We start from the raw sequence: 138,935 nt of genomic DNA, 5'->3' as shown, positions 1-138,935 counted from the left end.
TAATGCATTTCTTGCATTTCTGATGGGTTCTAATGGGGGCCTTTCTTAAAATTACTGGTCCCAGTAACAAAGGCGCTTGTCGACTCAGAAATCGAAAGAAAACCAACAACACACCCGGCAGAACATTATGTTATTTACATGGGTGCACAAAAGTGGTCCGCATGTGTGCATTCGCTGTCAAAATAAAAGACGCGCACCAGATAAGAAGTTGCAACGCGCGTTTGTGTCCATATAAAAGGCACTGTTTTTGTCCGCTAGAGTGGGATTTTCACGGCACATTCTGCACCACATCTCAGTGCGTTCATCATTTGTTTGAAGCCAGCTCACCTCCTGCAACCACTTTTCCGAGAATACGCGCTTCTTTTGTGGTTCGGACTCCTTCTGACATTTCTTTGGAGGTGGAGGAACATCACAGTAATTGCTTAAAGGAGCTTCTTCGACATCTTTAAGAGTTCTAAACAAATGTCTGTCCTCCTCCAGAAAATCTTATGTACGCAAACACGCGTTGCAACTTCTTATCTTGTGCGCTCTTTTTATTTTGACAGCGAATGCGCACCTGCGGACCACTTATGTGCAGCCCTGGTTATTTAGCTCGTCATATTGCAGCCACAGAAATTCTTTTGTCCATGAAACCATAAAGCTGCACTTATAGTCTTGCCTTATAGTCTGATTTGTCATAACTTTTCCTTTTTTTGGTAAGCTTTTCTTTGGCTGTCAACCTCTCACATGTTTAAGCTTGCTGCGGGAGATTTCACTTGTCATGTTTGCATAGTAAGCTAACGATTGATAAGACGATGTCAGAGGAATTGGTGCGAAAATGATCGTCACTCACCAATCAGTACTGTCGCTCTCTATGCACAGTTCGCGCGATTGCAAAGTGAAAGCAAAAAACAAGCGCAAATTCTGGCTCACCGATGCCAATGACATAATTACCCAGCTACATTGCCGAAAGAATGCAAAAGCATTGACATATATTTTTCCTTCCTATGATAGCCCGAGGGGCAGGGCAGAGATAGATTTTGGTAGCCCGACTGGAAAAATCGCTAGCCCCGGGACATCGGGCTAGCGATTTTGCAAGCCCTGATAGTTACTTCTTCAAAAAAGTAACTGAGTTATGCAAACAACAAAGTTTTTTGGAGCTGTTTACCTAAAAATGCAGCCAAGGCGTTTTTTTAAATAAACATTTCAAACTATTTACAGAACAATCAGGTGTTCTGCATCAAATTTGATGCCACACAAATTATTTGTGCCACTCCAAAAAATAATTTTTGTCCACTATGAGATAAAGGAGAATAGCCTGATACCTGCAGGCCTGACAACAGGAGATGTATCACTCCTGTAACAGCTGTAACATTCAGCAGTCGCCTCATTGTTCTGACACACACAACAAAACTATTGACTACACTGCACACTAACTACACAAGATTTGCGCTAAACGTCGCAAATCTCTCACATCTCAAAACACCGCCGTCACTCCTAAAACTTCCCCCCGTTTCTTAACAACTTGCCATATCATTTTTTGATTGGTCGACATGGTACATTTTTCCACCAATAGGAAAGGGTGGGGTTTTTTGGCGGAGAGAGCTTTCGAGCGTTTTCCTTATAAAACGCCGTTTTTACCGTTTCTTCCCGCAGTAAATATAAACAACGATAGTATTCAGGAAGAAAACCAAACATTGCATATTTTTTTATCATAACTCTGGTTTTACGTGGCAACACAATTTAAAAACTGGTATAAAGTCCACACTTTTTCCGTCAATTGTCCCGTCGGTCCTCCAATGGTTGTACACGTTGTCATTAATGGCTTTACTCCACATCAGCCACGCCATTTTGCTAGCTAAAACACCAGTGTCGGCACATAAGGACGCTGTCATAGCCTGTCAACGACGTTGATTAGCGGCGTATATACGAATGTGAATCGCATTATTGGCTGGACTATGGGATAAGGTGGCATCGTTCTAATCCCAGCAGCTGAAACAGCCAGTCACTTACTTACTAACACTGCAAAACAGAATTGTTAAAGTGTTAATTTTAATTTCAATTCAGGTTAGATTTTTTTGTGCGCAACGCAGATTTTCTGTGCGCAGAGACCGTGCCAGCCGTGCGCAATTGCGCACGCGCGCAGCTTAGAGGGAACATTGGTAGATGGATCTAAATAATTGATTTGTCACACATTTGTGCTGGATGCCCTTGCTGACACAACACTCCCAGGGATTTGTTTACACATGTTAGGCAAATCTATAACCACTAAACTTTTAAGGTAATAGACAGTCCTGATGCTTGTAGAAACACTCAAACATAGAGCCTGCTTTACCTCATGCAGATGTCATATAGAGTCACTGACAGGTAGAGTAGTTCCACTCTACCTGTAGGAGCAGTTTTGTGTTGTTAAGCTATGTCCTAATGCTCTTTCTCTTCTCACCTTAAGCTAATGCGCGTAACAAGACAATATATCTATGCTGAGGTGTTTTAGTCATTACCCCACTCCCCTCCAAAAACCAGAAACATTTTTCCTTAATTACATCTTTAATTATTGGCTGCAGAGCTCTGAGAGAAGCTGCCACTTCATGTGTGCTCGTGCATGTGCATTACTAAGTTTTCAATTAGAGCAGTTATTTTGCTCTCAAGTGATTATCTTGCTGTTACTGCGAGGGACCTGTTTTAAAGAGTACTCACAGTAATGCATTTTGACACACCAAGAAGAGTGAGGGAGGTTTGTTGTATGTGTTTAGAGAGAGTTTGTGTCTCTATGTTTGGATGAACTGTGCGGCTCTTACAGCTCTTGGGAAGTATCAACAAAATTCGTCATATAAACCCATCAGCTTTCCCCCCCTTGTGTTACAAACAAAGCGCGCCCCTTTCGTTTGCAGCTGTGTGCTTTATCCTCTCTTTCAGGTTATTTCAGCTTGAGCCAAGATGATGCAACAAATAAAACATTTGGTCCACAAGTCCTATCTAGAAGAAGCAAAAGTTGTAATGGGCTTCAAGAGGGGAACCAATGGAAAGATGATGAAAGGTTAAAGATCCCCTTATCTCACTCAGTACACTGTTGGGGTGCAGTGTGTGACCAAGGTGCTACTCTGCTGTCCTGCTGGATTGGCAGGTGAATTTTGTTGTGGTGATCTTTTACAGAAATCATGTGAACAGATCTCAGAGAAAAGACTCAAACCCTGCAACCCGTGGGTAACTAATCAGCTGTTTATGTTAATGTCTGGCCCAAGTTGCGTCTATTCTTTGTAACTGGCCGCCCTCACTTAACTGTAGCAGGCTAGAACCGGTCCTGAGCTCGGTTCTCCAGCCTCCTCTTCCGGTCTGTATTTCAGCAAAGGAAGGATTTTTTTTTTAAGTTTTGTATATTAATTTGCAGTGGCAGGCTATTGTAGAATAAGAACGCGACATCGAGAAAAAACGCAGCACCTCACACCAGTTCACTGCCTACAAAAGCCCCCCTCCCATTTTTAAAAGCATGCTACAGCCTGTTGAATATCAAACTTCCCTCGCTAAAGTTGTGTCGATTTACCAGATAATCGTGTGTATGCTACCTGCAGAGTCTTGGGGAGAAAACATCCCAAAACAGTTCTTTAAAAGTAAAAAGGAGACTTATTCGACTTAATGTGTCCGTAACATTAGCGGTCTGTTTAGTGTTCAACTACCTATGAAGTCATAAATGGATGATGTCTCACCTGCCAACCTGAGTTTTGTCGATGTCCGCCGGTAAAACGACCGCTCCTTCCTCCTCCGCCTGCCGACAGCACGTTCAACAGATTGAATCGCTCTTCTGAAGACCGTCGAGGCGCTGGAAATGCGGCCGGAAGTTTAGTCTTTTACCCCACCCAATTAAAAGCGTTCTTTTTCAGTCATACGTCGTTGTTATTACTGTTAGCAGTATAGTTTTGTTTCCGTTGCAAATAAATAAATACATACATAATAAAATTTCATCCCCCCCCCAAACACCCCCAACACTGAACTAACAACGGAACCTTATAGAGTCCAGTAAATAACCCTAATGAATGTAAAACCAACACACTGTCTTCAACACCTTTCCAGTTTTCACACATGAAAGCTAGTCTCTTGAGCAGGAGAATGACTTTGTTTTAGTTACAAAGAGGCATATCAAGGGTACTTCCCAAAGTATAGAACATGTGCTCTAAAAACTAAGTACTGTAAAAAAAACAAACTACTGATATATACAATTCAAATCTAATAATAATTGCTAGAAATACGACGATTTGCTTTTTCTGTATTATTAAATTAAAAAAAAAAACTCATTGGAAGCTATTCTATCCCTATCTTTTCGTTGGATTAGAGATTCTTAATTGTCTGGGATGGTTGTTAAACTTAATGTCGGTTACAGTTTTATTTTGGAAAAGGTATACGGGAAGGCGAGTCGTGCTCTTATTTTTCTGACACCGGATGGATGTTGAGGAAGAAGGTGGTTTTCGAAAAACATTAAAACGAAGTAGCGAAAGAAAGTCTCCGAAGTGCGTTGCCTTAAGCCTGACACACGTGCACAAGAATATGTTATAGATAAATATTTTTAGAAGCTGTTTTCTCATGAGCTTATTAGGAAATATGTCTTACTCTACATTTGGGAGGACATTAGAAAATAAACTTGAATCACAAGAGACCTTTCCAGACATTTAATTCAGTCTCAGAAGTCCCGGACAGATGCTAAATCAGTTCATTTGTTTGAGGGAAGGGCAGAGGAAGGTGCTTAGACTGCCTCGGGGTGATTTTTCTGGAACATTCGTTATCATTGACTTTGCTCCGGAGATTTAGAGTTTACACAGACAGGATTACATAACCTGGCATTCACGCTATGACCACACCACTTAAGTATGATTTGAACAGTGAGGCTTGTACAAACGTGTTTTTATTATTGTAGTCATTTTGACCAAAAAAAGTTCTCACATTAAAAAAAATGTGATTAACACACTTTATCAGAAAAAACAAAGTTCATCCTAAAACAAATTTCTCTGGAAACTATGAGGAAAATAAAACTAAAAGGACACACCCTATATTAATATATGCCCTGGTTTTATGGCTTCGAGATATCTATTTTCTTATAAAATCTTTGGCAAGAAAATGAGCAGGTTTTACAAGTCTTTTTGTAAACTGTGAGATTTAATGATGTTGTGTACTGTTAAAAAAAGTGGTTGAAACACTGTAAAACACTGAGCAAAGGCCATTGTGTGTGATATTTGTTTTGAACTCAATTCAGCTGCTAAAGAAAATTGCTAAAGTTTTCTATAACCAAGAGTCTTTGACTGGAATACTGAAATGAGCTCCTTTGTGGTTTAAGTATAAACTAACAGATCTTTGTAATTATTTTGTCTGATTTATTGGTCAGACATAACCTGTGCAGACAACAAGCTGTATAGTGTGAATAAATATTTCACAACACACAGTTTTACCTTTGGAGCATACAGTGATGAATTATGCCACTGAGACCTCGAAAGCACAATATAGGAACGAATTTTCATTGCATGCGTTGCCTTCATAATATTGTATTATCACCACAGGACCTGTACATTGTATTGCAATAAAAACGTTTTCCCTGAATTTCTTAGAATGGAAGCTTTGAAACAAGACAGAGGAGATAAACTCAAATTCTGAAGTGCCTTTTAAAGAAGACAATTTGTACCAATTATACTTTACTGTCAGATCTGTTATAAAGGTGCTGCTTTTGGGAGTGAGCCAAACATGAAGGTCATATCTGCATGTTTAGATTTAGGATTAATATTGTAATAATACTGGATTTTTAGCATAACCCCTGTTCCTTTGTATTCGTATTCTTATTCCAATTTATTATATTTATCCCTTTTGTATACTCTGTATTAGGGGTGGGCGGTATAAACGGAATAGGGTAGAAACGTTATAGATTTGGCCAACGGTAGAGATTTTAGAGTAAGTAAGGTTAGGATTTTATTGTTTTTAGCGTTTTAGGCTGGGAGTTGCTCACAGTAAGCTGCGCCTGTTTTGGTCAAAAGCATTGCAGCGGCTGCAAACAACATCATCAGCAAATTATGCCGGGCGACAGTAATAGCAAAGAGACAAGCACTTTTGGAATATGGGGAAAGCCAAAAAATGCGCTTCCTCCACTTCCCTACCATTGATTCATTAGTGCTGAATTGTCTCGCAGCTGCTCTATTCCTATGTTGTTCCAGTATATTAATGGCTAACCTCATATTGCGGATGGATCATCTCAGTTGTTCTCCTGACTGAAGTTTGGTCTGCTTATAGCATTCTGCCATGCAACTGCATTTGTCCCTAACCACCAGAACTCCTCACGTTAACTTTTATCGAGTGGTAAGAAGTTAGCGTTCATCCTTCAGTTTCACTGTGCTAATGTTATGCTAACTAGTGATGGGTCGTTCGCGAACGAAATGGCTCTTAGAGCCGGCTCTTTGAAGTGAACAACGCGAGCCGGCTCCTTATTGGGAGCCGTGAGATTGTTTTTTTTTCTTTCTCTCACCCTCTCTCTCGCCCTTTTTTCTGCTAAACTCCGCATGCGCGGCCTGTACTTTGCGCTGGGCAGAGGGGGGAGGGGCGTTAGTTACACTCGCAGCAGCACAGGAACAGAGCCAGAGAGAAAGAGAGCGAGGACAACAAAGTCACATTAGAAAGGGATAGTAATCATCCACTATTTTCAGTTGCAGATGATAAAGGATTCAGAAATCATGCAGGCCCATATGACAGAGAATGTGCATCTTCTTTTTGTTTTCATATTTTAATTTATATTTAATTGTGTTGTGGTTTGCAGTGTTTTGTGTTGTTTCACGTTAAATTTGGTTAAAAGGTAAAAGCTGAAAATTCAAATAGTTAAAAGTTTAAAATGTAAATAGTTGTTCTTTGTATTATATGATTTATTTATTACATTTTATGTGGAGTGAATAAATAAAGTATATTTATGGTGGCCCTTAGAGACAAAGCACGTACAAACTCCAAAACACGTAAAAACTCCAAAACGCGTAAAAACTCAGACGCACTTACAAACCCTGAAGCATGTACAAACTCCAAAACACGTAAAAACTCAGAAGCACGTACAAACTCCAAAACACGTAAAAACTCAGAAGCACGTACAAACTCCAAAACACGTAAAAACTAAGAAGCAAGTACAAACTCCAAAACACGTAAAAACTCAGAATCACGTACAAAAAAGACAACAGAAGTACTCCAGGATGCTAGGGTGCAGTGTTGAGCTTTTGTTACCTAGTGCCTACACAAGCCAGCAAGTATCAACAACCGGATTTGGTGTGTGGTAGTAACAGGTAAATGAATTTTTTTTTTTTAATTATTTGAATAAATATGAGTGCTTGTCTATAAATACACAAACAATACACACATGCTTTCAATTGTGTAATTTAAGTGATCTAGGTAGCTCTGTTTTGGAAGTTCAGTTAACGCTAGAAATGTGTTTTGGAGTTTGTACGTGCTTTTTGGAGTTTGTATATGCTTTAGAGTTTGTACATGCTTTGTCTCTAGGGGCCATATATAAACATATATAAATAAAACCACTTTTTTTACATTAGTAATTCCTTTTCTGCATAATTTTATATTATTGTTAATGATTAAATAATTAAAGCAACAAAACAACCTGAAGAGCCGGTTCGGAGCCAAAAGAGCCGGCTCTTTTTAGTGAGCCGAGCCGAATTTAACACACGTTTGTAATGACGCCAATTCAGTTTACAATAGGGTTCATTCGCTCAGTCAGCAGGTGGCAGTATCCTCGTCCACTGGGGAGTAAACTGCCATTAAAAGAACAGAAGAAGAAGAAGAAAACCCCTGCACATGCGCGGTACGGATCGGGTAGACCCGATTTGTACGGTCCGACTTTGCACATGCGCAGTAAGGATCGGGGAGTTCCGATCCGTAACTGTCTTTTTATTTTTTGTTTTTGTCTACATTGTACTGAAATGCTTCATTATTGCAAACATTTTAAGATATATTTAATATTCTTAACATTTTAACAGATACTCTGACCCATAACTATCGTAAAACGCTACGACCGGAAGTAGACACCATTCGCGCATGCGGGGTACCGATCGGGTTTCCGGTACGGATCGGGTAGTGACACGCCTTCATAGTTTACCAAAGTCGTACTAAAACATTTTTGACAGATTTCTGAGCGCCGTGTACCACATAAAATCGGTTCGACGTCAGTAAGCACACCCAGAATTTATACATAAAGCACACTGTCGATGTTTGAGAAAATTAAAGGATTGTAAGTATGCCTTATAGTGTGCAAAATACATTATACAGAAAAAAGAATATATTGCGATATATATCGTTACCACACATGCTTCAAATTATACCGTGATATGGATTTTAGGCCATATCGCCCAGCCTTAACTCAAAGGTCTATCTTATAAAGTCCTTTTTTGTTTTTGTTTTAATTCTGGCCGTTGCAAGGCCTCGGTCGTGTAGCAGCCAACATCTTCTCCAGAGAGGTTGTCCTGGTGACGGAGAAGTTCATGGCCCACTTCTCGGTGGAGGGAGCAGTGTCTTGGCAGCCAAAAGAATAGCCTATTTGAAGTCCCAGTGACTTCCCCACAACGGCTCTTTTAAGAGCCACCCACAAACCTCTAAAGAGCGTTCCTGCCTTTTTAAAATTTTCTTAATAAGTGGAGCTTGTCTCCAAAATAAACTAACCTGTCTTTATTCTCTTAAATAATTGGTCTTCACTATGTTACAATATAGTAGTATATTTTTTTATTGGCCAATATTAAAGTTATTATTATATTTAATCAATTATATCATTATTAGTTATTACAGCAGTGAACATGAACTCTGTGACAAATACTGAGCTTCAGTAAAGATTCAAGTTGAAGTTATTTATATTTCCTATCAACTTAAATCTTCACTCAAAGACCAGTATCTTTGACAGTGTATATACAGATGTATTATATATAAGATAAGATAAGATAAGATGACCTCTATTAGTCCCACAGGTGGGAAATTTGTTTCGTTACAGCAAAAGTGCAAAGTTATGTAGCAGAAATTAGAAAACACTGGAATGGAATAAAATAAAATAAAATACTATATACAATAAGATAAGATAAAACTATAACAAAATAATGAAATAGAATAATATATACAATATAACAAAATAGAATACAAATGCTATATACAGCTGAGTAAGAAAATACAAAAGTACAACTTTGTCAGAAAAAGAATTGCACTTATAGCAGTCTTTTTGCACATGTGTGGGTTTGATCAGCTGCAAAAGTCTTTGTTGTAGAGTCTGACAGCAGTGGGGAGGAAAGACCTGCGAAACCTCTCCGTGGGTGCCGCAGCCTGCCACTGAAGGAGCTGCTCAGTGCTGTCAGATTCTCCTGCATGGGGTGGGAGATGTTGTCCAACAGGGATGAAAGCTTAACCATTCAAACATTCTCCTGTCACTCACCACCTCCACTGGGTCCAGAGGGCATCCTACAACAGAGCTGGCCCTTCGAATCAGCCTGTTCAGTCTTTTCCTGTCCCCGGCAGAGATGTTGCCGCCCCAGCAGACCACACCATAAGAGATAGCTGAGACATAAGAGACAAATATTGTTCTTTTAATATGTTGCAGCGTTGGGGAGTAACGGAATATATGTACCGCCGTTACGTATTTAAAATACAAAATATAATTAACTGTATTCCGTTACAGGTACCGTTTAAAAAGGTGGTATTTAGAATACAGTTACTTTGTTGAAATAAATGGATTACACGGCGGTACTTTCCTGTTTCGTATTGTGGCGGGTCAGGACTTTTTTGTTTGACAGCTATGTTCTGTAGTTCCAGGCGGCAGCGTTGCGGTTGCCATGGTTACAGGGTGACGCTCTTGCTCTGCGTGTTTCCTGGGTGAGAGAGCGCATTTTTGTTGTTGTTGTTGTGCTAAGCTAATAGGCAGAATGTAGTCTCATGGGCAGTGTAGTCCGTGCTGCAGGGAGGTCTTGTAATCGGAAGGTTGCTGGTTCGAGCCCCGGCTCCGACAGTCTCGGTCGTTGTGTCCTTGGGCAAGACCCGTTGCCTACTGGTGGTGGTCAGAGGGCCCGGTGGTGCCAGTGTCTGGCAGCCTCGCCTCTGTCAGTGCACCCCAGGGTGGCTGTGGCTACACTGTAGCTTGCCATCACCAGTATGTGAATGGGTGGATGATTGTGTATAGTGTAAAGCGCTTTGGAGTCCTTAGGACCAAGTAAAGCGCTATACAAATACAGACCATTTACAGACCATTTTTAAATGGTCTATATATCTAATATATAGTATATATAATATAGCAGCGTATATTTTAAAGTAAAGGCTTTAAAACCCAGTTAGTACAAACATCGCTAATGGCACATAACTTTGCCGGCATGTAGGTATGTAAAGTTAGGGTATTATTGTTTTTAGTGTTGCTTTAATGAATTTTGTATATTACAGCAACTTGTTGTGGTATGTGACCGTTTGTGTGGTATAACCACAGATCACTTGTGAATGTGATTATTCGTGGCTGCTCTGATTTTGTGTTGTAGCAGGTTGAATAATCGTTTTGGATTTGACCTTTGTACCCCTTTATGTTGGTCACATGTTAGTCTTTGTGCATTCAGTGTGGCAACTTTAAATCCTAATGCAGGGGCATCCTTGCTTAAAGATGCCAACTTAAGAAATGCGAGTATTTAGTTCTGTGTCAGGAGAGCGGGTAATAAACTGCTCAAGTTTTGGCTTTGGCTTAATAAATTTAGGGGTCCTAGAGGAACCCTTTTGAGTGAGGTGGTGTTACGCCCCTCTCCTCAGTGTGTTCAGCTGTTGCTAATTGGCCACACCTAGTAAGCTATAAATAAACGCATACCTGTGGCAGGCTTTTCAGGAAGCTCACTAGTCTTTGCCTTTGTGGCAACAGCCATTTGAGCCAACCTGGGATGTCATTTTAAGCTAAAACCTCTTCTCACTTACACTCTGGTATTCGTCTCCTTTTTTATGTTGGAGCCTCGAGCCGGGTCATAACACCTCCCCTTTAGTTTTCCAAAAAAAACCCATCTAGATGATTCTCAAGTACTTAGGGAAAATATTCTGTGGAGTCATGAGACAGTTTGTGGATAGTTTGAATTCTGTTATTTGTGGGAGTGAGATTATAAAGCTATCACAGTATTTCATAAAATGAACATCAAACAATTGATGGAACCATGATTCTGCTCTGTCTGAAAATTTTGAACGCTTTTCTGGGTTCTCCATTAGGTCATAGTAGTTCACAGCCCGGGATTCCAAGCATTCTGATCAGGTACTACACTGTGATGTTGTCAGATACATGCCACCAATTGGTTGATAAGTAGCGTCAGTTTTTTTTTTTCTCAAAGATTTATTTATTGCTTTTCCAAAAACATTTTAACCAACAGGAAGAGAGAGTTCAAATAAAATAGAGGAGGAAATTAATAAAAAATTTGAGTGTATAATAGTAATGTATGTACATCGTATATGAACAGTGTTAGGGAAACACATAGATATAGTTATACATACTCTCTCATGTAGATCATTCAGAGATTATTACAAAAAAAAAAAATATAGATAAATAAAACAAAGTAAAACACCCCCCCCCCCCCCCCGAACCCCCCCACCACGCACCCACCCAGAAAAGTAAAAAAAAACAACAAAAAAACCAAACAAGAGTAAACAGATAGTGCTCCAGAAAAAAACAGGTATAATACAGTGAGACATTAGGTTTAAGTGCATTATTCCAGGGCTTCGGGCTGAAGTTTAGTCCAAGGGTGTCAAGTTAGTTAAAGAGGCACTCGAACTAGCGGTTGCAACGATAAGCTGTGTCCTCTTCAGTTCCAGTCCAAAGTAGCCTCAGTTAATGAGTCATTGAGCGTAGTGATGGGATTTCCGACTCTTTTTAGAGATCCGGCTCTTTCGGCTCCGAACCGGCTCTTCGGGTTGTTTTGTTGCTTTAATTAATTTATTATTAACAATAATATTAAATTATGCACAAAAGGAATTACTAACGTAAAAAAAGTGGTTTTATTTATATATGTTTATATATAAATATATGCGGTGGCCCCTAGAGACAAAACACGTACAAACTCCAAAAAGCACGTACCAACTCCAAAACACATTTCTAGCATGAACTGAACTTCCAAAGCAGAGCTACTAGATCACTTAAATTACACAATTGAAAGCATGTGTGTATTGTTTGTGTATTTATACACAGGCACTCATATATATTAAAATAATTTTAAAAAAAGTTCATTTACCTGTTACTACCACACACCAAATCCGGTCATTGGTACTTGCTGGCTTGTGTAGCCACTAGGTAACAAAAGCTCAACACTGCGCCCAGCATCCTGGAGCACTTCTGTTGTCTTTTGTACGTGTTTTGAGTTTTTACGTGTTTTGTCTGTAGGGGCAAATTATGTGCTTCTGAGTTTTTACGTGCTTCGGAGTTTGTACGTGTTTTTACATGTTTTGGAGTTTTTACGTGTTTTGGAGTTTGTACGTGTTTTGGAGTTTGTATGTGCTTCAGGGTTTGTACGTGATTTGAAGTTTGTACGTGTTTTTACATGTTTTGGAGTTTTTACGTGTTTTGGAGTTTGTACGTGTTTTGGAGTTTGTATGTGCTTCAGGGTTTGTACGTGATTTGAAGTTTGTACGTGTTTTTACGTGTTTTGGAGTTTTTACGTGTTTTGGAGTTTGTATGTGCTTCAGGGTTTGTACGTGATTTGAAGTTTGTACGTGTTTTTACATGTTTTGGAGTTTTTACGTGTTTTGGAGTTTGTACGTGTTTTGGAGTTTGTATGTGCTTCAGGGTTTGTACGTGATTTGAAGTTTGTACGTGTTTTTACGTGTTTTGGAGTTTTTACGTGTTTTGGAGTTTGTATGTGCTTTGTCTCTAGGGGCCACCGTAAATATACTTTTATTTATTCACTCCACATAAAATGTAATAAATAAATCATATAATACAAAAATCAACTATTCACATTTCAACTTTTAACTATTTAAATTTTCAGCTTTTTCCTTTTACAAATTTAAAGTGAAACAACACAAAACACTGCAAACCACAACACAATTAAATTAATATTAAAATATGAAAACAAAAAGAAGATGCACATTCTCTGTCATATGGACCTGCATGAATAAACTTTCGTTCACGAACGACCCATCACTAATTGAGCGCCATTTGCGAAAATTAAAACCGCAATTTTTGAATTTCGGTGATTATATTTGAATCAGGGAAATTTTGCCCCATACAGTCAGAAATATTGTATTTCTGGTCACTTATCAGTACATATCCTTATTTTTACATCTATAAAAACAAAGCTGACACTTGTGAGACTTGATCAAAGGTGTAAGCATCTCAGCAGATGGCTTTGTGTCAAAGTAACTGAGGATAAAACAGAAAAACATGAAGGAGATTTTCCTGGCCTGGGATTTTATAGCAGATAACCTTAAAAATATTCTGCAGTAGATACATTTGTTCAGTATTGAAGTGAAGAAATTAGGCTTTCCTGTTGGAAATTTAAAAAACAAAAACCAGTGGCAGACAGAGCTGTAAACAACGGTAGCCTGATGGGTAATAAGCAAGCGAATAACGCAGAAAACAGACTTTTTTTTATGGGAATCTATTCCTGAGAGAGAGAGACGGAGAGCTCTGCATGACGTGTGATTTTTATCGTGGTGGAGTTAAAACAGCAAAAGTAAGAGGGAATTTAAGGTGTTTATTTAATGTTTATGTGAAGCGAAACGTGAAGCTAGTTTGGATCTTCTTTTGCTGCTGGTTCAGTCAATGTTGTTTGAATATAGATCAAACCTGCAGCTTCAGAATGTAGCGCAAAAAAGACAAACACAAAGAGCGGAGCCGCCGAAGTGTGAAAATACTTCACTCAGTACAGTGCGCTCCAGCTGTGAGGCTCCAGCTGCTGTTATGCAGCTGATGAATTGGTAATTGTGCACTGACTGGTCCTGGTATTCTCCTAACCCCAAAGCTGATGCTGCTGAGAAAAATGTAATTTACACAGCTGGAGAAGCAATGTACAGGAAGTACCTCCCCACTCTGCTTTTGCTGATTTCACAGTAGTCCTCCAGTCTGTCTCCCAGTCATTCTCACACATCTCCATAATGATGTTGGTGGTACAGGACCACTGTTTTATCTACTCAGACAATCACTATCAGACACGTAGTAGTAAACAAAACTAAAGTAAACAAAATCAAACATCAACATTTTTAAGTATTTCAAGATTTTTATTATTTGTATTGTAATGGCTGATGGATGGTGAAGACTTTGCAATATAACTGTTGTTGTGAATATTTTCACAACAACAGTTATATTTTCACAACTGTTGTTGTGAATATTTTCACAACAACAGTTATATTTTCACAACTGTTGTTGTGAAAAAAAACCCCCAACAATCAAATGATCCCCTATGAGCAAGCACATGGCGACAGTGGGGAGGAAAAACTCCCTTTGAACAGGAAGAAACCTCCAGCAGATCCAGGCTCAGGGAGGGGCGGCTACCTGCTGCGACCGGTTTGGGGGTGTTATTTATATTTTACTGCTGTTAATATTTCCACGTCTCTAATAAGCCTGGTACTCAAGGTGCAACAACCCTGTATTGATTTTTAATAATAGAGGCACGCTGTTTAATAGGAGGCAGGGGTGGGAGTAAATTTCTATTCGTGTTTATGTCCCACGGCTCTAATACGTTTAGTGCGTAAGGTGCAACAAGCTTGTATTGCTTTTTAATAATGGGGGCACACAGTGTTTTCTGTGGTTTAACAGGAAGAGGAGGGGGGGATGGAAGTAAATTTTTATTCGTATTTATGTCCCACGTCTCTAATAAGCGTGGTGCGTAAGGTGCAACAAGCTTGTATTGCTTTTTAATAATGGGGGCACGCTCTGTTTTCTGTGGTTTAACAGGAAGAGGAGGCGGGGTTGGGAGTAAATTTTTATTCGTATTTATGTCCCACGTCTCTAATAAGCGTGGTGCGTAAGGTGCAACAAGCTTGTATTGCTTTTTAATAATGGGGGCACGCTCTGTTTTCTGTGGTTTAATAGGAAGAGGAGGCAGGGGTGGAAGTAAATTTTTATTCGTGTTTATGTCCCACGTCTCTGATAAGCGCGGTGCGTAAGGTGCAACAACCTTGTATTGCTTTTTAATAATGGGGGCACACAGTGTTTTCTGTGGTTTCTCAGACAGGGGAGGGGGTGTGGGAATGAATTTTTTAGCATTAGCTGGTGAGTCTTTCGCTACAGACAGAAGACAGTTTGTTTTATTAATTGTTGGCAGCCGAACTCGTTCCGTTTTACGTGTTGTTTGTTCTGAGCTGCTGCGTTCCTGACAACGGGACACACGAACCCGACCAGTACAAGTTTGCAGGAGTGGTTCTTTTGGCTTTGGTTGAAAGTCATCTGAACCTTCCTTTTCTAAAACCACACTATGTTTCTTCCCCTCTGTTCTGTCTAAAACTTGGATGTTTTTACGAGCGGCTTTGACAAGTTCCAGCTCCATATCGCGACGACGGCGTTCGTTCTCGGTGGCCTGACGTCGTTGCTTTAAGAAATACTTTGTTTCAATTTCTTTCTCAAGTTTAGCCAAAGCACGTTTTTCTTTGACTGTCTCGTTATTATACTGGCAAAGTGCAATGCATTTTTCACGCCTCTTTTGCGCCTCTTCCATATGCTTTGCCAATGATATCACGTCAGCCTTCCTGCTAGCCTCACCCATCTCCCGACTTTTCCTTTGTTCGTCCTGCATTATCTCTTTCTTTAGCCTGATTGCGTCCTCCCAGTTGTTGTGGAGTGACTTAAACCTGGCTTTTCTTTCAGCCTCCTTTCTTTGTCCCTGTTCAAGGTATTCCACTAACGGCTTTCTCTCCTGTTGCTCCTTTAACTTCATTTCTTTTTTAATTTCTTTAAGGTTATTTTTCATTCTAATTTGCTCTTTTTGCTCACGAAGAGCCTCGTATGCTTTAAGCGTTCTGAGATTAGCGTTGTGCTGATGATTTTGAGTTAATATTTCGGATATATTCATTCCCTCGCTAATTTTTAGTTCTTTTTGAGCTCTCAATTTTTCAAGGTCTGCCAGTACCTTGTTTGGCATTTGAACTGAGGACGTTTGAATGGCCTTGTTTAAGTTTGTACGATCATTAGCTCTAGCATAAATGTGAGACATGTTTAATAAATGACTTTTAGCGGTATTTTAGACGGACCAACTTTGGAGTTGACTGGTGTAGACAGTATAGCGTCGGTTCTATTTAAGCCTTTACGCCGTCAGTTTGGAAGCTCCTTTGACGTTCCTTTATAGTGACGTTGCAAAGGCCTTTGATCTGAGCGTAAGCCCCGCCCCTTGTGCTGTTAATTAGCAGCAGGTGCAACGTCTCTGTTCACACCAAACGCCATAGGCTGTATCCCAATTCAGGTTCTGCAGCCTTAAAGTACGCAGCCTTAACGGTCCACAAGGGCCGCTTACTCAAAGACCACTACGCCCGGAAGTGCGAGGCTTGTAGGCTTGTGAAATGGGACGGTCTAGCCTCCGTCGCGCTGCCCAGGTTGCCTAGCAACCATGATACTTACCGCTGGGAACGTGTCATACAGCTTTGTTTGACAGAAATGAAGGAGAACACATTTAGTTCATTTGTTTCTACATGAGCTCTGCGTGATTTAATAAGTATCTGAGGCTGAGACCACGGGACTGTAAAACATGATTGTTGGGCTTCATTTCTGTACTGAACAGTCATGTAAGATTAGCTAGTAAATAACAATTAGCTAATGTTGTTCATGAGACTAAAGTCAGTGTAAATATAATATGGCCAATATTATACACAGTAAAATTCGGAGTGTTAAAATAACACTTAAAGAGTTAAATTTAACACTGGTCCCGAGTCTATTTGGTCCCATTCGGAATTGGTGTTAAATCAACTCTTTCTATAGTGTTAAAATTTTAGAGTAAAATTAACTCTAAATAGAGTAAAAATTTAACACTGAGTAACACCGCAGAGTGTTAAATGAACCTAACACTACTAGTAGTGTCATATTATTTACTCTATCATAGTGATAAATTAACTCTATTTGAGTAAAATTCCACTGATTTTTAACACTGAATTGAGTTATTTGAAATTAACACTGGGGGTTCAAATAACTCTGATGGGAGTTGATGTTACTCTATACTGTGTTATTCATACACTAATCTCCAGTGAAAAATTAGCTCTCATTGAGTAAAATTTTAAATTAATTTTACACCAAGTAGTGTTATTAAAACTCTTTCTGTAGTGTTACCTTCACACTCAATTTAGTGTTTTGCAGCATGAAAACCTGGTTTCTAATAATGCTTTAAAATATAAAACAAGTAAGCAAAAACCACAACTAGATAATACGTTTAACGGCTTTATTTTGATGTCAGGCTCAAAATATTAAAACATCTCATGTAGTGTACATAAAACACTACACACACAAAAGCAGTCATAAAACACTTCTTCACATTGCTTCTTCTTTAACTGCCACATCAGGCTGTAAATTAACATCAGTGTCAGCCTGTTGGTCGAAATAGTTTAGGTGTTTGGTATTTAAATGTTTTCTAAAACCTGAAAAAGTGCCAAACACACAGCCACAGTCACGCTAGGCACATTTAAGGCGAAGATTTCTTCCAGGTAAGTAACCATGGACTAACCGTAAATGCCTAACAAGCATGTTTGAACCAGTAAACTCAGCCTGACAGACAAAACACTTCATGATGGAGAATTAACCTTCAAGCCCTAACAAAGCAACCTTGTCCTTATTTCAGCAACTCTGGGACTTTCTTTGACTTTGCCAACATCTATATTGTACACAGTGGTTTGGATGAACGTGTACATGTTGTGAAGCATGGTGTTGTAAGATATGCCAAACACAAAATGTGCTTTAAACAGTTCATCAAAAGCACCAAGTGAAGAGGTAGACTTGCATGGTATGGCATTCTTGTCAAGAATAATGAAGAACTGGTGGATATCATTCTTTTTCACCCCAACAGCCAGGAGGTAGGGTTGAGTGCTGGTAGTGATGGCATCAAGGTGCTCTTGGATATTTGTTCCAGTCTGAAAAGACAAATACAGACAGGCAATAAGAATCAAGTGTTTCTTAAACTGGTAATTCATACCATAAAAATAGAAAAGAAACAAACCTTCTTGAAGACCACAAGATGCCTTTCTGCTTGAGAAGCTGACACCTTTCCTGGTCTCTTCCGACCCTGACCAGATGGTGGAATCAGATGTAATAGCAATAGAATTGCTGAGAGGTCACTGTCCCAGCCTGAAAAAAAAATTTGTTTTTAATAAAGTTGAATCATCATCATCAATAACAAATTTCAGTGCATCTGCATTGACAAAATGTTTGAGTAGACCCAAAATACAAAAGGACAGTTGTTCTGTGACAAACATTATATATGCTGTGAATGTGCTAATCAAAGAAATAACAGCTCACCAATGTCAGCATTAACTTCAGTGGCATCCTCAGGAGAGTCAGCTGCCAGCAAGAGTTCTTCCAGGTCACTGGTAGAAGGAAGCTTTCTGCCTTGTTGGATAATCTTTCTTTTGAATGTTGTTGGCCACCTCTCCAGCAACCTGCCTAATACATCCTCACCAAACATCAGTACAAAATCCTGTTCGATCTGTAACAGGGATAGAGAATAGAGAATTATATCTGCTATCTGCAAAAAATAAAATGTGTTTACATTGTCAACGTAATGAAAAATATTCACCAAGCCTTTGATATCTTTGAAACGTGGAAAAACAGACAGTATGTTGCTTGACAGCAGGGGGTCAAGGACCATGTTGTGTCGATAAACAAATGTCAACTTCATCTTCTTCTTGACTGTGTCTTCATCAGCTGAATGTTTCATCAGAGAGATTGCTTCCTTACACTCATCCTCACTCAGCACGTTCTCTGTAACAAACTGCAACTCTCGTCTGACAGTTGGTCCGCCACACTGGTCTTCACCCGATGATCCATCTCCTGGTGCTAGACAATATGAAATACAACTTTATCAAAACTAATAATAACATTTAATTACCATTACTAATACAGAACCACAATTTGGAACTGTATTATATGTTTCCACTTAATTATAAATGTTACCTCCAGATGATAATCGCCTCTCTTTAGCAGTGCACCTCTGTATGGTTTTAATCCTCCAGGCCAAGTACCCAGTGCCACTCTCGCCATCATAATAATGTTCCTTGGAGAGTGACATATACTAACATTTTGTTTATTAATTTATCAGTAAGTTATGTAACCATGAACAGTTGATAAGGACATACATTTTGGCAGGATTTAAAATTTTGATTTTAGTTGATTTTAGTTGTATCAGTTATCACTGTTAGCTACTTACATAGCCATTTTTTGAGTATGGGTCACTGAGGTAAGGGAAAAAGGTTACAATTCCTCTGGCATACATTTCTTTTACCTGCCGTGGTGGTGATGTACTGCAAGATCAAAAGGAAAAGAACTAGTCAGCTTCCCTGGAATTAATAGAGATTCAAAATAATTTGAAAATGATAGTAAAAATCACAGGGCCAGAAATAAATTACCCATTTTTTTCTGTCATGTCAGCTACCAGTATGTTGACCATTTTTCTTCTGGTTTCATCCACCAGGGACTTGGTCCGATTGTACTCATTTATTATACGTTCTCCACCAAGTTTGTTGGTGAGAATGGATTCCACCAACTGCAAAAAACAATAAAAACATTCTACATGTTGATATAACCACTACAGTTCAGAACACTTAAACTACAAACAAAAAAGACACTATTAGAAGAATGTGGAAATCTGTTAACTCTTACTTGCTTAGCTTCTGCATCCAGCTTCTGACGTTTCCTCAAAGGGCTGTCTGAAAGGATGACAGTATCCTGTGAATCTGATGAATGTGGCGATGATAACTGGAACCGCTCAGGAGACACTTCTGCAACAGATGTTTCCAGACCTCAAAAATAGGAGCAAAACAAATCAGTTTAGACTCATTTTATACACTCTTTAATTAAACAATGTAATAATGACACACACAAAAATGACATCCAATGAAACACACATCACTCAAACAAACCTGTTTCATATTTGATGGTTAGTACTCCGGTTGAGGGATCTGTTACTATATCCTCAAATACATCCTCATCCAACTCAGTCCCTGAACTATCAAAAACTTTCACTCCTTCTGTTACGGCTGGCACACCAAACTTTGCAAATGCTGGAAACAAGCACACAACTTTGTGTAAACAAAAAGATTACATGACATCTAATGTTTTGTAGCTTAAAATGAAGATCATTTCAAGATACTTCTTTAAAAGTGAGTCAGATAAATAAAAGCTAAATTATTAAGCGCCACTAACATGCTTGATAAGTGGTAGATTAAAATGGGTGACACTCACATTATGCAGTTTTTTCACCACTAAATATACATTCATAACTAAGATGTTTCCAAAACACAGATCATTTTCAATTAATCATAAAATGCAGTTTGAAGAGACTAAATAACAAAAAGAACTTAAAGCCCCTTGTACACCTTTGTTGGTTTCTTACCGGCAATCAAAAACTCCTTAAGGCTTGGCTCAGATACTCTAACAAATTTCTGCACACCTCCAAGTTTTGCTTTAAGCAGCATGCTTCTGTAGACAGTAATTTCTTATAGTCAGTGCTCTTCATTGAACTACAGTAAACAGAAAATGTGAATATTAAAACAGTCCCATAAATACCAGCAAAATAGCCTTGCAATGTTATTTCTTACTGTATGTTACTTTTATGTCAGTGTAACAAGGTGTTTCAGCTCTTTGGCGTTAGTTTTTAGCCCTTTACTAAATGAGTATTTCATCTACAAGAGATATAATCCTCAATACAAAACTAAAGTAATTACTACTACTTTTTACCATTTGTCTGATCTACCTTAGCACTAGGGAGTCAGTATTTTGTCATCATTAGTTAACATACTGAACAGTCTGGTAACCAAAATGGAAAAAGGAGCGGGTAACTTTTGTCAATACCATCAACTCACAATAAATACAAACGCTGTCATCTTAAGTTCAAACTACTAAAAAAGAAAAGCATTAAAAACTGAATCCTGGACATTTTGGATACTTTATCAAGCTTATAACACCTGCTGGTTGTACTCCTGTAACTGTAAAATCGCTGAAGACAGCCGAGTTAAAATAAGACAATAACCTTACTGAAAACGACCTCTATATCTGGTACATAGGTATCAAAAAAAGAAAAATGTAACTTTTAGTGTAAACCTTTAATTAGTTAATGCTTGGGTTACATAATTTAAAATTTAAGATAACTAGCGAATTGCCCGCGCACTGAGGTTAGCCAAAATGCTAGTTAGCTAGCTAATGTTAAGCTGTAGATCCCAACACATGGAGGGTTTAATTTAATGGAATTTCGAACATGCTAGAACACAACACAATCACCACTACACACTGAAATAAATTTTGATAACAAGCCTTACAGTCCAACACTGATATCAGTCAACTTTTCTAGCTAATTAACAACCTTACATTAGCATACAGACAGTGTCACATTTGCGTCTGGTACAAAATGAAATATATAATAAACATGGACAAAAGGAATGTAACCTTATTTTAACGTGCTACCTGTGGTTAAAATGTCGAATTGTTGGTTTAATAAGTAAATATGAACAACTTACCCTGCAACTGATGTGAAGAAAATGGCGTCCTGAAAAATCCACTTGGTTTGAAAACGAGTCTGTGGTGGGAGGAGCTTTCTAGAGTAACGTTGACACTGCCTCTTTTAACTCCACGAATCATCACCCACACTGGGGGGCGTTTTGCTCCAGCTGTTGTTATAATGACTCTATTAGAGTAAATACACTTTAACACTGCTGATTTAACACTGGGAAATTTACTGTGTAGTTATTATATTAATCATTATTAGTTATTACAGCAGTGAACTTGAACTCTCAAATCAAATCACTTTTATTGTCACATCACATGTGCAGGTACACTGGTACAGCACATGTGAGTGAAATTCACGTGAGTGAACTCTGTCAAATACTGAGCTTCAGTAAAGATTCAAGTTGCATTTATTTATATTTCCCATCACCTTAAATCTGACAAGTATCTTTGACAGTGTATATATAGATGTAATATTATACATAAGAGACAAATATTGTTCTTTCAGTATGTTGGCATTACTAAATTTGGCTCAATGCTTACATATATGTGTAAAAAGAAAATGTACGAGCTGTGATAACTGTGTCTGATAGAATGAAGAGTAGATTGATATATTAAATATTCCTTTATTGGGTGAGAAAATCACACCATGTCATAACTGCTTTAAGTATTACAGAATAGATATCAGAGCCTTAAACAGGCTGACTTCTGCTAAATGGGTCAAACTGGGCAGAAAGTACACAAACACATAACATCCTTATAGAATATGATATAATACTATAGATCAACTTACCTCAGAATACATAAAGCATATAAACAATTACAGCAATATGATGCAACAAACACAGCAGTACTACTAATCCAAAATACTCAAAGCTTCATAGAACTGAAACAAACATTTATTTTTAGCTCCATTCTGCTGCTGATACATACTTTAGGTTTCTGAACATTAAACTTGTTGCTGCCTTTCATAGTGTGTAACTTGAAGGCCCTGAGTACTTTCTCCCACACTGAAAACACTGGAATGATAAAATTATTTGAACATTACCTAATAAGACTGATTCAGGACAGACAGTTAGTTATGTTAAACTTTTCTAGCAGTCCTTCACAAACAGGGAACAGTCTGTCTATTCTCTCCATCTGTCAGCTGCTGCTGGCTCTTCCTCCTCCTCTTCCTCACACACTGCCTAGTTTGTCCTGGTGGATGATCAGGGGTGCAAAGCCTCACAGATGATGTGCAGCAGTGGGTCCCTAAGTCTGTCCTCACTCTGGACACTTGCAGTCGTCACACATGGAAATCAAATGTGTGATAAGCTGCAGGATTCAAACACAAGTGTAACTTATAAATACATGTTCATACTTTTATTCCACAATCAGAGAGAAAGAAACAGAGAGAGAGTGCAGGACAGACAGACAGGTGACAGTCTCACACTGCTACAAAACAGCACAAGAGAAGGAGGATTTAGTGTTTGTGTTATTACGAGTGCTCAACAAGAAGAGTTCCCAGATGGTACAGTGTATACATGTGTGACTCCTGTCACTGCCAGCACAATTTTCAGCTCTTCACCTCTTTTTAGCACAAATTTAGCTTCTTCTGCACAGTGCACATTTTTTCTCTCATCATATCGTTGTTTGAGACCAGAGCTGGTTTGGCTCAGTGGGATCAACGGCCGCCGTGAGAGCCGGTGGCAAAGGTTCAAATCCTACATGTGACATTTGCTGCACATCTTCCCTCCTTGCACTCTCCCTGCTTTCTTGACACTCTTCAGTCTAGTCTTTCAAATAAAGCAATTTTCAGCATACAGTTCAGTTTGTACACAGTGTTTTCAGCAGATAGTTCTCCTTCTTCTGCTTTTTTCAGATTCCACTGCACGGCATTCACAGTGCACTTTTGCAGGAAATGCAACTTTTTCTAGTTAGAGAGAAAGAATCTGTCTCTAATTTCATTAAAAATGTGTTTTCTTGAGCAGTATTAGAACTGTAAATGTGTACTCATGCTCTAATCTTTCACATAACATCCATAACATATGTGTGTAATTTCATCTACATTTACTTGAGCAAGCAGAGTGTCTTTTAGTGTTACAGACACATCAGCAGTAACCCTGTTCCTCTTCACAGTTTTAAATATAGACCCAAGTGTGCTGATAAAACAAAATGTAAAGACTATAATGTTTGCCACTCCCTCCTTCTCACTGTTTATCTCTCACAGAAGTATTTGCACACTTCCTGTTGTTAACCACACTCGTTTAGTAATACATACTCCCTGTTTCTACTTTTTTTTTTCTACACTAATGCTGATTCTAACATTTTCAAAGGCATATCGGACATAGTGAAGACATAGATTTGGACAAAAACACTTATGTTAATATGGCAGTTACATTGTGTATAAAGGAGAATATGAACTAAATTTGAAAAGAGTCAAAAGCAGAAGTACATTCCTAATAATGTACTAAGAAAAAGTAGACTCCTGTAAACCTAGAATAGTGTGACATCTAGTGGACAAAAATGTAAACTAAAATTACACTGAGCTCCAGCTGAGATATATATATATATATATATATATATATATATATATATGTATGTGTGTGTGTGTGTGTGTGTGTGTGTGTGTGTGTATGAGAGAGAGAGACTCTTTGTGTGTATTTCTTTTTCACTGATAAACATTTTTTATATCTCTTGTAGCTGTTAATAGATGTTAATATAAGACCCCACTTATAATCTTCTTATAATAATCTGTTTGTTTCATTGTCCAACAGTTCCTGCTGCACAATCAGGATTTAAGCAACAAAACAAGGCACACAGGTTGGTCTCAGGCCTCTCAAGGCTCTTACCTACAGCAGATGGTGTGATGTCATTTGGCAACAATTTTATGTATTTATTTACATTTATGCAACAATAGCACCTTATGAAACCATTACAATATTTTTTTATTTTACAGCCGAACTGTACTATATTATGGGTATGCACTAATAATTATAATAATAAAAAATAATGATAAAATAAAACAAAAAACAAAGCTGAATTTTAAGTGAGTTACTTGATTCAGTTTTGAAAAAATCAGATGTCACTGTCAGAAGAACAGAGGAGTCTGCTATTCACATATGTTGCACTGTAGAGCATTATTGCATGAGGTATGGAAGATTTCCTGCTTGTGTCCTTATGGCAGCGGTACTGAAAGTGCTGTGGAGCGTCAGATACTTGTACTCCTCCACCAGGCCATTTGGATTTGCTCCTTCTCCTGAACATCATTACCAGTCTGGTCTTGTTAAGTAAGCCTGCAGTAAGATGCAGTGTGTTTAGTGAAGTGTGGATTAATTTACTCCAGTGTAAATTGTGACTTAGGAAAGATTTGCATTACAACTACAATGCATTTAACCTCATACTCAGCTCATATCAAAGTCTTTTTAAAAGTAAACAACACTTTTTAGACCCTCTCATCATTTTACTTTAAGCTCTGCTGGACCAGCGATTCTTCAGTCAGTCATTCATATCACAACAAACTAAGTGCTACATATCGTGTGCAGCGAGCAAAGATATTTGTGACTTTAGCCCTCAAAACAAACAGACCTAAAAATGTGAGCCTTCATGTAATATCAAAAAAGATATCAATATCCCCACTTCAGCAAATCACACTCAATCAGTGGACTGATTGATTGTAAGAAGTAGGTTTGTGTGTGTGTGTCTGACCGGCACTTCCGCTTTTGTGACTGTAAAGTAACAATGAGGGAAAGCCTTGTGTTGCTGCAAAGCGAAGGCAGGGAGTGTTTTCCTCTCTCTAGTTACGCCTTCTTTAGCCAATAAAAAGGATACATTTTAACCTCCTTTCCTTTTTTTTTCACTAACTAAATATGTTTCTAAAAGTGTGTAATTAGACCCTCTTGTCATTTCTTGGATGTGTAACCACTGTCCGGGGAGCTGAACTGGAAACTATTGGATGCTTGACATTTTACTTTCCAAACCTATGACTGAAAAGAATACCGTGTCACCGAGTTACAGTCCCTAAAGCAGCCCGTCTCCAGGCCTAATTGGGTTGGATGGCTCAGCCAGAAATCGAGGTGGCATTTTGCCGAAGAATTCCCTCAGCTCCCCAATGATGAGCCCAGTGTGCCTTCCTTTATCAACGTCTGCCTGCTTTTGCTGAGTAGTTTGTTTTTGCCCTTCGCACAATTTATCACCTGTCACATCTAATGGGACCCAGTATAGAGTACAGAGAGCCCTGGTGGATCCCTTGGGTTCATCTTTGTTTCCATTTCCACCACTGCCATAGATAACTCCTTCAATAGCTGGAGCCCTCCACCTCCACAGTGCTGGAGGGTTTCTGTGTGCTGGCATGGAAACAAATAAAGGCCTTTGCAATAAACAGGATAGAAGTTCCATTAAAGCCTTTGTGGCGAGATTGAATTTGGATGATAACAACGGACCTGTTTGACTCAAAACTGGGAAGTTTTTTTGGCAAAGTCTTAAAGAGTCTGAGTGGATGTATTTGTTCCCCAAAGTTACAAAGTAATTCAGATACACAGAGCAGGTACAAATATGCCCAAAAGGTCATGGAAGGATGAGTGAAAATCAGTAAGTCTCACAAAAATGTTTTCTCTGCCCCCTTCAAATGAAGTGGTGTCATCATCATCATCTTGTTTCTGCCCTATCATATCTGTCCTCTAAGCGGAAAGTTTGGCTATTACTGCTTTTGAAGGATATATCTTGAAATATTTGTCCACAGCCACACACTGTATAATAGATCAAACTCGTTCCACAGGCTCAATTAATTTGAGATGGAAAACTTAGATTTAATTTGAGTGTTTTGACTAAAACAGCTTTTAGTTTCAGTCATAATTTAGGCATCTAAGTTCTTATAGTTTTACTCAGTTAAATAGCATAAGTGTTATATAGTGTATATTATTATATATATATATATATATATATATATATAATATTATATAGTGTTTCAGTTGACTAACAGTGTAGGTGTAACAGTGTAGGTGTAACAGTTTGGCGTGTTTTTACTAGTGAGAGTCATCCACACAGTTTTCAAAGCATCTTACTTTCCTTGACATCAAATGCAAAACGTGTCCACACGTCTACCTGTTTCTTCCTACCAAGTGTTGACATTTTATGGCATTTTCATGAGTGTTACGACCCGGCTGAAAAGCCGCAACGTAAATAAGGAGATGGACACCAGAATTTAGGTGAGAAGAGGTTCTATCTTAAAATGCGTTGCAAGTTGGCTAAAATAGCAGGTACTACCAAGGCAAGGACTAGCGAGCCTCCCCTGAAAGCCTGCCTCAGGTATGCTTTTATCCACACCTGACTAGGTGTGGCAAATTAGCAACAGCTGAACACACTGAGGAGATTAGGGGCTGAAGAGGGGCGTAAGAATGAGAAACAGGGACCATGGGAGCTAGCTGTACCATTTCCCATTGTGTTGGATTAAATAATTAGCTTGTGTTAAGTGTTAAATTAAGCCTTTTCATGTTTTTATAACCTTAATACTATAGGTTTTCACATGAACGCGCACACGTTCTTATCTTCTTCGGCTCTTATTATCTTGGTTTCCCTGACGACCACCTCTTTTTCTTCCTTTCAGCACCTCTTGCCCACACCCTGCTCTCAGATGAGTGTTAAAAACTGTAAGTACAACCCAGGAAGCTTTTCTTGAGTAAAGCACTTATGGGCTGTATCCACTTTGAAAATGAGTGAAAAAAAAAATAAAAAGAATAAATGTTTTCTTTGTCAATAAAGGAAATACTAATGGAATAAAAACAAACATTTCCTCAATACCCGTTTCTCCGGTTGTACATTTTCAGAAAAGTTAGTGATCCCAGTTTGTGTGGGTTTTTTTAAAAAAAATTTGTTTTAATTTAATTTAATTTTTATGGATGTAATACACATACTCACAAGAATGCATTATCCTTACAAATGTGGAACCATTTAAATGGAAATAAACCGCCTTTCCATCAGCATAAGATTAAGATTGCCAAGAAGCATTGTTAGAACAAATAATCGACCAAAGACAACTTTCCTTACTTTGTGTGCAAACACACACGTATCCCACTGGTGACTGATTCCTCATAGGCATACAAGTATCCCGGAAACAACTGCTGTCACGAATCCAACAGGATAGTAAAGCCAGAATAGTGAAGTCTCATCAAATAAGAGAAGGCGCTTCTGGTTGAACCTTTCAAAGTAAACGATGTAACTTTTATAAAAGTGCTTTGCGCTTTTATTCTGTCTCTATTTTTCTCAGATGTGGCGATAATGTCGGTGAATGTAGAATATCTGTTGATGCTGATGCCGTCTTTACGATGTTTGCCAACTAAAAGTAGATGTAGTGTTTTATTTTGACAGTAAGATTTTTTTCCCCTGAGTATCCGGGTAGCTTGACGCGGTGGGACAAATGAAGTTCATAGTCCACAGCTGGTGATGGCGGATGTTGAAAAAGAGAGCATGAAGAATTACCGCATAGCTTCGGAGAAAATTAACCCGGAGGACAGTCGCTATCCTTACTGTATAGTGTGGACACCTATCCCCGTGTTATCGTGAGTTATCGCTTTTTGGCTAAATGCTCCAGAAATCGCACGAGGTGACAGCAGTAGCTTAGCTAGCTAGCAGACGCACAGTACCTTCCTGTTGCTGCCCTTCTTCCAAAACGATTTATATTAGATTATCTTCGCTGCTAACAAATGTCTAAGTTACAGCTGTGCACGAAGAACGGTTACATTTAATGAGCACGGTTTAAACTGAAGATGTTTGTACGTATAAATATAAATATGCAGATATTTGGATCACCGATACGAAGCAAACAAAATGGTAAACATGCCAGCTGTTAAGTGATATGCTTAAAGTCAGCCGTTGAGGACTTTGGTTCATCAGTCAGTGTTATAGTTCTGCGAAAGTATATCTTACTGAAACTTTGACTATCACAACGCAGTTGCTTTAAAACTCATACTATCGCCTTTATTTTCCGTAATATTACTAGTAAATAATACACTAATCAAAAGTGTGTGTTTGTATTGGCTTGTCTAATCTCAACTTTTGCAGTCAGGCCCTCTTAAATAGTACTTCAATGTAGTGATGGTAACTTTGCATGTTTGTTTGTTTGTTTGTTTGTTTGTTATTGTTTCTCTCAGATGGCTTTTTCCCTTCATTGGTCACATGGGTATCTGCACTTCCACTGGAGTCATCCGGGACTTTGCTGGGCCTTACTTTGTTTCAGTGAGTACTGACTGAAGTTCTGCAGCATTCACCAAACAATCCTTTAGCCTTTTATGCTAGATTTACTATGGTAAAATGCCCTTGTTCGTGATAGATATGAGCGTAAAGAGCTCACTATTAGTTTTAACAAAGGGTCCAATAAAAATCGGACATGCTGTGCCTTGAGACCTGTTGCCTTTAAATCCAGTATTTCTCACTTCTGACACAGAATATAAAATAGAAATGAATAGATGGCTGTACATCTACATACATACACTGTGCAGTATAAGCAAATGAAGGCACAGCGCTATTGTGTTTTAATGTGGGACATCTAGGTTTTCCAGTAGAACCAGTAAGACTGGTCCCCAGTAGTGTAGGAAGTCATTAATTAAGTGTGGTTTTAGTGCTACAAAGTACTCTCCCAGTTATCTCATGAGCAATTTCATACATTTGCAGTGCCACCGCTGGATTATGCTGTGCTGTGGCAAAAATAGCGATGTTTGCCTTGTGTGCCAGAAAACATTCTGTCTTTGCAGCTGTAGAAATTCCTAAAGAGAGCTTTGTTTTGCTGCACTTTTGTGTTGTCAGACTATCGTTCAACAGATTCTTTGTTTTGTGTTGTTTTTTTTTTGTTTTTTTTGGAACATTCAGATTTGTTTATTCCAAAATGTCATTTTCTTTTATGGGAATTGAAGGTACACTATTCCTTGTAATAGAAGAAAGAGTACAGAGAGCTTGCAGCTTGGATCCATTTTGAGTTGTATACACAAACAAGCAAACACAATACTGAATCCTAACAAACAGGATGTTAGACCCATTTCCTAAATTGATGCTAAACTACATATTCCGGCTATTAGGGTGCTGAAAATGTCTCTTAATCAACCTTACATAGCTGAACAAGTTTTGCCCTAATGGTGGTGTCTTTATTTAGTGCTTTGATGTAACCCCCCACCCAAAAGAAAAACCCCAAACAACATAAAACAGCTTTCAGTGAGCACAGGTAACTTAAAGAAATATTTCATCTTTTGCAGGAGGACAACATGGCTTTTGGACAACCAACAAAGTAAATAAAAATCGTATTTTTTATTTATGGAGGACTTGTCTGTTTACATCTGTCATACACAACAATAAAGTTTGTTTTCCTCCTTAAATCCAGATACTGGATGCTTGATGTAAGCAAGGTTTACACCAGCGGCTCCAATGCCTGGGACACAGCCGTGCATGACGCTTCAGAGGAGTATAAACACAGGATGGTAAATATGTGGTCTTGTGTGAATGACTTTGCCTCAACTGTGAAGTGAAGAAATAGTGGGAATGATTCTTGATAATGTTGTCTTCTCCAAAGCACAACCTATGCTGTGATAACTGCCACTCGCATGTCGCAATGGCTCTGAATCTGATGCGATATGAAAACAGCACCTCGTGGAACATGATCAACCTCTGCCTCCTCGCTCTCATCCACGGAAAGCATGTGAGGTAAGAAAAGCTCAGCGTGTCTGAGAGACAGAAAAAGACAGAAAAACAGTTGATGTGGAGTTTTTAGTGGGCAAACAGTGCAACAGGAAATTATTGATGACCAGACTCTGGTGTGTATCTGATATTGGTTTAGTACTGAATTCGAATAGCTAGGCTGGATAGTGGATCCATTCCTTTCAATTCTGCATTGTTCTGCGTTTACTGCACCACACGTCAGCAGCAATTCCCTGGCTTACTGGAACCAAACGTAACAGTGCATGAAGAAAAACTAAGATCAGTCTGGAGGCATTTCCGGTTTGCTATGCCAACATGCTCTGTTTTTCTCTTATGTGCTTTATATTGTCTTTGGGATGAGATGCACATACAGTGAAACAGAGAGCAGAGAAGGGAGAGAAATTGGAGTAATCCTAACTAACAGCAGCCAGTCCCCAGCTCATGCCCCGATCAATGATTTTGACCAAAACCTTCACTTTGTCATACCAAAGATTGATTTTTTTTTTTTTTTCAAGCTTGTTAGAATTGTACACAAACTTTTTATTTTGCTTTATGGACTCTATTTCCGTGCATGTTTCTATGGTTCAATAAATCACTTCACCGGTTTCCTGTTTTCCTGACGAAGTATAACGAATTCAGGGAAGCTTACAAACCCATTTAGAGGCTCAGTTCATGCTTTTTTTTTTTCTTTTTTCTTTTTTAAAGACATCTCGTGGCACTCAACTGTAGACTGTTGCTAAAAAAAACAAACACAATTATTAATCACATGAATTTTCTATCCAAATCTAACCTCAGTTATGATGATCTAGTGACGTTTTACTTGATGTTTCATTTGCTCCAGATAAGCATGAACAGACTAACAGTATCCTTTTAAAAAAAATTCATCTTCCGGGGAGCAATGAAGTGAACTACTTTCAGAGGAATGCATATAGTATTAGTGACTACCATCCTTATTCTCGAGATATCTGAAGGCTGTCTACCTTAGAAGGTGATACAGTGCAAGCCCTGTACTCCACAGCTGCTCTTTTCAAAGCCTGCCTAAGAAGTAGGGCTGAAGCCTGTGAATGAGGTTTCTCTGTGGAATCCCAGGGGTTCGGACATAATTTCACAGGTATGCCTTGAACCTGTTGTGTCTCAGGACAAGAGAGAGAGACCTGATTCTTGGGAAATAATAAGAGTGTATATAGGACATTACTGGAATGTCTTTAAATTATAGCATGACAATAAAAAAACTACACATCCCAGCAGAACTGCAGTAATTGTCAGAAAGTATCGGGAAGCGAGACCTCTGAAGTTGTTGCAGTCACTCAAAGTTTTTTTTTTTTTAATTATTCTTAATTGAAAATGTGTTCTGACTACCTGCTTGATCGTTACAATTTTAAAGGGTTGTTTAGTATAACTTAATCACTCTTACTTATGCAAAGCGGCCTCAATATTTATTCTTATTTAATCTAAGGATATTTCTTGTGACTGCTTTACTAGTCGATTAAATTCAAGAAAAAAAATCATGCTATTCTGCTAGTCTTAACACAGATGCCACAGAAACGTGTAGCCCTTTGTGCTATATATACTAGTGTGCACATACACACACACACACACAATTTAAGTTTGCTGAGTGTGGCTTAACATAAGCATCGCTAACATCATCAACCTTCTTTCCTCTCAAGTTGATTAAGAGTTGAATTATATTTATACAGCGCCAAATCAGAACAACAGTCGCCTCAAGACACTGTATATGTAAGGTAGACCCTACAATAATACATACAGAGAAAAACCCAACAATCATATGACCCCCTGCATCAAGTACTTTCCATTTTGCTTGTTTATCCCAAAAGTCCAGACACCAGTGTGTGCGATGTCTGTGCTCTAATTAACGTATTTTTCTCTTAGTTTTTTAGCTTTCCACACCAGCTGCTTGTTTTGCTTCTCAGCAGGGTTAAACAAAAAAAAGATGTGTATATCATCTTCACTGATTGTTGCCATAGCTACAGGAAGAACAAGGTTGAAGATGCCATGTCCCTTGTCTTCTGCTGGTCATTATAAGGGCTGTGGTTGGGATGGGAGGGGCTCATAAAAAAATAAGAGCTCATTCCCCCGATTTGTATTTGTGTACATCACCGCATGCTTGTTTCCTCACCTTGGTTTTCCTGTCATCTCTCTCCAGCTGTGCAGGCTTTCTGAAGACCTGGCTGCCTTTTCTGATGCTCATGGGCATCGTCCTTACAGTGGCCCTGGCCCTCAACCTCCGGTGACCTGGGAGCAAGTCTAGGGACATGGTGGAAACCCCCTCGTGGGTCAGATGTGGCGCTGACCTTTTGAACAACACAGGAGAGGGGAAACCAGTAACAAAGACTCCTCACCTCTGAGAGAAGATTGATGGAGAGGATTGTCCAGGACATGCCTGATTGCTGGCTCGAGCATGATCACTGGCTTTACTGCCGTGTGGATGCTAGAATGTCCCAGTGATGGAAGTCCATTTATAATCGCCTGCAATGACTAGGACTACACAAAAGCATTTATTGGATTCTGAATATTAAAAGTGTGACTGGCGGTTTTAAGCCATTGCCGCCTGCAAAGTGTAACAGTAAACAGTTGAAAAGAAGTACCTACATTGTTGAACTCTTTGAGGGAAACACATCCATGCCTTGCTTTCAGATTTTACTCGGATTGGGATTGTAATCCCATGATTCAGTGCTTCCAGGATGCCAAATTTATAGTGGGGCGCACCAACATGTTAGTTCAGTTAGCTGCCTTTCTGCAGGAATCTATTGCATCTCATGCTTGACCTAACGTAGCTCTTCCACAGCACTGCAGCGTCTACCTAAATACACAAAAGCAGTTTGTGTCTTTGTGCATTTTCTTACTCTGTAGGATATCAAAGAGTTTGCATCTTCAAAAGGGAAATATTTTCTCAGATCTGTTGGACATGCATTGCACATATCACCTCATGATACTGTTATCTATCAGTGCAACAATTGTAGCAACCTCAATGAATGTGGCTGTGGTAGAAAATTAGAGAATAGAGAAGCCTTTTTGTGTGACCAGCACAGACTGTGTCCTTCCATATCTTAGTCTCTCGGCAGTGGAACAGTTTGTCTGTGACTCTAAAGGTGTTGATGAAAAGCCAGCTGATGTCAGCGGTATGAAACCTGCTGCGATTTCGTTTTGTTGTCCCTTTGCTGCGTTCGACTTTTATGAGAAAAAGCCAGAGTCAGTGCCTCGAAACGACCTCTCTTTGCATTTTCAGCTTTATGGTCATTTTTGACTCCTCCTTCTAAAAAAGAAATGCACATGATGGTTGGCACTCAAAATCCGTTGCCATGGCTGTCGTGAACAGCTTCAAATCCCCTCATTGTTTGCAATCAAACAGGGAAAAAAGTGTTGAGCCCTCTCTTTGTCTGCGGTGCTGCCAGAAGCAGCAGGTAGCCAGGATCCTCAGGTTTTTTCACGCTCACCGACCCCTGTTGAAAATCCCCCGTTTCCACCTCGGCGCCTGACCAGCGTCGCTCGCTCCTGCTGTTTTTCACCTCTGCAGATCAGATTGGAAGGTCATTGTGAAATGTCAGCACTGTTTCGCAAAGCTTTGATGTATACCGACCAACATCCTGCAATAATCCAAAGTAGATGTCATTTAAGTGTGAGCTTAAAGGGGTTTTCTGTAGTAACTCCAGGGCTAACACCATTTTCAGGCTCCTGTTGGAAGCAGAATTTCTGTGGCCTCTAGTTCTGTGTTTCACCCATGTTGCCTGTAAATACTTACACATCAGACTGTACATCAGGTGCTCTTTATATACTTCGCTAACTTGATCACTCTTCAGATTTGAATGGCCCTCTTTACTGTACTTGTAATGTCTGCTTGGCAGTGAGGCAGACCTGTGCCTGGATGAGTGTGTGTGTTTGTGCGTGTTCTGCACATTAGAGAGAGCATGCACTTGCATGCCAGCATGTGTGTATTGCATGCATGCGAGAGTGAAACTGTTGGAGAGGGATGTTCGTGGTTGGCTCATAGCTATCGCTTCTCGATTATTAATCTGCTGCATATCATTGCAGCAAACTGCCTAGTAATTGATTTCTATATTTATTACTCAGTCTTTCCCTTAATCTCTTTAAAATGTTCTGTATTCACTGGTAAAATTGAGTGAAAATAAATAAAATATTAGATTGTACCAGACCTGCCTGTTTGTGTTTGAAATGGCCAATCTGGATCCCAACTAGATTAGCTCTCTATAAAATATAAAAACATTTTATTTAGTAATACTTTAAAGATACAGGAAAAAATGTTCTAGGGTAGAATCGAACCCAGCCATCTGCAGTAGCCTTTTGTATAAATGAGTTGCCTTCTCAACCAGGTGAGATGTAACAACACCCACAGGGAGAAAAGGGAAGCTGCTTTTTACGACTATTGTAACATGAAAATTGATTAAAAATCATCAGTGATTCCAGTGAAGTATCAGTGTAAGCATAACACACTATTTTCTAATATTTTGTAGATAACTAGATTATTTTTTTGGTTATTAATTTGCATCGCTGAAAAACTATGATGATCAAAGAACGAGTACTTAAACTAGCTGGGATCTGGATTGTCAGCTTTGGGAGCTCAAAGTTAAAAAAATCAAATCTGGTAAAGTATTTGTTTTGTTCTGAGGGAAGAGTTTCATGTGTCTTAAATGGTTGATTTCAAATGTGTGTATTGCTCCCTTTGACAGAACAGAACAAACTGCCTGTAACTGGAGTAAAAAGAGAAGGAGACACCAGTGCACGACTGAGCAACAGGAACACTTGTGCCACCAAGTCTGGGAAACTGATGCCTCGCCGGCACTGAAGAGGCAGCAGCAGTGAATTATATCTCTGCTAGTTTGGGAAGGGAATAGTACACACTAACCTTCACAGACACACTAATATATGAAAGCTTCACTTAAAAAAAGTCATCATAACATGGCTCTTATTTCTTAGAGAAAAATAATTCTGATGAATAAGCTGAGTGAGCATGCAAAGGCCAGAACCATTTAACTAGTGCAAAAGGCTAATATGATCAATAAGACAATTAACGCAGCAAACTTGGACATGAGATGTGTAGTTGTAACCTACACCAGACCTTTTGTAGGGATAAATTTAAATGTAAGGAGCTTTTTGCATTAAATGACATTTTATTTGTAGTGGTAGAATAGGTCAGTAGCCCTTTAAAATGCATATGTATGCCCTAAGATGTCAACTATTTCTTTTAAATGACTGAGCTGAGCAGACTACACTGCTGTGTCCAAGAAGGAGCATGCCTTTAAAGAAAACGTGGAAATGTGCTCATTATGCCTAAACTGCAGTGACATTTAAGGTGCAGACTTGGTGGACCTGTCTGTGGAAAATCCCAGTAGAAACAAAGAGTAAAGTGAAAATCCCTTTGGTGTTCTGTAATTGCGCTAAATGTCAGAAAACGGACGGCAAACGGTGCCTTTGAATGTGAAACCTGTCCTTAATGAAGCAGCTCATTTAGCGCGCTTTGAGGCATAAAAGGCAGTGGAGGAATGAACGGTCCTTTTGAGAGCAGCCGGCATGCCTCACAACATTGCCGCCTGTAACACATAAATATGAAGGTATATTTCTGAAAGAGAGATTGTCCAGATCAGCAGTACTTTGGGCCTATTTAAGGGCGGCCATGTGCGGGAATGCCACTCTGAGTGGAGATGATGTGAATGGTTTTAGATGTTGCCTCCTGCGGTGCCTTGTTGTATCCAGGAGCCGGGTCCTGGAATGCGGAGACCTGTGGCCACAGCGATTCAGACCGCTCACAAAAGACAGTTGGGATGCTATTATTAGTGCCACCATCCATGTATACTTATACCAGTCTGCAATGTCAAAAAACCTCCTTTGTTTCTCTAATCCCAACATATCTTCTATGCTGCAGACCATACAGATGCGAACTCTGAATGTGTCCGACCCCCAGCCTTAATGCGTATAAAAGTTATTAGAGATTTGTGGCTCTGCTTTTCTCTCTCTCGAATTCGCATCATTCAGTCGTGACTGCTGTGTTTCATCAGGGCTGTCAGCAGGAGGGATGATGTTTTAAGACTGAGTCATGATATGCGAGAGCCTTGCTCGTCTTTAAATACTCTCGGAAGTCATTCAGGTAGTAGTCATTGGAAGTTGTCGGAATAAATTTATAAAGAAGAGGAAGTCCTCGCAGCTCTCATACTCAGCTGCCAAGTGGCCAAAAGTCTCATCATCCAGTAAATCATCGTGGTGTTGAAGAAAAGGGGGGATCAAAGGCTGAAGGTTGGCCCCCAAACACTCCTCCCCCACATTTAGCGCACACCACCTGGGGAGCTGGGAATGACGAGTATGTTTGCCTGTTCTTTGTTCTGAAATACAACTGTTAAAGTCCAGAATTCATTACATTCACGTTTATATTTGAGTGCAGAAAAAAGGAGAGAGAGAGCGCGCGCTGAAATCCCGGCCACTTTCTCCTCCTCATCCATCCTTCATGCCTGCGCTCTCTGCTCAGGGCTGAGGGGAAGATCTCGTAGATCCGGGCGGAGAGAAGCCCCTCCCCGCAGATCACTACACTCCTCGATGGTCCTTTTAACTTCATTGCTGGAGCAGAAGCAACGCCCCGAAGGATCAAACACCCCCTCTGATCTGCACGACCCTCACTTTTGTTCTCATGGAAATCAGAGCCAGCCTCCCGGCCACACTTTCTGCAGAGATCCAAAGTTAAAGGCGCACTCCCGGCCGGGACAGCTCGTGATCATGATGTTTCGGTGGAGCTGATCGTTTCTCCCCGTGTGCGTGTATTCTTTGTCGCTGTTTCTTGCCGCCGCTCTCTAACCGGACACTTTTTTGTTTTCCTTTCCAACATGCTGGATTTGATGCAGGGCATTGTTTTCTGCGCGCTCCTCGCCTCCGTATACGCTTCTTGCCCTCCTCGCTGCGAGTGCTCAGAGGCGGCTCACACCGTAAAGTGTGTCTCCAAAGACCTGCAGAGTATCCCGGCTGGGATCCCGGGATACACGAGGAATCTGTTTATAACGGGGAATCAGATCAGCCGGATCGGTCCGGAGTCTTTCAAAGGATTGGAGAATGTTACCAACCTATCTCTGAGCAATAACAGGTAAGAAACTCTCCCCGAGCTCTGGGGCTCTTTGTTTTTGTGCTAATGCAAAGCTCCGAAGGACTGAAACTGTGACAAAACTCATTCTTCACCTGACCCCCATTGTTCTTGAACTGCACCCATCCATTGGTTTAAGTTCTGTTACCCTTGTGCATAGTAGTAGACTGTGTTAAAACGACCACGTTCAGTTTTCTTTCAGGTTTGATTCGAGGTAAATGTGCTTTCATTCTCTCAGTCTTGATGGTGATTGCTAATGATGTGTCATCTTCAAATCCAGAATTTCCGAGGTGGAATCCCTCACCTTCAAAGGACTGCACAGGCTTCGCTCTCTGGATCTGAGCAACAACCAGCTGGCTGTTATTCATCCCGAGGCCTTTGCCGTCCTGAACCAGTCTCTGCGGGAGCTCAACCTGAGCCGAGCCCTCTACAACCACTCTGCGGTGACCGACTTGAGCACGGCTCTCCACTGGAGCTCCCTGGAGACCCTGAGAGCACTGGACCTGTCGGACAACAGTCTCATCTTTTTGCCCCCGCACATTTTCTCCTACCTGAGCAGCTTGCGGATGCTCCGGCTTTCCAACAACTCCCTGGTGGCCATCCACAACTCCACCCTTTCGGGTTTAGAGCAGCTGGAGGTGCTCGACCTGACGCTCAATGCCCTCAAGTCTCTGTCAGAAGAGGGCCTCCAAGAGCTGGACTCCCTGCCCAGAGCTGCTCTCCTGCTGGGAGAGAACCCGTTCACGTGCACATGCGGAATTGAACCTTTTGCTCAGTGGCTCAACAGGTCACAGAATCGCATCAGAGACGTCGAGAGCCTCGCGTGCGCCTTCCCGGCCAGCATGAGAAACACGTCCTTGCTTGCCGTGGGGACGATGACTCTGGGATGCCACGAGAGAGATGCTGCCGCAGATCTCGCTCTGCAGACCTCTTATGTCTTCTTGGGTATAGTCCTGGGCTTCATCGGCCTCATCTTCCTCTTTGTACTCTACCTCAACCGCAAAGGCATCAAGAAGCGCATCTATGACATGCGAGACGCCTGCAGGGAGGTGTGGGAAGGCTACCATTACCGCTTCGAAATGGACTCTGACCCCAGGTTATCACAGGTCTCCAACAGCGCTGATGTGTGAGAGGACATTTTGCTGTATTTTCTGATGAGACAGACTTTCTCACCCCCACACATATATATAAGTAGAAAAGTGTATAAAATGTACAGATGTGTAAATATATACAAAGCAACATGTTCAGAGCCTTTGAGCCATGGTGACTGAAGCATGCACTGTTATCGGCTATCGCTATTCCTTTGCTGTCCCGAGTGGGCACGATTGTTCCAAAAAGACTATGCTGGCTGACTTTTCTTATATCTCCTGCTCTTTATGTACTCCACAAAAGTAACAGCAAGTGCCTAAAGTCAGGTATTGTTCTCCACATGGCACAGTCATTCAGTATTTAGCTGTTTGAAAAGAAGCAACAAAACGCTGCCATACAAACTCGACACTATTAAAACAAACCTCTGGGAATTTAAAGCACAATCACTCACTCATCTTTAAACCATTTCACCCCCACCTCCTCCCTCCCAGGGTGCTGGAGGGGGAATTAAACCACCAGAAAGTTTTTCCAAACGCTCTCCTTAAAAATAACAATGATAAAAAAAAATATCACCGCTCCTCTTTGGCAGTGTATAAGAGGGAGGGGTGGACAATCCAGCGCAGACCAGCGAAACTCTTCCGGCCCCCCTTCTGCTATTTTTTTTTTTCAATGAAATGTCGCTTTGTGTCAGTTCCTTGAGTTTTATTGTCAAAATGATGAGAACCAGTCCCGGGCCCGAGGCCGCTGAAAGCAGTCTCCCTCCCTCTCTCCCTCCTTAAAGACAACAGGCTGCTCTGGAGGCTCTTTGAAAGAGAGGTCTGGCTCTCCACATTTTTCTGTTTACGGGATTTTTTCTCTCTCTTTCCGATGATAAGATACAGATGATTCTGAAACACCAGCTACATTGTTTCATTCAGCAGTTTGCTCTGACCAGTTAAGGGCATTAAGTCTTGTGAAAAGGAAGAAGAATATGTTCTTGGCTTTTAGTTTTTCATTTCGAGAGAAGTGTCCTTTTAGGGGAAGTTGTTTTTCCAATAATTCTTCGTTCACCTCTTTAACATCCAGAAGGTCACCGGTAACCATCTAGGGTCAGGGGTAGGTTTACGGTTACTTTACCACCACCCCCACAAACCCTGGGCTCAAACCCTACCCCTGACACTTAGGTGGACTGTCGATGATCCGGTGGGGGGTTAGAAATTAAACATAAATCAATCCAGCATGGCCAAATAAATCAAAATGTATCCTTACAGCATATCTATTTCAGCCATTGTCGTCTTCATAGAAGACAAAAGCGATTCTCTCAGGCCTTTTGAGGCTCCAAATTCAGACAAACACACACAGAGCGGATGACAAGCTGCCATTCATCAGTTTGTTTATTACCCACATTTCTAGCTGTCTGTGGTGCAAAGGAGGCCTGCAGTTAAGTGAAACAGCCTCACCTTTGTTTGATGCCAAAGTAGCATCTTCATCCCATCAAGATGTTCTCCATACTCCCCTGATAGCGGCCCAGAAGCGTTTATAACCTGGAACCAGTTCACTGCATGTGGAATGACAAAGCATTAGAAAGTTGTACATGTCCGTGTTGTCATTTAGCCCAAATGTAACCTTGTGCGTTATGCAAACAGCAGAAATGAACGTACTGTTGATGCGCGGAGGTATCATTTCTCCCGAGCTGCGGCACCACATTAAGCCGGGCATTTACTCGGCGATGAGAAAACAATTGAGGCTCGTACGCCGCGCACAAAGGGACGGCTCCGGTGGCGAGACGCCTCAAATGAGCTTTGTTTCTCGGCGCTGAAAAGACGCCTTGTTGACACTCATTCTGTTTCTGTTTTCACAGACGGCCATTATGCTGTCACGTAATAGGATTCACTCACGATGACAAAGTCGAGCGCTCTGATCCAGCTATTGTTCAAGTGTCATCATTCCTAATAATCTCCTCCTGGGGGGAAAATCCCGGGAAAAGTTTTCATTTGGCATTGCGCAACGTGTCACAACCGGGACATTAAGCCGGCCACGGGTCATTGGTGTCAATTTGCAAGACAGAGAGAAGAAGAATGGTTCCCTGCATGCCATTACTTCCGTTTTCACTCATTAAAGTGTGGATTTGAAGCAGTGCCTTTTTGTCTTTTTATGAGTCTGCCTGTCTGAGAAATGTATGGTGTGCTTGCTGTATGGGCTGTGGGAGACTGCCTCAGCAGGAATCCAAGGAAAGAGAGGAACTTACAGACCCATCCAGGCGCTCTCCATTACTCCCTGTGCTAAAGAGAGGCTTGTTAAAAACAGGGGGAAAAAACTACTCCAATTACTCCTCTCCCTCAGACTGCCGCACGTATCTGATTAAAAGATCATGTCTCTGTTTCAGTTTTGCTCACCATGTCTTGCGTTCCCACAGGCTGTTTTTTTAGGTTTCTTTTGAGGAAGCAGTTTTAAAAAGTGTAACAGCTTTATGTTCCCGTGCAGCGTGCGGTTCGCGCAAAAATACATATTCAAAGGATTTCTTTCTCACTTATTCCTCTGGAGCGCAGCAGGCTTTTGATTTTATACGCCTGCTGTCTCGGGGAACATCTTGGCGCCATTACACTGGGCTTTAATGGCCGTGATAGAGAATATGCCTTGAAAGCGATCGCCACATCTGCGAGGAATTGAACATGTTAAAAAAAAAAAAACATAAAAAAATAAACCCACAACAGTCAGCAGCGTGATGACAGAGACAAAGTGGCATTTCCACCTCCCCCCACTCCCACTTTCCTCCACTAGCATGGTATGACAAGTACAGCTGTCTCTCCCATCATGGGGATCATGTCATTATTTACATTTGGTATAACTGAACTGTACAAACACTCTGCTTCAGATCCAAAGTGGTGCGCCAAACCTTAGTCTTGCTAGACTTTTACTATAACAGCTATCTTGATTGTGGCGTGAGGTCAGCGAAGTCATTGGCCCAGCTTCTCAGATGTTGCCTATCCATCATCTCTAACAAGTCTGCTCAGTGAAGGTGGAGACTAAAAACTCCAGTGGGGTACTTACCCATTGTTCTGCTGCTCACTTGATCAATGAGGCTAATTGTGTTTGCCAGAGGATGCAAGGAAGGAGGAGTTGGTACAAGTGGCCCAAGTGCCCATTAAAACCAACTGGCCTCCCATTTATCATTTTACAAGGCCTGGAGCTAACTGCACATTTAGAATGGTGCGTAGGCATACACACTGCCATCATAGTATCTGCAAAAAACAAAAGATGTGTATGTTTGGTCTTTCCTCAAACAAATCGATGGTGCAAATTAATAGTTTGCATTTCACTTTGCAAAGATATATATCAGATATATACCATCAACAATCCAAGCAGGTGTTGAAGGAGAGACCGCAATAAGCGGCAGTATCATCGCAGCTTCAATTTTCTGACACAAAACAAGCGACGAGGACTGAAATTTCAGTTTGAACTTATTAAACTCCACAAATGGATTCGATTTGTGCTTGATTGCATACTCCCTCTGTCCCTGCTTTGTGTAAAACCGAGTGTGTGTGTGTGTGTGTATGTGTGTTTCCGCATGTCGCAATGGGATTCTTCATGCTCTTGAAATTCAAACAAAAACCTCTTGGTGCATAACCACAACGAGTCCCCAGACCCGTGATAAATGAGAAACAAATGCTTCTCAACGGAGTTTTGTATGAACGCAACGCTTATGTAAAACATTCCACGGCAACAATGCAGCTGCCCTCTGAAGTCATCATAATCGCATCTCTATTGATCTCCAAATTGACTACGACTTTAAAAGAAGAAAAAGCACTGGACTGCCAGGCCTTATACCCCCACCCTATCCCCTGTGACTTATCCCCCTCCCCGTCCCCTTTTCTGGGCCTCTACCCTGAGAGCAGAGTGTCCTAAAGCCTTGTTGTGGGCTCTGCTGTGTTCCAGCTGGCCGTGGACCAGTCCCTCGATTGTGGCTCGTCACAAGTTTTGTTTAGCGTTGATGTGGTCGTTGTAGGAGGATAAGGCTGGGCAGTTCTCAGTTAAAGTGATCTGTTTTCATCTGTGTCCCACTCATCTGTGTCTACTCAAAGTCTTGATGAAACCCCAAAGTCGAGGCCTTTTCCAGGTACTCGAGTTTAAAGAGAAGAGAGTTCAACTCTTTTTATGTCTCTGATTTAAGATTCTCAAGGGAGCCCAACATGGCGTAAAGATGATCACCAAACATAATCAAGCCATGCGACTGATTCAGCGCACCAAACGAAGGACTCGAGCTATACTTCATTAAGAACTCTCTCCTCTGGCCAGTTCGCAAAAATAGAGTATGGCTGCCGTTTCTTGGTGATTATAAATGGCCTTGACCCATTTTAAAAAAAGGACAAGATACTCACAACTCCTGTGCTACTTCATCATCTGCTTCATGCATCAATGAGCCGGGCTGGAAATGAGCAGCAGGCAGGGCAAATACGATAGTCTGGCTGGAGAGTGGAGTCATTTGATCACAGTATTGTGAGCAGTGGCTTAATTTATTGCTGGCTATGCCTTTTCTTCCAGGTTTCAGCTACAGGAAGTGATGGGAAAAGCTATTTAAACTGAGAAGTAAAGCTGCAGTTATCATTAGTTTCACAGGCGCAACGTGTCAAGAGCGTGCATGTGCAATATGAAAGTTGTTCCTCATAACAGGAGACTTTTTAGTTACACGACAAAGCAGCTGAAGAGCCGCCTAAACTGCTGAGGAGTTGGTGGAGACCAAAACAGAAAGAGGACTGAATCTGGGACACTCCGTGTGTCAGCTGGCCAAAACCACCGTTACAAACCAAGTCTGAGGTTTCTAATGTCTGCATCGGCTCAGTCTTAACCAACATGTGTTGTTTTTTTGGTTTTTTTTTGCATTTTTCAGCCTGGATGCAAATATACATGAACTAGAAATAACAGATTTGCGGGACAGTTGTGGATTTACGGCACCTTTTTTTCTCTTGTCTTTGAGCATCCATCCCAGTCAGCCATAATAACAAGCCTCCACGTTTGTATGATTTCATGATTTATGCTGCGGGTTTGGATGCAGTGCTTTAGAGATCTCTTCCCACATCTCACTGATGCCTCTGGTTAAAACTGATGACCAAAACAAAACAAAAATATGGGCAAACTTGTGATAACTTGGAAGTGTTATGGAAGCAGCGAGGGGAGGGAGTGCAGCCGCTCCGATGATGACGAATCCTTAAGTTCCTGGAATGTGTTAGGTGTGAACTCTCCATAGGTAGTTTGACCTCTCGCCCTCCCAGAGGGAGGAGTTTTAAGCTCATTATTATTGCCTTCATTATTTCAAATGCTTGACCAGATGCCCGAGCTGGAGGTGGCCCTACGCACCCCACAGGGATCTGAAGCACCTGATTGGTCAGGAGGAGAGAATCGGTTCGGAGGCCAAAGGGTAGATTCTTCCGGAGTGAAGACACCATCTGCTGACTGTCTGTCTCTCTGACTTTACATCATCTTGCTACATGAAGGAGTTTGATACGGGTCACTTTGGATGAGAACATCCTGTTACAGCACTGCGTGTGACATCCTGCCTGTAGTATCAGTCTCAGGTGTTAGATGTACAGTCAGTCTCTCCAAAAAGCATTTAAGTTTGATTAAACCAAGTGTAAATCAAAAAGCGCAGACTGTTACACACACTAGAACCTGCTCTAATTAATATTTTTATATTATCAATGGATTAAAATGGAAACCTCTGCAGATTCCTTACTGTATGGTGCTTTTTGACATATTTCTGCTCATTATTTAGGCTTTCTGTCCCACAGCCTTGCTGCTTGACACAGAACGGGTGGTTAATTTCAGCCTCATATGAAACAGTGTGAAGATATGCCATTTAATGTGTTGATAGCTCACACGATAGATGTTTTACTTATTAAATGACTTATTGACTATGAATCTTACCTTGTACCCTACTGTAACCCTGAAAACTAGGCCCAACTTTATTTGCTTCTTAATGTCAGACCACTTTTAGCCCAAGCTGTGCAATTCCTACAGTCATACATTAATAAGAAAGACATTTGATTGGTCTCAAAGTGGGCTATTTATGTTTAGCCCAAGAGGTTCTGGGCTTTATGAGGGTCCAAAAGCTATGTCTCAGAAAGCTATACTGTTAGCTTGGTTAGCTCTGTTAGGATGATAGAGTTACCACTTAGAGAATTTACTCACTGCTCCCAAACTTCCAAGACTAGATATGAGCTAGATGCCAATAAAACGGATAGTCGGTGGGTTTTGACAAACAACTTAGGGTAACGTCAGGCAGAACTCTAGTAAACAGTCCAAGAGGTCATATACTGAAAACCAATAACATACAAAGAAACTTAAAAAAACAACAAAAAGACAAAAACAAATGGAAGGCAGGTTGACGGCCGAAATGCTCGAATAGAGACGAGACAATCAGGAAAAATTAAAGAAAGCTGCAGGTGGTGCAGCTACAGAGGACTGACTGGATAGTTGGTGTGACAACTGGAGGGAACCCCGACGAAGACAAAAAGTAAAACCAACCAAAGGCAGAAATGCAGATTATTTCAAAATACAACTAGAAGCAATAAAAAAAGATCACACGAACATGTTATAAAGCAAAAACTGCAGAAGGAAGTCAAACTTTGACAAGAGCCAGATTTAAAGATGGATTTAAACGTTTAAAGTGTGTCCACACATATTCATCTAATGCTCATGGCTCCATACCCCCTAATGTATATAGTAGATGTCTATGAACATTGTTTTCAAGGCTAAATCTGGCCAACCTTTCAAAGGATTTCCATTTTATGTTTAATTTGGCTGAAAAGAGAAAGGTGACTTCAGCCACGTACCAATAACGTACTGCACAACCTTCTGTTCTTTAGAGAGTTAAGAGGTGTCAGAGTGGCACATCAGGATTACAAATGTGTTAAATTAAGTGTAAAATTTAGGCAATCATAATTGGCTGTTGTTTCAATAATTTCATTGTGGTTTTCTAAAGTTGACTCTAGTTGAGGAGTTTGCAGAGGTATTACATTTAGTTCCCAGTTGCCTGAAAGCACTTGATACTGTAAGATGATGATGATCGCCTGTGATTAAGCACTTAAGCGCTTGGTGACAGTGGGAAGAAAAAACTCCCTTTTAACAGGAAAAAACCTCCAGCAGAATCAGGGAGAGGCATCTATGTGCCATAGTTGGCTGTGGGTGAGATGTTGAGGAGATATGCCCTTTCACCTTTTCGCCAGATTTAGACATAAAGGTGCGTCTTTTAAATGACCTTCCTTTTTCACTAGATCATACTGTAGTTTAAAGTCAGGGAAAGTTGTCTTTTCCACAGGTTTTTGCTGGGTGGATAGGTTCTAAATGGAAAAACTGGCACCGTACAAACATGCAGTGTCTTTTAAAAGGAAAATATTAGCATGATTTTGGAAGAACGCTGGTTAGCACCGTCACTCAACAGCAATCCACTGGCTCTGCATGCTCTCACTTGCTTTCTCCACCTTTTTCTGGCAGTCTAAATATATGCAGTTTGGGGTAAGTGATGATTTTAAATAGCTCATAGGTGTTAACGGCTGTCTGTGTCTGTCTGTGACAGTGCGACAGACTGGTGACCTGTCCATTTTAGTGTACCCTGCCTTTTACCCCATGACAGCTGGGATAGACTCCCCCTGCAGCTGTCCATAATTTATTATTCCTCAACGCCATGAAGCCTTAGTTTTATAAAGAACATAATACAAAAAAATCAACTTTTATCCTAAATAACATGCTCTATCCTTACTATGAATACATTTTAATTGGATTTAATCGCACATACACCGTCCTGCTACTACAAATGCTCAGTGGAGCATCCACACAAGAGCAATGCACAGTTCAGAGAAACACACAGTTCACTTTTGAGTATCTTTATCTTTGTTTTTAACAAAAGTTTCTGATTCAGCAGGCGTTGCATGGTTTGACCCTTCTGACAAAAGCCCCCATATCCTGCATAGCTCTGCACATAAATTAGATACGGATGCTGTGCTTGCCTTCTCCTCCACCACACCCCCTTTTTGTGGTCCTGCACACGCAGATATTAATCTGTCTTAGCCAGCACGGAGCTCATGAGCAAAGTGAAACCTTACACAGTGTAACCTTTACAGGAGAGAGGCTTCTAAAATGAGTCTGTGTGCCAATCATCTGCAGGTCAGAGGTCTGCGGAGACCGAACAATGCCTTTCATTTGCTACAACACCCTGCTCTGTAGAAATCGGCATTAAGGCAGAAAATATAAGAGTGTGAGACCCGATGCCGGCAGAAGTTTGAGCAGGAGTGACCATCCCCAGGGAGAGAAGAGTCACCTACGTTGAAGCATAGCTCTCATTTACAGTTTGATTAATGTCACGCGTAGGTTTCTTTTTAAAGCATTCCTCCTGTGTCATCATAACACCTTTGTCATCGGGGAAGGATTCCAGTGGAGGACTTTCATATGAATGTTGATAGGCGTAAATGGAAAGAATTCAGAAAAGAGGAAACTGCTCCTGAAAAAAATTCTTCTGGGCTATTTCCTCTGACAGGAAATTGTGTCTTTGATCTAAGCCACCACACTCATCTGGTCATCGCATGCGAGGTGTCACTCTTTCCTAGAGCGGAGACAAGGAAATTTGCTATCACTGCTGTGACTCATAGAGAATATTGGACACTCAAGTCCCTAAAAGATGAAAAAAGGGACTCTAAATTTGACTAAAGCTAGGCTTAAGAAGTGTTTGATGAAGCACATGTGATGGACAGCAGGAAAAAGTGACTGATTCGTTTGTCTTTGCAGGGAATTGTCATCACTATTGACTAAGCACAGTCAGGGATGAAGATTCACACCTGTCAGACTACCAGGGAGTGTGTCCTTAGCGTGTGTGTGTCCTACACTCACAGTATAAAAGGTCATTTTCATGCGGAGCATCCCACATGGTCACAGATCAGTCAGAAAAAACAGAGGACGCTGATGATATCACACTCACATGCAAATCTAACATGCATTCTGCTTATCACTCTGTGCAGTCACATATAAAAAAGAAGCAGAATTGAAATGAAGCTGAAATCTCTGATATGGAGATTGTGGCGCTGGTATTGCGCCTGATTTATAACCTGCAAACAGAAGGTGGAAGCACATTGATCTTCATGTGTCGTTTGTCACGGTTATAGTCGACCGCATCATTACCGCCGCCTGGGTCTTTTCAGCGTCAGGGGGTAGAGGAGGCATCGTTAATAATGTTAACAAGGCCAACAAGACTTATATGATGGTTGTCAAGGTCAAGCTTGACACAGGGAGGGGAATTCTCTGCCTAGTAGAGCAGGTAAGTTAAATGTTACTGTTTGCAGAAAATTAGTCAGTCGGTTAGTTAGTTTGTTAACCCCCAGCACGAAGGAAACTTTGGGTCTTTTGTTCTAGAAAGAAAATCCATCACTTATCAGTTAAAGGGCAACCGGACCTGCTCACTAGCAGCTGTTTCTCTCTGATTGCTCCCATCATGCTGCACGGGAACCTGAACCAGCATGTGAAGGTGTTTATGTTTGACTTGGTGCAAATTTTTCTGGATGCCCTTCCAATATTAGTTTACTTAATAGGTCTCATATACATTTAATATATCTATTATTTTATATCAAATGTCAATATATAAAATATCTTATTTTAAAGACCTCAAAGTACCTTATCATCCCAATTTAGCACTTCGCTCTCTGACAGCTGGGTTGTTTTTTTTTTGTTTGTTTGTTTTTTGATTTGATTTTATTGATCAGCATTCAAATATCTCAGTGAATACAGAATAAAGATCTACCACAAAGCAAGAAAGCATGAGACAAGGCTAATCAAAAGGTATTGGCTGAAGCATTTGCTTATTACCCCACACTTTTAACAAAAGATCTTTTAGCATGCAGCTCCTGTACACAGGGCTCGAAGCAAAGCATAAAACAAAGCAAAGCAAAAAACAAAACAAACAAACAAACAAACAAACAAAAAAAACTTTCCACCTTAGATAAGTAACTACATCAAAGCAAAACAGTCAAGAGTTTCAGTATTATTATTTTTGCTCTTTTCATTCTTGATTTATATATTTTTCTAGTACTCTATTTTTAAACATGTTTTTAAACATGTTTTTAAACAAGGAAAATGAACTCCACCTTTTTAAATCACTGTCATAACTATTCCACAGGTTAACTCCTCTAACAGAAACACATCTCTGCTTTATATTTGTCCTTATCTTGTTTTTTTAAAAGAAATCTGTTCCCCTTAAGTGTTATTGACTCTCTCTGACTTTAAACAGCTTCTGAGTACTGGGGCAAAGCAAGTTATTTTGTGCTTTATACATTATCTGTGCCATTTTATATTCAACTAAATCATGAAATTTCAGGGTATTCAGATTAATAAACAAAATGTTAGTTGGTTCTATATAGTTTGATTGATTTATAATTCTTATAGCTCTTTTTTGTAACTTGAAAATAGGAAGAGTATTTGTTTTATATGCATTACCCCATATCTCCAGACAATAAGTCATATATGGAAGCAACAGAGTACAATAAAGTGTGTATAATGATTTCTTGTTCAGGACATGCTTTGTTTTGTAGGGAATATCGATGGTTTTTGACATTTTTGTTTTCACATGGTTTATATGAGACTTCCAACTCAGCTTATCATCAATTATCACTCCAAGAAATTTATTTTCGTACACTCTTTCAATTTCAATTCCATTAACCCTGATTTTAGATACATTTTTCATTTGTCTAGTGCCAAAAATAATCAATTTTGTTTTCTTTATATTTAACGATAACTTATTTACATCAAACCAGTTTTTTAATATATTTAACTCCTTTTCCGCTGTAGTCAGAAGCTGTTCTAGGTTTTTACCTGAGCAATACAGAGTGGTATCATCAGCAAACAATACACATTTTAACAGTTTGGAAACACTACATATGTCATTTATATATAATATGAATAATTTAGGGCCCAGCACAGAGCCCTGAGGAACACCACAAGTTACCTTCAGCTGATTAGATTTTACATTATTGATTTTGACATATTGATATCTGTCATCCAGGTAACTTTTCATCCACTTGTATGCTAACCCTCTTATGCCATATCTCTCTAGTTTATTCATTAATATAGAATGATCAATCGTATCAAACACCTTTTTAAGTCTATAAAAACACCAACAGTATATTCCTTATTATCTATAGCATTAGATATCCCTTCTACAAGTTCCATCACTGCCATCGAAGTGGACCTTTTCACTCTAAAGCCATGTTGGTTATCACTTAGGAGATTATGCTTCTCCATATATTTATCAAGTCTATTAACAAATAACTTTTCTAACATTTTTGAGAACTGTGGGAGTAGTGATATTGGTCTGTAATTGGTAAACTGACATCTCTCTGTTTTTATGGATTGGAATAACTTTTGCTACTTTCATTTTTGAGGGAAACACACCAGTTCGAAAGGACAGATTACAAATGTATTCGAAAGGTTGCACTATATATTCTATAATACTTTTGACTAACATCGTGTCAATACCAAAACAGTCAGTGGACTTTTTATTTTTAAATGTTTTCACAATGTTAATTATTTCTCTATGAGTTACAGCACCAATAAACATGGAGGACACATGAGTAATATGCTCTGAGTAATATGTTTATTTAGGTCGTTATTATTTCTTGACTCTGGAATTTCTTTTGCTAAATTAAAGCCAACATTTACATAGAAATCATTAAATTCATTTACAATGTCTTTAGTTTTATCAAGCTCAATATCTTTGTCTTTTTTAAAATACTCTGGATAATTCTTATTTTTTGAGCCCTTCTTGATTATACTATTTAATATCCTCCATGTTTCTTGTGTGTTACTTCTACTTTGCTCCAATGATGTGTGGTAATATTTTTTCTTACTTGTTCTTATAATATTTACTAATCTATTTTTACATAACTTGTACGTTATTTCAGCATCTTTTGTCCTCTGATTTATGAATCTCTTATATAGATTATTTTTCTTTTTACATGCATCTTCTATCCCCTTTGTGATCCATGGCTTATTTGATCTGTGATGCTTTCTAGCGATTTTCATTAAAGGACAATATTTTTCATATAGTGAAATTACAGTTGATAGGAATGCATCATATGCACTATTTGAATCTTCATTTGCAAAAACCTCATTCCAATTGTGTTCCTTTAAGTCCACCTGGAGGGCAGCAATAGCTCTTGTTGTTCTAAGTCGTATCATATCAAATATTTGATTCTTTTGTTTAGTTTTGATCCCAAAATAATTTTGAAAAATTGCAAAAACAGGAAGATGATCGCTTATATCAGTTATAAGAAGTCCACCTACTATTTCAAAGTCAATTTTATTTGTGAATATATTATCTATCAATGTAGCTGTATCAGTTGTTATTCTACTTGGTTTTATAATTACAGGGAAAAGGCAGTTACTATACATTGTATTGATGAAATCTGTTGTTTTCTGATGTCCATTTGGGTTGAGCAAAAAATCACCACAAATTATTTGCACTGGGGGCGATCGGCTCAAGAGTTGGGAGTTCGCCTTGTAATCGGAAGGTTGCCGGTTCGAGCCCCGGCTTGGACGGTCTCGTCATTGTGTCCTTGGGCAAGACACTTCACCCGTTGCCTACTGGTGGTGGTCAGAGGGCCCGGTGGCGCCAGTGTCCGGCAGCCTCGCCTCTGTCAGTACGCCCCAGGGCAGCTGTGGCTACAATGTAGCTTGCCAACACCAGTGTATGAATGGGTGGATGACTGGTTGGGGGTCCTTAGGGACTAGTAAAGCGCTATACAAATACAGGCCATTTTTTATCATTTAGGTTGCTAAACATAGCAGCATGTTTTTCATTGAAGGGCATGATCCTGGTGTCCTATAGATGCAACTTATAATTATATTGCTAGCTTTTTCAACATGGATTTCAATAGTAACACATTCCAATACGTTATCTATGGCGCTTGACATACATTCAATCAGACTACATTTCAAAACTTTATGTACATATAAAGCGACACCACCTCCTTTTTTAATTCACCCTGTTCATTGTAAATAATTCGTATCCTTCCGTTTCCATTTCACTAGCTTCATTATCAAGCCATGTTTCTGATATTGCAATTATATTAAACTTTTAAACATTCTTTAATTTTTGAATTTTTTTTATACAGGCTTCTACTATTGAAATGTATGACCGAGAATGCATTTGCCATTTTAATATTCATCTGTATAGTACTCACAAGTATTATTGTTGTTATTGTAGAAGTGGTTATCTGGGTCAATGTTACTTTCAGGGTCATGCATGTTGTGCTCTGCATAGTTAAACGTTTTAAAGTTCGTTTTCTCAGTGTGTGTGGCAAAATAACCACCTCGACAGTCCTTTTCATAATCAAAGTCTTCCTCTTCAATATCTCTGAATGGAAACCTATAATCTGTGTCCAAACTTGTCATGCATGTGTTTTTGTTGTTGTTGTTTTTTTGAGCCATAAGGCCAGAAACACTTTCCATACCCATTGTTCATTATCCAATTGTCACTTTTCCAATAGATTCCATAGTAGATTCCTGATTATTTATATTGCTCTAAGTCTTTGAGTTCTCTTATCATCACAACTTTTGCTTCTTTGGGAGTGCCATTTAGTCTTATCCTTACTTTGCAGTTCCTCGTCCAGGTCGCTTGTATCTTATTTTGTTTCAGGCCTGTCTTGCAATTTCAGCAGTCTTTTTCGTTAAATGTTCATTCGGGGGACCCGATCCTTGGGGTGAACCAATTTTTGGCGCAGCGTGTTTTGGGGTTTAAAAGCCACAGAGACCCGGTGTTTCAAAAAAATGCGTCTCAACTGTTCCGATACTCCTGACACATATGGGATCACTACAGGTTTTTGCTTAGGCAGTGGTTGTCCTTCTCTCCTGGATCGGCTGGAGCTTTCTTTAGGTGCCTTTCCAGCTTTGACAAAAGTCCAGCTGGGACAACCACATTTACTCAGGGCCTTTTTGATGTGCTGTTCTTCTTCAGTTGAGACACATTTTTTCGAAACACCAGGTCTCTGTGGCTTTTAAACCCCAAAACACGCTGCGCCAAAATTGGTCCACCCCAAGGATCGGGTCCCCCGATACAAACAGAGTAACATAGTGTACGCTGTTAAGTGCCAGGAGGATTGCCAGGATTTATACATCGGGGAAACCAAACAACCTCTGGCGAAGCGGATGGCACAACACAGAAGAGCTACCTCGTCAGGCCAAGACTCTGCAGTCTATTTACACCTACAGGCCAGTGGACACTCTTTCAAGGATGAGGATGTACACATCCTGGACAGGAAGGAACGCTGGTTTGAGCGCGGAGTCAAGGAGGCCATTTACGTGAAAAGGGAAAGACCATCTCTGAATCGAGGAGGGGGCCAAAGGGTACATCTGTCACCATCATACAATGCTGTGATTGCAGCCATTCCCCAACTCTCTGTGAATGGTACTCATGGCCATTGATCAGTGGTCTTTGATCAGTGGTTGTTGATCAATGGTCATGAGAATTTGCATAATTATGATTAAGGAACTGACCTCACAGCCCATTGTTCCTTCAGTGGGCTGGTTTCAGTCATTATGCAAATGTACTGTTTATAAGATTGGGGAAACCTGCAGTCAGCTGAGACTGAAGAAGTCACTTGGATGAGTGACGAAACGTTTCTCCCACAAAACGCTACGTCCAGATGAACAGAATCAACTTTTGGAGGCTTTGTTTTACTGTCTTTTCTGGGGAGCGTGTGGCATGCGGCGATATGATGGCTCTGAATACTTACATTCTTCGTTTGAAGGAATTTTATCACTTGCTGTTCAAGCGTTTGCAGCTCCTCTACTGGGGCATCTTCACCGTCTTTACCTCCGCCAGCTGTTACTCTGGCGTAGGTTTGGTGTTGCGTCTCCAGTCCACTTATCACTAAGTCATCCATTCTTGTGTATTGTTCAAGGTCCTCGATTTGCTGTTCCAAGTTGTCTATTTTCTTGTCCTTCTCCTTTATCAAGTTTTTTAGTTGTTTTATCTCATCCATTAGGTCATGTAGCATACCCTGTTGTTTAGCCACTTTTGGCTAAACAACAGGGTAAACAGACATTAAACACTATTCATTTAAGATGTGATGGAATCAAAGTAATTATTTTCAATCAAATGCTGCAAAGGAATATTTTCGTGTGACACAGCGTAAATCTTTCCATAAACATGGAGCAGAGGCAATCTCACATTGCATGCAATCACAATAAAAACATCAATACTAAACAAATAAAACATGCAAAACAAAGACTGAAAGGATTCAGATATTTTTCATTGTTTATTCATCATGGTATATTCTAGTATTTACATGACTTTGAAGCAGCAAATTATCTGTAACAGAACTCAAGTTAATACTTGGGTTAAGGCACCAACACAACAAAAATGGAAAATAAACAAGGCCCAGTGGCTCAGTTCATCAGACATGAAATTAAGCGATTTCCTAATCTCCTCCAACTCCTCTTCAACTCCTGGGTTTGCCTTTTTGAAAATGCTGAGATTGGTGTTACCTTGTCATGGCCCGTTGAAGTCAGTGTCGGTTTACTTGTTGGTGCCTTGCTGGAGGAGCCTGGGCCTAGAGGCTGATTGAAAATCCTATGATGAGTATTTCTTCTTCACTCACTGTGCTGCATTTAATCATTATTGCTGATGATTAATCTCTGACACTCTTTTGGGCATCATGGTGGTGTGGTGCTTAGTACTACTGCCTTATAGGAAGGAGGTCCTGACTCTTCCATCTGGCTAGGGCCTTTCTGAGGTTCTCTCCGGCTGCCTCCTGCAGTCCAAAGATCTGCAGTTAGCGGGGTCATGTTAAATCGCCCATAGCTGTCGATGGTTATCTGTCTCTCTGCGTTAGCCCAGTGTCAGATTGGTGATGTGTCCGGGCTGTACCCTGCCGCTCGCCCTATGGCAGCTGGGATAGGTTCCAGCACCCCATGACCCTGACGGGATGGATGGCTCTCTTCCACAGTATGCCTTTCATCCTGTCTTTCTCCCATCAGGAGCAGGTGGCTTCCCCTCCCTGAGCCTCGTTCTGTAAAAAGTTCCTTCCTGTTAAAAGAGAGTTTTTCCTTTCCACTGTTGTAATATTGTAGGGTCTTCATCTTACTTTATAAAGCACCTTCATTGACTGATGTTGGGATTTGATGCTGTATAAAAACATGTAAGTAAACTTCTAGATATGAGGAGCTATATAAATTGAGCTGCTCTATATGTATCTGTTTGATCCATAGTGCTACATTCAGTTGGTTTCATTTGCATTTTCTCTATTTCAGGTTAAAGCATAATAAAAATATATTGAGATTTACAAGAAAAATAAATGTGAAGGTTTGATGGATTTCCAGTTTGGTCTATTAATAAAAGATTCAAGCTAGGATGACTGAGCAGATGATGCGAAAGGAAAGTGCTCCCCTCCATTTTTATTTATTTATTTATTTTAGAAAAATGTTATAATTCACACTGACACTCGTGTTCCTTATTCCCCCAAATAAACCTAAGGCTCTGTGGGATGCTGATTTAACTTAGTGGTTGAGCAGATGACCAGAAGGCATGAGTCTCAATATAAGAGCCCAGGTTTGGTTCTGACCCCTCTGACTCCCTTCGCTGCACATCTTCTCTACTTTCCTGTCTCATCTTTACAAAAATTCTCTAATAAAGGTGAAAGAAAAATCCCCAAAATGATTTATAAACTTAAGGCTCAGTTTTATACTTTCCCAGTTGCTATGGTGATGATGATGAGGTTTTTTCCACTACCCCTACACACGTAACTCTGTGTGAACAAAGTTACAGTCGACTGAGCTAACTGATCATCTGTAACCAAAAAACGAGTTAATCGACTCTGACTTCAGGATGAGACTTTGTCAGACCTGCTTTCTGGAACAATCTCCAGCATTCAGCCTGACAGCAGCACAACAGCAGCTGTAAACAGTCTGCTCATTAGCCTGTGATTGGATACAGGTTGCAAGAAATGTCACCTCTTTGCGGTACACACATGCAGAGTGAGCAGCGTCAGAGTGTTTGTGTTACTGTTGCTTTGAGTAAGGCAGCATGCTTTGGAAATCTGGAAGGGCTTGTGGAGCTGGTTTGGGGTAAGGCTCTACTTTGCAGCTATTCTATTACACCTTGTTGTTGTCCCATTTCTCCTGACCTTGATGTTTTGCTTCTGAGCAGGATATTGCTGATTTTCTTAGTTCAAGCAGAGCATGTGTGCTGTTCATGGGCTACACGAAGTAAGTGGGGAATTTATATGTTTAAGTTATTTTAGTGCTGTGATTTATTACCACAGTGGGCTTACACTCTATTTCTTTCTCAGCATATAGCCCCCAGATGCGCAACAGTAATGGATATGTTGGCTTTTCACAGCAAGATGGTAGACTAAGACTAGATGGCAGCTATTCCCAGGATCAAATCAGACAGGCCTTCATTTCTCCACGAGTAGCTCACAGCAGTAGCCTCAGCACAGGGACTACAGTTAACAGAGGCTATAGTGAAGGGCTTTCTGCTAGCAGCTATAAACCGACTGTTTCAGAACCAGCCCAAAGCTTGGTGAGGTTAGTGCAGAGCAGCTTGGAGACAAAACCTAACTGGTACACAAATATGAAGGGCGTTAATGCTCAGGAGGTGCCAAACCGCTCCTCTTTTAGCCTTTCTGCTGCTGTTGCAAGTGGGAACTCGCTGAATGGACTCGGTCAAAACCAGAACAGGCTTCCTGATAGCAACAAGGAAATGACTTGGCCATTTCAGTGGGGTGCACCCCAAACTAGCAAGGCTGGATCCAGCAGCGCCGCATCTCTTACAGGAAGCTCCTTGTTTAAACCAGCCTCTCAGCATTCTGTAGCACAGAAACCTGCCAGTGCAGCTGTACGGGGCCAAACATCAGCAAGCGCTCCTGCAAAACGGGTCACTCAACATAAATCTGAACCTTTAAGTATTGCTAGAGACTTCCCCGTCCATGGCTTTAGGAAATCATACGGAAACACATTGCTTCCTGCAAATACTGGGAGCACCCGAGTAGGCTACATGCCGTCTTCCACTTTGAACATGATGGTGAGCTACAAACCCAGCTACACCTTCACAGAGCGGAGGCCTACCAGTAGCAACCCTCTTCAAGCACCATGGGGAATCAGGAATCCAGCCCAGGAAGTTCCTAGTCTGCCTGCCTATGGAAGTAACAGGAGGATCTATGAGATTCCTGAACACTTTGGAGGCTATGCTATCAGGCGGCTTGGGGACAAAGAGGTCGAGCAGGTGCCACAAACTACCACACCTCCCCCACAGCAGATGGAATATCTCAACCCAAGCAAATTTGAGCATCCGCATGCCAAATGGATGACAATCAAGCTACGTCCAAGATACTAGAAGGTGAGTATCTCATTACTTTGTTCTGTTTATGTCTGGCTGGTATCTAAGGTGTCTCTCCTACCAACAGGTGCAGCAAGAAGACATAGATGAACGTTTTCTTAAATAAATTATTAAATTGAAATCTTGTCTTCTGTCTTGACTTCATCTCCCAGTTGTGAGGTACTAGTAAAAGCCAAAGCTTGTGTGTCTATGGATGTAGACTTGGTGCCCTCTAGTGAGTAAATGATGTGATGCTAAACTACTCTTTGGGGGGGGATTGCTCCTGATGCAAAGATCCACTTCAGGGAACACACAATCTTACTCTAGCTTATTTGCAAACGACTGTTATGAAAAGTTGCGTTCTCTAAAGCAGCTGAGAAGTATAAGCAATGCACTGTGCAGCATAATGTACCTCTCAAGAGTCCAGTTATTGTAAACACTTGTGTCATTGTATGTATTAGCCTGGATGACTTGCACCTAGCTCTGCCCAGATTAAAGCAAACGTGACGCAGTTAAGAGCTGTGTGTAAACGCCCAGCCTACAAAATGATGTCCTCTGAGTCAGATCAGTTGAAACATCTCAATTGCTTCCTGTGGGGGACGGGAGACTGGGCTATTTACTTTCTGGAGACTTTTTTTTTTTCTTTAAGTCTTGGCTGAAATCTGTTTAGACAGATGGCTCAAGCTTCTGAGTCATGGTTCAGCTGTGGTCGCGTTGTAAGGAGACATTCCAATAATTTCTCTGCAAACTACTTTCCTCTGAGTTTTAATTTGAACGTATTGTTCAGACTATGTCAGTAGTTAAATTTCTAGAGAAAACATTAAAATCGCTGTGACACGGTTCCTGATGGCACTGAGTTAAAAGGACCCAAAAAGTGCACCAGAAGACCCGCTGTGGATCTATTGGGTCCACAAGAGCACCCTTCTAACCAAGGAGTAGATTTCTATTCCTTGGTCTGTCCTGGCATGTATTGTGAAAATCTGTGTGTGTCCTTGTTTGTTACCCCCAGCAGGTCACTCTGACCTGCAGACGAATGCATCAGCTCTGCAGCTAGCCTGAGTGCTATCTAGCACATCAGGACAGAAACAACCATCCCGCACTATCAAAGGAAAAACACTTGTAACTCACTGACCACTTGATAATTGTACACAAAGTGATCATGTTTTTTGTTTGGCAAAACTTTTTTTTTTTTTTTTTTTTAAAGTGCACTGAAACATTTCATCATAAAGGAGCAGAAGTGAAGACCCTTTTCCAAAACCAAGCCTCTGAGGACGTTGTTTTCCTATACTTACAGTTCATGGTCGACTGCTTGTCATCAACACTAAACCTTGCAAATAAACCTCTGGTTTGAGATTTGGTGCCTTTATATACAAATAACCCTGAGTTATTCCTGGTGCATTTGTTATTGTGAATGTCACATAGAAAGCACTTGGATGGAGAATAAAAGCTTTTGTGAATGAAACATGTTGTGCTTTTAGTGCTGAAGTAGAGTGGAAATGTGCTTTATATAAGAACAGTCCCTTTACTATTTATGCATCACCAAATGCATGTTCAGCTCATTGATACTTTCAGGTCTTTTTAGATTAACAAAAAGGATATAAGCCAAAGTACTTAGGATGAGGCTCCTCTCTAGCCTCCTCTTCCCCTTTTGATTCCCAATCTGACCCATCGTCTTGACAAGGGCACATATATAGTTTGAAGTTATTACAACAGAACTGTGGGATCATTCATATCAATTATACTTAATATGACAAAAAATATACATATATGAGCTGTTGATGACCTTCCATGTTCCTTAGTGCTTCACAGTAAACAACTGCACTTTTTGTGCATCCATATTCACCCATGTACACTGAGCTACAAAGCAAACTATCATAAGGGGATAATGGCCTGCTTTACGTTCTCCCTCCTGAATTCACTCTGATTAAAGGGACAATGATAATAATATGAAAACCATTTAAATAAATAAGGTTCATATGTAATGTCTACGTTAAGGTTGTCCTCTCCAGCCTCTGGCTTTCCTTTTATGCAAGATGCCACAAAACAAACTCTTTAAGTCCAAACTCCAGTGAGCTAAACAAAACTCCTGGGAGAAGAAGGTGGCTCATGTCTGGCTGCTCACTATGTATCAACATACCCCAACCTGAGGGACAGTAAATGACCTGAACACACACACACACACACACACACACACAATGTATCATTGTTTATTTGAGAGAGAGCGCCCTCATCAGAAAAGCCTAGTTTGCCCCCTTGCGGTTGAATCGTGCAGTGACGTTGTTGGCCTAATTATTAGACATTTCTGGAGCAGGTGTGACGGAGTCAGCATTTTTATTCTTATTTGTGTAGTTTGTGCTTTTAAGAACATTATATATTTATGTTCTAATGTATGAAGGTTATTCTTGGTCGTACTTAACTTTTTTAGGTTTGCCAGAGTAACCTGTTGTTTCGCTAAATACAGATGTTTGCTAGCATCCAGCTGTCGCCATTCCACGTCAGTGTTGTGACGTTTATTAATAATGTATTTATTACTTATCGTTTCCTTGTTTTTTCCCCTCCTTTTTTTTTTTAGTTTAATCCAGAGTTTCTTCTTTCTTTAAATTGGTACATTATTCCAAAGTTATACTTCTATCCTAAAAAAGTGTAATGGGATTTTTACATTCAGGCTAACAGTAGCGGTAGAGTATATTGACATAAGACAGATTTATTCATGTTTTACAGATGACTGTAGATACTCTTGTGCCTTGTACTTCTCTCCTGACATCCTGCATATATAATGATGACAAATAAAACCAAAATAATATTTTCAGCTCTCCATACCACCTGTTGCCATTTCATTTCAGTCCGGTTTTTGTGTAATTTTGAATACCTCAGTCTTTTCTCCCCATTTCCCTTCCTAAAGAGTGGCTTCTTGACAGCCACTGATCCACTGAAAGCATCTCAGATGAGGCTTTGATCAACAGTAGACGGATCGCCTGAACAGCCAGATGCCAAATCCTGTGTCAGGTCATTGCTAGATATCTTTTCCTACTTCTTAAGAGCATGACTTTTCAGATGCTGTTCAACAAATTGTTTTGTGTTAGGCTGTTAGGAACACAATAACTAAATATTTAAAACTGGTTCTTTGCAAAGTTGTGTGTTATTTGTAGACAAAACATTGGTTCATCCCTTGAGTTTCTTTGGTGTTTGTTAAGTGACTTTACACAAAAAAACAAAAAAAGAAGCATTTTCTGAAAATGTACAAGTACAAGGAGTGGAAATTTGTGCAAAAGTAGCCAATATCCACTGAAAAACCTTAGAGCTTTAAAAAAAAAAAATATAACAAAGTCTGGCTCCTTGGAAGTATAAAGAAATAAAGGTTGGCCCAATACAAGAAGTTAGTGTGTTAGAGTTGCTCCCTAAGACATACTTTTACAGCAGTTATGCAGATACACGCTGTAATTTGATGTTGTGACCAGATGAGGGCACCATGTCTTTAGAGCAGAGAGAGGAGCCGGCTGACTTATAGGAAAAAGTTCATACAAATTAAATACTGAGTGTAAATGTTAAATAAAATGAAAGACACGATTCCTCAGTTGATGCATATAAAGCATCATAAACCTGCTCCAATCTTCTACATGCTGCATATGATCATCTACTGCTTTAACAACTGCAGATGTTGGCAATCAAAAAGTACTTACTCATCTAAAATCTGTTTTGTAAGGAAGGGAAAGAAAGGGGACGTGTCCACACTGGAAGTAACGTGGTGACCAGAGACCATAGAAGGTGAAAGATATTTGGCAACTTCATGCAATTACATGTGAAATAACTGCTGGTGAGGCAAAGTGGACCTGCAATAAACTTTCAGGTTAGTGACTGAAGTCAATGAGAGTGAAGACGACCCGTGATTGACATATATAACCTGCTAGTAAATACATTATAAGGTCACGGGAGCCTGGAATGTCTGCAAGCGACCGGCTGGCAGCTTCAAAGCGATGCACGACGAGTGAATCGTTTCCAGTGTGTACGCAGCTCAGCACAACATGCTCTGGAATCAGTGCTGCCAGCACTACTGTACATTGGAAGACTCTCTGGATGAGTGGGACGTGGCTTTGGGAGATTTGTTAAGTGCTTTGTTGATGTGATTATAACGGCTCGAGAATCTCTTTAGAGACCTGGAAAATTTCTGGCAGCATGTGTTTACTACTGGCTGTCAAGAGTGTTTGTCATGGCTCTTTGAAAAAAAAGAAATCCATGACAGATGTCTTTAGGCCTCAGCTGGCTTCAGGTGGCGGTATGAATGGCGCTGAGTAGGTTCGTAGACGAACTGGGGGTTGTTTTAATGGCTCTCCTTAGTAGGGATCTACTGAGATGCTGACAGAGAAGAAGAGTTCATAACTGGCTCCATAAGTCGAGGTCTGTTGTTCGGCACAGACTCAACCACTTCGCCTTAAAACAAACATCATCTCTCTATTATAAATTACTGCTTAGGCTTTAGTTTCTCTTTGGTGTTGATCAAAGATTATTCAAACGATTATTAAACTTACCTAAAATAACCCCCAATCAATGTGTACAGTAACTGGTCACTGTCAAAACGAGCCGTTACAGGCATGATGCATGATACCCACCTACAAGGACTCTATAAAGACCTCTGCTTACTCTGATTACTGACAAATGACTTGAAGAGATTACAGTGGGACAAAATTAACACTTCTGTCGTGTTTGGGTCAAATCTGACTGATTTACAACTTAAAACACTCATAAATATTGTGCTTTACATCTGATTTCCTCAAAGCCCTATGACATCTCCCACACTATGCACTTGAATATATAAAAATGATGAGCACCTCTTTCATTGAATTTGGATTGTTTATATTGTAAGTAAAGACTCTATAGTATTAGAGAGAGGACTAAAACCATCAGGTGATTCCCGTTGAGCAGTAAAAGTAGGTCCAAATGTGTAGATCAAGCTCACCAAGGATGAAGCACACCATCAAACTTTGCATGTTGCCTCCTCCTGCTACTCCCACAAACGCTGTCTACTTCTGTGGGAAACACTATAATCCCATGCAGGGGTTAATGGTAGCCATCGAGAACAGTGACCTGCCATCTTCGATCAATAATCAATTAAATCAAATTAGGCAAATTAAAACATATTAAATAAAGGGAGCTGATTTTGTGTGTGCTACAGCCTGGCGTTGCTTTCAGGCGACACTTGTCCTGCAAATCGTCCCACAGTTCCACTTACCATTAAGCCGGCTCCCATTCCCCATTCTTGTGTCTGCCATGTATTCATGTACACAGCAGTCAGTGCTCTTCTTGCTGAACTTCAGCATGTAGCCATCTAGCTAGCACTACAAGATGCAAGTGAGCAAAAATGGAGCAACTACGTGAAACAACATTTGAAATCAAACATTTGAAACAGCTCAACATATATCAGCAAACAAATGACTTCTGTGCAAGTACAGTTTCATTATTTTAAAATAAGAAAAAAGCATGTTAACGTTTGTTAACTCAAATTTTCAGTGGTAGGGAGCGAGACGTACAATACTAAATTGGTTGGTGAGCCTTCAGAGCCGTTTAAGCTGCACTTTATGTATATCTCTCCTTTTATTATGATCTGAATTTGCGGGTGATCTCTGGGACTTATCTATAGCACTTGGGGTTATTTTAGATCCATTGCCTTGAAGCATTTCACTAAAGTCACACACTAAAGCAAGCCAGGACTTTACTTTTTTCCTGCGTCTTGATCTCAGTGAGACTTGCTGAATAAATACGACTAAAGTAAAACAACATCAAGAAGCAGCAGCAGGCTTTGAAAACGTACCTGGTGCCACATTTAGCTCATGCCGACTGTTTTGTTTTTATGGATGCTATTTTGTCTCTCCGTTGAGGACAAGAATGGAAATACTTTAAAACTTCATTATCCTGTCGGCTGTAGCTAAATAAGTAGGGGTGCTTTCCCCCCCCATCACACATTAAACCAGGTGCTCTGCCGTCTCCAAACTGAATTCAACTTTTGTCAAAACATCAGATGATATTCTGGAGGGGGAAAAAAAGTCAGCTTTTCTCGCAGTAAATGTCAGCTCCTAGCTTATCTGTATGTATCGAAGCGCTCTGGCTGTTCCCCAAGTAATGTAAATATATATGTAAATATCAGCATGTGCGACCCAGGGACAAGGACAGCCTTGTAACATGGGGGTGAGATGTCAATCAATACAGGGATGGGAAAACATGGCTGTGCATTCAATAAGCAGCATACTGCACAGAGATGAGATGTGCCGTGTCTCCGCATCCGTGTGTAAATATCAAAAGCGTCAGCAAAACACAAGCGCTCTGAGCTGCTTTAGTCGTATCAGATTGTCTCAGCGCGAGTGAAATGCGAGCCAAATAAAAAATTCAGGGCTTTATTCACTGCGGCCTCAACCATGTAAAGAAGAATAATAAATAAATCCACAGCAAATGTCTTACGAAGATTTAATGTACATTTATTCTTAACACGTGGAACATATAGTATAAAGATTTCATACTGAATAAATGATATTCATTAAGCCAAAAAAAAGGAAAAAAGAGGAATTTACATCAAGTTTTTAGCTACATCATCTGAAATACAAATATGCAGAATCCGCATCACTGAAAAATAAAATAAAATAAAAACAGTTTCTTCATCAAGGTCTAGTTTGTCGTTTATGAAGGAGCTCGAATGGAAACGATTTGTGTTAATATTCTCTACACCCAGACGAACAGAAAGTTGAAGTTGTGTTTACTGAGAGGAGGGGGTGGCGCTGGATCTGACAGCAGCTTAACGACCCCCGTCCCCACGCTCACACGGCATGATACGAGCGGGGTGAGGCGCTGAAGTAACGGAGAGGGCGGGCGTCAAGTAATCACATGGCGTTCTCGATGCAGGGAAACTCGTCAAAGATTAAAAACGGTGAAGAGCAACAGAAGTCGAGAAAGAGAAAGTGTAATGTACAACATCATATATACACTGCAGCTTGGACTGCATCTAGAGTTGAGGACCAGTCCTAAAGAGGTGACTTTTGAATATAAGGGTCAAGTCATACAATCAAGGGACAAAGAGAAGAGGTCGGGGTGTTGTAGGTTCACCGTACTTTGGGGGGAAAGCCGTTTTTCTCTCTCGACATTTAACTAAAACTGGTTTTAAAAACTACAGTTTGCTGCCAAGCCAGCGGATCTCAGTGTGAAACAGTATTATTACAGTATGTTTACAGTTTTTAAGGTGTACAGTACAGAAAAAAGTCCTACAATCTACTGCACAGGCCTCCCATGACAGACATCTGTTCACAGCCAATAATGTGGTTCCTGTGGGGCTGAGTATATAGCATCCAAAGTTACAGCAATTATACCACACCACAGTCCATGAGTCTATGTAGCCTCCAAACATGAACCATAATATTGTTTAGTCTGTGCCCTCTTTCCCCTGACGACCCACCTCCCCCGAGGGAGAAAGCGAACACGTGTATCCCCCAAACTCACTGTAAACGAGACAGCAACTTTGGTTACAGTTTTTTCTTTTTTTTTTTTCTCTTTCTGGAGATTTTTTTTTCAATAAAAAAAAAACAAAAACAAAAAAAAGTCTTTTCTACAGGGCAGCAGCACACTCTGTCCTATGCCTGGGTCCCAGTCTGTTCTTCTTTGCCAGTTTCTTTCAGTTTCAGATGTTTGAAATCAACAGCTACTTCATGATATTCCTTCCTTATAGAGAGAAGCAGGGGTAAGAAAGACAGTGGAATCCGAGTTGATTTTGCATAAATTAAAAAAAAACAAAAACTAAAAAAAAAAAGTTTTGCTTTTGTCACTCACGCGCAACTAACAGACACACGCACGCACGCGCACACACAAAAAGGTGGTTTAGGGGGAATAGAAAGAGGCAGAGCTGAAACCTCTCCACGGCTGTCATGACTGGCCGATCAGAAACAGTACATCACAGATTACTTGGGACACCAGAGAGTTCATAAGTGGGGACATTGAGATGTCCAGTAGCCGCGACTCGTACAAAGTGAATTCAGAGTGGTTTTCTTCCACCTTAGCCAGGGCGTGCAAAGCCCGCGCTGCCCGCCGCATCATGTCCACACTAGTAGGCTCAAACTGGGGTCCACCCTGCATTTGTAGCAGGGAGCTCTGGCTCTGCTGGTACTGCGTAGCCGCTAGGCTGTCCTCCAGGAAGCCCAGTAGGTTGCCCACGCTGCCTTTCTGCACGGCGATCGCTCGCGCTGCAAGGCTGTCACCCTGGGCTAGGTTAGCTAGCAGGATCACCGCCATTTCACGGCAGACGGCCACCTTGCGCTCGCCGACGAGTCGCACGAGCGAGCCGTAGAGCTTCTCCAAGCGGCTGAATGGCGGAGTGGCCAGAATGAGGTCGACGTTGTTGTCCTGGATGCTGAGCTTGCTGAGGGTCTCGAGGACCAGTCTCTGGGGTGAAAGGGAGCCGTGGGGCCCCAGCGTGGGAAAGGGATCCAAGGCCTCTGCTGAAGGGCACACAGCCCAGTGGAGCAGGCCATCAAGGAGAGGCAGGCATATGCTCTCTGGGTAGATAGAAAGGTCCAGCTGGCCGGAGATGTTTGCCAGAGTGACCAGGCAGTTCTCCCTTAACACTTCAAGGCAGTCCCACCACCACTCGTCTCTCTCGCAGCTCACGCCTTCGTCTTCCTCGTCCTTCTCGTAGGTAACAGGCGCCTGTTTGCGTTCAGGGTGCCTGTGGTGGAGCAGCACCAGGCGGCCCAACAGCAACAGGAGGCCAGGGTGTTTGGACATCTCCAGGTCATTGCCAGGAACGAAGGAGAGGCTCCTCACAATGTTGGAGACGCAGATGCAGCGCCGAGCTAGCGAGTCCTGCCAGTCTGATAGAGTGCTAAGTGGCGTTTCATCCTTGCTGTGAGGTTCATCCTCCAGGATCTTGATGTTGCGGCGGCTCTGGAGATCGGGGTTGATGCTGAACAAATACTTGCCGTTCTCCTTCTGCTCCTCGGCACCTCCACGAACTACTTCCTCCGTGACCGACCCCGGGCGAGCGGATAGTACATCGTCAATGGTGGCAGTGACTGGTGCGCCAATGGGAAGAGGAGGCGTGGTAGTCTTTGTTGGAGACTTGTGAGGTTCAGAAAACTGGGGCTGCTGCTGCCGAACCTTATCGTCACCACTGGATTTAGGCTTCTCTGGGTTCTCTGCTGCTGCCGCTGTCCCATTCGCCTTGACCTTCTTGCGGTTGTCAGCGGCTGCTGTTGTTTGTTTTCGCTGCTTGAGAAGCTCCATCCGGCTCTCAAAGTGGGTCTGGATGTGCTCAGTAGTGTCACCACCACCCACGCTCCAGTGTATCAGGCCGCTGTCAAAGCTCTGCCGCTGCCCAAGCTTGGACAAGCGGTTTAGCCGGAAGGGATTCTTCTTCCGCACCACCTTGATGGGGAGTTTATCAAACTTGCTGGCCTGTTTGGGCTTTTCCGAGTGTATACTGGGGTCGTGGGAGAACCCTGAGGTAGAGGTATTGGCTTCCTTGATAGAAGACTCCCTTTCCTTCTCATCTTCCTCATCCTCTGAAGACTTATCTTTGTGGGAGTTCTCCTCTTCCTCCTCCTCCTCCTCCTTTACCTGGACCAGTGAAGAAGTGTCAGGGTTGGTCTTTGTTTCCTCTACCTCCTCATCCTCCTCGTCCTCCTCGTCCGAATTCATGTCCTCGCCCTCAGGCATGGGAATTTCATCATCAGAGTCCTCAGCTGCATTGGGGTCTATTAGGGTGCGCTGGCCAGGGTCTCCTACTTCATACTCCTTAAGGATGCCAAAGATCTCAATGAGACAGCGTCTGAAGTACTCCACTACCAGCTCCAGAAATCCAGGTAGCTGTGAAAGCAAAGAAGGTGGTCACTAAATTTGACAAGTCATTCTGAAATGTTGACAGAAACAAATGCTAACAGGTTGTGGATGTGTGCAACCTACCTGGCAAAGGTTAAAAGTAGAAATGCTATTGTCATCATACAGCAGAATGTTAATGGTGTCCAAGGCCCAGGTGCTCTCAGCTAATAAGCCAGACTTTAATGACATCATTACTCTCCAAGCCTCAGGAGTGCCTTTGAAAATAGAAACAGAATGAATATAACTAAAAGTAACCATGATCGGTCACTGCAGCTTTAAATAACATGTAAAGGTTTACTAATCTTGGGACTTTAACTCCATACTACATACTTGTGTCACCTAGTGTGAATACGCAATTCGTATCTGAAAGCTGTCTTAACGCAAACTGAGAAATATCAAATGGTAAATCCAGGTCAGGTAGACATAAGCATATTGTTTATTACATGTGTAATGTTACAAGTTATCAGGCAAATCAAATTTTATACCAATGTCTTTCATGGTGAGCCGCCTGCGGGGTTTCAGGTGGGGCTGGGTAGCTTCCACAGAGCCAGGAGGGAAGGCCACATCTCGCCGGATCATGGGTTGCTGCACGGGAGCCTGGCCAATGTGGGACGCGGGAACTGGAGGTCCAGCTTTCTGCACCTTAATTCCAGGATGCATATAGGGGGATTTGCTGGGCGACGTTCTGCTTTCCATGGATCGGGGCATGGATGCTGGGCTCGACACCTGAGGAATGTGGTTTTGGGAAGCCGAGTAGGTGGAGGGCAGGGATCTGGTCATGGGTGGTCCAGAGCCTGTGGGGACAAACGGAGGCTGTCGCTGGTTGGCGTGGCCAGGCCACTGTCCCTCGTGGTTCATGCGTTGATCTGATGGCATCATATCTTCTGAGCGGTTCATGCCGTGGAAGCCGGGACCCTGGCCCGACACAGGGGGCCCCTGTCGGTTGGGATAGTTGGGGTAGCCCATCTCATTGCGGCCCTGCCACATTGGGCCCTGGGAACCATCGGGGCCTGAAGGCATGGGACTTGCCATCATCTGGGGAGGCATCGGAGACTGGGAATTGGGGCCTGCAGAGGACGGCCCTCGATCCCGTCCGAAGGGGAAGGGGAACTGGTTCTGTGGGCCTGGCGCTCGGCGCTCCCCTCCAGGGTATGCATTATACTGATTATACATGTCCTGCTGGCTCTGTGGCCCCGAGGACTGGGGTCCTGGCTGTTGCTGCCCACTGTAAGGAACGTTGTACATTTCTCCCTCATGGCGCTTGGCAGGAGGACAATACCCACCATCCACAGGACGTTTGTAGTTCTGTCAGCACACAAAATTAAGCATTACAATCTTCAACTGAGCACAATAATTTTAGCAACAGCTCATACTTCTGTTCAGCTGGAACAGAACATAGTACATTACATGAACACTGAAAAGAGAAACCCAAGTAATAATAGGAGTACTGCAAATGCTGGACAAACTGTTCTTACTGGCTGCTGCTGTGGATACATTCCTGGCTGCTGATTTGGGTAAGGCCCACCAGGGGGAGCTCCTTGGCCAGGGAACTGATTTGTATAGGACTCATGCCTAAAAATACACACTCAGATTACTATATGTCTTCATTTCAGTAAACGATTCAGTTACAATAAGAAACTCTGTAAATATCTTTAAATCTATCAATGATCTCACTGACAAAATGCTGACATGCAACCATGTCTCTCCTTTTAATCTTTATACAGAATAGTCTCTGCTCTGAATGGTACAGACCGTTGCTGTGGTGGAGGACGGCTAGGCGAGTACATCCCTGTGTCAGCTCCAGAAGGCATCATGTTGGGCTGAGGAGCTCCCGGTCCCATGTTGACATCAGGGCCCATGCCTGGCTCTTGTCTATAAAAGCAACGAGCAATAATCATGAAGTGATTTGATTTAGTTGGAAAGAGAAAAGGACACTGAGATGGCACAGGTCAGATCACAATCATCTTATCTTATTTACAACTATAGTATATTTACCTTCGTTCATATCCATACGGGTACTGTTGCCTCTGGCTCATTGGCATGTTGGCCATTGGGCCTGGTGGACCTCTGTTATACTGTTCCCCCATTCCACTGTTGGGGCCGGGTGGCATGAACTGTTCCCCTGCTAAAAATAAATAAACATAATATTAGTTATGGCTATGAACGAACCCTTACAGAATCTGGGGTTTGGTTACGTGGACGGTGCTCACCTTTCCTCATGCCTCCAAAAGGGTCCTTGTTGGACTCGTAGGGACCCATCCGACCCATCATCTCCGGGGTGCCTATCCCAGGCTGATAGCCCTGAGAGTTGGGAGTCATGGCGTTCCTCCTGGGAAACGCCGGGTCTCCGCCATCGGCAAAGGGATCCTGTAGATTAACACTACTCCTGTAGGAAAACAGATGGCTTTTTAGCAAAATGTGGAATGTGAAAAATTCATAGTAATTAAGACTTTTCTAAGTTTTCTTGTTAATTTATTTTTTTTTGAATGTTTTCTGTCTGTCCCTCTAACAAGACACAGAAGACAGTTTTTACTGTAGTCTTCTAAGCCCAAAGTGCATACTTTATAACTATAATCCTTTCATATTCCTGTTGACTAGTGATAACTTTAAAGCATAATTTGCTGGTTTTCGTATTCCAGTTCTTGCTTCTCTGATCCAATTTCAACACAGGTGGAGATTTTAGTGCGAACGCCACAGAAGCACGACACTGGTTTTTGAATCGTACCTTACGCCAGGCATTGGGGGCATTTGCGTGTGTGGGGTGGAGGCTGGTGTTGGGGGCTTCAGGTCTCCCCCCTCTGCCATTGAACTAGTGGTGGACTGAGGGGTTTGGGGTCCTTGCAGGGATCCAGAACCAGCTGCAAAACACAAGGATACACACAATGACTAAGTGGGAGAAAAAACAAACAAAAGAAAAACAGTCAAGTGCTCTGGTTTGTAACACTCAGAGATTCCAGAGAATTCAAAGAACATCCCTCTCTCCTCCTCCTCCTCGCTCGAGGAATAAAGGCAAGAGCTGATAGTTGATAGTGAGGCGGGTTAGGCAGAACACTGCTGGGGGCTTTTAGAGCACATGCTGCTTTTGGCAATCCTAAATCCCATTAAGAAATTCCTGAGCGGTGCACAGAGGAACACAGTTTGTGTCGAGCTGACTGGCTTTTGAGGGCATAGCCAGCAAAAAATCTTGAATCTTCCTGCTCATCACAGGATGCCTGCCCCCTCCTCAACCACCGCTGGGCTCCAGGAACCACCAGGAAACAGTGATGTAAACCCTCACTGTGACAGATTACTGCCTGGGCTGTAGAGACAGGAGACAGCCAGCTATGTGTGAATGTGTGTGTGTGTGTGACTGATATTTTGTTTGTGTTGTGTGTGTGACATACTAGCAATCATCCTTAACTTCAGCTCAGGACTTCTCACTATTAGCAAGCCAGTCTGATGAGTCACAGGTTCCCATTCATTAAACTGGCACACACACACAAACACACACAACACCCGGGTCACTGGCAGGTCACAGTTATTCACATTTTCTCACATCACCCTCTTGCCTCTCGAGCTCTCACGCATGCACACAACATTCATTGGCTCACCCTCCCTCACCCCCTCCTCCCTCTGGGCAGGGATTTCCCTCTACTAAAGATGAAGGGAGGGAGGGCATGATAGAAATAGAGTCAGAGAGAGAATCGTGTGACTTTTACACACACACACACACAGTCACACACACACACACAAAACCCTTTCCCCCCATTCATCATTTCTGGCTCAGCACTAATCTCCAGGGAGTGTTGCCGTGCTGCTGTAGCCCAGGGCCAGGCACCAGGCAGCGAGGACACGCCACTGACGGAGCATCGCTATCGCCAAATCACCTCCTGCCTTTCTCCTGCCATTACTTCCTCCACCACCCCCACCCCCAAAACCCTCCCCTGCCCTTCTTTCGTACTAACTAGAGGGCTGATGCCAGCTGACAAGCACCCTGATGTCTCCTGTAACAACACCCCGGCGCTGACTCAGTGCCCCGTGTCTGACAGCCTGGGTCTCAGCCAGACTGAAGCAGCATGTGGTTGCTCCCGGTGTGGTTGCTCCTGGCAGCTATAAACAAGGAGTCCCCTCCAAAATAAACAGCATCTCATGCAACAAGCAATGACCCTTCCTGGCTGCAACCTCCTCACCCTTAACAACTGGTATGAATGAGCGCCAGTTCATCCGCTGACTTTTACCCAGTTCATTGAAACATTTAGCATTCTGCTGTCATCACCGTTGCCACAAAAATCAAAGTGGGGAAGTCGGAAAGGACAAGTCTTTCGTCATGTCCTGTGCAAATGCCAAGGACTATTCCCCCAAGGCATGTGTTTGTGGAACCGTCCAAAGGACTTACAGCTACGCCGCCGTCATTTATAACTCCTCCGATATAGGGGAGCAGCGATTTATGGAGGGTGGCTGCTCCTACATAAGATGACAAACAATGCTCTATGAATGGCTTTAAAAACGGCAATTAATGGGATATAATAAAATAGACTAGTTTATAGACAGCTGATGTGAGGCAAATAGAGCAGAGATGATGTGATGAATTGTACTTAATCCAAACTGCGCCCAAGGGAGAAAGGGAAATCTGAAATAAGCTTCATTCATTGCATTTTAAATCTAAGGAGGCAGTAAACTGTGTGACAGTGAAGCGGAGCAGCAGCGCTCACCTGGGCTGGGAGGCTGGATTTTGGGCTGGTTCTTTTTGGTGTCCGTGTTGAAGAAGTCTGGGGGAGGGTCCTCGCCGCGCTCCATTTTGCACTCAAAGGCGTACAAACACTGGATGTACTGTTTTTTGAGCGAGCTGGCTGCGCTGCTCGACGTGCCCACGTTCAGGTTGGTAGCCAGCTCCCTCCACTTCTTGTTCTTGTTCACCTGGTGGGCGAGAGAGGAAGGAGGTGGTTCAGAAAGCTGTATACGAAATTTTTTATTTATTTTTTTAAATCACCGACGATCGTCCTTCTGATCTGAAGGATTCACATCAAATTCAGGTGGAAGTCCAGGTGTACCTGGGTGAGGCCGCCGATCTCTTTGACGGATATGTAGAGCCTGAAGAGATCGAGGGGCTTACGGCCCACAGCGGGCAGATTGTTCATGCCCATGGCTTTCTCCTCAGCAAAGGCCAAGTATCGGTCCACCCAAATTTTCCTCTCTGGCTCCGGGCCAAGCTCGTACAGACGGGTTATTTTCTCATTGGTGATGGTGGAAGAGCTCGACTTCTGTTGGACGGGTGACGGAAGAAAATCGTAAGAAAGAGAAAAAAGGAGGGCGGGGGGAAAAAAGCTGGACTTTGAATGTGTACCTTCTTGGATTCTGGCTTGGGAGTCCCGTCCACTTTGTTGTTCATCTTCGGAGCAGGATTCATTTTGTCCATGCCAAACTCTGAACTTGGAGCCATTCCTGGGAGAACGGGGCAATGACAGAAGGGTATAAAAATAAAACGATTACCAGTCTATAAAACTGTTTTATAGACACAACCCTCAGGCCTGCAGCTGTACTCCAATCACCTGATCAGGGCTATAGTTTCACTTGTACTCACCAGGGCTATTGTTGGCTATGTTTGCTCCTGCCATTGGATACGGCCCTGGCCCACCTTGGTTTATCATACTGTGCATGCTGTTCATGCCCGGGCCATACGGAGAGCCTGCTCCCATCATGCCCTGGGACATGTTAGGATAGCTGGGTGGCCTGCAGAAAAGAATGCTTGATTAGAAGAAATGCTAAAAAACAATAACCACAAAGAAACAATGGATGCGCACTAGTCAACAGGATGATTAAAAGTTGCCACCCCTGTAGCAGAAACTAGAAATACTGGTCAGTTAAACGAATTATTTCTATTTTTCTAATGTCAAACCGAGTTAACATGTTGTTTCTAAGACGGCAAGCAGCAACTTGCCACTACCAGGGCACACAGTCCCACTCTTTGTGACAGGACGTTGTAAACAAGCAAGTTGGGGAGGTAAGGTAGATGAAATCCCTGTGAGTCAGTGCAGTTCTGCAGAATTTTATTCCAGATAATGAATGGTATCTCGAGGCTGTGTCAGAGTGAAATTAGTGCTGTTTCTACAATGGTCACTTGAACCTGGCTCCAAAAGAAAGTCAGTCTCCACAGACTCAGATGTTTCAAAAAGCGTGTTCACAGCCTGATACAAAAAATGTGGCTTTGGCTTCTATAAATATTTTCCTGTAGCACAAGTCCACAGTGACTGACTGTTGTTTTTAACTTAAACATTCAGAGACTTTTATGGCCGCTATGACTGACAGATGCGCTGACGCAGGCGGCTGTAGGTGAGCTACGTCTCAGCTCTGCTAATTCGAGTCTCTGAACTTGACTTCCTCACGGTGTTTGTGCTGTTGCTCCCTTTTGGATAAATTTTAATGGAATTTTCTGACAAATAATATGGTTTGCTGTCAACTTAATCGTACTACCCAGCCCATCCAATATGTCTGTGCAGCAGTTTTTGGTGAATGCAATTCTAGCATTCTAGCATTTGAGCAAAGAGTACAAAAATAAGAAGAAAAAAACATTTCATAGATGCAACCTTAGGGCCGTGTCCAAATATGGTTGTGTTTCCTTTTAAAAAACAAAACATAAGCATCAAAACGTTGAGTCCAGAAAGTATTCTTCTGATTATTGTGCTAATTCTAACTTTTTTCTCAGTGGTTCTACAGTAGTTGACTGATCTAATTATTTTCACCTATTTAATCAACTAATAATTAGTCACAAGTAATCCCTGAAAGGATCCACTGCAAATACAGACTTTGCGTGACTGAATTATGTCTTTTCTTTCACAGAGTTCAGTTTAATTTGTAGGAAACATTAATTTAAGTCACAGGGTACCATTTGCCAAGCCCACAAGAGCTGCTCTGTAGGCTCAACAGGCATCCCTGCTTAGGAAGGATGTGATTCAGTGATTGCAGAGACCATCTCCTCTTCTGTGATAGATAAGTGTTTGGGCTACTGCCACCACTCAAGCACTAAAACATGTAACAGACTGGATTGTGTGTGAGGCAAACCAAGGACACACACACACACACACACACACACACACACAAACACACACACACAGAGACAGCAAAGTGATGAGAAAATCTCTTTAAAGCTCTAAATTCAATGACCCTCAGCAGTCACAGGCTCACACAGACGTCACTGATGCAGCCAGGAGCACCCACCTGTTGTGTATAGAGTTTGTTGGTCCGTGGTGCATGGAAGGACCACCATCCTTCCTCGTCATGACCGGAGGGGGACACATGCCGGACCCCACCTGAGGAGGCATGCCGCCCATATTGGAGGCCATGGCAGGACCGTAAGGCCGAGTGCCCATCTGCCCAGGACCTATCCTGCCCGGTGGCATGCTTCCATATGGAGCCCCGCTGCCCTGACCGGGAATGGGGTTCATGGAGCCACCCATGCCGGGGCCACTGGGGTAATTGGCGTTGGGCATCCCTGTGTAGCCGGGCTGCCTGGGATAACCTGAAAGTGTTACAGATCAACATTTAGAGTTTCATGCCCTCCTGCTGTGTTTCAGCCTAAAACAGATCTCATCTAGTCACTTCTCACTGACGGGATAAAGAGTTTCACCAGTCCGGCTCTAAATTTACTTCAGCTTGTCAGAACAAGCAGCCTGATGAAGCGGGCTTTATCTGGCTCCCGCCTTGCTCTGCTATGACTCATAGCAGAACTTCTTCAAAGCCCACAGAAACCATCTGAGACTTCAAAGTGCACTTCATGAATGTAAGAAGTGAGAGGAAACTTCAAAGCCTCTTAGAAAAAAAAATCTGGGCTATCTATGAAACTGTGATGGTCACAGGACAACCACTGTAAACTCATTCATAATATTTTTAGTATTAAAAAAAGAAGAAAAAAGTCTGCTTGATATGACAGAGCGGAGACACTGCACTCTTATTTCTCCTGCTGTACAGAAGGCCCTCAAAGCAACACCACCCAACACTCACAGCCTCATGTCTCACCTGGCGGGCCGTACTGGCCCCCCTGAGGGACGTAGTTTCCCATGGTATTGTTCTGAGGATAAGGGCCCATCCCACCATGCATCTGGACTCCTGAAGACTGGCGTGGAGATAAGGCCGAGCCAGGCTGTCCAGGGGACCCGTAAGGAGGCATCTGAGGATTGCGCATGTACACTGGAGAAAAGACAGGGAACATTAAGCAACACTCTTAGTTTTTACACACACATATCAAAGTTTGATTAATTCTGCAACCAATATTAAGTGGTAATAATTAGATGCCTATTGTATCTTATGTTAAACACTTAATGTTAAAAAAAACAAACAAGAAAATAAACAAAAAACAAAACTCCACGCTACGTCTGCTTTAGCATACATTTGCACGACACATTATGGCTCAAGCTCTTCACTTCCTCACAAACACAACACAGTACAGTGTGTCTGCCTGCTCTCATTTGACCTGGCAAGTAGAGCACATTCTTATTTAGAAAAAGAGCCTGGGGGAGTGCTTGCAGATGGGAGGAATGCATACAAGTGCAAACAATCACACCTAAAAGCTGCTGAGAATGCGGCGCACACACTCCTGGCCACTGAGCACGCGAGGAGATACTCTTTAAAGGTTTCTGTTTGCAAACATTTCCAACACACTCACCTCTGTCCTGGCTCATGGATGAGTGCATGATGCTGTCTGACTGGACGCTGGGCGGCCGAGGAGGCATCTGATTACCTGCGGGACAGCGATGACATGGGTCTGAAATTACCGTGGGAACTGCGGAAATTTGTCTCCTTTATTTACAATCGATTCTTGCTCTTAAACTTTGAAATACTGGCCATAAAATGAGTGTGAGCCAGTCTCTCCACAATGAGCAGAGGGTGGCACTGTAACCTCCATCTCTCCGTCAGCGAATGGTTTACTAGGATCATGTTAGGAGAAACCTAAAGTTCCATATCTTGCAAATCGCTTCATAAATTACAAATGTGATCCGCATCGAGTTTTGAATTAAAACTCTAAATCTGTCTGTTTTTTATTAAATATGTCAGACAGGATTTCTGCTGGATACGATGAATAGCTGACTACAAAGACATTGAAATTATTGTTGTTGGTTAGCCGTATCGAGCAGGTCCATTTTTACATTTAGCAGTCTTTGGCAAGTGAAAATAAATAACTGCTCAGTTGTTTCAGGACATCATATTTATGGTGATTTTCCTGTAAATATTCTGCATTTGTACTTTATCCTGTTCTCTACTGACACCCACATAATGCTATGTATTAATCTTCTAGAACAAACTTGGTTTTAATTTTCACATTTTTCCTTGCCATAAAATCCCCCTACGTAGTCTTTCGCAGCTGAATTTCAGATTTCAAAGACCATTTCAAAACGACTGAACTTAAAGACCCGAAGATCTAAAACAACTGTATTAAAGCAGAGTAGAAACAGAATAATGTTTTAGCTGTGTGCTGCTGTAGGTCTGAAACAACAGTATTAACGGTATTATGTGTTTACCTGGCACAGCAGCGGGGGACAGGGGGCCGGTGCGAGAAGGGGTGACGCTAGCTGGGGAACCCACAGGTGACGGCGAGGGTCCACGTATGCCCGGCAGGTGAGGCGAAGTGTGCGGGGAGAAGGGTGACTGGGCCGGGTTGCTCTGCTCGCCCTGGCTGCTGGACACGCCCGAGGTGCTGACACCCGGGCTCAAAGCGCCTTCTGTACCAGTGGGAAGGTCGTCGATGGAGCCGGATAAATCCTTGAAGGAGAAGAGCAACAGAACATGAGTCGACGATGACACTACATTCGTTCGTTTACACTGTAACAAGTGGCTTAACAAATTTATTTTTACAATTCACATCACCAACTTGTTACTGATAACAAGTCAACACATTTCGCTCTCGCTTTTCCATAAAGTATCAGTTCCTACAGCTTGTGGAAGCATTTGCATCATTTTGTGAAGCGATGATGACTCAGCTGCTGATGAGTTCTCCTTAACATGAAGAACCACCAAGCAGATAAGCAGCTCCAGAACAGCGGCGAGGCCCACAGACGAGGAGAAAAAGGCCAATGCTACAGTTCTCAAGCTGTAATGACTAGCCGTTAGCTAAACGTGTCGCTATGAAGGGAGCAATTAGCAATATCAACTCGATATGTAGTGAAGTGCAGTCAGTAGGTACACCGGGATAGATATCATATCATTACAATTGTGTAATGTACTACACTGTAGTAAGGCATGTTAGTCTAATCAAAGATGAAATGTTCAGATATGGTTCTGGTAACAAATGAAGCAGAAATCCACCAGAGTTATGGAGTTATTCTCTTCTTTGTGATACAACCATGATCATGGCATCGGGGCTGCGGCAAAAAGACGCACTGTCCAACAAGTTGCCTTTAAAAGTAACTGATGAGCATATGGGCTGCAAATACAGTACAAGCAAACTGTTCAGGTTTCATCAGACAAAACAAAACAGAAAATCTCTGCCACTCTTTGTGGAGGCTCAGCTTATGATGGGAAGAGAGAAATTAAGTGGAAGTACTTGATATCAAAGGTAAGGGTGAGAGTGTGTGCGCTGGGATGTAAATGAGGCTCTAAAAACGTATAAAACCTGGAAAAAGAAAGCGGCTGCATTCTGGGAATCCCATTTGGGAGAAATGAATAAGAAATGATGAATATATTCAGGCTTTTCTCCTCCTGACCTGCATGAGGAGGGTGAGGCTGTTTTATTTTCAGTGTCATGTCAAAGTCAAGAGAAGTCAAATCAAGTGAGTGGAAATCCAAATGGGCAGTGATGCATTACAGCAATCTTTGCCCTCACCGGGGTGTGTATGTTACTCTCTCATAGAAGGCTGCCAGCCCTATTACAGTTCAATAATACATTTGGGTACAATGACTTCTTTTCCCACCTTTTTAAAAATACTCCACACATCACTCCCATAATGCCGATAATGATCCGTGCTGGCAAGGAGAACTGAGTTTGACTTGCAAAGAGAAAGTGGGGGGAAAAAAAAAAACATTTGAAGCGAGTCATCTCGGGAGGCAGTTGAAATAATTGGTGCTGGGCACGGGCTCTGGTGCCATGTGGTGTTGTTATTGAGCCTCGCTGGCTGCGACACAAAGACGGGCGGGCGGGCAGGAAGGTAGGACGGCAGCCGGCAATGATTATGTTTGTGGGAAGGTGAATGTTTACACACTGGCCACTCACGTGGAGACCATGTGCTCACTCAGAAATGCAAGCTCATCTGCCAGTCACATCGGAGGAAGGGAAAAAAATGGGAGGGAGTGAGGAGGAGGAGAAGGAGGGGGTGGGAGAGAAAAATAAAGCAGCACTCATTGGATTGTGGCCAACTATTCCCATAGAAATCTCACACTCGCAGGCTGGCTGCAGCCCCGAAGCCGGCGGTTTTGCACTTGAAACGGCGCCCGTTGCTATTTTTGGGATGTGACCTGATGGAGGAACCCCAGAGGGAGTGACAGGAGGACGACGCTGATTCAGAATCCACCCTTCCCTCCCCCTCCAATCCACCCTCACCCCGTTCCTTCGGTCCTCCCTCCCTCCGGCTCTTCCTCTCCTGCTCCGGTGACTGCACAAACCCAGGCCTCTCTGACCCACACTGGAAATACGGCACCAACAAAACCACGTGAAACGCAGCAGGAAGGGAGTATCGCACTCCAAAGTGTTTCCCTGGCTGACGCCCAATTAATGTTCCCAAATGCAAAAGTGGGTTAGAGGCACATCATTAGGTCTTCGTGCTTTGGATTCAAGAACAGGGAACCGAACAGCGTGACATTCTTTGCTCAAACAACCATAGCAGGAACCCTTTTTCCAGCAGCCAGCATCGTCAGCTGACCTACACCCACCCCCTCCTTCTCCTGTTCCCAACCAAGAGATCACAAGACTGGTCATCTGACAGACGGCTCCATCTGAAGGGCTCCGACTGGCCAGATGCCACGATGACCACCTCTGTAGTTGGTACTCACAGAGACTCAGAAGCTGCTGCTCAGAGTCAAATCTCAGCCACAAAACAAGTTCTAAACCACGGCTTCCTCAACACAGACCAAAGAGGAAAGGATTCAGTTAGTGGGTTCAGCTGAGGAGACACACCTCAGCAGGAGGATGCACACTCAAGACGAACAAACTGTCATTATGAGACAGAAAAAAGGATTTAACACATGATCGTGGATGTGGGGTACTTCTAGAGATCAATCGAGTATATCAGTCGTCATTCTTGGTAGTACCGCTGCACAGTGGCTTTTAAACCATATTAAGATTTGGGGATTGAGATAAACTGTCTGATTATTATAGTTTGTGTAGTTTAGTTTGTGTGTAGTTTGTGTAGTGGAGCTTCTGCCTTTTTTTTTATTAAGCCTATTTTCAGTTGACAGATTTACTTTTAATCAAAGGTTGGCAGTGATGCAACTCCAAACTAGTTACGCATGAAACACACGTTTATGTTGTCGTCTTGGAGCCTAGAGGTTGATGACCACCAGCTAAACACAGAGACAAGAATCATGCCATTAAAGCAACTATCACTTTAAACCAATCAAGATTAGATGGGTTAGGATGGCGGGTTAAAGGTACGACCACCATATTATCACGCAATACCAGGATTTCAACGATCTTTGGCTGTGTTTGGGTTCCAACGACCATTTCCAAACAGCATTGATTAAAGCTCAAGAGAATCATTTTAAATAACCACGTTTGCATTGTTCTGGTGCTAAAATTGAACTCTAACGGACTGTTAGCGGTCGTCATTCCTGCCACACTTTTAAAGTCCACCGTGTGGCGTGCATGGCTAATTGGTACACTGAAGTGTGCATCATGTGTCCAGCAAAAAGCTGGGATTGAGTTAGCTGGAATAAAGTTGTGAGAGCAGTCTTCCATTTTTATTTTCCTCCAGTTTACAGAATATCTGTAAGAAACAAAAAGAAGCTGGTTGGTGCTAACAGGTCCAGACTGGGACCAGAATAAATCAGCAGGACTTTAAAGTGACATAACATCTGAGAAAAACAGAAAAGTAAACAAAAAAACAAACAAATGTGTTTTTGTGACAACGCTGCATGGTACGGCATGAAAACCGCAAAAATTTAAATATCCCTTAATGGTCGATAACGCCGGCAAAAGCTCCGTTTGTGCAGCCTGTGTGCACTGCTACAGTGGCACGTATGCAGCGTACAGACTGAGCTCTTTAACATTCTGTAAATATCTGACAGCTCTGATTCCTCAGCTTGGATAGGCAGAAGAATTGTGTACACACACACACACACACACACACACACACACACACACACACACACACACACACACACACACACACACGCTCCTACCTACTCCCACTCTGCAGTCATTGATTTTTCCCAGCTCAATACTGCACAGCACCAGCCTGTTCTGCTGACTGCACAAGCCGGACAGCGAGGAGAGGACGGAGGGGGAGGGGTGGTGGATGCTGGTGATACTGATGCTGCTGAGGCTCTGCTATTCAACGCGCTCATTATTTAAGGCAAATGATGAAGAGGAGGAGAGAGGACATAGATCAGGCACGAGGAGGAGTTGAGAGGTGGCGTGGTTAAGTTGGAGTAGCGTGTGAGCACAGGTGGGGTGTGTGACTCTGTGTGTGTGGAGGGGGGGGGGCAGCTTGAAGGAAGGTCACAGCAGCATTATCAATGGCAAATATGACAACTGACAATATGAAAACAGAGAAATGAGCCATTTCTCTATGTGCAGGGGGAGAAAGGGGAGGACCGGTGAGCCGTGTTGCAGAGAGAGCAGCAGAGAAGCTGCAGCTCTTTCTGTAGAAAGCCTCTCTGTGGCAGCCATTTTGTGCTTTTTCCCAGCACTGCCTAACATGGAACTTCAGAGCTGAGAAGTGCAGAACAGACTTCGGGAGCTTTCAAAGGCTGAAAAGCAGCGTTTCCAACGATGAATTTGTTTTAAATTCATTTTAAAAACGATACAAACTTTCCAGAATTTTATTCTTCTTCGTCTCCTTCTTCTAACGCACTTCTTGTTCACAAATGCTGAAAATCTTCGCTGCTCCCACAGTTCTTACATTCTCCACTTCTCTCTCGCCCGTGCTGTCTCTGAGTCATCTGCTCTGCTCTCTGCCGTCCTAATGTATTCCATTTGCAGATTACTTCACTGAATCAATCAAGCTCGACCAGAGCCATTAGTCTGCCAAGCCAGCCTTTTTTCTCCCTCTTTTTTTTTTCTTTGGTAGGTTATGAGAAGCAGAAAGTGGAAGAAGCAGCGTAGTGGCTCGGAGTTAATGACACGTATCTGGAACATGTAACCCTGGTCAGTGGTGTAACTAGATCTGGTGGTGGTGGTGAGGAGGAAGAGGAGGCAGAAGAGAAGGGAGGGGGGTGCCAAAGTTCATCTTTGAGTTACACACTTTCCCTGACCCGCTTCATTCTGTCATCCTCAGACCTCAGAGTCTCACCCGCTGCCCGGGCTGCCAAGCTTCCTCGTTCTCAGGCCTCCAGATGCTGAACACAATATATACAGCAAGAACAAAACAAAACAAACCCAGCTCGCTCAGAGTCGACACATCCGCTGTGGCAAAGTGAAGAGAGTAAGAAGAAAGGGATGGAAGAGGAAGAGGGGGAAGCTGGCTGCATGTCAAGGGCTGCCATGGTTACTGTGATCCACGTGGTTGACACGTTAGAGCCGACACAGTCCCTCCCCCCTGTTGCTGCCATTCCTAGGTCTGTCTGTCTCTGTCGACGGCCTCCCTGCGTGCCTGGCAGGGTCACGGTGCAGTCAGCTACTACAAAAGAAGAAGCCCGTCATTGTTACAGGAAACGCAGACGCACCAAAGCCCTGTTCACCCCCACACCCCCCAAATATCCCTCCAGCTCCTTTAATTACATTTGTTGGGGAGGCCTGGGAGACGACACGGAAGCACAAAGCGGACAGGGCACGCTCAAACTTTTTTTGCCATCTCATTCCGGAGATGTTTATGTTTATATGCCAACGACCTCGTCAGCAGAGCACTCCAGCGCTGCGCATTTACCACTTGTTCAGGACAAAGTAGGCTTTTGATATCAGAATGGGGTCATGGGAAAAGTCATCGCTTCCCTTTCAAGCTTAAGATCAAGTGAATTTTTTTTTCCTCAGCGCAGTTTCTCTTCTCTTTCTCTTCTCTGCTCAGAATCTGAATGTGCTGACTTGACTTACTGAGCCCAAAAGCACATTATCTCTCGCCTATGATCAGAGCGCTTGTCTTCATCATTCACAAGTGACACACAGTCCTTAGACAAAGTACAATTTAAGATATTTGTTCTGTCAAACCACCAGTCAATGCTACATTACCATGAAATGCCAGCGGCTTGCTGAAAAGAAGACAGACGTGTGGGCGTTGCCGACATGTCAGCCGCCACCCCAGAGCCTCCACCTGTATCTGGGGACTGTGTCCACGTACCAAGGGCTGATGGGAAGTCAACCAAAGACCTGGGGAGAGGCTGCTCCAGCCCCAGCTCAAGATTTGCAGGGCTGAGCTCAACCATAAGGGGGCACTCCCATCCCACTATGAGGGAAGAACTGGAGAAAGGAGGAGAAGCAAGGCAGGCCCCTGCCTCAAACAGCAGCAGCAGCAGCCATTACAGGGTTTCACACACAGCACAGACAGACGAGAAACTCCAGGCACAGTCAAAGCACCCTATAGGTGCGCCATGCACCCTTACCATATATATATATATGCCACCGAGCAGATGACTCGAACCCCAGTTAGTGTTTGAAATTAACAAATCGCATTTGTGCAATTTCATCTCCCCAAGGTAAATAACAAAGGTGGATAGTGACAACAACAGCAGGGTGTCACAACGCTCACAGCACCCTGCTGGGGACAGATATCTCAGACACAATGTCTACTACCTCCACAGATGAGCAAGCTCAAACTCCCGAGAGATCAACATTACACTGCTACTTTATCAGCAGCGTGGGTAGGATAATAACATGGACCAGAAAGTAGAAGATGAAAGAGTAAACCAGCAAAAACAAAAAAAGGGGAGGATGCCACGGTATACGAAAATCTAATCCTTCTGACACTGATCGGTGCTGTTCAGCTTTTACTTTGCTGTGTGATACAGGCTTGCAGTCAAAAAAAATATAAAAATCTAGGCCAACTATGAATCTTAATCAATAAGTAGGGAGGTCTTTTTTAAACGCTCCACATTTGCCTAATTGAGCTTCACTGTGGGGGTAACACAAAAAAAAGGAGGTGTGCAATGCACACAAACACTGCAGCAGCCTGTGTGGAGCTACCACAGAGTAGATGAAGGGAGGCGGTGGAGAGGAGGAGGAGGAGGAGGAGGGAGGGGGTGGTTGGAGGGGTCTGATTGCTGTGAATAATGGGGAGATGGTGTGTGCGTGGGGGGCCTTTTGTGGAGATCACAATAGTAGCAGGGAGTCCCAGGGCAGCGCACAGATGCCCGAGTGAGGCAGGCAGCTGCCCAGCCCGAGGTGAGGGGTGATGGGATGCGCAGGGCTGAGGGGGCTGGAGGGGCCTCGGGGTGAGGTGGGGGAGCTAGAAGGGTGGGGAGGCTCCAGACCTCTACAGCCAGTCTGCCTGCTTTCCAGACCAGCAACGCCCCTCCCTCTTACTGTCACACAGTGTGTCTAGAGGGCGCTACTAAAGCAACGGACACCAGCAGTGAATTAACTGGGGATAGGAGGAAAAAAAAATCATATGTAATATGAAAAGGGATATTTCGCAGAGCGAGAGTTAAATTCATTGTCAGCCTCTTTTCATCAGTCCGTGCTCAGCAGCTTGTTCCAGCGAGCGCCAGAGAAAGCCAGGGACATACAGTGCTGCAGTCAGCCACAGTCTTTGTGCTGCAAAACTAGCTCAGCCCAGCAAAAATGGAGGCAGAGGGGAGGGGCATGGGAGAGTGTGCACGCGAGTGTGAGAGTGAGTGAGTGTGCAGAGAGCGCAGAAGGGAGAGTGCTTGATGCACTCTGTGTGTGCGTGTGTGTGTGCGTGTGCGCGCGCGCGTGTGTGTGTGTGTGTGTGTGTGTCAGGGCTTTTTTGTTAAGTTTTTGGGGTGTTTTTTTTTTCCAGGTAGAGAAACAATTCAGTGAAGTAAATGCAAAACAAGACACTTTGTCAACAGACTGAATTTCCTCAAATACATTCATTAAAAATCATCTAAAGAAAAGAAGGAGAAAGAAACAGACGAGCTGGGAGAATGGGGGGAGGCACCCTGGAATCTGAATAAGACATGTCCACACAGGAAGCAAGGCCCCCAGAATAGCAACAGGAAACTGGCCCAGGACTCTGAATACTGTCAGAACCTCGCAAAACAAGGCTGCGCTGCACAGCGTTATGAAAGCTGATTTACTGAGAGAAGAGAGCGAACGAGGAAGGGAAGAGAGGGGGAGGAGGGCGCAGGCGAGGGAAAGAGAAAACGAGAATTTAGACAGAAAGAGGAACGAGTCAGAGAGAGAGGGGGGAGAAATATATTCATATAGAAATATATTTCAAACAGAAATAAAGAAATGCTGCACAAAAACAGAGTGTAATAATGAAAAAGGCGCTGAGGGGGTTGGGCTGGGTAGGAGAAAAAAGAGAGAGAGAGACAGAGAGAAAAAAAAAAGTGGGCCGGCCTTGTCAGGCTGATTGCTCCAGAGCTATGTCGCAAAAACAAGCTTAGCTGCCGCATGAGAGCAGAGCTGGGTTGGGCTGAGGAGGGAATGGGGATTGGAGGCAGAAGGAAGGGAGGGGAAGGGAAGGGAGGGGAGGAGAGGGGGGGACTCGGAGTTGATCAGCAAGGCTGGAAGATCCCTTGGTTCCAGATCAGAAGGCTTGGCACATAACATTAAAGGTCATTAAGAGGGGGGGGGACTGTTGTTGGTGTGGGTGGTCCCTGAGCTCTGGATAAGAGTGGATTCACGCAAAGGCGGGACTCAAGATAAGCAGTGATACGTTTAAAGGTGGGGAAAACTAGGATCTTCAGTGGATGGCTGTCCAACCAAAACAACAAAAAACAGGAACTTGAGAACACAAATAGCAGAAATGCATCAATGACTTTACACATGAGGCTCAAGAATCAGCATAATTAGGGAAATACATTCTCCTAACGGTAAAGACTCTTATTGTGAGAAGAGAAACCAGAGGACCAGGACAGAGGAGAGAAAAAACAAACTCGAGTGCAAGTGTATGACCAACATGTGACCTTCCTCTTAAGTCTAGAGCACATTCAGACACATCAGAAAAGAGGAGCACCACAAGCAGTGGGCGGTCCTGAGTGGGATTAGCCCCACAGTGGAGAAAGGGTGTACAAAAGACTTGGGAAAGGACAAGAAGGGGATTTTAAAGAAAAAGAAGGAAAAAAAGACTAGAAGAGAGGTGGGTGGGAGTGACGGGGCTTGATGGTGACCTGCTAGTTATTCCCCTTTCCACGGTTTGACACAGAGAGGAAGTGTCACATCTAAGGAGTATGAAAGACGCCTGCTTTACTTCTGCTGGGCCCTCGATGAACGAGTTCCCGAGTATTCACGTCTGCAGGGCTTTTAAAAAAAAAAGGCAGAGTCCCCCCTTTAATCATGAACTATGGTTATTCATTACAAACAGAGTCAATAATGTGAAGTATTTGATCGAAAAAAAAGAACAAAAACCCTTTTTTTCTCTCCTACTTCTTATCTCTTAATTCATTTCCTTTCCTTGAAATGCCACAAGTGTTATAAGGCCAGATGAATATTCGAAGACCACAAAGACTACTACTTTGCTGCTGTATCGCCCCCCCCCCCCCCCCCCCGACAAGCTTCAGTTAGATAACCAAGCGGTAAAAACATAAAAAAGGATTCCTCAGAACTGATCAAATGAACAGCGAGGTAAATACTCAACAGTTAAACTGTGCATGTGTCTCCTGAAGCCAGAGTGAAAACAAACCAGGAACCAGTTGAACCTGCTCAGCTAGTTCCACTCTGACCGCACATGTGTGTGTGTCTCTCTATGTTTTAATCTCTCTCTCTTCCACTTCTTATCCGCAGCCCTGTTCTCAAACCGACTGTTGCTCTCCTACCTGCGCCTTCCAGCAGGCACTGAGCCTTCTGTACACCTTTATTCCCACCTCAGCAGCGGCCTAACAGACGCTGGGTTTTTAAGCACCTGCCTCAAACAGACCCATCTGTGCTCTCGATGAGGTGATGTCTGGCTGGCTCTGCACGAATGCTACTAAAGTAGCTAAATGGCATTTACCCCTCAGTCGCTGTTGGATCGGGATTCAAACAAGATCTCAGGCAGATTAAAAGAAATGAGTCTATACAAATTACTGCAGGTTCTTACAAAATAAACATTTTTTTCCCCTTCAAAATAAACCTGTACCTTTCTTTCTGACAGATGCACTTAAATACGCTCCTTTGCTTGGCGTAAGGCTAATTAGTTATTCAAGATTAGATTAGCAAACGCTTCCTAAACGAGAGAAGTACAAACACAATTTAGTACCAGTTACTTATTTTGAGACAAGAACAGGAAAATTTGTATCTATTACGCTCATCAATCCACTAATAAGTGGAAAATAAAAATAATCAAAGGAAGAATTTGTGTGTGGACAACACACACACAAAAACATTTCTATACATTTGATTTATACAACCTTGGTTTCATGTGTGGTCAAACCAACACATATGAACCCCAACAAGTCTGACCAAGACTCCTTAAATGATCTTTTCTTTTCTTTTTAAATGATTATTTTATTTAAGCTACACCCACACAGTCATAAAGCAACAGCAGAAGGACAATGAGTAAAGCAGTTTTCAAAATGATTGCAGCTGTAAATCTTTCTCTCGGTTATTTGGGGGAACTGCATGTTAAAATGGAAAAATTCAATAATAATCAGATCAGATATTACACATATTACTTCCGAGGTTGACTGTCTCCTGGTGTGTTCAACACGGGACAAAGGGCAACTTCACATTGAAGCCCGAAAACGGCTCAAGTTAGCGAGTTACTACATTAATTCTTTTTGATATTTGTATTCCTTGGTCACAAATGTTATTATCATTTCATTTTTTTATACAAGTATGCATCTTGTTTTCTTTACTGCAGTGACCTCACGTTTGAAATGATTTTATTACGGCAGAGCAGTTAGACTTTGGTTTTTGGGCTCCGAGCTCACAGGTCCCCAGAAATCATGCACAAAAACTGGAGTGATCATTTTTAGAGCCTGTCGGTGGACGTTGAGGTGTTAGAAGGGATGGATAGTGATGCAGGGCAGCGACATAAAAATTAAACAGACTGCCAATTTGTGCTGTGTTTGTTATATGGTATAAGTAGAGAGTGCTATGTTATGTGTGTGACGCAGCATAGCCCGAGCTGCCTACCTCAACTAGATAGTAGTAAGGAATAGGAGTGGGCGATATAAACGATATACAATAGAAACTATATAAATTTGGCCAACGATAGAGATTTTGACTATATCGCTCTATCGCGATAGCGCATGTTGATGATGTAATCAAGCTGCGCCTGTTTTGGTCGAAAGCATCGCAGCGGCTAAAACCATTATCATCTGCAAATTATGGCGGGCTACAGTCATAGCAAAGAGATGAAGCACTTTTGAAATATGGGGAAAGCCAAAAACTGTGCTTCCTCCACTTCCGTAACATTGATTCATTAATGTTGAATTCTCTCGCAGCTGTTCTATTCCCGTGTTGTTGCAGTATATTAATAACTAACCTCGTGTTGTGAATAATCTCAGTTGTTCTCCTGACTGAAGTTTGCTACGTGTATAGCATCCTGCTATGCGATTGCATTTGTCCCTGACCACCAGAATCCCTCACGTTAACCTTTATTGAGTGGGAAAAAAGTTGGCGTTCATCCTCCAGCTTCACTGTGCTAATGTTATGCTAACATAGCTGTGTTGCTAGCAATCACGTAGCACAACATTATATACCAGGTAGTCCAACTTCAGTAACCCCTCAAACGCCACTGCTGTTTAGTTTTCTGTCTTCATTTATGTTGGAAGTGGTAGCAGAGCTGTACGTTTGAATTAGTTTCAAAAATCTCTCAGTCAGAACATGGTACGAAATGTGTAGGTGTAAACTAGCGAGCTAACTTCCTGTTAACTTCTAACTCCATTAAATTTAATAACTTCTGTTTTCATGGATGCCTGGATGTAAAACTTAATTGTTACACCCGATAAAGCAGCAACGCTGATGATTTCATTAAAGATGAAAGAATTTAGACCGTTTTTAACTCTTAGTGTTCGTTTGACTTTGGGACCTGAAACAGATGGAGTTTTGGACCCAGATTACTCTGTGAAGCTCCTCACTACGGCAGCCATAATGCACTGACAATCCATCAAGCAGTGCGGCTTACCAAAGTTGTACTAAAACATTTTTTAACAGATTTCTGCACGCCCAAATCAGTTCGAGGTCAGTAAGCACAACCAGAATTCATACATAAGGCGCACTCTCGATTTTTTGAGAAAATTAAAGGATTTTAAGTGTGCTTTATAGTGTGGAAAATACGTTATACAGAAGAAAATAATATATCGTGATATATATCGTTACCGCACATGCTTCAAATTATATCGTGATATGAATTTTAGGCCATATCGTCCAGCCCTAGTAAGGACCACTGTCTGTATAAGCAGGTGTCCTGTTAACAACAGCAGAACTGTGATGCAGGCTGTAATGAATGTGTGCCTCTTTTTTTAACAACACATCCATTTATTTTGAGTTCGGGGAAAGGACCGGGCTAAGTACTATTTCTTTCTTACTGATAGCAGTCTTTACACATATTTCAGTTCTATTGCACAAAGCATTGGAGTTTTTACACCACTCTTTATTGTAGAGTTTCATTGTCACAAATCCTTTTCTCAGCATTTCTGACTTGTTGGTGATATTTTCTGCCGCTTTTATAGTTTGGCAGAGGTTACAGAATAACTTCAGCACCTTGTACAACAGGTATCATCGATGCACATCTACTTCTAACACCTGCAGGTGTCACCCCAGCTGCTCGGACTCAGGCTGGCAGGGTTATACTCTGAGTTAGCATGGTCTCATCTGCACACACTTTGGTGTGCGTGCCGCAGGGATGAGGAGGGAAAAAGAACGGGAGGAGGAGATCTGTTTACCACTGCCATAACCAGATTAATGGCTCTGTCGGCCAATCAGACAACACTGATGGGGAATCCCTGAGAAGATTGAAAGTAAAAATAATAATAATAATAAATAAATAAATAAAAATAGCCCTGGCCTAGCCTTCCTGACCAATGGCCAGGTCCACAGAGAGGTGTATAAATAAATAAGGGAAATAAATAAAAGAGGAGGGAAACACATCCTGAGGGCATCCCCTACTGGCATAGACAGCGCTGCCTCTCATCCCTCCCTCTTTCAGCATCTTCCACTCAAACCAATCACTCACACTATTTGAAGTTATTTGCTTGCACTCCCTCAGTCCCACACATCTCCCCCCCTCCCCCCCCTCCAAACTCTGCTCCCTCACTTTCATTCTTTCTTATTAATGATCTCATTTCTCACTCTCCTTCCCTGAGGCCCAGAATGAGGTTAGATCTGCCGTCTGACCTATAAACACTGCCATGGAAACTGCAACGTGTTACAGCGAGACACCTCTTTAACACGGAGCATGGGGTGGAGGGCTGGTGGAGGGTGAGTGTGTGTGTGTGTGTGGGGTTGGGGGGTTCTCTCACCTTTATCTTAGCCAGAGGGCTATCAGATGCGAGATTTGCTTCACTTTCAACAATCCTTATCCAGGCAGAACTATTTTTCTCCGCTTTCTGATTTCTTTGCTCTTTAAGAGCAAATGGAAACCGTGACTTTGCTTGCTCATACTATCAGCTTCTTGTGGGAAGGGTTGGCGTCTAAATTAACATTATAGCGCTCTTTACCTCTCCTTCAAAAATTCTTGTGCTGTTGTCACTGATATCCAGATACTACTGAATTCAACTTTATTTATACAGCGCCAAATCACAACAACAATCGCCTCAAAAAACTTTATATTGTAGAGTAAAACCTAGAATAACAGAGAGAAACCCCCAACAATCAGATAACCTCCTATGAGCAAGCACTTGGCGACAGTGGGAAGGAAAATCTTCCTTTTAAGAGGAAGAAACCTCTAGCAGAACCAGGCTCCAGGAGAGGGACAACGATCTGCCACGACATGTTGGGGGAAGTTAGGAAGAAGGTGGGAGATACTTGGTTTCAAATATTCCATCTAGGAGGGAGAAAATGCTCAAGATACTGTGAATTTAGCAACAAAGCTATTACTCCACTAACATCTGCAGAACAAAATATTGGGCCTTTTTCTACTAAAGCACATGATACCCACAGAGTTGTGATCATGTATAACATTTACATCACATTGCTCTGAATAGATTGACTACCAAACCATTGGATTCACAAGCACAATCGATTGCACGGTGAGATCCAAAAGCCAACATTTACTCCACATTTGTATGTTTCCTTCACTCTGAGTGACACTATACAAATTCACCTATGAAGTAACTCAAACTAAATCACAGAGCAAAGCCTAGTAAACATCAACTGTTTTGAGAAATAAGTTCAATTTTAGTCTGAGTTTCAAGCAGGAGAAGTGGGTACAGAGTAAGAAAAACCAGGATGGGATTTGCTTAAATCTCATTTAAGGGGTGAACCCATGGTCGAGGGGGTTTAGGCGCTTACCAAATCGGCTAAAGCAGCCTAGTTCCCGGATCAACACCCAGCCAGAACTTTGCTGCATGTCATTCCCCTGTTCTATCCTCACATTTCCTGTCAATCTCCACTCCACTCTATCGAAATAATAAAGGAAAAATATTATAACATGTTCACAGAGGCAGCCATAATGACATTTAGAGCTGGGTGATTTTCCTCTACCGCATATGGCTATAGACTCTGAATCCAATCAAGTCTGACTAACATCACTAATTATATCAGTGCTGTCCTACATGTTGGGCTGACTATGCGAATACGATTACAAATGGTTTATAAATGTTAGTTTAAATGTTGCTTCTGTGGGATATTCATCAAGGGCGTCTGTGAATGTGGTCTGTGGAGTTCTGGCGATGAAACCTGCTACAAAATTCAGAAGTTAAAAGCGAAGACTGAAGCCTCACCGGCAGACTGGATGGCCGCGCCTGCATGCTGTCTTCTTGACTGCTCTTGTTTGGCTGGTTAGATGGAGGAGCACTGGACTGTGAGCTGAAGGAATCCTGGGAGAGTTCCTGGTTGGAAGAACGAAGACAAGAGACAAAACGGACACAATGTAAAAAAAATAAAATAAAATCAAATCTCAGAGTCGAGCATTTATTACTGCTTGTTCCCTTTTTGCAGTGCACAGCTAATATAACAACTGTCACACTGATACAAATAACAGATCTCCACTGGGCTGGATAAATGTAGAGAGCCGTGACCGACTGTGATTTGAATATTTACTGTACGTCGTGTTTGTGTTGCCACAGGGCTCACATGGCATGGGGAAAACTCGCTGCTTATTCTACAGCTTGTGCTTCAACTTCAATTTATCATATTTTTTTATTTATTTTTTAAAAGAAACTACTAAAAACTGCCCCGTTCTGTCAACGGTCTTGTGTGCGGTCCATTTCCTGTTGTTCATACTATCCATTTAACAGACAGGAGCCTGTTTAATTAACTAAGTAATTAAAGCTTAATTACCAACAAAGCAGCTCTGAGTGGGCCACACCAAAGGTTTATTCAAAAGCTCTCATGGCTGTTTCCGTGTTTAACCCTTGCAGAGCAGCATCTCACTTCTTCCATGTGTTTTTGCTATGGAAAGCTGAGTGTGCAATGATCTTTTCAACCGACTATTGACAGTTATCAAGTGAAGGCATTTCCTGGGAAGCAGGCAGTTTGCAGTGCCACTGTTAGATCGGCACGGACATCATTACAGCACTGATTAAGTACAGTAAAGTCAAGAGCATGTGTCAACCCAGGAATCTCCTGCTAATGGAAACACAGTTGCCCCTGACACAGCACATCACATCAAATTACAGCTAAAGTGTTCTAATAGAGTTTTGTGTGAGGATTACCTGTGGAGGAGGTGGGAACCTCTGATAAGGTGACTGCTGCTGCTGCTGTTGTTGTTGTTGTTGTGGTGGTGGTTGCTGCTGCTGCTGCTGTTGTTGCTGCTGTTGCAGCGGGGGAGTCTGAGAATATGGTGATGGCTGGCCCTGCTGGCCATGACCTGGAGGCTGTTGGGCTTGAGGTGGTGGACCTCCTGGTTGTTGTTGTTGTTGTTGTTGCTGCTGTTGCTGTTGTTGTTGTGGTTGTGGTTGTTGTTGTGGGGGCCCTTGCTGCTGCTGCTGCTGTGGGGTTTGCTGCTGTGGTGGCTGCCCTGGACCAGAGGGTTGCGGGTACCCAGGCTGGCCCTGAGAGCCCTGCTGACTTTGCGGACCAGGTCCCTGCTGCTGCTGCTGCTGTTGTTGACTCTGCTGTTGCTGGGGAGATACATAGGGTGGCTGTCCTGGCTGAGACTGCTGGGGCTGGCTATACGGAGGTTGACTCTGAGGAGGGCCGTGGGGACCTTGAGATTGTTGGTATGGGGGTCCTGGCTGCCCGTGTTGGCCTGGAGTCTGTGAAGGATGGCCCTGTTGGGGGTATGAAGGTCCAGAGGTTCCCTGGGGTTGGCCAGAGTATGGAGGTTGCTGCTGTCCAGGGTGAGGCGCAGGGCCATGCTGACCATAGTAGCCCTGACTTTGCTGTCCATAGCCTCCTGGGCCCTGTTGTCCATATGCTGACATCTAGAAAATAGGATATCAGTTATCAACAGCAGTTTATCTTCAAAGGGGAAGACTAGCAATGCTTGATCTGAAAGTGCGGGCAGACACAACCAGGCACAGTTTTACTATCAGGATCTCCTCTGTGGAATATCAGTCACTACCTGAATACAGCATGTGTACTGATGGGATCTGCAGAAATATATAAAAATAACTCAATATTCAAAGTCACCTCTTTAGTTTTTTTTCCCCTTTTCATTTTTTACTATTCATTCTCCACAGAGTAATCAGAGCATCTCTTCATCTTCCTCACAGATTAAACAGAAAAGACAAACTGCCCCCCCACCCCTCAGTTTGAGTGGTGTGTTCCTCACTATAAACTGATCAGTCAAAGCACATAAGAAAAATCATCCAAGTGTCGGAATTCAGCCGTGTATTGCTTTAAATTACTGGCATGAAAATAAAAATTGAGTTTTGACTTCATCTCCTTGAACTTCAATATGAGCCTTTTCATATTCTGCCCGAACCTGCTCGCGGAATGCCTTTCAATACCAGTGTTTTTGTTTCATTACCCTCAAGGAACATGGAAGGAGAAAGCGCTGACCTTGTGAGGAAACACTGTAATAAGAAAAGAAGAAGGGGGGGGAGCCATGTGTGGGGTTTTTTCTTCTTCGCAAGGGGACTGAAGGGGGGTGAGGGGGTTCTCAGCTACTCAAGAACTATAAGAAAATACAAGATAGTAAAGAATGGCCTCACATTTAAAACAACATGAAGTGGCTGTATTGTATCTGTCTGACAAAGGCGGGGAAGCCGTTTTCTTCTCTGCAGGGCACTTATCGAGTCCACGGTCAAACACCAGGCAGGCCAGTATGAGATAATCACACCACACAATGGGCACAAGACCACAGGCAGCGGACGCACAAGAAAAAGGCTTCACTCTACGGGATTCCCTGCATGCATTTCTCTGTTAAGATGAACTGCCTGGCTGAGAGAGTTCAAGAAGGGGCTTATTCCTAGCTATGAGTAAGTAGCTATAGCAAACTGGATGTTTGCCGTTTTCAATTGGACAACGCTGTCAGAAGGTGCTGCCCACTGTGCCTGTCGACACAGCTTGGATTTCCCCCCCATCTTTGGCTTTCAAGCATGAAAATAAATCAGACAGTGGGAAACTGATGGGCTGCTCTCTTTTGTGTCTATCCCTGTAAAGAGTTTTTTTCACCCCTCCTCTTTCTTCAGAGCCTTTTGGGATTCAAGTCAAAAAGATACAGAAACACAGTTTGGTTGGACTCTTCAGAGGAGGTTCGTGGATGTAGTTGAGGAAGGCGCGCAAAGGGTTGGTGTGACAGAAGAGGCAGCATTTTGGTTGGGGCTTTCATCCACCCTAATAACCTATTATTTAAAGTCCTGTTTAAGTATGCAAGGTAAGAGACACTCAAGGTGACAATGCCGATATTTCTTTGATGTCTAGCAGAGCAGGTGAACGTTATTTGGCTATGTGTTAATGCACTTTATCCTCTCTAGTTTACAAGATATATCTAGTTTAAAAAAACAGACACAGGGTCACACTGTAAGTCCTTCAGATCTTTAGCTTTTTGTTTAATTACAACTGTTATGCTAAGATAACTGTCTGCGGGCTCAGATATGACATCGACGTAATCCACACACACACACACACACACACACACACACACACACACACACACACACACACACACACACACACACACACACACACACACACACACACACACACACACACACACACACACACACACTACCATGCCATCTTCCCTATGACAGCCAGAACAGGGTCATGCCTTAATGGCTTTCAATTCCTTTAAGTCACTGTACCTGGATGACATTTGTTAAATATCTTCTGCTAACGAAGAGTTGTTTGACCTGGATTAGACTTTCTAGTAATGACATAGTTGTTCCAGTGCTCTATTACTCTGGCAGTATGGCAGAAGAGTGTTACCCTATCGATACTACAGGCTCTTCTCTCAAACCATGCTGTAGTTTCTTATCCTAGTTCATGTCTTCTTCTCACTAGATGGTACAAATTTGTGGAATAAATTCTGACTGCACAGTGCTGCTTTTTTTAAACTCGACTGCTACATATCACCTCACAAATATTTTTCTTGTCATATTTCTTATTCAAATTATTTTACATTTCTTTTTAAGGACTTTTAAATTGGTGCAGTAAACCAAAATGTAGAAAAACATCTCATCACCTACTTAGTGGACAATCTGATAAATTTACTAGCATAATTGATGAAAAGAATTTAGCCTAAGTCACCAGATATTTCAAAAATAATCTGCACAGAAATGTCTTAACAGCAAATATTGGTTGTGTAAGGTTTCAATTAAAACTGTACAAATAGAGAGCCAAGTTAATCATTACTGACCTGTTGTCCGTATTGCATGCCACTCATGGTTCCGGGTGGTCGGCTCTGCATCCCAATAGGGTACCTCTGAGGGCCCGGAGGGCCATAGCCTTGCCCTGGGTAAGAGCCTGCCTGCTGGGGTCCAGGCCCTGTGGGAGGTCCTTGCTGCTGCTGCGAGAAGGGGTTGGGTCCTCCATATGGTTGGCTGCGCATCTTCCCTACCTGGTCCATTGGGCCTGGAGGCTGGAGAAGATACAAAGAGAATATGTGATACATCCATGAACTCACAAAATAGATTGCTGGAATGACAATTCTGACATTAAAACTGTATGGTGAAGCTGACTTTAGAAATAACTGTGTGATCCACACAATTATTGTGATTTTAGTGCTGATGGTAGTGGCATGTCTAGAGCCCCTATTAGAGGGTTCAGTCATACCTCCTAACAAGCTCTATAGTGACAGAAATAAAGGGATCTTGTTCCGAGCCCAGTGATGTGACAGAAAAGGATGAGAAAATGCAGTCCAGGTCAAATTTAGCTAGAGTTATTTAAGAACCTTTTTTAGTGAGTTGTCTTGAGAAGGCATTACTCAGCATGACTCCACTGCAGTGTGTCCTATGAGCATCATCTCATAAACCAGCCACAGTGTAATCAAGCAAATATAGAACAAAAAGCAGAAGGGAGGGAAAAAAACTGTAGTGGATTTACTTTCCAAATAGAAAGGGAAAAAAAAAATTGGCCATGAATGAATGAATAAGCCCACTACATCCGCCAGGAGCGTTTCCCGGCCCAGGAGATCATTGTGCCAGTGGGTGGATACTGTTACGGCAGAGACGTTGGTAAAGGTTTCTATGAAAATAAGCTTAAGGAAGTGGAAGTGTCTGCGGTGGCTGGAGCTGTGCCCACCACTCAGCTGGAAGCCGTGTAAGGATAAGGGGTCGGGTGGTGGATGTGGGGAATGACCTAGGGCATCCTGGACTCGTAGAGATTCACGTGGTAAAAACAGGGAAAGTTACGGAGTCAGATGGCATATTCTGGGTTGGTGGTGGTTTATAATGAGGTAGCTTCATCTGTCAACAGCTGGAACCAGTGTCATAAAATGTCTATGCCATAAAGTCTGTGACAGTGTTTGTGTGTACATAATACATGGTGGGATCCCTTCCGACACAACACTCCCCCGGCATGAGAAAAAAAAAAGTATATCCAATATTTCTAAAAAATTAATAAAATGGGATTCCACTGCAGCATTATTAACTGGTCATCAAGTGGAAAAATAAACAAATAGCAATTCACAACAAGTTTTCTGCTCGTTTGCCATGGTCTGATGCCATCAACACATCACACTTCTGACAGCCTGTGCATGTTCCCATCAAACCCACCGCAGCGGCGTCTGAAAGTACAAACCACAACGGGGTCTTTGAAGTAGCAACACCTCCTGGCCTGCTGACCTCGGGCAGCAGACACAAAGGTTTCATTGCTTCCCACGGTTATTAATCTGTGTGCAAGTGTGAGTGTGTGTGTGCCTGCGCGCGCGTGTGCGTACGGGTGTGTTTTTCCTCCCCCAAAAACCTCTTTTCCTCGGTTAAGGGAGACAACCACTGGGGCTATTTATAGCCAGTGAGACGGAGAGGGCAGTCTGCCGAAAATGTAACAGGTCCCAGCTGCACTGCTGTTTGAACCCGGGCCAGGGCTTGCTCTTCCTGGGCTTTAATAAAGCAGCAGGCTTTGGCACTCTATGAATGACAGTGCTGCAATGAAAGAGGGGGAGGTCGGGGTAGGGGGTGACTCAGTAGGAGGCTTGTGTGTTTGCGAGTGTGTGAAAATATGTGTGTGTGTTGCGGAAGACTGTAGCTGTTGGAGGTGGTGGTGGGGGTGTGTGGAGAAGGGGTGGATCAACAAGCTGTCAGCGTGGTCAACCGACATTATCCAAGATAACATATTCCACTCCAGATTTTCCCTCTAGCCTCCCCCAGGCCAAACTCTCCTGAGCTCCTCCAGGTTCACAAGAGTGTGTGTTTGTGTGTTGTGTTGGATGTCTGTGCAGGGAAGGAGTAGGTGGGAACAGTGGGAGGTGGGATGGGGTATCTTTCGCTCCCTTGGGTCATTACCGACCGCACCAGGAGTAGAGGTAACAGGCTCCACTGTGACCTCTAATGCACTTTTAACCCCAGACTCGAAGAAAGGACATCATGCCTGCTGCCCCCCCTCCCCAGTCATGCCAAGATAGGAGTCCAAACATCACTCTACACAGCTTAAAGATGACTGGTAGAAAGCAGTGAAGCAGACACCATATTGTTGCTGTTTTTTAACACATTTCCAAAAGTTTCTTTTGTCCAATTATGGCAATGAGGAGCCAAGAGGAGAAAAAAAACTGGAGCGGTTTCTTTCACTGGACAGAAATATCCTATAGCTCTTTTCTAATGAGCTGCTTAAGCAGTTAGACAGAGCCTCCTGAGTCATCTGTAAAGTGTGCCACCGAGGCCTGAATCACTGGTAATGTCCTCCAATCCACATGAAAAATGACTAGCATGCAAACAAACTACAAAAGCCGGCACACTAAAGGTAAAATCTATTTCTCATTTAGACAAAAATCTCCCAGCGATGACTGGGCCATAAAACAATCAACCTTTCTTCCCCTCACCAATTTCGGTCGATACTTTTGCCAGCAGTGAGAATATTTCTAAACGAGCGAACAAACTGGCTTTTCCATTAAGAACCATGACAGCTCGGCGCCCAGCTCAGTGGGGAGAGAGCTCGCAAGTACGACTTGACTACAATCGGGGTTTCCAGCCCGGAGTGGAACGTGCATAGTAACGGCTCCCGAAACAACCACTCTTCTCCCTCTCGTGTCTCAGTTATCACCCACTCCACAGATGCAGATAGGGGTGCTTTGATCAGGTCAGGAGATAGTGAAGGTGAGCGTGCACTGTTCACAAGTGTGTTAACGTATTTAAATTAGGCTTCATTTTCTTATTTTTGAGTCATAACTATTAAACATTCTAAATCTTTTCTGTAGGAAAATGAGGTGAAAAAGCAGAAGAAACAGGTAGACTGCACTCCATTGAATTTGTGCTTCTAAAGATTATAAAAACATCATTTAGAAGAAAAATTAATTTGTCGTATTTGTTGAATCAATAATGCTCTTGTTTTGCAGTTTTTCCACTTTACGTGGACCAGTTCTCCCAGTATACAGCCAGTATAAATGTATTTATTTTCTCTGATACAGCCGCAGACCTTCCACGGTGTAGGCTCTAGCTTGTGGGGACAAGCAGCTGTCTCTACCTGACAGGCTTCATGAGTTCATGGAAATCCAGTCATAAAAAAAAGTTCAATAAATGCATGATGTTTCAAAAGCTTGAATTGAGCAACTGTTTTTAATCGTCGATGACATTACTAACCGCAATAATTTGTGATTATGACTTGCCACAATGAGCAGCACAGCATTAACAGATTTCTAAACTTTGTTTCTACGTAACACAACTATTGTAATAATTAACTGCAAAGTCACTGGATCAAAGTCACTGACCTTTTTAGAAATCAGTAAAGCATAAAAAATAACTACTACCTTGAGCCCTATTTTGCGGGCTTTGCCTTTCATATGCGTTAAATCACAACAACTACTGGCAATGTGAAAAATTTGATCTGCAATGTAGTCAGTCAATTAGCATTCAATAACCTGTTTGGATAATTAAAGTAGCTGAAGCCAAACTCCAAAAATCCAATGAATCGCCATCATGACCACACAATATGGGTAGGACGTGTCGAAAACCGCGCTCAATATAATCTTATCACATTCATGTTTTAGCTCGATGGGTTTAAATGCATATGGTTTACAGCTCAGCATAAAGATGAGGAACGCAGGGTGTTTGTTTTACCTCTCTGCCTCATTCGATCATGTTAACACATCTGTACTCTGCAGGCTGGGAGATAGCTGTGGCCGGCCTACTGCTCGGCACTTCATTGATCTGTTTACCAGTATTTTCCTTGCATTGCTTAAGTTGTTCACATCGGACATACCATTACACATCCTTCAAATTCCCAGAGAGCTTTTGTAGAGGGCTTTGTAGGTGTGTGAATGTCTGCTTTAACCCAACTAAAGAGTTTACTGCATCTTGTAGACAGAGGCTTGTGAATGCTATACAAGAGTCTGTTCATCGTTCTCTTGCTTACAGAATTAGCACTGCTGCTGCTCCTCAAGTTGAGAATTTTATCAAAACCAAAAAAAGAAAAAAAAAGAATAAAAGTAGAATTATGTTAGCAAAGATTAGCAGTACAAGGTTGAGGGAAAAAATTCCAATAGAGGGGATATATACATATCATTTGCTAGTTTCTGATCTATTTAAAAGGACACTGGATTTCAAGGTGAAACAGCCATATCTTTAACAGTATGGGCATGGTTGGTGGTTGAATTTTCAAGGCGAAGGACAGAAAGAGAATCGTTTCTGATGTATCACAGGAGAATGTCAGTGGTTTTAGTGGTGAGGTCAAGATGGACACAGCGGAAAGACGATAAGGCACGCAACACTACTGAGCTGAGTGCAAGTGCTTTGAATCCAAGTGCTTTGAAAGACAAATGGCCACAATAAAGGTCTCGCAGAGAAACCTGCCACCTGCCACTTACTGGCAAAATATGGTCCATCTCATGGAATTTTTAAGACTACTTTCTTACAGCATACAGTATTAAAAGCTAGATTCTCAATTCCAGTTTTTCAACAAAGGCCACTCTGTGAATGATAAACATTTGAGTCTATTTTAGAACAGCATTTAACACTTTGAACTATTTCCCCTTTCTTGACTAACCAATTGACTTTGTCCGTTAAAATCCCCACAGTGTACAGCAGAGAATTCAAATGTTATGTTTTGACTGAAAAAAAAAAATGACATTAAGTTCCAGTTTACTTTCATATACAACAAAGATGCATCCGATATTAAATTCAACAGACTATGCAGAGCTCTCACCATTTTTAACATTTGCTTTTTGGTGTTACCTTGAAAGGGCTTTTAGCATGTTAGCATGACACAACCAAACAAATTACACTGAACATTGAAACACAGCATTTGGGAGAAAAAAATAGACCTCAGAGAAACTGTTATATTTATTGTTCGACTTACAAAACCCCCCAAATTAACAGGTAGCACTCTCTTGCTTGATCGCTAACCCTATGAGATGTTAATATATATATTTATAGAAATATATACTCCTGGGTAACAATAGCACTAAATTAGCTTGGTCACATTATAACTCTCTTTTATAATCTGCTTTCCCCATTTAGTGTCATTTACATACACAACACATATACATACATATATATTTTCTCCTGTAGGATCTCTGTGGTGCCACTGAGAATCAGAGAGCATATCCCTTATATGGTCATGTCACACATCTTCTGTAGCAAGATTATGAGGAGAAGCAAATAAGAAGTTAAATAGAGGCTCATTTCAGACAGAGGAGCAGTAGCAAGGCTCAGCACAAGATAAATTAAGAATTATTTTGATCTGTGAATCATGCAAAGCTATTATGATAGAGTCCAAATATAAAAATAAGGTTTAGAAAAGGATCATAATAGATCATTACCATGACCCTGTGAATGCCAGTGGTTTACCTTAGCCACACATAAATAACATAAAAGAGCAAATCAGACAACAAAGAAAAAACATGGTATCTGAAAATAACTCATTGCAATTACAAATAAAATATTCTATGATATTCTATTCTCATGAAATAGACTGCTTGTTATATAACCGGCGAGGTGGTGTGCCCGTCATTGTCCTCAGCATTTAGTCATAAATCAGAGTGTAAAATAAGTTAACATTCATTTTCAGTGGGTATTAAATTTTTAGTATAGCATATAAAAGTAATGTGACTTGGGGGGGGAAAAAAAAGAAGTTCTGTTATGTAGGGGAATTCCCTGACAAACACAGATCAAAAGGTATGTGACAAAGTGTTGCAGCAACCACTTTTTCCTGTCAGGTTGATTTTTCTTTTGTTTTTTTACACCTTTAGAAAGGTCACTGGCATCTTATCATGCGAAAGATGAAAATATGCCAGTAACCAGTATTCTATGGAAATAATTTGGCATTGCAAAAATGATTAGAACTATATTTCCTCATGAATAATATATAACAGATTTAAATCAATAAAATTTACACTAAAACCAAGGATATCAGTATAAATGCACTCATCAAAATGTATTACAAACCCCCTCATCAGAATCAGTTCAAGTCTCTGAGGTGTTTGTTTGCAGGCAGAATCTCACTAAACTCCTGGCACATCGTTCTTGACTCGACGTGACTTAAAGGTTTACAACAAACCTTCCTCACACAGAAGCCTTAACTATGCGTGCTGGATTACGTCTCAAGCCACAACACGGTACTCTTTCCTTTTTCTGCTCAGTCATCTAATCAATTCTGAAGGAAACGCTTCCCCTCCTTTTTTTCCCTCTGTTCCATAAAAAAAATAAAAAAATAACTACAATTAGCACATGGCTAATCTGCATAGAGGGAAGCCAGAGCACTCTTGGCAGAAGAGGTTGCATGGAGTATATTGTGTCATGATAACAGGGGCTGCTGGTGGATATAGCAACTAGTCAAAAGCGCGTGTGTGACATGGGGTTGGGGAAAGGGATTTGTCAGGCACTGGGGAGGGTGAAGTGGGTGGGGCAAAGCTTGAGTGCAAAGCTGGAGTCTATGGGGCCAAGCAGAGCAGATGGACCGAGGGGGGGGGGACTGCTGCTAATTTAATCCGCCACACAGCCACATGGCCTTGACTCGGCACACACACACACTACTGTTCAGTGTTAAAGCCCTTGGACATGCAAACACACTACAGCAACAACACATGCTGGCTACGGCCCCTCTCAGACGGTGGCTACGTCATACAAGTCCATAAAGAGAGAAGATATCCTGCTCTTTATCACCAATGTCAAGTCAGAGGCTAAGATTTGTTTCTAAGGGTCCGTCAGGTGAACCTGCGCAGCGAAAACTGACCCGACGTTAATGCCGGCACTCACGTTCACAGTGGGAGCTGCCCAGTGTGACCCGACTTCACTGTTTAAGCTCCGAACACTGTCGCTGTACAAGTGAAGGGTTAAGCACTTTCCTCCACAGTAAGCGACGGTGTTCCTCATCCACTTTCTCTAGTGACATTTTTACAGCTGTGTGAGGAGTCATGCTGGTAACACTTCCCTTTAAACTCACATACAGCAGACAGAGGACCAAGAATCTAGGCTGAATATTAAACCTTTTGTCTTTATTTATTTAAATGGTATAGCAGCAAAAGTTGCCGTTACATCTACCGTATTTTCCGCACAATAAGGCGCACTTAAAATCCTCAACAATCGGCAGTGCACCTTATGGTGTGCCTTATCTATGAATTCTGGCTGCGTTTACTGACCTCGATTTTATGTGGTACACGGCGCTCAAAAATCTGTCAAAAAATGTTTTAGTAGGACTTTGCTAAGCTACGTAGCCGCACCGCTTGATGGATTGTCTGAGCATTATGGCTACCGTAGTCAGGAGCCTCGCAACTCATAGTAATCTGGGTCCAAAACTTCGTCCGCGTCAGGTCCCAAAGTCAAACGAACACTGTGTAAATTCTTTCATCTTTAATAAAATAATCAGTGTTGCTGCTTTACCAGGTGTAACAATTAAGTTTAACATCCAGGCATCCATGAAAACAGAATTTGGAAAATGGAGTTAGAAGTTACCAGAAAGTTAGCATAAAGTTAGTAGGAAGTTAGCTCGCTTGTTTCGCTAGTTATCTAAACATGATATATCATGTTCTGACAGAGATTTCTGGAAAAAAATAAAACGTACAGCTCTGCTATCACTTCCAACATGAATGAAGACAGAAAACTACACAATAGTGAGGTTTGTAGGGTTACTGAAGTTGGACTAGATGGTATATAATGCTGTGCTAGTGATCGCTAGCGACACAGCTATGTTAGCATAACAAAGCGTAACACTAACTTTTTTCCACTTGATAAAAGTTCCCGATGTTTTTTTTTTGACAAATGCAATCGCATGGAAAATTGCTGTAAACGGACCAAACTTCAGTAGGGGAGAACAACTGAGGTAATCTAGCCACAATATGAGATTAGTCATTAATGTAAGATAAGATGACCTTTATTAGTCCCACACGTGAGAAATTTGTTTTGTTACAGCAGAAAGTGGACAGTGCAAAGTTAAATAGCAAAAATTAGAAAAACACTGGAACGTCATATACTGTTGTTCCAGTGTTTATAGAGCCGCTACCAGAGAATTCAACATTAATGAATCAATGGTATAGAAGTGGAGGAAGCAAGAGGAATGAGTTGAGTAAAGTTTGACTTATCTGACTGTTTTGTTTCGTTTAATGTGCCTTATAATCCGGTGCGCCTTACGGTCCAAAAAATACGGTATTATTAAATTTTTATCCATTTACACTTGTAGGGATTATTTTATTCTCAATTCACCTACTCATATGTTTATGGGTGTCTTCAATGTGGAAATAATGCTTAAATTAACTATTCCCCCATCTGGAACATATTTTTGATTTTGGTGGTAGTCATCCTATCTTTTATGCAAGGGAAAAAACCAAAATCATCATAAAATATACCTAAACCGTATATTTCATTAACTCACATCCAAATAAATTTGATGACTTGTTTTAGAATTTCTAGCCTTCATCGCTCCCAGAGTTACTGTTACACGTAAGCAATCCTGTCGCTGGCTAAGCTGCTTGTAGCTGTCCTTGACTGCATTCACTGGCTCCCTGTTACATTCAGAAGCAAATTTAAAGTCATTGTAAATCATCCCAATAGAGCACTTCACTCTCAGACTGTTGGCTTATTTGTGGTTCCTTAAAAGTAGAATGGGAGGCAGAGCCTTCAGCTTTCAGGCCCCTCCTCTGTGGAACCAGCTCCCAGTTTAGATTTAGGACACTGTGCACTTTTAAGATTAGACTTAAAACAGATTTATTTTTTTTAAATGATACAAGACAGTGACAAAATAGCACCAAACTTGGACAGCTGGATTTAAAAAAAAGTTCCACCTAAAAATTATTTGGAATATAATTTAGCTAGCTGTAATTTTAACCCATTTCCATTCCTACTCTTTATATGTGTCCTAATTACATTAGACCGTAATATGAACTGATCTTGATGTTGTCCATGTTTTGACATCATTTAGCATTTATTAAACTAAGGCTATAGTGATTGGTATAAAGAAAGTCCTTATAAAACCAAAACAACAAAAAACATTCATATTCTTCAAAGTGACATATCAGGAAACGCAACATCCTGAAACCAGAACTCAGGTCTCACATCAGCACAGTACAGACATTTTTTCAAGTAATATAAAAACGCAACAGAAGCTTTATGCCAAAAAAATGTTGCACTACAGCAATGACCAATCATACAGATTCATTTAAATAAATGATGACCAAGACCTGCCCCAGGCTGTAATGTTAGTCCCATTTGGATATCAGTATCTAAGGGCTAATTACATTTTGGGAAACCTTATTAAAAATTCTTATTACCTTAATAATTCATAACATTATTTAAATCGAATTAAAAGACAAGTTTTAAAATTTTCCCAGGGGTGTTAAAAACTGTGCGATCATTATAATAACTGAACCGAGCGCCAAACACAGCAAAGTCCCACCTCTAGCGTAGTAAACAATTGAGAGTGCTTGTTCAGAAGAGCTTAAGGAAAGCTTAAGCAAAGCCTACCAATGTGTCCAAATAGTTGTGGAAAAATCTATACCTGTAAGCTACAGTAAGCAAGCTAAGGAAGGGGGGCACATTCTCAATTAAACAATTAAGTCTTAGCTTTCCAAATGCATCAACCTCTACTTGGTGCTGACCGTTGCATGACTCTGAATAAAAGCAAGCACGAGGATTGGGCTGGGTAGAGGGGGCGGCAGCCGGCGCCTGCTGGTGCTATCATCCGTACTGAGCAGAGGCAACAGCACCCTACACACCCAGATGTTCACCCAGCTGTTCCAAAGAACTCAAAAGCTGTTCTGGGAGGAGAGGAAGAAGGGAACTCGTGCACTCGGATGACAAAATCTGCTTTCACATCTCTGCGAGATGAAGGAAGAAGTGAAGCTTTTCCAGGGCTATTTAAAGCTTAGAAGAACAACAGAGGCGACAACAGAAAAGTAGGAGCTAGAGGAAAAAAACAAGGCGCTGCTCTTGCATGAATTAGGGTTGGGTTAAAAGGCATAAAGGAAAGCACTGCTGCTTAAAAGGGACCCTTTGCATTTCTGGGCACTTTTATTTCCATTGACAAGCAGCCATAGGTAGATGTCGCATATATTACAGGTATTCCTGGGTCTGTTAAAATAAGGTTTGATAGCAGAACATTTGTAAAACCTTAAAGACTAGTCGGTTCTTTCTTTAGCTTCCACTTTACTCTGACATTTAACAATCACACAGGGAGAAATAAACCGTGGCGGCAGCACAGACAGCAGTGTCTGCACATGCTGCTGGCTCAGTTAATGGCAATGTAGTTTGACAAAAACAACTTAACTGGAGCTCTACTTTGTAGCTTTTGAACTTTCAATTGCATTTGGGGAACAAATACTCAGATAATAACAACTAAATTGCTCATCATCCCACCAGATCATGAGCTCAGACAACTCAATCTTCCAACAAAAAAAATGGGAGATCTGGTAACAACTCAACCTCAAATTTATTTTTTCAAACTACTTCTCCCGAGATCAAGATGAAGCAAGGTATGGATAGATGTCCCCTATGAGCAAGCATGGCAATGGTGGGGAGGAAGAACTCCTGTTTAACAGGAAGAGACAACTGGCAGAACCAGGTTCAGGGAGGGGCAGCCATCTTCTGTCACAGTTTGAGAAATAAGGAGAAATTCCAGACATAATAACAACAGTACAAGTGGTTTGTGTCCATCCACGCATTTTGAAGGGAAGTTTGTTCATATCCGATTTAAACATCCACACTCGAGATGGAAAGAAAAGCTCAAGAGATATGATTTAAAAACAGGTATAATTTGACATATTTTCAAGCAAAATTATGAAGAACACCTGTGAATATGGTGTGACTGTCAAACTAATGAGTTCATAAAGTTAAAGAACCAGTAGGCACCACTCAAACCCTAGTCATGTGCTATTAAAGATAGCGGAATCGGAAACACCTGGCTTTCTGACAGTATGTGTAGAGAAGGCAGGTGAAAACTACAGCAAGGTTGTCAGCAGTTTTATTAATGTTGTAAAGCTTTGAATAATTACTTCCAGTTCCCCTGTCTCAAAGTGGTTTGTGGTTAGATTGCAGAAATATGATCTGTTGCTATAACAATTATTAGACATTTTTATGCTAAAACATATATGTTAATACACCATGAAATAAAGCTAATATGTGTTAAATACAGGAGCTTAATCATGTTTCTGTTAAATGAATACAGCTGGGGTGTTACATTAAAGCCCAAACTTGGCACTGGGTTTCCTGTGACTGCACTTATCCTGTTACCAAAAAAGCATCAATTCATTAAGTTCAAGACTAAACAAAACATGCTAACGACGTGTCCGTTAAAAGTCAATGGCTAATGTGTGTCTGCCATTCTGCTGCGACTGCTTTCAAAGAACTAAAACCATGACAGTGAATAAGCTGAGCTTTCCATAGTAGGACTTCACTAACCATTGCTACCAAAGGTAGTTGGAACTATACAGAATCATGATTCTGCACAGTTGACCAAAATGTTACATGACCATAACTTTAAAAATAAGAAACTCAACTCATCAGTACCAACATGACTGTGGCGACTGGCACATGTGAGCGACTCTTTACTGATGATTAACAACATAGCTGTGAGGTGCTAACTGGTTCCCACACTGTACTGATTGACTCAGTGTGTGTGGCTCTCCAATTAGGTAGATCAGAAAATCTTTCTGTTGCCACCCAGTACAAAAAAAGCGTAGGAAAACTCCCTGACCTGTCAGTGCAATGTTAAGGTTTGGTGGTACAAGAGAGTGAACACTGGCTGTGACTCCCAGCTGTCAAACTGTCAGGCCAAACATATATTTCCAGGTGACAGCGGCTGTGTCCCAGGAGTGAGACAAGGTGAGGAGAGTTTGGATGGGAGATCAGCAGGGCTGAGAGCAAGCCAGTGGAAAGAGTGCAGCATGTGGTGAGAAACAGCAGGCAGCAAACCACATGTTCAACATGCAACAGTGGCGTAATAGAAAGTAGTACATGTATATTGCACCTTTGTTGAAGAACTTATCAACACACTGTTAAACAGAACAAAAGGCATTTTGAAAATGTATTTTTACTTTCAAATCAGGTTTCCAAAAAGCAGAATACTGAACTAATTTAAACTACACTAAGCCCACATTGACTGTGAAACATAGCCAAAACATTTCTTCAATTATAACCTGTGAAACAATTTGAAACTTAATGACACATTAACAATTACACAGTAGCCCTTAGAATATTGTTAAAATGTAGTTACAGTGGACACTCATCCTGTAAAGCACACCTGTGTGGCTTGTTGAGTACAGTTCAAGAGTGGCACTGGCACTCTGGTCACACCAACACTTTAACGGGAACGCTCATGGAAGAATTAGTGGTCTCTGCTCTTCTCTCCTGCTCGGAGATAAGCCACTCGATGGGTTAGCGGCACAGCAACTCCTCCAATGCTCTGTCAGCATTGGAGGCAAGACAGCGATCGGTTACATCACGTTGCCGAGGCTCAGCAGGCGCTGCCGAGAAGGATGCTTATTCAGGCTGACCATTGGAACCCTGGACGACCCATTACGATAAGTGTGTCACTCACTAGTATGCCAAAAATACCCTGGCTGCTGAATGAGGCGAAGCCACTTAAGGACCTGGCTGGGTCACTGGCTGCCTCATGGTTAGAGTCACAACTCTGATGCTGACGTCAGACACTCTGTCAACATAAGGAAAACATGCCTGGTCATAATCTGAATCACAGATGGGTCATTTTAATGAAATAAAAGGGGTTTTGTACTTTGCAGCAGGGCTTTCTAGTCTTAAAATAATCTAAACACATACATAAATAAAGCTAGACAGCTGTAAAAAAAACAAAGAAAAAAACTGTTCTCAACACGCTTCAAAACAAATGAGAGAGAGTAAACTGGAGCGGTGAGACCGTTGGGGTTGTTAATTTGCACTCTCCTGTGGGTAGAATCGCCTCTCACATACACGCTCATGCAAATATCCAGGTAGAGAGAGAAATATTTCAACGCCCGTTACTGTTCTTTCTACAGCCATGCCACCACAGGTATCACCAAAGCAGCACAATCTTAGCAGCAGCCTGGCACCAACCTGGCACATCAGAAATCACCCGCTACACAAGGCAGAAACAACACCGCTAGTAAACTGCTTCTTCTGCTTGTCCCTGTGCAACTTTGCACCTACTGAGCACTGGTTGCTCATCCATGTGCCCAACAAACCATCAACCAAACAGGCTGCTGATACCTGGTACAGGAACCAACTGTGATACTGAACTGGAACGTGGCCTGTTTTTATTGTAAAAGTGTATGATATTTATTTTATGTCAAGCAACAACAAGTACCTTACTTTTAATAGCATCATTTTGAACTTTAAACAGAGACTAAGTCAGACTCCAGCAGTAAGAACTGTTCTGATGTCAGTTACTGCTAAGGTTGTTGCTACTGATTATGTGCACTGTCAATTAAACTGTTAAGTAGATTACTTTATAATCTCTAGTGTCAAAGAGCAGTAAAGCTTGCCTCTTACATTTCCAGACACAAAAGTGACATTTAAGTTTTATCTCACCGACAGTCCAGAGGGGATTCACTTCAAGGCTGCCAACTAATCAGTTATTTCCTCTATCAGACACTTCATCTTTTCATCTACAAAAACTGTCAAACATAGCCGCTTTGTCATAGTCCAAAACCCAAAAATTGTAGTTGTTAACATGAAAGACTAAGAATATGAAAAAACAGAAATGTGGAACCGGTTGCTTAAAAAAAAAAACTTTATCTAGCAGTATTGTGTGCATGTGAAAGTATCCAGCAGTGACTCTCTGAAAACATACCTAGACATTACAATTACAAAGCAGTTACACAGTCTGCAACATATACTCCTTATGATCAGTTATTGATTTGAGAATGAGCAATATGCCCTCTGTTTGTTTGCTTGTTTTCACCAAAGACTCAGATCCTTTCCTTCGTTGGGAGTTATTTCAGATCTTATTGTGGTCAAAGATAGATTAAGCTTAGTATCCATTTTTGAAGTGCACAAAGACAAAGTGAGAAAGAAACACCCAGTGCTACCTAGAATTCTGGAGGTTTGCTAACGAGTTCTTTTCCAACACTACTTTACAGTATATTGATCTTTGTCAGAGCGATCAAGGTTCACTAATCTATAAAAGTTAACAAATTACTGTTGTTGTTGTTTTAATTTTACTATAAACTGAATTTTCTATATAACAAAATATGCTTTGTAGCAAGACTGAAAGTCAGACTCACACAAAATTAGAAATTGCAGGTCACACAATAAAAAAAAGAAAATGACTGTACTAACATCTGAAAAGTTCAACCAACTGTATTCGTTGAAAAAAAGATAAATGATCATTAATTAGAACAGTTAATACTACTTTCTATCAACTAATCTGTTTGTTGAAGGCAGAAAATCTTGTTTTCTCATTTGCTTCTGATGTTGTAGCTTTTTATTACCTCATTGTTACACATTTATTTTCTATCAATTACTAACAGAATTTTTTCCCCTCAAACATGGGGCTTTGTGGAATTGTCATTTCCACAGCTTTGCTTTTATTGACAACAACGAAAAAAACAAACAAAAAACCCCCGTGAATATCACATTAGGCAAAACAGAAAGCGAGGTAATGACCACCGGGCACAATTACACCTCCAGCTCACATCACGGCCGAGTTCCACAAAGGAAATGAAGGTAGAAAGATCAGCAGCATCTTGTGCCCTTATATTCCTTTTCCCCCTGCTTTATAGATGAGCCATTGGCTTTCCCCCCCCTTTGCGGAGATCAAAGGTGAGAGATGCATGAAAGCTGGGAGGAAGCATCGTTCTCTACCACAGAGTATCAACAACTGCACCCATTTAAAGGTTAACCACTTTATTCCATAAAAACACACACACCATACGTCATGTAAATGAAGTCTGTAGTCCCACACAGGCCCAGAGAAGGATATTACTATGCTAATCCGAAGCATTTTTAGAAGGTAAATGTCAAAAGAAATGAATTACCTTTACATTCCAGCTTGCCCTGATGCAATAGCCCAAGCCTGACATTTGTCCACGAGGAGCTTGTTTTTCCCAATGTATTTTCAATTGCAACAAAGAGGATACAATTATTCAGATCGAGTCATTTCCACCATGACAGTGTCTGTATTAACCTTTTGAGTCATTAAACCAAAGACTCCCAACACAAACTGTTTTAGAGACAACTTGAAATCAATAAAGTTTGGGAGATGCCGGTGGAACAGCAAGGAGCTGAGGAAAAAAAACAAACAAAAAAAGAACAACAAAAATACACTGAGCTGGACCACACAGCTGTGTGCTGTGGCTGAGAGGAAAAAAAAAAAAGAGCGATGTTAGTAAAGAAAGACGGATGGCTGGTGACACGTGGAGTAAGAGCAGGTCAGAGGATCCTGAGGCAGTGGCAGACACACAAACACACAACAACCACGTAACTGCTGCACTTTACACAGAAATACACACAGCTGTCAGGGGCAGACGAAGATCATTCACAAAACACCACCACCACCCCCTCCCCCGGGTATCACTGACACCGTTTCTCCCTCACACACACACACACACACACACACACACTATTCAGTCTCTCTCTCACACACACATACACACAAATACAGTTGCCAGGAGGCAGCATGCTGTCCATGAGGCCTGTGGAGAATCATTACTCAGCAGAGCAGACTAAAGAGCCGAGAGTGAACTTCCTTTTCGAATGCCCAGTGTTCCTCTTCTCCACGGCACCAAGCCCTATTAAACAGGGGTCCAAACAGTAGTGGGAAGTTGTGCTGTGTGTTTTCTTAGAACTGGGAGTTGTGTTTAGTGAACAGGAACAAAACAGAAACTGCTGGCCCAGCTGTCAAAGACCAGCATTAGGCTCTCAAGCGACTGAATAACGGTAGATAGTGTGCATGCACATCACTGTATACAGTGATGTGTATAAACAGTCTGTATCTCAGTAGTGGTACTCCTGTCAATGACTAAACTGAGGCAACTATGCACGCTTAATTTTAGGAGAGATAATTTTCCACAGATTCAAGAGGCTGGACCCAAAAAAGCTGGCAAAGACTGAAATGAAACTAGTCACTGACAATATGGAAATATTCTCTTATCTTCACTTATTTTCTAATTCAATTTTTAAGTGGAAAAAATAAACTAAAAAAATAACTCAAACCAAATGCAAATTAGAATTTTCTCAGCAGCAAACAATGTCATTAAAAATCCCCACGCTCTCAAACAGTACATACAAAAATAATAATAACAATAAATCCAAGTTAATCTACAACTTTGTTTATTGTGCTTTGTCGTTATTGGTTAATTAAATAAACTAATAAATGTGTAATTGTGGCCTTACTCGTGCAAAAGGGAAACTTTTTGAACATCTCTGGTGATGGTGGTGGTGGGAGGCGGGGGACACACCTGGCGTTACACCATTTCAGACAAACAAACAAACAAAACAAAAAAACAAACCCACTACAATCCACTTCAGAGTATTTGTTTGTGTGCAAGGTGTTATGGAAACCCATAATATGAGCCCTTATCGACCATTCAATTAACGCATTAACTCATCTTGAGCAGGTGGCCCAAGGCAGGTGAGTGGCTTGTTGAAAAACACAACAACAACAACAACAACAACAGCTGCAGAATTATTACCAGAGCCACCAATTAAAAGGCTGATCGTGCCACTGCTAATGACAGAAGAGCTGAAGCCTTTAATAAACTCTGCTGAAATGTAGTCGGCAGCACTTCAGCAGAGGGTAGCCTGTGAAAAACTGACCTGAACTTTGGTCTACTGACTGCCACATCAAACTCTGCAGTCAGACATCAAACATACAATCTCCCTGACTAAACATAACAAGCATGTAGCAGTGGCCTCATGTGACATATCTTTGCTATGATTTGAAAACAGTCTGGGTCCCACACGTGTTTATTTGCCCTTAGTGAAAGGTCCTGTCCTCCACACACTATGTCTTAGATCATATCCATTAAGGTAATGTGTTCTCTGCACCTGGACCACTACAAGAGTTTGTCTTGATGTCAGAGTTAAAGTGACTGTGAATCTGCTCAGTTCAGTTGCACTAATGATAGTTTGTCAAAGCCCTTTTGCCTTCTGCTAAAATACAGTCATTGCTACCTTTACATTTGCTTAACAACCAAAAAATGTTCAATTATCCTCCAGCTTTCCAGCAAAACCTTGGACTCTTTTGCAAGGAATTGCTCTGAAGGCTCATTAGCCCATTGGAAAAGCATCCACGGATTTAAATCCAATGAAGGAAAAGTATTGGATTAGACATCAGTCTTCCTGTGGAAGAAATTGAGAAAATACAAGGCTAAAAGGACATAAACACAAACAAAGCTAATGCATTCTCAAGCTAAATCATTCTATTAACAAATTTTAGCTCATCATGACTTCTGTTTGCATATTTTAATGATAATTCACTGCTTTCACTGGGGGTGACTGCTACCAAAGAACACTTAGCAATCCATGTGAAGTATTTTTTAAACCCATTTTCACACTGCAGGTCTTAATGCTCAATTCCAATTTTTTGATCAAATCTGATATTTTTTGTCTGCTTGTTCACACTACAAATAAAATGTGACAGCAAACGCTCTCTAGTGTGAACCCTCAAAGCGGCCCGCATGTGCAAAAGAAGAAGTCACAGACAACGAGCTCTGTTTAGACCCAGACCAAACAGTATTGTTTGACTGATGGCCCTTAATATAAAGACTTGTTTCGGACTTTACGTTTCCAAATTTTGCTTTAAGTTATAAAGTTATTTTGTTATTTACATATGGCCTAATAATTATCCCTATTGCTGTTTTGAGAGGAGCGGTGCTTCAAAGGATAGTTGCAGATTTCTGTCAGAGTCTGCAGATTATACAGTACAAATAAAATGTTCACGTTTCTCCAACGCTGTCTTCCCAACAGTTTCACTGGATGGCCAGGAAGCGTTCACGATGTCTTCTCCGGCGCTGATAATTGGCGTGTGTCTTGTGTCAGTGACGTAAAAGATGGAATTTAATGCGACATGAACAGCAGTCGCTTTCTAAAACGTCAGATATGTATCGATTCAGTACCACATATGAAAGTGACCCAGATCGGATTTGAAAATATCGGATTTGTGCCGTGTGAACGGCACAAATCCGATATAGCTGTAGAGGCACATCACAGTATCTCATTTTGAAAGTTCACCTACTGCTAACCAATAAGCACTGACCAGTACCATTTCCTGGCTGGACAGTTTGCTATGGTCACTGCTATTTAGCTGTCAATTTAGTGCAGTAGAGGCACAGGCATCAAAGGTTCACACTAAAGTGACCATCCAGCATTCAACACGCCTCCAGAGCAGAACAAGGACCACTGAGACTTACTGGAGAGGCAGCTGAGCATATCAGGCAGTGTTTCCCTCAACTGCAGATTGCAAAGCAAGGTCTACTGATGCTGGCTTAGTGGGCTAAGCATGGTGGAACATGAACCAGTTCTCCACAAACTCCAGGGTCTGGTTAGAGTTGCCCTCTAGCTTATGGTGGTTCTATAGAGCAAAACAAGAACTACAGCTGGTGTGGTTTAAGACTGTGGAGTTCTGTCAAACTACAGGATGTGACACTGCAAACAGCGGACCGACATCGAGGACCAGCACAGCAGGCACCTAACCACCCTACCCAAGGGTGACTCTGGTCACTACCATTAAAAAGAATGGATAAAGTAATAAAAAGATACACTAGTGCACCCTACATTTGGGCAGCTTGCCCAAGTATAGTCTATGTGTGGGAAACACTGCAATAACAAGGTACTTGGCAATTAAAATATTTACAGCTGAGCACCTTCTACAGCGTATTTAATAATTAATTAAAGCTCCCCGACAAATATCATTTGAATCAGTTAAAGATGTTGTGCTAACAATCTATCACCGACCACAAACATAGCAACAAATTCCAAGAAAGGTGGCAGGGCATTTCTTTGACACAATCAGATATGATAAAAAATATAAAAAAGGGTTATTTGAAGTTCATAACTCTCAATCTGACACCTTGAGTACTACGCAAACCTGATGAATGCTCAGTTTAGAAATGAAAGAAATGCCATTTAGACACACTGACACTTAGAAAAATGTGCAAGGTTTTCTAAAATATATTCAACTGAAAAGAAATAAAACGAGATAGGATTCAGATGTGTGCTATTTAATATATATGCAATGTCAGGAACGTAATCTGCATGTATCTGACTGCCGACATCCAATATTTATGCAAGTGATGTAAATATGGCAACTCTACAGCAATAAAGGCTGGACCCTGCTCAAATTGAACTCATCCACCCTGACAGCAGCAATTCCCAGTTTGCCTAAATTTAATGCCGTCCCTGGGCACAGACACTATTCCACATGTTGGAGGTGACAAACTGAAAGTAAAAAGGAGCATCCTAACTTTCCTGGAAACAGCAGCGAGGGGCCCTCCGGAGAAAGATGGGCGCACTCAGCGCGACACCCCTCATCCGTCCTGGAATATGTGGGGTTTTTTTTTGTATAAAGCGACGGCGATAAGCAAACACGACCAGTGTCCAATTGCTGCGGAATATCTGGGTGTTTGTTCTAAAACACACTGAACCGAGCACTTCTGCAGCCACTCTACAACTGTGCACCATCCGGCTCTAAGTGCAGGCAATTTAACTTGTGGATGCAGCGAAAGTGGCAATCAAAATGTGTGAAAAGCTGTCGCCTTAAAAGTTTAAAGCAACAAGTGGTGGGTTCACCTCTCTGGATGAAAAGTCTGATGAAACATCTTTTGGTGGGAAATAAAAACAAACAGCCCATCTATCACATTTCATTTACAAAAGCCACGTGCAAAATGTTTTGAGAAAACGGACACTGAAAGTAAATGAGAATACAGAAGAGATATAAAAATATTGTTTTTAAGCAAATGTCAAATAAAGAGTTTGATTTAATGCCTCCCGCAATCCTGTATGTACACAGATAAAGCATCCTTCTGTGGCCTATATATGTTTAATTAATTAAGCCAAAACCCACAAAATATTCTCAAATGCATCCAACTCTACCTACCTACATTGCCTATGACACATAACTGTAGCATAAAACACTACACAAGGGACGGTTATCTCTTAAGAGAAAGATGTAGGTAAGCACTGTTGACATACTCTGCCTGTGGAAGTAAATTAGGCTACCTGCCGGGAAGAAGAAGAAGAAAAAAAAAAAGCTGTGACACTTGGCTGACACCTTGCTTGCTTGTAAACACAACTGCAGCCAGGCAGGCTCCATCACGTGGCCACAAGACTTTCAGGGCCACACCAGTCTCCTCAACTCCTGATCTGGAAACAGCACAGAACACAGTTGTAGGAGAGGGGCTATATGACCACACCTACTCTCTCTGCTGTTCTGGAGTCAGTTGACTTGAAGGAGCAGTGCACGCTGTGTACCCCCCTCCCCCCACAAGCAAAAATGGGAAAAAATGAAGAAAAAACCCCCCCAAACTTTACATGCCAGGTCAATAACAGCAAAGCAGTGACTGAGCACGTGCCAGGTTAATCACACAAATAAAAACAACGGTGACTCCACATCACTACATCATCATGCAAATTACTGCAGTGGGAGGAACTGAGCAAACTGTATTCTCAAAATGCTTCCACAAATAAAATGCAACCAAATCATAGGTTAGCATTTACAGATAAATAAGTAGTCTTTGTGTTTTAGATTTCTGTTGATACCACTAGAATAATAAATATGTTTTTACAATTCTTTTTAATTACACGACCATATAGCTGCATTCAAAATCGCTCAAAATGATAATAAATACAGCAAAAAACAATCAAAAAAGAGAGGCAGGGACTATGTTTTCTTTACGCAGTGGAGGAACACTGGGCAGAGGGGGCTGTTTTTCTGCAGCCTTCCATTAGATGCAATTATAAATGGCCGAGAGCAGAGGGATGGGGGAGCCAATCAGATCTCGGCTCGCATGTCAACCTAAGACCAACTGTCTCCTGGCTCTGACAGCAGGATTTTACCTCCATAATTCAAATCCCAAAGCAAAGGCAATCTGCACTTTGCCAACTCCGAGCGCCGGGGCCGTGTTTACAGGCTGCACATGGAGGAAAGAGGCAGAGAAAAAAAGACAGCGAACCGAGTCGAACCGATCCCGCAATGAATGAAAACCCTCAAGTCGAGACGAATCAATCGCGGTCACAATCACACTTTGATCCGAGTAAACACTTTATCGGGATGGAATTGTTGCCATTCACCCGACTCTGAGACACATCTCTACTCCGGCCTGCAGCGGCTTTTTAACAGACACAGCGCTCTTTTTCTTAATGATTATGCAAATATTATTTAACGGCTATCGCTGTCATTTGCGTCTTGTTTATCGCCTCGACAGCCACTGACACAACTTTTGATAGCACCGGAGGGAGCTCGGCACAGAAAAGAACCGGACTCGCTGCGGATTCTCGCAGAAATGACAGCGGTTACAGCACTGACAGCGAGGCTAGAGCAATACCGCGAACAAATATCACCTCATCTCCCTGCACACACGCACACACTTTCTCCCCGCTAACTCTTGCTCTACTTAGTCTAACTCTTGCCCTGTACCAAGCAGGGACACACACCGATACCCACGTCTCGGAAAGTTGTTTCTGACGGAATATGCGGCTTCTTTCTCTGTCTAAACACTATTGCAGGGGTGGTATTGGGAGAGAGAGAGAGGCAGCCATTTTAGAGCTCTTGCTACATAGACAATGGCTGGTCCAATGCAATATTCAACTCTACAGTGCTTTTTCTCAGCGACTGAGAGACTTTAAGTCAGCCAAAGTGTGTCAGTGCAGTGAGTGAAGTTTACCTGATTTCTGTTTGGAGGTTGTCCAGTGTTTCCCGGGCTCATGGGAGGCGGATGGTGGGTCCTTTGTTGCCAAGCCGGATGGACCCCACCATACTGACTGCTGCCCATATCCCCTGGTCCCTTGTTGGCCCCCTCCTGATTGTTATAGTCTCCTTGGGGATAATTCGGGTAGCTCCTGGTAGGGCTGGGGGATGTCAAAAGCTGATTTAAAGTTGGCGTAGACGTAGGTTGTTGGTTTCCCATGTTATATCTCTGATTATTATAAGAGGCAGCCATAGCTGTGGTTCCTCCTGCTGGCTGTTGCTTGCCTGGCTGCCCCCCAGCCGGAGGCTGGTTGTTACGCGGGGAATTCATGGCCCCGTATCCCGGGCCCTGGTAAGAAGTCCTGTTCTGGAACGGGCTGTAGTTGTTGTAATGGTTGGGGTAGCCGTGTTCGTGTGAATTAGGGGGGTAAGAGTCCATCATGCCCGGCCCCGATGCAGCTGCCATGCCAGGGCTTTGTTGTCCGCCATGTTGATGAAAAGGGGCCCGGGTGTAGTGCTGGTTGTAACCGTAAGGAGGTGGAGGAAAGGGGCCCGGGTGGTGGTGTCCCATCCCGGGATGGTTATTCCCTTCGGGCCCGCCTGTATCATTCTGATTACTGCTATTATTATTTACCCTGGGTAAATTCCCGTTGCCGTTCTTCATGTCAGGATCCCCTCCTCCCCCAGCATTTCCAGCATCGGTCCCGTCCTGCAGCTCCTTCTGCCCAGGAGATCCGCCGTCAGGTCCCGGTTCCTTATTTTCATGCTGTTTCTCTCCCGGTACCGACTCCTCCTGTGTGTCCCGATCCGGCTTTTTTAGTTCGGATGGCGGGCTAGTGTTGAGAGTGGCGACGCTAGCGACCTGAGCGGCCATGATATCCCTCTCTCTCTCTCCCCCACTCTTTCTCTGCCTCTCTCTCAGCACGGCGACTCACACACAATCAAACTTGGAATAACCATTGAATATAAATACAAGTATATTTATAACAACGTACCCGTTGTCCCGGTTCATTCCCCCCTTTTCCCTCCGCCCGGACCGGTATCCGGTAATCCACCGCGACTCCGTTTAAAGTTAAAACAGAGAGGGGAAAGTTTGTGAAAGAAAAAATGTATAAATACAGAGCCAGGGAAGTGAATTTAACCGACACAAGTGAGTGTGTGTGTGTTGGAGGGGGGCCTTCTGTTACAGAACGAGAGCGCGAGCTAGAAATCAACCAAACCAGCACGAGGCTCCGCGAGATACAGCCATCTTACCGACATGTCGCGAGAAAATAAAAACCCGGAGCGGAATATACAGCAACTGGATTCGGACTGCTTGTTCCCTGTTGTTTATACACAAGGAGAGCCGTTATTGAAGGTCTAATACGCTTTGAACTGAGCGCATACATAAAACCGTCGACGTATTCGAGAAGCGGTGTTTGTTAGCATAAAGTGCCAGTCGTACAGAGGGTAATTAAATGACGCAAATTAATAAAAAGCTAATGTCTCCTGGAGATATGTTTAGTTAGAAAATAAGTTACACTAATTATCTGTGCTGTCTTTTATTTTAAATAGGAATTCATCAATATGCGTTATAATATAATACATAATATAATCCTAGTAAATAAAACACGATTTTAGTTGTATGCTTTTATACTGGGGATACTACCTGCTACGATACACGTAACTTTACAAAGTAGATGTTGAATAGCTCTGTTTGTCGTTACAAATACAAACAGAATTTCCCACATTTCATTTTTACTTCAAATATCTTTCAAATAGCCACGTGCTTGGTGCTCATGGTCTTTCTTTATATATCTCACTGCTAAATACTGACTGTTTTGTGTTATCAAAACACTTCTGCCGTCCCTTCTTTTGCCATACTACTTTTTTTTTTTTTTTGTGAGCGCTTCTGTTACATTTGTGGGTTTCTATCAGCTGGTGAAAGGGGTGGAACAAAATAGGCTACAATGTCATCTTCTATAAGAGTGTGCTAATGGGTGGAAGTGACTGCTTCCATGTGTCTACAACAGCAAATGAGAGAAGTGGGTACAGCGGAGGAAAGTGGAGGAAAGCATGAAATTACAACCTGTGCATGTTTGTGGCGCATGTGTGTGTTTGAGAGCGCGCGCGAGAGAGAGAGGGAGCAGAAAAGGAAGAAGAATGGGGGATGGACTGAGCCAGTCTCAGACCAGGAAGTGGAGATAGAAAATGAGAAACAGCGATGGTGGGAAAAGTGACAGGGCCGCTGAATATTTGAACATATCATGTAGGAGTCGAGCCTCACTCCAGCACACAGTGGACAGGACATATTTGGAGAAAGCATGAAGTAGCCCTATACAATTAACAGGAACAGACACCCTAAGTCTCTCCACCACTCTCTCTCTCTCTCCCCACCCCCTTTTTCTTCGTGTTCTCTGCCTGCCTGCCTCGCGCTCTCCTAGCAGCAGCATCAGCCCTCGTGCTGCTTTCAAGTGCTGTCGGAATTTTCCTAATCAACGTCACCTAGTCTATTATTAAAGACTTATAGGGAGTGAAAAATTAAGTAAATATGAAAGAGAGTATAAAATGTTTTAACATCTTAATTGCCATAAGCTAATGTTGTCTAGAGTGCGGTCAGAGTGCCAAATCTCCTTTATAAATACAACAAAAATGTCAGGGGAGTGAAAGGAGCACTTTAGATTCTGCTCTAATAGGTCTAAGGTGACATTAGCTACTTTACAGGAAACAAGTGTCGAATTCATTAGATTTAAAACAAACAAACAAACAAAACAGCAAAGCAAAGACTTTAAAGCAAAGACGTACGCACAGGTCACAAGCTAAAAGAAAAAAAATATTGGTTTACTCTACAGACAACTACAAGTAATAACCAAAATTGAGGAAACTCAACATTTTATAATGTTTTTCACTGTTTCACACGAAACGACACCTTCCTTCTATACGTTAAATAACGTAGCGCACATTAACGTAAATAACGTACTTAACCGCATTACACGTGCTTTTTGCTTTGAATGTAAAAACCAGACAAGCCTGACAACACAGTATTTTCGTTTTCATATAATCGAATAACACGCAATGCTCACTACTTTAAGTGAAAAGACTGTGAAAAAATAACGTTCACTTCCGAGCTGTAGCGCCTGAACGCTGCGACACTGTGCATTCGCAGCGTTCACGTGGAGCACGTGAAGGCAGCACTGCCGCTTGCAAAAGCAGCAGAACTTTGCTATGTGAATGTGGGGGATGGGAAGCAGCAGCGCCCTGCTCTGCTCAGCCCTTTCTCTCTACAATGCGGGGCTTTCTGCTCATATTGCTCACACTATCTATGCAGAAGTAGACCATGTTTTCTTCCTGAAGTTTTGCTAAGAAATCAACAAACATATCCACATGTATTTCAAAGCTGCAAAGACAGCTTTTGTATGTTTAATAAAGGAGAGAATGCAGGGTGGAGGGGGTCAGCTCAGCTGCTGTCTGCTTATATAGGCTAAGGGAGGAGTGTGTGTGCTGTGTGTGTGTGTGTTAGCAGAGAGCGCAGATAGAAGGCTGTAAGGGAGGAGGGGGGTAGGGAGCTTCTTTTTCTTTTTAGCATAAACTTGCTGTTTATTATAAATCTCTCTTCTCTCTTTCATATATATCATATATATATATTTCATATATATATTTTAAAGCGCACTGCAATCTGCTTTCTATGCTGCATGTTCTCAGTCCTATTTTAGAAGAGGTTTCAAAATGTGCTCCATTTATCTGGGTTCACCTTGAAAAATATTTATCTGTTTTTTCAGCCGCCTGTGTGGCTGCAAAGTGACTTAAAAGCCCTGAGATCATATGGTATGTTAAATCTCTGTGGGAGAGCAACAACATGATGCTAAAGACCTCCTGTGCAGCAGAGAGTGCCATGCATTTATTTATGTGACTCTTGTTTTACAAGGATATGGTTTTCTTTAAAATGCCACGCTGCCTGTTCGGACAAGCTCAGCGGCAGCAGGCACGAGGACCTCCTTTAGCACCGAATTAATAGGGACAGGATGAAACTTCGAAAGCAGAGTTTCTTTCTATGAAGTGCTGGAGCTGAATCAGACAACAGCCACCTACAGTAATTGATACTGCTGCTCGTATACAGTCCCTGTACTATAACTGTTGCCTCCCACAGATGACTTGATGAAAAAGTGTTACCATGATAACTTACTACTCGCTAATTCACTGTCACAATCTGGCTTGGCACACGCAGGAAAAGATTCATACTACCTACACAGTTTTGATCCCTGTGTCTTTTGTCAAATTTGCAATTATTTTACCAAAGATGAAAAAGCAATGAAGGCCTGCAAGCTGTTTCACCTGGACTGCGATTTGTGTCTTTGCTCTGACCATTGATAATGCCTGCTCAGGGAGAGCCAGAAGGGATTGGAGGTGGGTGGGGGGGGTCATGTGGCATTCCGCTCTCCTCGCTACATCCCCACCACCCCCCACTCTCCCCTCATGTGTCCCAGGACGATGATTTAAGAGTGTTTACTTGGTGCTTCGCCACCGCCTCCCTGCAAGGATGAGCTTGATGCATCACCTTCGGCCCTGGTGCCATGGCTTCCCTGGCCGTCACCAGGGCAGCAGCTTGGACTTCATCCAGCCCCCTCTTTTTTGTTTTCTTATCAGGGGTTGATCATAAGAAGGGAAAAAGAAAGAAAACAGCAGCTGCATTTAGAGCCGCAAAAATTTGCTGGGTGTTCGTTATTCATATCGTCATATCTGGTTTTTCAATACAACACAGTCATTTCACTGGACTGGCTGGGGCCATAAATGTTTTACAAACTCAACAAAGCCAAAAATATTCCATTTCTGTTCAGTTATGTAGGCCTTTGATATTCTTAAATATGCATTTTTAATAGAGCAACTTTGTTCACATAATTTCAGCACTGGACTGTAAAAGTGTCACTCTAGCTGAGTTAACTGGTGACGACTGATCATTCAGGAGTTTTGCTTTTCTTTTAATCCCTTGGGATCCAGTCTGGGAATGAAGCCATACAATCACCAAGACAACCCAATAATGTGGTGTGGAATTCCCTAACAAGACCGGAGTTGAATTCAGGCGCACATGCATGGTGCACACCCACGTGTACAATAGCCACACACAACACGCACCTGACAATACTGTACATGCTGAGAATTTATGGCTGTCAAGAGTCCATCATTTACGCACACTTGCACCCAACACGAGTGTCAATCCCACACCCGCGCTGTCCCGGCCACACACAATCAAAACAGTTGGGTCCCTTCCAGATGGTTGCCAGGCAGCAGTTCAACGCGTAGTCTGGAGTGTGTAGAGGAAGGAAGTGCCACTTTGCGAAGCGCAATTGGCATCCGGCTTGTTCCCAGACAGTTTGTGTGTGGAACCTGCTGTTTAAATGTACACCTGGCAAACATGCACCCACTGTTTCGTAAACAGTGCTGGAGTAACAAATGTCCAGTAGGTGACCTGCACGGTTTCCTGCACAATTCTTTAATAAATGTGGACAACAGTTTTTATATTGGCTTTAAGACAAAGCAAACCACATATGTTGGCCCGGCCTTCACAGTCAGGTGCCACAGTATACATTTAATTCCAACATACTGCTTTGATAGATTAACGGATATTAAAAAAGCACTTTGGGAATTATTCTGCAACCTTATGAGGTCATGTTTCAAGTTAATCTTTCAGCCATTGTTCTTACCTGATTTGATCAAATGGAATCAAACTTTTTGCTAGTGGCCACAGCTCACCCTGAACTGCAGAGCACACATTCAATCAGTCCTTGTATTATTTTCTCCTAAGCACTGAAATCCTCTCTCTGTTCCTTAGGTGAAAATAGACTAGGGGACTTCTATGCCCCATGACAGGCTTTCAAATCAAAGCCGATAGGACATATTCAGGTTACACCGGAGCACTTTCATCCACCTTTTTTGTGTGTGGGGTGATAATTTGCTAGGGGGCATTTTTTTTCCCAAGTCCCCAAATTCATAAAGTCCACACAGGCACCGGCGATGAATTCTAAACACTCCATTTTCTCGCAGTGTGTTCAAGAGAAGCAAAGGAAAGACTCCCGATCTCAACAAAGCCAGGCAAGGTTAAGAGCACTCAAAATTACGGTGTCCACCCTGCAAGGACAGAGAAGTACTCGCTCTCTTTTCAGCAGGGATGAAAAGAAACCGTCAGGGGAATCATCTCTGTAGTAAGGAAACTCATCACTGTGAGCATAGTAGGAACTGCTCCATTGTGGGTCAGAGAGCCCAGCGTGTGAGCTTCTCATTGACTGAAAAACAATGCTGTGTGTGATTCACAGGTCCCCGTAAATCACACACTGCATCTTTTCAGTCTCTCAGCTATGAAGCAGGAGCCAAATATATGGGAAGAATAAGACCACCACAGGCTTCTATAGGGGATTAAAAAACCTGGATTCCTCCAAAAAAATTAAAGCTTCTTGTTATTTTTAATAAGTTTATATTCTAGCTTCTAAGTATTAACCTGTTTATGACTCCTGTAGAAGTCTCTATGGTCATGCATGCCAGCCAAAGTCTCTGTACTTGCTAGGCTTAGCTAGTTACAGAAATCATTCACAGCAATTTCTGTTCTATGCTTTCATATCCACTTTTTTTCTGAGAACCGTTATGCAGTGGATATGTTATCAGTTTTTTTTTAATTCACAGAGTGAATTTCTGAGTATTCAGTCTATAATTTACCTACAGCGACTTTAAGACATGCACGACTTTTGTCCGACCATATCTAAATTTTACAGCATCAGATCTGAACACACCCCGCTGAGTTTCTTGTAAAAGCTGCATGCGCCTTATTGTAAAATGTCAGTTTTATTGGAATGAATTCAAAATTTTCTAGTGGAAAAATTCCCTCGAAGCTTCTAGAGTCAGAGAAACAGTTTGGAAAGTCAGACAGAAGTTTGGTATTCAAAGTTTTGTTACTAGTACTAATTGATGTATTGCAAACCAGTTATTTTTCTTTGATTAAATTTGCAAAATGGTATATATATATGGACACGCGTATGGCCACGCACACACATACATATACTGATACTGATAAGCACTCACCGACGCATCACCCTCCCTACCCCGGATCCAACGCCACCTCCAACGCTTACCTCCCCTGTGATGTGGACATCGGGTCAGTTGGAGGCGCAGTCGAAAGACTGCAGCGGTCCCAGATCAGATGTACACACTGGAACTCTTTCCCATGTTGCTTGTCTGTGTTTATTGTGCTATGGTGTGTTGATATCTGTGCATTCCTGTATTATCCTTTTGTGTTACATATTTCGATGTTTTTTCCCTCGCTACCTAGCCTGACCTGTCTCCCCAATGTGATGTTTGTGTATTGTATGTACGGTCGGCAAGGTCTGTCATCTCGGTTGTGGGCAAAAGACCTGCAACTGACAAATAAAGGCTATCTCATCTCTCATCTCATCATATATATATACATCCCCCTGCTAATTCAATCTGTAACATTCAATGTATGTGGAATTTACCACCAGATTTACCACTAAATATGAAATAAAGAAGCCTTCAAAAAGCACTGCAACAAAAGCAACACCACATTGCTTTTAAAATATATATTTTTTAAATTTACTTTAAAATGAAACTTAAACATTGAGTGAATTCCTGATTTGAAATTTTTTTTTTCCTGTACGAAAGACTTAATTCTCTTTTCATTGCAATGCAGTTTCTTTCTCCCTTCAAGTAACTTATTATCAAAGTTTTTGAAGTGTAGGAACATGCTATCCTAATCAATAAAGAGACAATTAGCTCTCTCATAACAACACCACCCTGTAACTGCATAATAAAGTTTCTTCTTCGTGGAACAGTTTGTACTCTGCCAGAGGTAAACTTGCACAAATATCATGAGGTCTGTTATGTTGTTAAAGTCTGTTACGTTTTTAAAGGAGGGTCCTTTATTCTGGACCCTACTGTTCTCTGTGCTCTTCGACTCCAGTCTCAAGATGGCTTATTGGTGCATAATGTTATATTTCCTCAATTTAAGATAAACTTAAAAGATTTATATGAGTGTAAGTGCAACACTTATATGTTAACTGATTTGGCTGCTAAATTTTTCAGATTCATGTATACCTGTAAGTCTTGACTTAGCTTTACAAAAACATGTTTAAATACAAAGTTTGAGACGTCATAGCATTTAATACACCAGATTATTTTGTACTTGTCAACTACTGTGAATTTTTTGGCTAATATTCATTAATATTAATAGTCATCTTTGAAGACTCTGCCAACAAATTCATATTCATAATCAATTTTTTCAATATGTATATCAAAAGAAAGCACCGGACTTCTGTAAACACAAATTTACAGAAGTCAAGCACTCAAGAGCTGTGTTAAATAAATAAATAAATTTGAAAATTTGAAAAATCTAAATTATAAAATAGCATTTACGTTCATGTGTGCATTGAATCATATTTATTAATCTCTGTCTCTCTTCCACAGCATGTCTTTCATCCTGTCTTCCTTCTCTCACCCCAACCGGAGCAGATGGCCCCGCCCCTCCCTGAGCCTGGTTCTGCTGGAGGTTTCTTCCTGTTAAAAGGGAGTTTTTCCTTCCCACTGTCGCCAAAGTGCTTGCTCATAGGGGGTCACATGATTGTTGGGTTTTTCTCTGTATATATTATTGTAGCTTCTACCTTACAATATAAACACCTTGAGGTGACTGTTGTTGTGATTTGGCCATATGATAGCTCAAAAAGTTGGTTTGGTCTGTTTAAGGATCCATTCAAATTTTGCTTACATTTCCCAAGGTCTTAAAAGTTAACTTAATTATTTATTTTTTAGAAAATTGAATAATTCAATTCAATTCAATTTTATTTATTTATTTTATATTGAAAAGTAGACCCTACAATAATACATGAAGAGAAAAACCAAACAATCATATGACCCCCTGTGAGCAAGCACTTTGGCAACAGTGGGAAGGAAAAACTCCCTTTTAACACCAATATAGAAGCATTATTAGAAAAAAAATTAGAATCTGATTCTTACAAGTGTGATGTTTATTTTCAACATAGAAAGTAGGATTTAAAGGATTTAAAATATCATGTCACATCTGACCTTTGACCTCTCCTTTAAGGTCAATAGATTGATCTGAAGGTCAAAGTGATAATAATACTACATAGAGCTAAAATAGAACTATTTTCCTTATTTTTCTTACTGCCATTGTTTGTACTGACACCATGTATGAGGAATGATATATGGGGATTATAAATATCAAATTATTTTATTATGACTGTTATGTGCATTACAGTAACAGGATATAACCATTTAAATACAAATTGTTCCTGAATAAGAATCCTTTTTTTTAGAATTAAAAAAAAAACTTCATTTTTTTATGATTTTTTAATATTTATTACTTGTAAAAAACATTTAAACAAATGTATTAAGTAATTGCATGAATGCTACATGTGTACTGTATCCACATAAATAAAACCAATAATTATACTAGCTATGTAATGGGTTTCAGCAGGGCAAATAACAATGTGCTTGTTTTTCCTGCACTACAAACTTCTTAAAGTACATTTAAAAAGAACAAAGTATTTAAAAGTAAATACTGAGCTGCCTTGGAGGAGGTGCTGTCAGAGGGCTTCTTGTACTTTATCCGTTTTCCTAGGTGTTTTGTTCACTTCCTTTTCTCCAAATATGTCATTTCAAACTTTTCGCTGTCAGAGGCTGGCTGTTGCTTTGACCTGAATGACTTTATAATCACACAAAGTCCCTCACTTCATATTTGTCTCAATGGAGCGACAAAGATTTTCAGACAGAGAGATCATCCAGAAATCTGGCATTGTGAGACTGAAAAAGGAGTTCATTGATTTATAAAATAATTAAAGAGATATTTTCCTTTCAAGCAATGATTAATTTTAAAAACACAAACAATTAAATGTGTGAAAATAAATCTAAAACACCAAAACAATAGAAAAAAGCATTGTATTGCCTTAAAAATACTTTAATAAAATAACGCTTGTAAAAGATTTCATTCATTTCAAAAAATACTTTGATGTTGATGGCGCTGCTCTCCTTTCCACGTGCACATGACAGACTGGACTTTAGATTCCACTCATGCAGTATATTCATGAAAGAATGAATGAATATTTAAAAGTTTAATTGAACCAAATATGATTGTTTGAATTAGGGATTCAGGAGCTACAAGTTTCCAATCAGCGGTGGCAGTCAGGGGACCTGTGTTTGTTTGGAGGTGAAATAGCAGACTGTAATGCAGACTTAATGAAAAGCAGAGTGGGCTAGCAGAGAGACGGACAAAACTGACACGTTGAAGACTGGTGTGATTAAGCTACCTGTTACAAAACAGCCCTGAGCATGCATCAATATGAACTGTGGCAGGCTGAGAAGATGAATTGGACATGAATGAATGGATGGTGTGAAAAATGAAATAAAGAATTGCGAGCTGCTGTACTTATCCAGCACGGAAAAATAGAGTCTATTTTTATGGAGAAACCATTTTCAGCACATAATATCAGTATGTTGATACAAGATATTATATTGAAAAACGGCTGATGTTATTCAATCCCTGGGCTCTTGAAGATGCTCAAGAGACCAATCTTCTCATATTCTGAAAGTGGATATATTTCAGCTGTTTCCAGCTGAATCATTTTCTTGTCCCAGTCTTTTACCCATTGTTTACAGATGCGCCTTTCGTTGTGCCTGAACTCTTCCCTCTTATGGGGGCTGATGTTTGTGCTGTTTCAGGTGCGATCATTCTTACTCACAAAGAAAACTGGAAGGAAGAAGGGAACAAATGTGAGTGTCAGAGTCACTGAAACAGGAGGAAAAGTTGGGGACAAACTTTGTCACATGAAACACTACATTTGCAAGCCGGCATGTGGGATAACAGCGAGCATGCCCCCATGGCACACGTCAAGAATGACCTTTTGGAGCCAGTGTGTATGTGGGGGGGAGAGGGGAATCCAGCACCACCCACCCACTAGTCAACTGTGAAAACAAAACTTTATCTTGACTGAGGTGCTGCGATAGGGGACAACAAGGCTTCTGAGGGCAGAAACTATTCTTTGGTACTGATTGTTGGCCTGCAGGAAGGTGGATGAAGATAGAGGTGGTGCTGGCTTGAGGGTCAGATTTCAAATCTTTGCATTGAAATGCTGATGAAAGAGAACATTTAACTGTAATTGCTCTTTTGCAGCAATTGTGGTTTGACGCACCTCACCTCTGAATACCTGGAAAACCCACCGTGAACGCTGATATGTTGCAGCTCCATTCCTATTCTCCGCACATGGCAAAGGGACAAGGATGCTGAGATTAACGAACAAAATGTACTGTAGTGTGTGACAATAAAGTAAAACGAGGCTGTGCATATGACTTTCCAGATTTTCTCCATCTGTTGCCAGTGGAGTTGATAAAACATAATCCACGATTTCCTCTGAATGTGATATGAGAGCTTACAATTTGGAACGCATCATTTGGATCATTTAGGATTTGGATTGGGTTCACATTTGAAGAGGGTATTTGAACCAGAACCTTAAGAGACACTGCTGGGCACAGCTCTTGCCAAATAGGGCATTTATAAAAGGCTGGCACAGGCCCTACAGAGTGAAGGCTGGCAAAGGCATGATGCCCACATCATAGTGCCAACCAAGGGTTTTGTTTGGCATGTGTCTCTGTAGTATGGTTTGTCTCCTCCAGACAACTGGCCCAAACACAACTTAGCATTAGGTTACAGAAGCATTACAAACGGAAAGTGATTCATTAAAAAGCTCTTGGCATGACACAAGAGGTGGAGGAATATGGATCAATAGCAGCACAGGTGCAAATGTATGACTGTATGCTCCTTTAGCATACAGCACAGTATTTGGTTTGGATTTAAATAAGTTAATAAATAACTTTTACAGAGTTGCTGTGCCGTGAAAAAATAAGTGCCTCTTAATAACAAGTGTCATTTATTCGCTTTAGTCATTACTGCAAATGAAAAACCGACAAGGAGAACTAATATCTCTTCAATTATAAACCCAGCGTAACAGCATCTTTACCCTGAACCTTCCTACTCGAGGGTTTGGCCGGATGCCTCTCCAAGAGATTTTGATATCCCTTGTTTGATAGCAGCAGGCGCCACATACGCAATCCTAGCTGAGACTGTTACAATAAAAAAGGAGCTCTAGGAACACAGTCAGGGACAACAGCAATGTTAAATTTCAGGCACAGAGGAGAGCGATTTTTGTCCTGCAACTGTAGAAATCAAGACAGTAGAGAGAGAAGGGCAAAACACAGCTAAAGTAATTTATTCTGCCTCATTTTAACCTGCCAGAGAGGCCTATTTTAAGAGAAAATTAAAAAAAAGGAAAGAGAGGGAGGAGGTGCTGAAGACAATGCATTTTAAAGGAGGCTCTTCCCCCAGTGTGCCTTTATCTGTCAATCAAACCCAGCAACATAAACATATATTAGGAGAAAAGACAGAGGGGTTTCCATAGCCACAGTTTTAAATGGCACTGTCGTGCTGTACTCAGAGCCCCCACCCCCTTTTTGCATGGCTGTTTATTTGCTGTTGTGCTGGAAGAATTCAGGTTGTGCAGAAAAGCGCTGATAGTGAGGCACTGGCTTGGTTTGCGCTATTTCCACTGCAAGAGAAAGAGGAGAGAGGGAGACAGCAGAGGGCCGAGCAGACTGAGGAGAAAAAAAAAACACATACAAGGCCGGTTATGCAGAAACACAGATTTAATGTAAGGCTTGGCTCTCTGTTATAAGCAGGGGAGAGAGGAAAAAGCTGGTCTGGAATGGCAGGAGGAGGGAGACGGAGAGGAAGAGGAGAAGGGAGCAGAGTATCTTCCAGCAGACCAAGTCATTAGCCTGTGGATTGAGGACTTGGAGGTGTTTTAGGAGAGATTTGATCTGATAGGAATCACTGTGACCATCCACTCTCAGGGCAAGAGGGTACCCCAGCTGAAGCAGTTCCTGCCCGTTCCTTGGGTAAAGAGTGCTATAATGCAATAGGCCCAGGGGAAATCAGGTTTCTCTACAATAAATTAGCAACCCCCACCCACTTCCCGTGAATTTTATGGTTTCAAGCTCAATAACAGAGTTATTATTAAATCATGTTTACTGGAATCACACGCATGTCCTGGTCTTGGTCTGTGATTTCTAAAGTGCCTTTTTTCCCTTTTAGGTGAATTCATTATATGATATTTCATAAGCACTTATTGATTGTGGCCGAGGGCTAAAAAAATTCATCAGAGCGTTTGGTTTTTGAATCTGCGTGGAGGATTTTTTTTTTTTTTTTTTACAGCTTTAGACCCATGTTTAAAAAAAGGAAAAAAAAAAGCATTTGGTTAATGCCATTTGTTTAAATATATCACCACTGGATGCTCAGTTCATCGGCCCCCCATGCAGCTGAGCTTTCCCCTCTGAGGTCTTTACTTAGGCAATACATAAAACATCAAGGATGTAAGCGAGAAGCGCTGTTCATCAACACAATGTGTGGTGTGAAAAGAGGATGCAATTCTCGCAGAGCCACATTAAAGCACTCTCCAAAACCTCTGATTCTGCTTCTTCTTGTCATCTCTGCAGGAGACCAGGTAGGAACCCCTTAACTGTGGCTTCTCACCCGCCGCTTAATCTTACCCACAATCACATTCAGTGACAAGCACACAAAGCCATCCGGCCAGCCCAACAAGGCTCAGCTATTATGTAACCACTGACAGCTGGGCTTTCAAGGGAGGGGTGAACCCCCATCCGTGTGGCAGCACTTTGTGTCAACCAGACGTGACAATCAAGAAAGGGCCTGGGTAGAAAAAAGGGTATTATCAGGCCAAGCAGGGGCATACGCACCAGGTGATGGAGTCCAAATCCAAAGAGAAGCGTCTCTCGCGACACGACTCCAATGTTTCCTCTAGTTCCTTAATCGAACGTCATGTAGCACACTCTGTCTTTGTGGCACTCGATAATTGGCCGGCCATCAATGACCTGAAATATTAATGCAAAGATGTGGGTTTAAAAAATGATTGCGGTTCGTGTCGCAGAAACAGACGATAAGGAACTGTTTGAAGTTGGCCCAAAGATGATCTCGGTTGCACGAAGACCCAATGAACCCAAATGGAGATTCACATGTGCATGGGCTTGAAGTCTTTTTGCTCCAAAGGGGGTGATTTCTCCCGATTGTTTTTCTTAGTATTTCATTTCTTTGAAATGGTGGCACATGACACTGAAAACAGAGGCACCCCAAAATGTTTGATTAAACCGCGCTTCGCCTCCCTTCAGACCGACGGCTCTTTGATGCTCTGAACACACAGCCAAGCCAAAGGACCCAGAATAGCAGGGGGATAATCGGCAGACGGTGTGTTGATTTTGTCACCCTTTCCAAATAATTCCCTGTTGTCCCAGGGAAGAATTGCTGTCAGTGGCGGCATTCCAGGGCAGACAGACTGAAGAGATTGCACAGGATGAGGGCCGCCGTCTAGATAGTGGAGATCTAAACATGTCTGTGGTCACACAGACCTGGCCTTCAACATGCTCTTTAAAAAAACGGGCTGTTTTGATGGCGTGGACAGTGCATACATATAAACGTCTTAACAAATAACTTGGAGTGACAAGAAAATCATTTTTAAGAACCATACTGTTTGTATCACTTTCATCTATCTACAATAATAAATGCACTGTATGGATATATATTAGTGTTTTTCTACAACAGTCTGGCATGACAGTATAACGTTACTGCTACTTTGACTTTAGTCAAACAGATATTCTCTTAAATTCATTTCCATTCATTATAATTGTTTACAAACTATAATATGACAAACTCGCCTTTACGTTTACAGGCTACATGGAAGGTAGCTTTTTGCTAACTTTCCCACCACATCTCAACATGTCTGCCCTGAATATTTAATAGTACAGAAAATTCAGCAGCCCCACACCCCTCCAAAGCTTCAATTGTGTGTCTGTGGAGCATTTTTAATATCTGACCCAGGCTGTTCTCCACACGAGGATGTTCCAGTTTACCGACCACCAGAATAACCAGTTCTACATCCTGTGCAGCCAGGTTTCTGGTGCTCTCAACACTGAGCTGAAGCTTGTCAAGTCGAGATAGAGGTCATAGTACAGCTACCGTTCCCTCCAACAGGCAGGCAGCTCATTAGCACCGACTGAAAATGACAAAAATAGCACTGAAAACGACACGTTTCACTGTCACACTTTGGCGGAATATATTTGGAGGACAACGTAAAAAATTATTACACTTCCCTTCTTCATTTTCCCACTTTTAAAAACAGTTTTTTGGAACAGATTAAAATCAAAATCCAGCCCGTGTTTTCCCGGAAGCCGGAGCCTCAATTTACTGTGTGTGCTTTCAGCGCCGCAGCACTCACTGGCAACCTTAACGATTCCTCCGCGGCTCACTTGTGTGTGCGTGTATGTGACTCTTGTTTTACAACACAAAACGACAGCGTTTTTACCCGGTACGCCACATAAAACAAAGTGCAATAGTTTCTCTGAATCGTCTGTTCACGGGATAGACAATATAATGCGTTTCAACGCCCGCAGAACAGGTTTAGGAAACTTGGCGCACTATTTCGCCCCACTGTCCTGTCTTTCTAACGCATACAATACATTCCTGTGTTGTTCCGCGGTGTGACAAGGCCCTGCCTGCTTGCCTGCTGTTCCTGTAAACTCCCGCCTTGACTCAATGAGCGAGAGAGGCATAGAGACAGAGAGAGAGAGAGCGGCGAGAGGGAGCGAGTAGAAAAGCCCTATAAAACAAGCAGGCCCGCAGCACTCACGTTGGAGTTCATATTCTATTATAGAGCACACATCAAGTTTGCTGGGTGCAATGAGCACAGTAATCACATAAGAAAATAATGACTCACACATAACTGTCGAGAAATATAAATTTATTCGCCATATCTGCCCGAGTAACAGCTTATTCAGCTCGCATTGTCCACCACACAAGCGAGAATAGCTTCAACGTCCAGAAGTGTGTTTGAAGAAAAACTTCATCAACGGTGTGAGCAAGTGGACAAACTCCTGTAATTACTGCACTTGTTGTATTATAGTTTTAAATGTAAGAAAGTATTCCAGTTATCATACAGTCAACATGTCCTTCAGCTGACATTAAACCTTAAACTGGAGCTATTTGGTATTTAAAGCATTTCATTTTGGATCATTGTTGTTATCTCAGCCGTGAATATCATAGGCAGGCTGTCTAGAATAAAAAACCCCCCAAAACTTTAGCCTGCTATGTTCCTGTGGGGACTATAAAAGTACATCTGTGCCATTCAAATATGGTGCCTTTTGTGCTGTCCCTTAACACTCCCCATAACACCAGGTTTCACAGCTAGTTTTGCTGAGGTGAGACCCTGAATTTGAGTTTTTACCCCTCCTCTCCACAGCTAGCCAAAAGGAGCAGCTCCCTTTATCGGCTTTGCATCTCAACTATCAATTAATTTCTGACCAGGTTCTGCAAGTAGCCCGATGTGGTCGAATGATGATGCTTTCGCAGTCAGACCGCGTGCAGGACCAGACTCCACTTGCCCCTAAGTGACAGTTTATGGTCTTTGATTTGGTTTGGCTCGAGATTGCCAGGCAACAAAACTACCCCGAGTCCTGAATGAAACAGCCATCTGTTCCATAGCCCGGTAAAACTGAATTAATTTGACGCACAGGTCCTAATCCTGGAATTCAACTGCAGATTGATTTTTAAAAATGTATTTATTTATTTATTTTTAGATCAGAGCAACTAAAAAAAACAAAAGCAGGTTAAATTAAAGAGCACGGTGACTACAGCGGGACGTGGGGTGGATACAGACTCGGAGCACTGCTGCTGTCTTGTTGGGCATATAATGTGGGATCATACACGAAACTGTGAAAGGTGCAAAAAAAAAAAGAAAACAAAAAAAGAAAGAGATGAATATAAAACAAAGGAAAGGTTATTTTTGTGTTGATTGCAAAGCAGGTCATAGCATGCTAATCCCGTCGCCTGGGCTGCTGCACACTGAATGCAGCCGGTCATTGCTACTGACTGCATAAAAGTGAAATGGAATCAAATATGAAAGGCAACAAATTCAAAGGGATGAGATAGTAGCACGAGTCAGGTGAGCATGTCGGTGACCTTTAACCCTGCAAGACTCCCCTGCTGCCCTTGACCCGCAGCATGCCGAGGGCAGGGCCCTTTGGCTTCTGCGACGGCCTCTCTTTCCAGTGTCTACAAGGCTTTATCCTTTCTGCTTCATGCCTGTTAAACCTATATGGATTGTTTTACCCTCCGATCCACGGGCCCACACAATACCCATTGAGAAAGGAGAGGTCAGAGGCTCACCGCTGCGACCCCCTCGATGAGGGAGCTTCATGAATGGAGTTGAGCTTGTATCCCATTCTCCACCCTGGTTCAAATCATGTTGCCCGGCACAAGGCCACACTTCTGGGTCTGGGTAAATCAAAAGGGAGCGAAGACAATGCGGGAGAAGCTGAACATCATGGCTGCTGCTGCTGCTGCTGTTTCCCTTCCCACACAGCGGAGGGGTTAACTCGGATAGATCTCTATGATATTAAACCGATGCTAAGAGACCAGGGTCTGACACTGACAAATGTACTAATACTGCCACGGTGTCAGACGCACTTCCAGGCTATCGCTCTGTCACAGCTGGTCAAAGTGTCTGATAACCTACATGCTCTCTCCTAGTCTTCGATGTTGTCTCATGCTCATGTAGGTCATAAGGTGTAGCTGTGGCAACGGCCGACTCCGCATGTTGATCGTGGCACCTTTTGGTTTCATGGCAAAATTAACAACAGGAGATGTGCTTGATTCCCTCGTGCTCTTTCATTCTTCATAATCATCTCTCTTTGAAGGAGATTGAATGACAGAGAGGGCCAGAGAAGGTAGGGTCAGCTGCTATTTTTAGTGTTGATTGTTCCTCTTTTTTTAATTATTCAGCCAGGCTACTCTTAATTTTGGAAACTGCTTTGACAGCAAAACAAGAAGAGCGTCTCTCTTAGTCTGAGCAATGCTGATAGTCCACGAGGAGCCAACAGGACAAACAGCTCCCTCTTTTATGCCAGTAATTAAAGCAGCAGTGGGTGGGAGAGTGTGGGAAAGAAGCAGGGAGGACATGCAAGAGAGAGAGCTGGTTCAGGACTGCCACCTGCTGGTAGTCTGTGTGCAGTGCAGGCAATGACATGGAAGGGCTGCGTTTAAAGGGTTTTCTGTAGTGAGCATCATTGTGCAGTGATATTGTTCACAGTGGAGATTTAGTTACCGTTCCTGAACCCTCGTGCTCGCTTCACCAGCATGTAAATGCTAGCATGGAAGTCCAGTATCTATCATCTCACATGCCATGAATGGCAAAAAATAATTGAATAGGGTGACCCACACTTGGCAGCTGAAGTGGGGGATGAATTCTGATCCCTGTAATAAGAAGGGCTCAGTGAGCGCTGCAGGAAGCCCCAGCTCGGCTCCAGCAGGAGAATGACTGGGTCAGATTAAGGTTGAGGAGTTTAATTATGAACAAGGAAATGAAGTTCTCAAAATCTCTGCGGCTCGCGGGATAATTTTAGCTGAGAGACAGCGGGCGGGTGTCTAGGCCCGTCTTTTTCTTCTCCGTCTGCGCGCTTCCAACTGAAGCATCTTCTGCCACTTCACAATCAGAAGCCTCCTGAGGGATGAGGAGGAGGAAGTGGTGGCGGTGGTGGAGGGGTGGGTAATAGAGGGAGGAGGGTGTAGAAGAAGGAGACAGGGATGAAGTGCCACTTAGGATATTGCTTCAAGGACTGCTCTCCTTGTTAAACTCATTGCTGTGGGCATAAATATAGCCAGGCGTCAGATGATTTATTGACACGCGTTCCCTCTCCTCCTTCTTCCTGCCTAACAAGCCTGTGGACAAATGAATTGTCGAACTGGAGGAATTTTGCCTTGATTTACACTCGGTCCCCGCTGCCTGTGGGAAATCGTAGAGGAAAGAGCTGAGCGTGTCTGAACGTCTGAGTGTGTGTGAGAGACACACACACTCAGACAAAGAGTTGGAGGGTGTAGATATTTTGTTAACAAAACCCAAAGCCCAAACGCTTTTTAGATTTACTAAATTTTTTGTTTTGTCAAACTTTGTTCTTAACAAAATGAGAAAAAAAAAACACTTCCTAAAGGGGGACTGCACTGACTTCACAGTTAAGGCAGATGATGCTAACACATAGCACTTCAAATAGTTTTCTAATGTCTGTTGGGTCCCGAGGCTCGAGAGCATAACCGCCTTTGTGGTTATGTGAACCTGGGCCATAACAAAAAAGCTTAGGCAACAGTTTGACAGAAGCGGATATTTAATCTGCCTCTTCTGAGAGCTTCGATTTAATAAAAGTGCTAAAACAAAAGTCTTTTCCTTTGCAGAAATGCTCTTCAGTAAATCCCAAATCTGATTCCTTAAGTGGCACCCATCAGCATTATACACTTTCAGTGGATTAGCTGACTGCCTGTAATGTGTAAGGTGTCACTCTCACACACATACACACAGAAACACGCACGATAATCGAATGCATGTTTGGAGTCAACTAGAAATATCCGTGTTTTTGAAAGGAAAGGAGATGGAAATGTATTTAAAATGAAGTTGCTATAAATAATGATTAATGGAATGGATTTTAATCAGACACCCATTTTCAGCAACCATCACTCCTGGGTTCCTATGGCCTGTTGCAGCTAATGCGAATGTATTCGTTTAAAGGCTTGCGTTTAATGTTACACTGCTGAAGCGATAAAGTTGACTGGTTGTGTTTGGAGCCACTGCATTGTTGTTGTAAGAAATGTTCCACTGTGTGGTGCAGTGTGCACTATTCCCTTAACTGAAGAGTGCAAACTGGCTCTAACCAGAACAGTGGGAAACAGAAAAGTGGGAGTCCAAAGTGAGCGAAGGCGCGAGTACATCAGAGTCTGCAGTCTGAGGAACGGCTGCTTTATTTAATGGTAACAACAAAGCAACTGACTCACTGTCAGCGCTGAAAACTGCAACTCCAGGATGCTGATCTTCAAAGTAGCATTACATTTGAAAAGAAGGCATATCTGAGACTGGCTGCTAAGAGAGAAATATTAAGATGGGACAAAGGAATGAACTGAATTAAAGAACTGTTCACAAAATGCTGGATGTGTGCTTGATTTTATATTTAAAGCATCACTCTAATAAGTGATGTTTTGAGGAACGAGGAAAGGTCCCTCTGTTCTGCAACATGTGAAGTAGCGTGTGGATACTGCTACATCAGGATAATGCCCAATGCTAAAGTGTGCAACCGACCTACTAGTCTAAGCCTGCCCATTATCTGCTGAATGCATCTTTAAAGCCTATTTAAAACATACACGAACACCTTCCAAGTTAGTGTGAACACTTCTGACTTTTACCTTCCGCTTTCGCCTTGTCTCAAAAACAGAAGTGAGAAAATAAGACGTAGAATCTGTACTTGAGGTGACTCATCTAAGTACATTTTAAATAAGTCCTTGTTCCAGGCCTTAATAAAAGCTACATATGGGCTGAGGAAAGCCCTTCTTTTATTCGTGTTTACAATGCGATTGAAACGTAAGACGTAAGTGTTTGAGAAACCCTCTGTGAGAAAAAACAAGGGAAGAGCTCTTAAGCAAATGTTGAGGAAGTGCACTTAAAAGCCTGACTCAGAACTTCCTTAAATTTCTTCCTCTTGTGTCATGATTATCCAGCCTATAAAGCCGGAGTTTCATCTGCAGCTGGCAGCACACGCGGCCCTAAATGGATGGACATGAGAGCAGATGAAGAGGAATCATTGCCGACTGCTCTTTGCCACAACAATGTGCTTCACCAGTTGAAGATAATAATCGTACATCTCATAAGCTGTCAGCACCATGTGCTCACATGTAATTTCTTTGTCTGTCTTACCCCTCCCTCCCTGCCGGCTCTGTTTTTTCGTCCTCCTCATCCTCCCTTCCTCACAGTGTCAGTCCCCACTGTGGGTCGAAGGGTGGCACATCAGGCCTGATTTGCTCTGACAATGAGCCACTTGCACTAATTTACTCATTTATGCTAATATGATTGACATTTCATTTCAGCACACTCCCCTCCCCTGCCACTGATAGGGCTGGTTGAGGCAGCCAGTAATCACTGACAGCCCCATTAAAGGGAGATTGCATGCAATTATCTCGCTAATTCAGAGGGTTCTTTTAATTTGACAGCATAAAATTGTCAATCTTGAACGAGGCCGATTGCACTTCCACGACTAGCTAGAAATAAATAAGAGAGGTGTGTGTTTCCCGTTTCAGCGCTCCAGTCACAAAAGAGATGCAGAGAGAGCAAATGGAGAGGAGAAGGATACTCTGCTGTTGTCTGTCCTGCTGACAGGAGTCAGGGTGATGCACAGAGGGCAGGAAATTAATATTATCCTAAGTGTCACATCACTTTCACTACTCTGAAGCCATCTTGATAATAGACTTCATTTATTTGATTTGGTGTTGTCTATTCATCATCATAGACACATCTATATGCCAACGCTAAGAGCTAACGGGGAAGCATGTTGTCAGAAGTAACTGGACGTGTGTGTATGTGTTTGAATCTGTTGTTGTTGAAGCCTGTCCTGTTTGGGGAAGGCTTCCCACAATGCTTTGGAATCTGGCTGAAGGTCTGACTCACAGTCAGCGTTCCAGATCACCCCCAAAGTCTTACGGTACGGGCTTGTATTTTTATAAAATACTTATTTTGTGATAATTATGGGTACATTTTGAAAGCAATACAAAGGCAGCGGACAAAGTCATGATGAGTATTAATAAACTTGGCAATTATGTAGTTCTAAATCCCTTTTATCTCCACCATACCATCATTCGCATACTTTACCAGAGGAGTTCAGTTCAATCCACTACCAGTAACCCAATAACTTACAATGTCTTTTTCTGTAGACATTGTAAGTTATTGGGAGTTATTATCGAGGCTGTATGGAACGGTGGTGAAGCACTATTCTCAACTGTACCGAAAGGTGTTCGGTGAGTACATATTCCACGTTACCCATAACACAGATATTTAAAGTTATGTCATTTTTAAAGTTGACTGATACTTGGGTTATTAAGGTTTCCACCACAGTAGCAATAGCACAATAACATGCATGATAGTATAAAAATGGTGTTGGACTCCTAATTGGTCACGGCAATGGCTGCCAATGTCTGAGATGGTTTTGCTGAAGGTCTTCCTGTTTAAAGGGAGTTTCATCTTCC

At 42.0% G+C, this 138,935-nt stretch overlaps 6 protein-coding genes across 9 annotated transcripts in view; 3 read left to right on the top strand and 3 right to left on the bottom strand.

Moving 5' to 3' along the window:
• The window catches only part of paqr7a (progestin and adipoQ receptor family member VII, a), a 9,959-nt gene extending 6,173 nt beyond the window's left edge, over nucleotides 1-3,786 (bottom strand). Inside the window, exon 1 of one of the 2 annotated variants that reach the window (XM_035909720.2) lies at nucleotides 3,684-3,786. The gene's annotated coding sequence lies outside the window, so the exon portion shown is untranslated. The remainder of the gene's footprint in view (nucleotides 1-3,683) is intronic. The other variant, XM_006795259.2, reaches the window with a different exon arrangement.
• A 13,544-nt stretch (nucleotides 3,787-17,330) lies between these two features.
• Nucleotides 17,331-21,658, bottom strand: LOC148096787 (uncharacterized). 3 transcript variants are annotated; one of them, XM_087835059.1, is made up of 11 exons: nucleotides 21,619-21,658; nucleotides 20,499-20,625; nucleotides 20,026-20,166; nucleotides 19,766-19,905; nucleotides 19,513-19,649; nucleotides 19,314-19,407; nucleotides 19,061-19,160; nucleotides 18,684-18,943; nucleotides 18,407-18,593; nucleotides 18,108-18,235; nucleotides 17,331-18,021 (listed from the first exon to the last, which is right to left on the bottom strand). In XM_087835059.1, exons 2-11 carry the CDS (start codon nucleotides 20,578-20,580, stop codon nucleotides 17,704-17,706), a joined length of 1,587 nt encoding a protein of 528 aa, XP_087691185.1. In that variant the 5' UTR covers nucleotides 20,581-20,625; nucleotides 21,619-21,658; the 3' UTR covers nucleotides 17,331-17,703. The 3 variants fall into 3 exon arrangements, with proteins under 3 accessions (XP_087691185.1, XP_087691183.1, XP_087691184.1); XM_087835057.1 differs by having other exon boundaries at nucleotides 18,407-18,943; XM_087835058.1 differs by lacking the exon at nucleotides 21,619-21,658 and having other exon boundaries at nucleotides 18,407-18,943; nucleotides 20,499-21,301.
• Nucleotides 21,659-27,981: 6,323 nt separating this feature from the next.
• Nucleotides 27,982-34,431, top strand: tmem222b (transmembrane protein 222b). Its single transcript, XM_087835225.1, has 6 exons — nucleotides 27,982-28,140; nucleotides 28,732-28,816; nucleotides 29,827-29,858; nucleotides 29,952-30,048; nucleotides 30,141-30,271; nucleotides 32,430-34,431. Exons 1-6 carry the CDS (start codon nucleotides 28,025-28,027, stop codon nucleotides 32,515-32,517), a joined length of 549 nt encoding a protein of 182 aa, XP_087691351.1. The 5' UTR covers nucleotides 27,982-28,024; the 3' UTR covers nucleotides 32,518-34,431.
• A 2,301-nt stretch (nucleotides 34,432-36,732) lies between these two features.
• Nucleotides 36,733-39,656, top strand: tpbg1b (trophoblast glycoprotein 1b). Its single transcript, XM_006810437.2, has 2 exons — nucleotides 36,733-37,367; nucleotides 37,645-39,656. Exons 1-2 carry the CDS (start codon nucleotides 37,114-37,116, stop codon nucleotides 38,492-38,494), a joined length of 1,104 nt encoding a protein of 367 aa, XP_006810500.2. The 5' UTR covers nucleotides 36,733-37,113; the 3' UTR covers nucleotides 38,495-39,656.
• A 15,838-nt stretch (nucleotides 39,657-55,494) lies between these two features.
• Nucleotides 55,495-56,898, top strand: LOC148096786 (uncharacterized). Its single transcript, XM_087835293.1, has 4 exons — nucleotides 55,495-55,535; nucleotides 55,618-55,676; nucleotides 55,760-56,808; nucleotides 56,876-56,898. Exons 1-3 carry the CDS (start codon nucleotides 55,495-55,497, stop codon nucleotides 56,803-56,805), a joined length of 1,146 nt encoding a protein of 381 aa, XP_087691419.1. The 3' UTR covers nucleotides 56,806-56,808; nucleotides 56,876-56,898.
• A 6,314-nt stretch (nucleotides 56,899-63,212) lies between these two features.
• arid1ab (AT-rich interaction domain 1Ab) lies at nucleotides 63,213-118,023 on the bottom strand. Its single transcript, XM_087835417.1, has 20 exons — nucleotides 116,748-118,023; nucleotides 94,710-94,931; nucleotides 91,618-92,328; nucleotides 90,685-90,792; nucleotides 76,128-76,368; nucleotides 75,275-75,349; nucleotides 74,629-74,799; nucleotides 73,831-74,131; nucleotides 72,197-72,345; nucleotides 71,960-72,057; nucleotides 71,667-71,876; nucleotides 71,328-71,532; nucleotides 69,362-69,494; nucleotides 68,847-69,022; nucleotides 68,632-68,761; nucleotides 68,389-68,508; nucleotides 68,112-68,208; nucleotides 67,122-67,941; nucleotides 66,721-66,851; nucleotides 63,213-66,624 (listed from the first exon to the last, which is right to left on the bottom strand). The coding sequence occupies exons 1-20, from the start codon at nucleotides 117,642-117,644 to the stop codon at nucleotides 64,687-64,689; spliced, it is 6,933 nt and encodes a 2,310-aa protein (XP_087691543.1). The 5' UTR covers nucleotides 117,645-118,023; the 3' UTR covers nucleotides 63,213-64,686.
• Nucleotides 118,024-138,935: the final 20,912 nt, after the last annotated feature.

The sequence above is a fragment of the Neolamprologus brichardi genome, chromosome 22, assembly GCF_056152115.1.
Source record: "Neolamprologus brichardi isolate AB-2024 chromosome 22, ASM5615211v1, whole genome shotgun sequence".
In the NCBI taxonomy this organism is placed as follows: Eukaryota; Metazoa; Chordata; class Actinopteri; order Cichliformes; family Cichlidae; genus Neolamprologus; species Neolamprologus brichardi.
Note: the sequence above shows the minus strand (reverse complement) of the source record. Positions and strands in the feature narration are given on the sequence as shown.

Bases quoted from the DNA above. Each gene is read 5' to 3' on its own strand.
- LOC148096787 (XM_087835057.1), bottom strand. From the start codon at position 20,580: ATGCTGCTTAAAGCAAAACTTGGAGGTGTGCAGAAATTTGTTAGAGTA. The intron at 19,906-20,025 runs GTTTGTTTGAGT...CCTATTTTTGAG, and splicing joins AACCATCAAATATGAAACAG to GTCTGGAAACATCTGTTGCA. The intron at 19,161-19,313 runs GTAAGTAGCTAA...TCACTCTCCAAG, and splicing joins CATACTCAAAAAATGGCTAT to GAACATTATTATGATGGCGA.
- tmem222b (XM_087835225.1), top strand. From the start codon at position 28,025: ATGGCGGATGTTGAAAAAGAGAGCATGAAGAATTACCGCATAGCTTCG. The intron at 28,141-28,731 runs GTGAGTTATCGC...TGTTTCTCTCAG, and splicing joins ACACCTATCCCCGTGTTATC to ATGGCTTTTTCCCTTCATTG. The intron at 28,817-29,826 runs GTGAGTACTGAC...CATCTTTTGCAG, and splicing joins CTGGGCCTTACTTTGTTTCA to GAGGACAACATGGCTTTTGG.
- tpbg1b (XM_006810437.2), top strand. From the start codon at position 37,114: ATGCTGGATTTGATGCAGGGCATTGTTTTCTGCGCGCTCCTCGCCTCC. The intron at 37,368-37,644 runs GTAAGAAACTCT...CTTCAAATCCAG, and splicing joins CTATCTCTGAGCAATAACAG to AATTTCCGAGGTGGAATCCC.
- LOC148096786 (XM_087835293.1), top strand. From the start codon at position 55,495: ATGCTTTGGAAATCTGGAAGGGCTTGTGGAGCTGGTTTGGG. The intron at 55,536-55,617 runs GTAAGGCTCTAC...GCTTCTGAGCAG, and splicing joins GCTTGTGGAGCTGGTTTGGG to GATATTGCTGATTTTCTTAG. The intron at 55,677-55,759 runs GTAAGTGGGGAA...TTTCTTTCTCAG, and splicing joins CTGTTCATGGGCTACACGAA to CATATAGCCCCCAGATGCGC.
- arid1ab (XM_087835417.1), bottom strand. From the start codon at position 117,644: ATGGCCGCTCAGGTCGCTAGCGTCGCCACTCTCAACACTAGCCCGCCA. The intron at 94,932-116,747 runs GTAAACTTCACT...TATCTTCTCCAG, and splicing joins AACCTCCAAACAGAAATCAG to CCTCCAGGCCCAATGGACCA. The intron at 72,346-73,830 runs GTGGGTGCTCCT...TCTTTTCTGCAG, and splicing joins ACAAACTCTATACACAACAG to GCCACCCAGCTATCCTAACA.